The 113648-nt window shown below is 43.5% G+C and overlaps 1 protein-coding gene across 21 annotated transcripts; it reads right to left on the reverse strand.

The window, feature by feature from the left end:
• Positions 1 to 20091: 20091 nt before the first annotated feature.
• On the reverse strand, positions 20092 to 113423 carry AGBL3 (AGBL carboxypeptidase 3). 21 transcript variants are annotated; one of them, XM_062196499.1, is made up of 19 exons: positions 112452 to 113423; positions 111197 to 111257; positions 105486 to 105671; positions 89454 to 89561; positions 78932 to 79070; positions 76765 to 77544; positions 73350 to 73512; positions 70984 to 71110; positions 70277 to 70417; positions 69540 to 69640; positions 69204 to 69322; positions 62863 to 62923; positions 53968 to 54048; positions 50692 to 50749; positions 48854 to 48925; positions 44554 to 44602; positions 41746 to 41939; positions 31675 to 31906; positions 20093 to 20940 (listed from the first exon to the last, which is right to left on the reverse strand). In XM_062196499.1, the coding sequence occupies exons 1-19, from the start codon at positions 112638 to 112640 to the stop codon at positions 20517 to 20519; spliced, it is 3285 nt and encodes a 1094-aa protein (XP_062052483.1). In that variant the 5' UTR covers positions 112641 to 113423; the 3' UTR covers positions 20093 to 20516. The 21 variants fall into 21 exon arrangements, 19 of the variants coding, with proteins under 19 accessions (XP_062052732.1, XP_062052650.1, XP_062052483.1 ...); XM_062196411.1 differs by having other exon boundaries at positions 62863 to 62926; XM_062196875.1 differs by lacking the exon at positions 76765 to 77544 and having other exon boundaries at positions 20094 to 20940; positions 62863 to 62926.
• Positions 113424 to 113648: the final 225 nt, after the last annotated feature.

Consider the following 113648-nt stretch of genomic DNA (forward strand, 5'->3'; position numbering starts at 1 on the left):
ATTGGAACTCATAGCAGAGTTTGGTAAAGTAGCAGGATATAAAATCAACACACAAAAGTCAATAGCATTTGTATACACAGACAACACCAAGACTGAGAATGAACTTCTAAGGTCAATCCCATTCACAATAGCTACCAAAAAAAAAAAAAAATCAAACACCTTGAAAAAATTTAACCAAAGAGGTCAAAGATTTATACGATGAGAATTACAAAACATTAAAGAAACAGAAGAACACACACACACACACAGCAAAAATCTTCCATGTTCATGGACTGGAAGAATCAATATCATAAAAATGTCCATTCTACAGAAAGCATTTACAGATTTAATGTGATACCATTCAAAACGGCAAGGACATTCTTATATGTAGAAAATGTGATCCCGAAATTTATAAGGGGACCCGAATAACTAAAGCAATCTTATACAACAAAGCCGGAGGCATCACAATACCAGATTTCAATCCATACTACAGGGCAGTTATAATCAAAACAGCCTGGTACTGGCTCAAAAACAGATGGATAGACCAATGGAACAGAACAGAAATGCCAGAAAGCAACCCATGCGTCTACAACCAACTTATCTTTGACAGAGGAACTAAGATCAATCCCTGGAGCAAGGGCAGTCTCTTCAAGTGGTACAGCATGAAGCAAGACCCCTACCTTCCACCTTCCACAAAAATCCACTCAAAATGGATTAAAGACCTGAATCTATGACCCGACACCATCAAATTATTAGAGAACATTGAGGAAACCCTGCAAGGTATTAGCATAGGCAAAGAGTTCTTGGAAAAGACCTCAGAGGCACAGGTAATCAAAGCCCCAATTAACAAATGGGATTACATCACATTGAGAAGTTTCTGAAGTGCAGAAGAAAACACTCAGCAGAGTGCAGAGGCAACCAACAGAATGGGAGAAATTATTTGCAAACTATAGAACTAAAGGATTGGGGCCGGCACTGTGGTACAGCGGGTTAAAGCCCTGGCCTGAAGTGCTGGCAACCCATATGGGTGCTGGTTTGACACCTGGCTGCTCTACTTCCGATCCAGCTCTCTGCTATGACCTGGGAAAGCAGTAGAAGGTGGCCCAAGTCCTTTGGCTCCTGCACCTGCATGGGAGACCCGAAAGAAGCTCCTGGCTCCTGGCTTCGGATTGGCACAGCTCCGGCCATTACAGCCAGTTGGGGAGTGAACCAACAGATGAAAGACCTCCCCACCATTCTCCCCCCCCCCCCTCTTTCGCTCACTCTCTCTCTCTGCCTCTCCTCTGTGTAACTCTGACTTTCAAATAAATAAATCTTTTTAAAAAACTAAAGGATTAATAACCAGAATACATAAAAAGATCAAATAACTCAACAACAAACAACACACTTAAGAAATGGGAAAAGGACTTAAACAGGCATTTTTCAAAAGAGGAAATCCAAATGGCTAACAGATACAGGAAGAAAATGTTTAGGATCACTAGCCATCAGGGAAATGTAAATCAAAAACACAATGAGGTTTCACCTCACCCCCATTAGAATGGCTTTCATACAGAAACCAACAAACAAAAATGCTGGTGAGGATGTGGGGAAAAGGTACCCTAATCCACTGTTGGTGGAAATGCAAACTGATAAAACCACTTTGGAAATCAGTTTGGAGATACCTCAAAAATCTGAATATAGATCTACCATATGGCCCAGCCATCCCACTCCTCAGAATTTACCCAAGGGAAATGAAATCTGAACCCCCATGTTTATTGCAGCTTAATTCACAATAGCTGAGATATGGAATCAACCCAAATGTTCATCATCTGAACACTGGATAAATTACCATATACACACAACACTGAATACTATACAGCAGTTAAAAATTGAAATCCTGTCATTTGCAACAAAATACATGAAACTGGAGACCATTATACTTAATGAAATAAGCCAGGCCCAAAGACGAATACCATATATTCTCCCTGATCTGTGGTAACTAATCGAGTAATCTACAGAAGTGAAATTGATACTTTGAGATGACTTTGAACAGCCTTTGTCTCAACTGTTGAGAATCGTTTTTTTACACTATTTGTTGAACTGTTTACTCAGTATAATCATATGAGGATACAGTTAATTGAAAATAGACCTTAGTAAAAAATAAGAATGGGAACAGGAGAGGGAGGAGGAAGAGGGGTGGGAGTGTGGGTAGGAAGAGTCACTGTATTCCTAAGGTTGTATTTATGAAATGCATGGAGTTTGAACTCCTTAAATAAAAGTTTTCTGGGGAAAAGAAATATTACTAAGTGGAGACTACTTTCATGTGCAAATAGGAACAAGATTTATTAAATCTTATAAGGGAGTAAACATACATTCACACCTGTGTGGGCTGCCCTACACTAATACTCATCATGTGTGGGCCAAAGACGTGGCCATGAACAAGAAAAACACACAGAGTAAAAACCAGAACGGTTCCTCTACACAAAAGCAGGAGTGGTCTGTCTGAAAGCAGTTCACAGCGGAAAAGGAGCTTCTGCTACCTTTCACCTCTTTATATAGGCAGGATGGGTCTCAGCATGTACCCTGACCCCAGGTGTGACGGGTGCATCCTGGGAAGGTGGGCATATCAAGCTGACAGTTAAAGAATAAGCATCAGTTTGTAGGGCAATAAGAATTCCAGCTCACCTAAACTTTAACTGGCTAGTTACACCAAACTTTCCCCCCTCAATAGAGATTTTCTATCCCTTAATCCTAAGGGTATGCTTAAGGATGATCACCCATCTTCTGTATCTACTTCATGTTGACTAGGGTCATAGACCTTGCCTACCCCAGGTATGGGAATCGCTACCTATCTCATCTAATGTGTCCATCAAGGGCTGAAGATTTCAGTCAGTTATTGCCAATGGTTGTGGCCCATGCGTGGTCATCATTCCTTTGAGCAGCTGTCAAATTCTTAAGCTACAGCATCCCCAGCCTTGTGCACTTGCTGTACAATCTGGCCTTCAGGTTGGGCTAGGTTGCCCCAGGCCATCAGCTTCCTGAGAGACCCGGGAGAAGAGGTAGGTAAAACATATCAGCCATAAAGTGCTATAGCCTTGATGATGACAAATGACAAAAGCCAGATTTTATTTTATTTTTTGAGAGATACTGAGGTCTTCAATTGGCTCACAGGAATAGGCAGAATTATCCTCTGTGAGCACCTGTGAAGACTCAAGAAGTAAAAGTTTAATCCCTGACAGACGCAGCCAGCTTAGAATGCCCTGTAATTGAACTCTGGTAGAACTGATCAGTAATACCCCGTGGGGTCTCTTCCATTCGGGATGTCACTGGTCAGAAGGGGGATCCTTTCTTCCTTCTGAGTTTTTAACAAAACTGGATCTCCTGGGGAGGAGTCTGGCTGTGTATGACTCTTGGGCTTTGGTACTGAGAGACTTTTGCTACTATATTCTGTCAGACCCTTCTTTACTTAACCTGGATTAATAATGTCTTATCTGACCTTAAGCAGCTAAAGCACATGGCTGTCCGAGGCGATTCCAGCATCCAAGCGTTGGAGCTGAGCCGTCCTGGTGATTGAATTTCTCACAGCTGACTCCTGCAGTGAGCGAGGGCTTCCGCACGTAGGGAATATTAGGTCCTGGCTAGCAGAAGCCCCATTCATGTGCCAGGAACCAGAAGTCCGTCGCATTTTACACCTGCCTTCCCCATGGCTACGAGTCGTCCCAGAACAGAGAGGCTGCCGTGGCTGTCAAGCCCCGAATAGACTCCGAGTTGGCTGTGCGCCCCCCAAACATGCCAGGCACTGACCTACTGTTGTATGCCCTCAGCCGCTGATTAGCTACGCAGGGCTCTTCACTCCTCTCCCTTCCATTACCCCGAGGGGACCAGAAGCCACCCAGTGAGCTGTAGACAATAAGGAGGCCACGTGATGGCTCAGTCCTAAGAACCGGCCGTCCCACAACAGCCATCTCCAGCAGCACATCCCCCAGATCGTGCACACCTGAGCCCACTTCCAGCCCAAGGCTGATTTCCAACAATCCCCAACCATTCCCGTGGCTCATCATTAACCTCAATGTTTCCAGGCTGAGGCTGGAAGACAAAGACCCCAAGTAGCCAGATTCGTGTAGCTTAGAGGTTTGCCCGGGACTCCAAAACCAGAGAAAAATACAACTGCAACAGAGGGGGAGATAGGGGGTTGTTCCCCCATCTCCGTGTTGTGGGTTACATCGCTCTGCTCCACTTGTGTCAGACCCCTGGGTGCTGGCTCACCAGTTATGACGTAGGCAATGAATACCTTCATCTCCAATCCAGGTCCTATCTCCCACAGAGATAGAAATACTAAGCAGAGACTACTTATGTGCAAGTAGGAACAGGATGCATCTAGCGGCGAGGGGATAAACTCACATCCACGCTCGATTATATGCCACCACACACTGAGAAACGCCCGCCAGGAGTGGACCAAAGGCTTGCCCATGAACAAGAAAGAAAAAAACCAAGAACTGTACCTCTGAGCGGAAACTGAAGGGGTGCGTCCCAGAGCGCTCTGCCGCGGAAAACGCAAGCTCTCGCGCCTCCCACCTCTTTTAATAAGGAAGAGGGGTGAGGCCTTAGCATGGGCCCTGGTCCTGGATGCAACAGTTGCATCCTGGGAAGGTGGGCGTATCAACGCAACAGTTAAAGAGACAGCATCACTTTGCAGGGATACAGGACTTCTAGCTCACTTATACTTAAGCCGCTTAGTGACACCGAAATCAGTTTTGGCCAAATGACTTGGTCTCCAGTGCCCTCTCTTCTTCCTCAGTCATGCACGGGCTCTCACGTTGGTCATGGGCTTTTGAGAGACTGAAATGAACTACTCTGCCCATACAAGGGTCAGTGCTTGGCTCCTGCTGCCCTGGATCTGGTCGGATCATGCTGACGAAGCAATGATTTGGGGGGAGAAAAGGGAACTGAGGGAAGGGTGACGTCGAGAGACGGAGGGCCGATGAGCAGCAAGCACGGAGAGGGCAGAGCAGACGAGAGAAGAGAAACAAAATAAAGGCAGAACAACACCGAATGGAACGGGGCACGGGGCACGCAGAAATCTTGTCGCAAGAGGCTGCTGGCCCCAGCTGAAATCTGTCTGGCTGAGCATGGTTCGGGTGTGGCCCTCACAAAAATAAAAAGGGAAGAAGAAAGGGAAACGTGTCATACTTCCTTTGGCCCAAACACCAGTCTAGGTTCTAATTTTTCAGAGCCGGGCTACCGCAGCGTTTGTCAACTGCGCTGGGGGGCGGCGGCTCCTCGGGGCTTTCGGGGTTCCCTGTGAACGCCCCCCTCGCCCAGCTTCTTATGGAATGCTGCGTTGTTTTGGCTTTGTCCGTCCTTCCATGTAAATAACAGCTCAACCAGCAGAAATAAATAGGACGACACCAAGAGACTGCAGCGTAGGCAGAAGACGAGTCCAGGAAGAGTGGAGAAGCAACAGCGCTAGGCACCGGGCAATGCCTTTGGCCATCAGCTGGGGCCCCAGCCCTTCACCTTGCAATCCTGGCCAGGGTTCGTGGGGCCTCCCTACCATGGAGGCTACAGTAGCATCTTGTGATCCTACTGATGACCCATTTTTGGGCGATTCCCTGAACAAACCAGAAGCCTGCCCGCGTGAGGAGAGCACCCTGGTGCAGTGTGTAAAAGTCCCTGCTTGGGGCTCCCGCGTTCCGGGTCACAGCGGGTGGCTCCAGAGTCCTGGTTACCCAGTTACAATCCAGCTTCCAGCTGATGTGCACCCTGGGGGGCAGCAGATGATGGCTCAAGTACTTGGGTCCCTGCCGCACGTGTGGGAGCCTCAATTAAGTTCTGGGCTCCTGGCTCTGTTGTGGGTATCTGGTAGTGGTGGTGGTGGTGGGGAGGGGAGGGTTGTGAGCCAATGGCTGGAAAATATTTCTCTGCCTTTCAAATAAAAGGAAAACAATTTTTAAAAAAAACTGTTTTAAAGTGGGCTCTCTAGTTGGGAAAGACAGATAGCACATATATTTAAAAAAGTATAATTTTTAAAAGCTGTGTAGGGAGAATTACATAGGGTGACATGGGGGAGAGACACCAGCAGAAGGGTGATGATTGTAGATTAGGGGTCCAGGAAGGCCTCTCTACCAGTTGGTCGGTTTGTGGCCTGAAAGTGTTTTTCACTAATTGAATCTGAAGCAGCTCATGAGAAAACTGGGAAAAAACAAAGCAAAAACTATTTTAAGTCCTCATCCCACGCCACACACTAAAATAAATTTCACATGGATCCAAAAGTGAACGGCAGTGACCAAGCAGATTTAAAAAAAAGAAAAAAGTAAGTATTTGATTTGTAAATGAGAAGGAACTTTTTAAACATTTAAAAAATAACGGTAAGAGCTAGATTTATTGAACACACTTGAATGGAAGCAGTGTGTAAGCAGTATAGGTAGGGGTTGGCTACGGTTCCAGAACTTTCTAACCTTCAAAACAAATTGAAAGCACAAAGAAAACTGTACAGATTTAACTGTTTAAAAATAGATTTCTCTATACCTCAAAACACACATGTCAATGAACATGGGAATATCTATAACAAATATGAAATGACTACTGCTCATGTATAACATGTTCATTCACATAAACAAGAAAAACATCAATCCCCATGAAAGGGATAGAAAATATAGAGAGAAGTCACAAAAGAATGACAAGTAGTTAACACACACACATAATCTGTGACTTTGCTGATACAATAAGAGATATGCCAAATCAAATAAGCTATGAGTTTCTGTCAAAACTGCAGATAAAAATAGTTGATATCACGAGTGTGGCAAACCTGGCATTCTCACACAAAAGTGGTGGGTGTGAAAATGTTTACAGACTTCCTAGGAGGCAGTTTGGCAATATGTATTAAAAACCCTAAATGGAGTCATATCTTTTTGGCCTCACAATCGCACTTCTAGAAACCTGTCCTAAGACACCAATCAGAACTACAGCCAATGATTTCTATACACGAATGTTCATCTCTGTGTTACTCTGGCAAAAAGCAGGAAGCAGCTTGAACACCCAAATCCTCGGGCTGAATTATGACATAAGACAGTGAAACCGTAGGCAGCTTCCAGAGACAACAGGTATAAAAAACACTACGCAGCACAGCTTCTAATTACAGGGCTAAAAGAAAGAAACTAAGTATTTTAGAACATTCCTGTTAGCTCCTGCATTTCTGGGTGGAGACATCGTAGGCAATTGTTTTTTTCTTTTGCATTAAAACTACTTCCAGAAGTATGTGCTATTTTTATGAAAAAGTCAAACTCCTCAAACGACCCCAGACAACCTTACGACTTCGCTGAGCAGAGGACTAAGCTAGAAGGAAAATGTGTCAAGCTGAAAGCACACTGGCACGGGACACAAACCGCAGCACAGGCTCGGGGAGGGCCTGCAAAATGCAGTTCTTCACGAGGTAAGAAGGAAATAAGCGTTTCTCCCCCCTCTCTCAAGGAGAGCCTTAGCTTTTACAGGTGCAGAGGTGCTCATGGGAGTTAGTGAAACGAAGCTGTATTAAAAGACACAGCGTAAGAGATGAACCAGGGGAACCCAAATCCCACCATGAGTTCCCCTGGGAACATGGGAAGGCGTCCAGTCTAAGAGAGGGTCTAGAAATCGCTCAGACGGTTCCATTCTTGGCGTTAGGAACACGGGTCTTTCTGAGAGTCCCAACCGCCAGTGTGCACTTCGTACTTCTGAGTAACAGCTGAGCTCCTGCGGGTCCGGGGATGCCCTGTGTCCTAGCTCAGCTGCCTGTGTCCAGGGAACCACTGTGCACACTCTCTTGTCTGGAGTGTGGCTAAGACCCTGCCTCACCTGGGTAACCCAGCACTGCCTTCATCGGTCTGGAAGCCAGAGACACATGGAGGGGTGATGGAGAGTGTGGTGGGAGGGAGAGCACGGAAAAGAAAGAGCAAAGCGGTAGATCAGGTGGAGAGGAGGGAGGGAGAGAGGGAAGGAGAGGAGCCACGGCCCCCAGCGTGCCCTGTGTGTATTGCTGGAGCAGTCCCAGGGAGCAGGGGGCACCTGGGCGGGCTGTGGCCTGCGCTTGGAGAGGGGAGGTACTTACAGAGAGGAGGTGCAGAGCCCACAGGGACACTCATGAAAAGCAGGAGCCGCAAGTCCGCTCCCGGGGCTCGAGGCTTGAGGCTCTTCCTGGCTTTCCAGGGTCAGGGTCCAGAGAGAGGACAGCACGGCGAGGAGGGGCAGCCCGGTGCAGCCCCGAGCCGCTGTCCCTGGCACCGGCAGTCGAGCCACAGTAAACAGCTCTCTGAACTTTGCTACATGAGGTCATTATCAGCTGATTTCACTTTCGGTTCTTAGCTTGCCGGGGGACCATGACTTTTCAGAAATGAAGAGTGTAAACAACTTCACGTTGTCCACCAGCCTGTGGTCCTCCACCCACACTGCAGCTAAGGAACCAGCTCGTTTAAAGAGCCAGGGAAGGGGTCTTGGCTATGATAATTCCAGAAAAGAAAGTCAGCCAGAGAGCTTTCAAAGCACCCGCTGATTTAACCTCCAAGATAAACTCAGCCTAGAATCTTCCTCTGAAGGGACAGTCTAGATCATCTGACCCAAGCTCCCAGCCAGGGCTGCAGTCGGAACCCAGGTCACCTCCTACGCATTCCCCTGGGAAGCAGCTGTGCCATTTACCCCGTGCCCCTTCATGGAAATCGGCTTTGTTGCGACAACACCAGCTTCTCCCTGGGGTGTTGAGGCCCATGTTGGAGCAGCTGGAACTTCCATTTTATTGCAAAAATAAGAGCTGAACAAAGCTTTCATTTTTGAAATACTAAGAGTTATGGCCTGAAGTTTTTAAAAAATATTTTTTATTTGCAAGATTTATTTATTTATTTTAAAGGCAGAGTTACAGAGAGGTGGAGGCAGAGAGAGAGAGAGAGAGGTCTTCCATCTGCAGGTTCAGTCCCCAGTTGGCCATCTCAGCCGCAATTGCATCAATTCAGAGCCAGGAGCTTCTTCTGGGTCTCCCACATGGGTGCAGGGGCCCAAGGACCTGGGCCATCTTCTACTGCTTTCCCAGGCAGAGAGCTGGATTGGAAGTAGAGCAGCCGGGACTTGAACCAGCACCCATCTGGGATGCTGGCACTGCAGGCGGCAGCTTTACCTGCTATGCCACAGCGCCGTCCCAAAATTTTCTACCTTTGCTCACAAGATCAACTAGAAATTTCAGCTCGGGGTGAAGCCTGGTTACGTTGGTCGAAAGCAGCCCAGCGTACTGCTGGGTTCTGAGGGGCTCTCTTCTCGCCCAGTGCCCTTCCCCGAAGGGAAGGCTCTTTGAAGCAGTACATTTCCTGCGTCTTACCCCCTCTCACCCCTGCCAGCTGTTTTCAACTCAAACCCTAGGAAGAAGTGATGTGATCCAGCAGAAAGGGAGAATGGGGGCTGGCACTGTGGCACAGCAGCAGCCCCTGAGATGTTTGCATCCCGTATCGAAGCACCGGCTTGAGTCTCTGCTGCTCCACTTTCAATACCACTCCCTGCTCATGCACCTGGGAAAGCAGCAGAAAATGGCCCAAGTAAACCTGGGTCCCTGCCACCCACAAGGGAGACCCGGATGAAGCTCCTGGCTCCTGGCTTTGGTCTGGTCCAGTCTTGATTGTTGTGGCCATTTAAGGAGTGAACCATTGGATGGAAGACCTCTTTCTCTCTGTCACTCTGCCTTTCAAATAAGTAAAAGAAATCTTTTTTTTTTTTTTAAGCATAAACAGGGGCTTTGGAATCAGAAGAGAGGTGTTTAGCCTGAGCACTGATTATCATCCGTGCAATGGAACAACTTGTCTTGCACAGCCGTTTTAGGAAGTAGAGATAATGTATCTACGTGCTTAGCACAGTGGCCGGCACATGGTCATGAGGCAGAAGACAGCTAAGGGTTAACTGGGGAAGCTGAGAAAAGCAAATCTCAAAGCCCTTTTGTAGCCTGTTTCACCATCTCTGCCTCCCCTATCCGTAACCTTCAGCCTGGAGACCGAGAAGAGCCACTTAGAGAGAAAACAAAACTCGCAAGTTAAAAATCGCAAGCTAGAAAAAGCTTCCCTTGGAAGCTGTGGGTATAGATATGGTAACGGTCCGATGGCTTGTGTGTCAGATGAATGATCTCAGGAGCATACTAAGGGCCCCACATCCAGTAGCCACCCTTATAAAAATACAACATTTTGGGGTTGGTGCTGTGGCATAGTATGCTAAGCCTCCACCCGCAGAGCCAGCATCCCATATGGGTGCCAGTTCATGTCCCTGCTACTCCTCTTCCCATCCAGCTCTCTGCTGGTAGCCTGGGGAAGCAGTGAAAGATGGCTTACGTGCTTGGGCCCCTGCACCCATGTGGGAGACCTGGAAGAAGCTCCTGGCTCTTGGCTTTGGTCAGCACAGCTCTGGCTGTTGCAGCCATTTGGGGAGTGAACCAGCGGATGGAAAACCTCTATCTCTGGCTGTGGCTCTGCCTCTCAAGTAGATAAATCTTTTTTTAAAAAATACAACATATGGGGCTGGCGCTGTGGCGCAGCAGGTTGATGCCCTGGCCTGAAGCTCCAGCATCCCAAATGGGCACCGGTTCGAGACCCGGCTGCTCCTCTTCCAATCAAGCTCTCTGCTATGGCCTGGGAAAGCAGTAGAAGATGTCCCGAATCCTTGGGCCCCTGCACCAGTGTGAGAGACCCGGAAGAAGCTCCTGGCTGGAGCTGGATTGGCGCAGCTCCGGCCATTGCAACCAATTGGGGAGTGAACCATCGGATGGAACACTTCTTTCTCTATCTCTGCCTCTCCTCTCTCTATGCAACTCTGACTTTCAAATAAATAAATAAATCTTAAAAAAAATAGTCAAAAAGTTCCTCCGAGGCTGTTATGAAAACAGCAGCCCCAAACTCTGGCTGGCATTCAAGGCAGGCCCTTCCACCTCTTTTTAGCTGACTACAGGCTTCCGTGGGTACGTCCTGATTTTCCAGTGCCAGGCACGGTCTACTGTCCCCCAGCTGCAGACCCTGGAGATTTTGCTTTGTTTTTCCTGACTCTGCGTCTCCCAAGTGCATTCTACCTCCCGCCCCTGTCTCCTTTGGTTAAATTTTCTTTAAATCTGTAGCCAATGTTTACAACAGTGTAACCGAGCTATGTAAGCAATGATGATGACTTTTCCTATCCTTCAACAATTTCTATCTTCCCTGAAGTTAATTTTTTTGAGGACTTGCAAAACTAAAAATATCTTTATTCTACTGTAGAACATGACTGAAGTTAAACCATGTAGAATTTTTAAAATAATCTTATGATTTGAAGGCCTTATCCATGCCATCTAGCTTTCATGAATTTGTACACAAGTTTACGTTCACTCTGTTGCTGCTTCCAAAATGGTCTCTTTTCCTGTTGGCATCTCTTAGCTCTACACCCTAAAAAAACAAGTGTGTTTTTTAAAAAGAATTCAACTTGTAATCTTTTTATGTGCTTATTTGCCATCTGTATGTCTTCTTTTGTTTAAGATTTATTTTTTGAAAGGCAGAGTGACAGAGAAAGAAGGAGAGGCAGAGAGAGAGTGAGAGAGAGGGGTCTTCCATCTGCTGGTTCACTCCCCAATTGGCCACCCTGGCTGCAGCTGTGCTGATTTGAAGCCAGGAGCTTCTTCTGGGTCTCCCACGCTGGTGCAGGGGCCCAAGGACTTGGGCCATCTTCTACTGCTTTCCAAGGCCATAGCAGGAGCAGGATCAGAAGTGGAGCAGCTGGGACTTGAACCAGCACTCAGAGTTGGGATGCTGGCATGTAATCAGTGGCTTGATCCACTGTGCTACACTGTGGCCCTGAAAATTTTTTCTTTAATTTTATTTGAAAGAGACTAGTGGACAGAGAAAGAAACAGACACGCAGAGACAGAGGGTTTATCCAGCCAGTAGCTCACTGCCTAAATGCCTACAATAGCCAGGGCCAGGCCAGGCCAAAGCCAGCAGTCCGGAACTCAATCCAGGTCTCTCATGTGGATGGTAGGCACCGAAGTCCTGGAGCTGGTATCTGCCGCCTGTGTTGTGCAGTGGCAGGAAGCTGGATTAGAAGCCGATCTGGGACTCAAGCCCAGGCACTCTGGTAGAGACGCAGTTGAACCAAACACTTGCCACAGTGCGGTTTGAGAGAGAGTACAACACAATATCTATATAATTTTCCATTTTAAACTGGAAGTATCAACTGTTTCTTTCTTCCTTTTAATCTTTTATCTTTGTACCCAAGGAGGGCTCTTCCTTGCTGTCTCTCTCACTGGTTCTCTCTGGTCACCTAGAGTTGGGCTTATTCATTAAGCTACTACCCTCACCTTACTTGCTTCCTACCAAAATTTCCATTGCTTTTGACAGCGCCCTTATCCTTGAACTTCACCATATCCCGTTCTAAACTTGGGGGGAGTGTCACAGCTCTTTTCTTGTGACAAAACTGCTTTGCAGCTGAGGCTGGTGACCATGACCTGCTCATGCTAAGGTGACAGCCAGCTGCAGAGCAGGTGTCGGGTGGGCAGCAGTCTCTGGTCTTTCTAGTTGCACATCCCCTGTGTGGGACAGCCGCCTTCTGCAAAGGCCAGTGCAAAGGTGACCAGGGCGTCCCTTTGCCCAGCCCACGGAACCTGGAGAAGACTCTTTGCCTAGGGCTGGGTGCAGGAAGGGAGTCCCTGACCTTCTGCTCACTCTGGCCTGACCTTTGGCTTCTGCAACACAGAAAAAGAGGGGTGAAAAAAGTTGGTGGCCTGTCCCTCCCAGGGAGACCCCATAGCCCTTGCCCGGGGGCTGGCGGAAGGTGACCAATGATACTGACCCATGCCCTTCTGAGTGGAGCATCCCTTCAGTAGACTTTCATTGCAGGGGTGGAGTGAGGGGGTGGGGGCGAGCAGGAGTTTGTGGCTTAAAAGCCACAGACCTTTCTATCTTCCTGGGATTTAGGAAAGCTACTCAAATGATTATCTTCATTTGATGTATGTCTTTAGGGCAATTTCCAGAGACTTTCCATGGGCTTACCTAAATATGAAATTTTCCTACCAATTTTTTTCTTTCCCACTGGGGAGTGGATAAGCAGCACCCTAGAACTGGATCTCTGCCCACTTATTTTTTAAAATTTAAATTAAATACCTCATTTTAAAAACAGTTTATTTTGAAAGAGTTACAGGGGCTGGCACTGTGGTACAGTGGGTTAACACCCTGGCCTGAAGCACAGGCATCCCATATGGGTGCCGGTTCTAGTCCCGGATGCTCCACTTCCAATCCAGCTCTCTGCTATGGCCTGGGAAAGCAGTAGAAGACGACCCAAGCCCTTGGGCTCCTGCACCCATGTGGGAGACCCGGAAGAAGCTCCTGGCTCCTGGCTTTGGAAGGCACAGCTCCAACCATTGTGGTCAGTTGGGGAGTGAACCAGCGGATGGAAGACTTCTCTCTGCCTCTCCTCCCTCTGTGTAACTCTGACTTTCAAATAAATAAATAAATCTTTAAAAAAAAAAAAAAGAAGAAGAGTTACGGAGCGAGAGGGAGAGACACAGAGAGATCTTCCATCTGCTGGTTCACTCTCCAAAGGGTTACAATGGCCAGCGCTGGAACAGGCTGAAGCCAGGAGCCAGGAGCTTCATCCAGCTCTCCCACGTGGGTGGAAGCTGGACCAAGCATTGGGTCATCTTCCACTGCCCTCCCAAGCTCACCAGCAGGGAGCTGAACCGGCACTCACATGGGATGCCAGCTGAATATTGAACTAGCCTTGACTAACTGGAAAACACCCTCCCTGGTAAGGCTATAATATCCTTGTAATACATTGTTGAACTCTATTTTATAATATTTTGTTAAGAATCTTTGCATCCATGTTCGTGAGATGTTGATCTGTAATTTTCCCCGTTTGTACCATTCTTGTCTAGTTCCGACAGTATGGTAATTCTGGCCTCACGAATCATTCGGGAAGCAGCCCACCTGCCTCCATCCCCTGGAAGAGATTATACGGAAACGGTGTCATTTCTTCCATGTTGGGTGGAATTCACCTGGGGATACATCTGCGCCTGATGACATCTCTTAGGGTAGATTTTATTGATTTAATTTCTTTGATAAACCTATTCAGATTATTTCTTCTCTTGTGATTTTTTCTTTTATCTAGATTATCAAATTTGTTGAAGAGTTAATAATATTCATTTACAACTACATTAATGTCAGAGGTATCAGTACTGATTGATCTTTCATTTTTTTTCTTTTCTTTTTTTTTTTTTTTTTTGACAGGCAGAGCGGACCGTGAGAGAGAGAGAGAGAAAGGTTTCCTTTTCCGTTGGTTCACCCCCCAATGGCCACTGAGGTTTCACTATATCCCACAAACCTCAACCAGTTGTATTTCCACTTTTAGCCAATTTGAAATATATTTTACTTTCCAAAGACTTCTTTGACCCATGTTTCCTTTGATCTCCAAGTATGTGAGGATTTCCCCAGCCACATTCATCTGTTATTGACTCCACTGCTGTCCGGAGCACAGCTCCCAGGATTCCTGCTCCTTACACTTAATAAGGAAGGCGGGAAACTGGATTCCTCGTGGCAGCGGCCGGCTGGGACCCTGTGCAGCCTGGACCGGGCTCTCTCTGCCCCGACCACTGAGGCCTACCTGAGATTCGGAGATGACGGACTCGCAGACGCCGCTGCCGACCCCGCTGACCCCGCTGACCCCGCTGACCCGAGGGTTGGCAGAGCTGCTTAGGTGCTCAGCAGCCTGAGCGGACCACCGCCCCCCGGAGAAGGGGGCATGCGCAACCCCCAGCACGCGCAGGCGCTGGGGAAGGCTGTGACAAGGCCCTGGAGCAGCCGTTAGGTTTATTTCAAATCGCTTTCAGGTGCTGGAGCTCAGCTGAGGCCAGTAAAGAGGCAGTCTTTGTTTTTTAAGATTATTTGAAAGGCAGAGTTAGAGGGAGACACACCTGCACAAATCTCTCTCCCTCCCCTTCTAACCCCTCCCTCTCCCCCTCCTCTCTCCCTCCTTCTCTCTCTCCTCTCTCTTTTCCTCTTCCTCTCCCCCTCTCTTTTGTCTCTCTCTTTCTCTGTCTCCCTCTCTCTGTTTTCCATCTGCAGATTCATTCCCCAGATGGCTGCACAAGCTGGGGCTGAGCCAAGCCAAAGCCAAAGACCAGGACTCCATCCAGGTCTCCCACCTGGGTGCAGGGGCCCAAGCACCCGGGCCATCTTCTGCTGCTTTCCCAGGCTCGTTAGCAGGGATCTGGAGTGGACGTAGCGCAGCCGGGACTTGAACCTGCGCTCATACTGGGTGGGCACAGCAGGTGCTAACTGGAAGCTCAGCACAAAAGCAGCAGCCTTGATGAACCAGGAAGTCTGGGAGGAAGGCCGGGAGGAAGCCCAGCCGGCGACAGTGCAGGGCAGAATCCCCAGGGAGTGTCCCAGCAACCAAAGGGCAGGGCACCTCTCCAAAGACAATGCATGCTCTGAGCCTCCCGTGAGGCCACCCACAAGCCCAGTCCCCTACTCCCCTGGGAGGCCCGCCCTTGACCCTGGACTAATTGGAGCACTTTTTGGGCTGCACTTGGAGTACAGTAATGGTTTTTTTTTTGATACTTTAAAACTACTTTGCATTTGAAAAAAACTTAGTAAGGTGGCTTCATGGCCTATCATGTGTCTTATTCTGCTGCGTGTTCTCTGTATGTTCAGGCATGTACAAGCATGTGTATCTCTGCTGTATTGGGTGAAGTCCTCTGGAGACGTGACCTTTCTTGGATCTGTCAATCACTGTAGAAGCCTGCCGAGGTCTCCTGATACAATAGTGGACTGGACAGGGTGCGAATAGGCAGGCAGCAGGTTGAGCCTACCTGAGCTGCAATCCCGGCAAGCCCCACAATAGGATGCTATCTGTCAGTCAGACATGCCCACCTTCCCAAGATGCCCCTGGGCCTGATGGGGAACCAAGAAGGGGAGACGGCGGGATCTCCATAAACTGCGTGGAGCTACTGTGAAATTCCCAGATGGCTTCCCCCATGCTAGGCACCATCCCTGCCTCATACAAGAGGCTGAGAATATTAATAATAATAAAAGAGCCCCCTTTTCACCACGGACCACGAGTAAGGGGTGCTATTCATGTGTTTTCTCTAGCCCACTCACGATGGGTGTTTCTCCGTGTGTGTGGGGGGCATACTCCTATGTGAACCTGTTTTCTCTCACTGCTAAATAAATCTTGTTTTTACTTGTGCTCCCTACGATATCCCTGCTTAGAATTTTTTTCTCTGAGACAAGAATCTATTTAGAAATTAGGATGCTCGTGTGCACATCCTAAGCCTCTGTATTTCAGGGTTTGCCGCACACATTTTGATGCTGTTGTTAGATGCACATACATTAAGCAATGTTGTATCCTCTTTGAGAACTTACCCCTCTTCATCTCTGATAATTTTCCTTGTTCCAAGGTCTGCTTTTTGTCTGTTTTAAAAAGATGTATTTGGGGCAGATGCTGTGTGCAGCAGGTTAAGCTGCTGTCTGCAGTGCCGACATCCCACATGGCCACCAGTTCAAGTCCCAGCTGATCCCCTTCTGATCCAGCTCTCTGTTAACACGCCTGGGAAAGCAGCGGAGGATGGCCCAAGTGCTTGGGCCCCTGCACCTATGTAGGAGACCAAGATGGCATTCCGGGCTCTTGGCTTTGGCCTGGCCCAGCCCTGGCCATTGTAGCCATTTGGGGAGTAAACCAGAGGATGAGAGATCTCTCTCTCTGTGTTACTCTACTTTTCAAAATGAATAGAATGAAACTTTTTTTTTTTAATGGCCACAACTGGGACTGGGCCAAACCAAAGCCAGGAACCAGGAACTCAGTGCATTAGCAGGGAGTTGGATTGGAAGCGGAACAGCTGGGACTCGAACTGGTGCTCTGATTATGGGACGCTGGCATGGCAGGTGGCAGCTTGATGAGCTGTGCCAGAACGCAGGTCCCTGCTCTGTCTGAAATAGAGACATTGCAGCTTTTTTTTTTTTTTTTTTTGGTGCTAGTATGCTGCATCTTTCTCCACCCATTTGTTTGTAATCTGTGTCTTTATAATGGGACTTTTCACCCACTCTGATAGTCTCTCCTGTGTTGTGTTTGCTGCCAGTGGCATTCGGATATTATACCATTCATGGACCATATGAGATGACCAACTTAAAAGTCAGCATGCTAGAGATTGACTTTTTTTTTTTTTTTTGACAGGCAGAGTGGATAGTGAGAGAGAGAGACAGAGAGAAAGGTCTTCCTTTTTGCCATTGGTTCACCCTCCAATGGCCGCTGCGGCCAGTGCATCGTGCTGATCCGAAGCCAGGAGCCAGGTGCTTCTCCGGGTCTCCCATGCGGGTGCAGGGCCCAAGGACCTGGGCCATCTTCTACTGCTTTCCCAGACCATAGCAGAGAGCTGGATCAGAAGAGGAGCAGCCGGGACTAGAACCGGCGCCCATTTGAGATGTGAGCGCTTCAGGCCAGGGCTTTAAACCTTTGCGCCACAGCGCCAGCCCCCTAGATCAGCATTTTTGACCTACATAATGCTCCTCCCCTCTGAACCCCCAACATTTCTTCTAAGGCAGTTCTACAGGGGACACACTCCTTCAGTTTTTGTCTAACAAAGTCTGTTTCTCCTCCACTTTGGACGGACAGTTCCATTGGATTCAGGACTTTAGGTTGGTGGTGGTTCTGGGCTGATATCTGTGTCCCTCCAATTAATGTGCTAAAGTCCTTGACACCCAATGTAGTGTTATTAGTGGGTGGAGCCTTTGGGAAGTACTAGGATCACGAGGGTGGAGCCCCCATGAATGGGATCAGGGCTGTTACGAGAAGAGCTACGGAAGGGATGACACACAGCTTTGTCTCTGCCACGTGAGGTTACCCGGCAACAAGATGACTGCTGCAAACCAGGACTGGTGCCCTCACCAGACGCCGAATCTGTTGGTGTGCTTATCTTGGACTCTCCAGCTCTTGGAACTGTAGGTTATAAATTTCCGTATAGGCAGCCTGGTCTGTGGTGTTTGGTCACAGCAGCCTGAGCTGGGACCGTGGTCCTTTACACATTTTATTTCACTCCATTCCTCTTGCCTGAATGGTTTTTGGAGAGACGTCTGCCGCAGTTCACCCATACGTAAGCTGTTTTCTTCTCCTGTGACTGATGTTGAGCTTTTCCCATGGTCTTTTCCCTCAGTTCGAATACGATATGTCCAGGTATAGATTTTTTTTATATTTATTGTCCTCTGAGTTTTCAGGGCCTTCGGTTTAAAGTAACTAATTTTGGGAAAGTCTCAGTCATTTGCTTTAACTCTCCTTCCTCTTATTGCTGGTATACTCTTGGCACAGGCTGCTATGGTTTGACTATGGTTCCATATACCTCTGCTCCCCGCCAGGCCACTGGCATGGAATACTTGATCCTCAGCGTGGTGCTCCTGGGAGGTAGTGGAACCTTGGGAGGCAGACACAGGAAGAGGTCTCTAGGCCATTAGAGACACTGCCCTCCTTGTGAGACCCTAGTCTCTCTCAAGCCTTATTGGGTGATGTAAGCTCTTTTATACACAGGCATCCATGCCGTGATTTGACTGTAATCAGGAGGGCCTTCCCGAGAGCTGAGCCAATGCAGGTGCCATGCGCTTGAACCACCCAAGCTTTGGGATAAGCCTTTTCTCTTTAGCTGCCTCTGGCATTTTGTTGTAATAATACCAAGCTGGCCAAGCATACCTGATACACATTTGGCAATTGTCCCACAGTTCTTAGATATTCTGTATTTTTCTTTGCGGCTTAAATTTCTTCACCCTTGCTGATTCTTCCCTCGGTTGTGTCCAATCTGCAGGTGAGTCCATCAGTCGTTCCGTTAGTGCTTCAGTTCTCTAGCATTTCCTCTGTTTGTTCCCATCTCTGCTGGTATGTCCAATCTGCAGTTGTGTATTTTCTGTTTTTCCCATTAGAACTCTCAGCATATTAATCATTATGATTTTAAATTCTTGGGAGGCGGGGCAGATCTAGGGAAGATCTTCATAGGTGACTCTTAAAGGAGAAGTAGGGACCTGCCAGGTGGACCGATAGAGAGGAAGCCGAACAGGATGGATGGTTTTTATGAAAGTGAACAACGTGCTCACAGAAACTGCAGGTTCAGTATTGTAGCACAACCAGCAGAGTGGGGAAGACGCCTACACATGTCCTCCTACCTAAGTAAAGGATCTTGTAAGGTATTTACACCAAATGGTTAAGATACAGGACGAGCAATTATGGGCGAAACCTAGGTGAGCTTGTTTAGGCAGTATCTCTGTATCCTTCCAATCTTCCAAGAAACTGGTTGATCATGCCCTAGGATTCCCAAAGAGAACTGATTCTAAGACTTCACAATCCCAAATGCTCTGACAACTGAGGTTTCAAATGATTTTTCACTAAACTGTAAACCAAGATCTCCCCAGAGTTGAGCCTGCTGTGCTGATCTGTGCAAGGCAAGCTGAATGTTGACAGCTCTTGTTCCAGCATGATGCCAGCGCTAATATAGGCTGTGGTCCACTCACGCGCCGCCACCCTCCCCATCCCCAAGCACTGGACCCTCCAGCACTGGGAGCTACACAAACCTTCCTCTTTCTAAAGGTAGCTGCCTCTGGTATTTCACCGTAGTCAGGAGTCCCTAATACAACCACCCAGGCTCAGACCTGCCGAGTTCCACCTTGCACCTTTGACGAGCCTCGGCTCGCCGACCCTCACTCCGCCTAACCCCATGCTGTCCCGGGTCCCACACCGAGTGTTTTCTCACCTCAGTCCTCTGCCCTTCAGCTGCCCGCCCCACTGTTCCTCTGCATGTCCTCCAGAAAGCCTCGCAGCGCTCACTGCTTTATGAATGACAGACAGAGCGGTGCTGGACCCACGGCAGGGCCACACGGACAGACGTCTGCAGAGGTGTGCGCACAGCCCTCAGCGAAAGTGTGCGTCGACTCTCACACCGTTGCCAACCCCGGGGAAGTCAAGTGCTTCCTTAAATCATACGCATTTCAGCTCTGTGCAATTAGCAACTTCTAATATGTGGTGTTGTCGCTAATTGTTGGAGGCGCACAACTTAGCACTTTGCCACGCACTATCTTACTTTGCAATCATTTTAGTCATGTACACTTTACATGTATAATTATATGATAATAATGTGGTTCTTAGTGCACCAATGTAACATAAATGTAGGGAGTGACTTCTGTCCACTGATTTATTAAATTCACTAAAGCATCTAGCAGGGCAGTTAAAATAGTAAATGTCATTTGTCCTTGATTTCTTAGGTTTTTTTCTTTTTTTTTGGTGTTGTATGATAAGTCATAAGAAAAAGTTCAGAATTTTTTATGTTGACAAAAATTAAATATAAGTATTTCAGTGTTTTAAAATGGTCTCTATTTTCTTTGAGTTTCTTTTTAATCTCTGGAAAATACATCCCCACCAAAGAGGAGGGGCTACGTGGACTTCTTAGTTCAGCACACAGGCCGGCGTATGCAGAGGTAGGAGCAGGGAAGGGCTTTTTCTCTTGCCACTCTCGGCCAGGTCAGCACTGGGATCTGGCCTGCACGCACAGTGTTGGAGCAGCTCAGAGCTGCCTTAACCGTCCCTTTGGGGACGCGGGAGGAAGGCGGGGCGTCCGTCCCCCTTTCCCTGTTGCTCCTGCTTCCTTCTGGTCAGAGGGGGCGCCGTGGGCTTAGCGCTCTGCTGGCTGCACGTGGCGGCTTGAAGAGTCTTGGCTTTTATAACATTTGCCTCCATGTCGGAACTCGAGGGGACGGTCTCCCATCTGCCGCGGAGGGCTTTCATGTCTTCAGTCCTTGTGTCCCAGAACGGAGACTGCTTTTTCCTCTTCTTGAGGCCTCTAAGAGGCGACAAACCTTCCTGCGACCTCTGGGGCACAGAGGGGAGCCACCCTGAAGGCTCGGCTAGCAGGTGCCTGTGGCATATAAAAGTAGGGTTTCTTGGTGGCGTCCAGGACGTGTTGTATCTCTTCATATTTATGCAAGTGGCTGACCTTAGTCTATAAAAGAAACGAGATACATGATTTTTTGGTTTGTTTTTTGCCATCGACGTACCTACTTTGTAGTCCTAGTACATGGTTATAGTATAAACCATATTTTTCCCCTTTGGTGAGTTTGTCCTGCTGTAAGACTTCCAAGAGACTGACTGAAGTATTCATCTCTAGTCCTGAGTTTTCAGCACTACTTCAGTGCTGTCTTTCCGGGTGCCTAGAAGACGTGGGATTTTTTAGATATTCTATTTTTCAATCACAGAATTTCAACCACATCTTAATTAAACTTTCCCATGCTGAGATAATGACAGACTTACACACATTTGGAAGAAACAATACAGACAGCTCCCGTGTGCCCTTTGCCGAGTTTCTCCCCAATGTGACATCTTGGAAAACCGCAGTGCGTTATCACAATCAGGATGTGATACTGACGTGGCCAGGACACAGAGGAGTGCCCTCTCCGTGCCCTTGTATGGAGCCTACTTCCCTCTTTCTCCATCCCCTCCCCTGAACTCCTAGCAACCATTAATCTGTGATCCAATTAAATTTTTTTATCTAAAAAATGTATTAATGGAATTGTACAGTGTGTAGCCTTCCGGGGTCAGCATTTTTCAGCAAGATTTCTCTGGTGATTCATCCGGGTTGTTTTGCATATCAGCAGTTCATTCCTCGATAGTGCGGAGCAGCAATCCCTGGGATGGCTGTCTGAGTGCACAGCTTAATGGTTCATTCATGGAAGGTCATATGACTGTTTCCAGTCTATGCCTAGTACAAACAAAGTGACACTGATACTTGTTTACAGGTTTCCGTGTGAGCTTAAGTCTTCATTTCCCTGGGAATGTAGTAGCAGCAATTGCTGGGTAATACGGTAGTTACATATTTAGGTTTTGAAACATTTTTGTTTACTTCCATCATATTTTAAAGGTAGACAGGGAGAGGGAGAAGGGGGAAGAGAGAGAGAGAGAGAGAGAAAAGGAGAAAGGGAGAAAGGGAGAGAAAGAGAAAGGGAGAGAGGGAGGGAGGGAGAGAGGGAGAGAGAGAGAGAGAGAGAGAATGTATCTCCATTCTATTGGTTCACCCTCCAAATGCTCACAACAGCCAGGGACCCAATTTCTTGAGACATAACCTGCTGCCTCCCAGGGCGTGTGCTGGCAGGACGATGGAATCAGAAGCAGAGCTGGGACCCAAACCAAGCACTCTGATGTGGGATGCAGGCATCCCAAGCAGTATCTTAGCCACTGTGCCAAATGCCTGCTCCCATATTTAGCTTTCTAAGAAATTGCCAAACTGTTTTTCCAGAGAGGCTAATCCATTTTACATTCTCATCAGCAATACGTAAGTGATTCAGTTTCTCTGCAGCCTCACTGACACCTGGTGCTGTTGCTGGTTTTTATTTTAACCTGACAATGTACGGTGCTATCTCATTGCATATTTAATTTGCATTCCTCTACTTGAGCATCTTTTAATGTGGTATGCAGCGTCAGTATCTGCTATACGGTGAAGTATCTCTTAATGTCTTTTGCTCATTTTCTAAGGTGAAATGTTTTCTTAATGTAGAATTTTGAGAGTTCCTTCACCACACTCTTTATTTATGTAGTTTGCCAGTATTTTCTCTTATTTTCCAGTTTGCATTTTATATACTTCTCAGGATCTTTTAACAGAGAAAATGTTTTTTATTTGGTAAAGTCCAATTTATAAATTTTTTAAAATGAATCAGGCTTTTAGAGCCAAACCTAGAAGCTTTATGTTGTACATTATTAAGACCATGATCCATTTTGAACTTGTGTTGTATAAGATGTGAGTTGAAGTCACATTTTACTCTTTGGCCTGTGGAGGTCCAACTGTCCCAGCACTTGTTGACAAGACTACGTTTCCTCCACTGACTGGCTTTGGCACTCTTGTCGAAATCAGTTGCACACGCTGTGCGTGGGTCTGTTTCTGGTTCTCTGTTCCCTGGTCAAAGTGTCTCGTCTCCTCCGGTGCTACACTGCCTGTGTACGCAGCTATGTAACGGGAGCTGAAGTCACTAAGTGAATCCTCCCTCTTTCTCCTTCTTTTTCAAATTGTTTTTTTTTTAAACATCTTTACATACACAATTTAAAATCATCTTGTCTATTTTTACCAATTCTTGCTGGTATTTGGGTGGGAACTGTGTGGGACTTGTGTATCACTTTGGGAAGAACTGAATCCTTTACTGTGTGAGTCTTCCAATCCGTGGGCATCCTGTGTTCTCCATTCGCTTAGCTTCTGGATTTCTTTTACTCACGCTGTGTAGTTTTCCACACACAAGCCCTATGCGTATTTGTAAACTGATAACTACGTATCTCATTTTTTGAGATGGGTCTATATTTGACCACGTGCTCATGGCTTATTTACAGCAGTACTGTTAATCCCAAAGCCTAGCAGAACTTGCTTATCAGTTCTGAATCTTTTTTTTTAAATTCCTTTTGAATTTCCTACCTAGAAAATAACCTATTTTGTGAATAGAGACTATTTTATTTCTTCCTTTATGATCTGTTGCCCCCTTATTATTACCTCATTACAGTGGATAGAACGTCAAGCATAATGCTGAAGGGGGTGATGAGAGTGGATCTTAGCAAGTTGAGTAGGTTTCCTTCTATTCCTAATTTTTTTCCGAAATTTTTTTGTCATAGATAATTGTCAGACTTTGTTAAATGCTTTTTCTGTGCCAGATACTATGATCGTGTGGTTTCCGTCTTCCGCCTGCTCACGTGGGGCATCACACTGATTCCTGAATATTGTGACAGCCTTGAGTTCTGCAACAGATCCTGTCTGGTCACGGTGTATAGTTCTTCTTACTGGTATTGAATTGTACTTGCTGATACTCTGTTATGGATTTTTAAATCTGATTTATGAGGGATCTTATTCTGCTGTTCTCCCCACCCCCTTCCTATTTTTATGGTTCTGTCTTTGGTTTTGGTTATCAGGACAACAGTAGTTTCATAACATGAACTCTTATGTTTTCTGGGAGAAACCATGTAGAATTTGTGTTAATTAAATGATTCACAAAATTCTGTGAATATGGGCCAAGAGATTTCTTTTGGGGGGGTTAAAATTATGAATTTGGGAGTGAGACAGCAGCTGAATTAGATGCGCCAGCCATAGATTCCCAAAGAGACAGCAACCGGAAAGCTATTCATAAACCAAAGGACCTTCACAAGGGCTCAGGGAGCCAGGTGAAGTACCACAGTGCCTGGTTTCAGGCTGATAATAACAAAGATGCCTTGAAGAAAGCAGAAAGCAAAGAATTGTCTGTATCAGTCCTCTCCTAAAACCAAGCAGCACAGCATGGACATAGATGCCTCCCCCTTGGAGCAGGGAGATGGAATTATGTTCAGGTCTGAGTTAAGAAAACTCAATTCCAGGGCTTCCACAGTGAAACCCAGCTCCAGACAGAGGCCCCTGTCCCCCGGCCCTGGTACACACAGATCCTCCTCCCCAGATGGCCGAGGGAGTACTTCCACCGCCTTTCCTCCAACCGTAGGCAGCACAGTGAGGACAGGGCAGGAAAAGGAGCCCAGGACTTTCCTTAGGGCTTAGTACCAATCGCACTGTGGGGAGCCCCCCAGCACCAGGCAGGGCAGAAAGGCCTTAGTGCCCAGGTCACCAGACAGAACCTGTAGCCCTGCCCAGCACCCGGTGGAGACCTGTCCTGCCGTGGGATGGACTTAGACTTTGGCTGCCTTACTACCAGCTGTGGCATGGGCCTGGTGTGCCTGTCCCACTGCCCCAGTACACACACGGTACAGGTCCCTGTGGTTGTGGGACTCAGGTGTGACCCAGTTCAGCGTCATCCTGGGTGGCCAAGGGGCCGTCTTCACCGGCCTCTTCGGACCTTGGGCAGCACAGCGAGGAGCAGAAGTCCTCCCACTAGAGGGTAGGGCAGGAAGGAAGCACAGGACTGTGTCTTACAGCTGTCAGACTGGTAACCTCACACTGGGCAGGTCTCAGTGCTCCCGTCTCCAGTCCAGTGCCTGTGGGTGGGGCCTCTACATGCCCTGGTGACAGGTGGGGACACAGGGCCCTAGTTGATCAGCCGGTATTACCTACGACTGGGCAGAGCAGGCGTGGGCCATTTGTCCACCTCAGTAGCAGACAGCCACAGCTCTGTGGTTGGTGCACTGTGGGCTCTGGGTGCAACCTACGATTGTGGCATTGGTGATCATCCAACTGCATACACCATTCCATCCCAAATCCCAGGCAACACAAAACAGAGAGAGTAACTGTCCACCCGTGGGATGGAAATGAAAGCGGATGGCAGGTCACTGCACAGGAGCCTGGAGCCGGGCCCTCCACAGTAAGGCCTGGAAGCCTGTGGTGTCTGATCACAGCCCAGGAACTTCATGTGAGGCACTGGGGCTGCCCGGACCAGATGGAGGCTCGTAGGCAGGGGCATCATTTCGGGAACTCCCTTTGTTCATTCGGAACAACACAGCAACCGCGGACTTGGGACAGATCTGTGCTCGGGTAAGCTCCAGGACCAGCACAGTGACAGCACACAGCACACGTGTCAGGTGCGGACGTGGAGTGGTGTCTGTGCTCAAACAGAAGGGTCCACGCGCTCAGAAATTCCAGGAAGACAGGCACAAACACAGCGCTGTGAGGGAGCCCGGACTGAACCCCGAATCCTTCAGTGCAGATGCACCAAGAACTTGCAGGGATCCACGACTTACCTAACGGACAAAGCAGGCCCCCAGAAGCCACAGCACAGCACCTTGCACCTGGTGACTCCTGGGTGGAGAACTCAATACCGCTACTTCAAACTCACTGGGCTTCAAGACAACACAGAGAAACGATTCAATACTCTAACAGAGACAACAGAGATGGAACTAATTTTTAAAAATCAAATATCTGGATTAAAAAGTACACTAAGTAAAATTTAAAAATTGACAGAAGGCATTAATAGCTGACAATTCTGATGTTCCTGCTCAAGGTCAGCCTGTTTGAAGAAACACACAGGAGGGAAGAAGAATGAAGAAAGCTGGCGGGAACTTTACTCTGCGAGGTCATTAAAAGAGAACATATTTGAGCTGCTGGGGCTCAAGAGGGCTTGCCAATTCCAGAGGGGCAGAACCCTTAACTTAGGGGCCTGTGTTGTGGCACACGCAGGTTGAGCCACCACCTGCGATGCCGGCATCTCATGCGAGGCCAGGTTGAGCCCTGGCTGCTGTTTCTGATCCAGCTCCCTGGTGATGCACCTGGGGAAGCAGCAGAAGATGAGCCAAGTATTTGGGCCCTGCCACCCATGAGGGAGCCCTGGATGGAGTTCGTGGCCTCTGGTTCAGCCTGGCCCAGCCATGTCCACTGTGGCCATTGGGGAGTGGACCAGCAGATGGAAGATCTCTTTTCTCTCTCTCTCTCTCTCTCTCTCTCTCTCTCTCTCTCTCTCTCTCTCTAACTCTGCCTTTCAAATAATAAATCTTAAAGACAGAGTTTGGCTGGCTCCGTGGCTTAACAGGCTAATCCTCCACCTTGCGGCGCTGGCACACTGGGTTCTAGTCCCGGTTGGGGCGCTGGATTCTAGTCCCGGTTGCCCCTCTTCCAGGCCAGCTCTCTGCTATGGCCCGGGAAGGCAGTGGAGGATGGCCCAAGTGCTTGGGCCCTGCACCTGCATGGGAGACTAGGAGAAGCACCTGGCTCCTGACTTCGGATTAGCGCGATGCACCGGCTGCAGCGGCCATTGGAGGGTGAACCAACGGTAAAGGAAGACCTTTCTCTCTCTCTCTCTCTCTCTCTCTCTCACTATCCACTCTGCCTGTAAAAAAAAAAAAAAAAAGACAGAGTTCATTTTAAAGAGAATAATAATAGAAACTTTCTGAACCTAGAGGAAGATACAACAGATCAAAGGTCACCAGTTAGATTCATTTCAACCAAACCTAACCAAATACATTATAATAAAGTTCCACAAAGTTAAAAATGAAAAGCGGATTTTCAAAGTAGCAAGAGAACAGAAATAACACATAAGGGTGTCCTAACTCACTTGATAGACATGTCTCAGAGGAAACCTCACAGGCCACAAGAGAGAGGTCTCAGGTTTCACAGTGCTGAAGGAAGCAAACTTCCAATCAAGAACACTGCGCCTGGCGAGCTGGCCTTCAGCTGTGATGGAAACAAAGACCTTCCCCGAAATATCAAAGCTGAGGGGCTCCTCACCAGCAGACCTGCCCTGTGGGAAATGCCAAAGGGGGTTCTTCCAACACAGAGAGAGGCTGATGAGCACAGTGGAGATAATCCGGTGTAAGGGTCACTGGTGAGGGTGACTACACACTCAGAACGCTTTCATGACACGGACACAGTGCACAAACCACTCCTACCTTCAGTATGCAGACCAAAAAAATTGAAAAATAGCTACATTGAAATGTTAAGAGATAGATAATACAGCAAGATACAAAATAGAACATAAAACATTTTAAATGTTAACAGGAGTGGAGTGCAAATGTAGAGCTGTCTTATTAGTATTTTAAATCGATTATTTATCGTGGCGGGGCAGGGAAGAGAATGCTCCCACCCACCGACTCACTCCCCAGAGGCCTGCAGTGGCCAGGTCTGGGCCAGGTCAACGCAGGGAGCTGGAAACTCCAACCAGGCCTCCCGGGCGGGTGGCAGAAGCTCAGTTACTGGGGCTATCACTGCTGCATCTTTCCTGCATTAGAAGGAAGCTGGAACCAGGAGCTAGAGCTGAAAATTAAACCCAGACTTTGTGATGGGGGGTGCGGGTGCCCTCACTGGCATCTTAACCACTAACCCACACGTCTACCTCATCAGTACTTTAAAAAAAAATTATTTATCGGCCGGCGTTGTGGCTTAACAGGCTAATCCTCCGCCTTGCAGCGCCGGCACACCGGGTTCTATCCCGGTTGCCCCTCTTCCAGGCCAGCTCTCTGCTATGGCCCGGGGAAGGCAGTGGAGGATGGCCCAAGTGCTTGGGCCCTGCACCTGCATGGGAGACCAGGAGAAGCACCTGGCTCCTGGCTTCTGATCAGCACAATGCGCTGGCCGCAGCGGCCATTGGAGGGTGAACCAACAGTAAAGGAAGACCTTTCTCTATGTCTCTCTCTCACTATCCACTCTGCCTGTCAAAAAAAAAAATTATTTATTTGAAAGGCAGAGTGACAGGGAGAGAGGGAGATATAGAGATATAGATAGATCGTCCATCCTCTGGTTTACTCTGTTTCCAGTGACACTAGTTGGGGGAGTGATCCTTATAACCTAGTGGGGACAAGGGCCACTGCTACCTCCCTAGCACAGGTTTGGGATGCCTCACTATACCTCCTGAAAGTCCAAGTCTAGATCCTTCACTCTGCTTCCGCTTACGGGGTGGGAATGGGGCCTGTTTGTTTGTGGTGCTGGGACGCAGCAGAGTGATTACTGTCCAGAAGTGTTCCATCTTGGAAGGCTGCCACTTTCCTGGTATTTTGCTGATATGGCTCAGGCTTTTGTTGGAATTTGTGTGCCCACTGGTGTTTCTAGGTCGTGGGCTCTTTCAACTCCAAGTCGTACGTAGATGAGGGAAAAAGACAATCCAGGTGACTCACCACTAAGTTGTTCCCAGGGTCTCTTAGTCCTGCCTTATTTGCCTTCTTTTCTCCACCTTTTGGAGTTATCCTGTTTGTTTTATAAGTAATGAGCAGGATTTTGTTATCAAATTCGGATATTAAGTCCTTCAGTGCGGTAATATGGCACGCTCAAATCACATTCACCGGTCTCTCCTTAGTCCAAGCTTGCAGTCATGTTCAAAGTGACTTAGCAGAGGCGTGATCTCATTCTTCAGTTCTTTTCCTTCCACTCCGCGAGCATGTACTACAGTAATAGTGCGTAAGAGAGTTGAGCCAGTCAGATGACAGAGGTATAAAGAGAAAAGGCAGCCATGAAGAAGGAAGTTGTGAGAGCAAGAACAGCAGCTCGATCGTGTTTCAATAAGCAGCGGGGACACCTGTTGGAATGGTCTCTCTTGCTCCTTTGCTCCTTGTTAGTATTCCCATGTCTGTCTACAGTAGATTCTTTGAGGGTTACCTTCTCTGAGAACTGTCTAGATACATAAGGGCAGGGCTTCCAACAGCCGTGACCTCTAGGCCCTGGCCTGGCTCCGATCAGGTTATCTTCCCCTGTAATTTAGAATTAGGAATGGGAGACACTGAATCAGTCTTGTAAGTGAAACTGCTGTAGGATGCAGCTTTGGGATCTAAGGGTCGTGACAACTTCTCCGCAGAGAGGAAGAACAGCGATGGAGGACTAGGGGGTCCTTAGATTTTCCCTCTCCACTTCCAGGGCTCTCCTGAAGCCTGGCTGAAGTCCTTCTCCCCCTGTTTCCATGAGTAACCTTGTATAAGCCTTCCTCCCTACCCTTACCTTATGCTTTTTGATTAAGCTAGTTTCAACTGATTTCTTTTGGTTGTAAACAAACAGATTTTAACTGACATAACCAATTATTTGTCTATGCCTTTAGGCTCAGGCCAATCCACATTGACTATATTTCTGGGTTCAAAGTATATAAAGAATTACTTATGAAAGTAACAAACACAAATAAGGTCTTGTCCTAATTGTCACCCAGACCCCTAGCCTAACTCCATGATTTCTTCTCGGTCTCTTTGCCTAGGTCTACTGTATTTTGTTATGAGTCTCCAGATTTGAGAATTTTCTGGTCCATGATCTTGTCTGCCTGGGCCTACACTGTCCATTCATTTCTCTCCTACTAGTGACCTTTGAGACTTAACTGCCTCTCCCCAGTTTGATAGCTACCCCACTCCACTAGAAACTGTCAACAACTGCCTCGTTTTATAATTGCATTGATGCTGCTTATTATACAATGAGGAAATAACCATCAATAAACATTCAAGAAAAAAACATAAAGAGGAATATCTTCCTCTACCAATACCTTAGTTATCCAGAGGTAACTGTTGTTAGGGATGTGTGCTTCTAGAGTTTTTCCTAGGTATATATGTGTTTGTGTTGATAATAAGCAGATATAACAAATGAAACTGTCCTGTGGCCTGTTTTTATTTGCTTATATATTTTAAGCATCAACCCAGGCTAATTAATACACACGGTATTTAATAGCTACATATCTCATTTAATGGATATAATTTATTTAGGCAACCTTATGTTGTTGAACATTTAGGTTATTTTCCTCTTATTTTGACTGTTACAATAAAAGAATAATGAAATGAACACAACTCTACAAGAATGTTTCAGCCTTTATCTAGGTTTTCTTTTCTTTTTTTTAACTTATGATCAGTTTCCAACAGTGGATTTTCTTAGTCACAATGAATATATGACGGTAAGGGTTTTTATTTATAATATTGGATTGCCTTCCAGAAACTGTACTAGTTTATATTCCCACAATCATTTAATAAATTCTTACACAGACAAGCAAAAGTAGATGGCATTTCATCACTGTTTTAATTTGTACTCTAGATTTAAGTGAGATTGACTTTTTATAATATTTATTTTATTTATTTGAAAGGCAAAGTGACAAAGAGTGAGGGACAGAGAGAGAGAGTGTGTGAGTCCTTCTATCCCATGGTTCACTCCCCAGATGTCCTGGGGACAAACACCTGGGGCAGGGCCAGGCCAAAGCCCCCTGGGACTCCATCCAGGTCACCCACACGGGTGGCAGGGACCCAAGGACTTATTTTCCTCTGCTTTCCCAGACACAGTAGCAGGGAGCTGCACCAGGCTCAGAGCAGCCAGGACTTGAACCGGCACTCCAGTAGGGGATGCCACAGCTGCAAGCAGCAGCTTAACCTGCTGCATAACCTGTCCCAAGAGCAAACATCTCTAAACGTCAGTGACCACGGTTTTCCTTTGTGGCTTGCTTATTCATAGCCATTCTCCTTTTTAAAACATTCACAATTGGAAGTACTCTTTGTATATTAAGAAGATTGGTTCTGTTTTTCTCACCTATATGGTAAAGGTAAGTGGCAAAGCATAATGATGGAGTTCAGAACTCTGGAGTCAGAATGTCTAGCTGGGTTTGAATCCAGATTCTTCTACCTATTGGCTTGTGTGACTACAGACACATTATGTAACTTTTTCATCTTTCTATTTCCTCATGTGTCAAATGTAAGATGCACAAGTCAGTCCTCAATATCAATGAAAACTACATCCATGAATTCAACCGACTGTGGATCTAAAATTCATTTAGATGTGTGGTTGGCTGAATTCACTGATGTAGAAACCACAGACACTGAAGAATGGCTGTGTAAACGTATACATCTGAACAGTGTTAACACAGAAAGTGCTAATTATGTGTATTTACTTGTTACTATCTTCACCTTTATCTATATTGGTTTCTTTTTGTCTTTAAAGATTTTTTTTTAATTTTTAAAAGAAATCTGGTTTCACTTTTTCTGCTTTCCTATGAGGATCAATAAACTTAAGTCCTTAAGTTAATTATTTCTAATTTTTGCTGCCCCTAGGATTATTAGGTTTAAAAACACCTGCAATCTTTTAAGTGAGATGATCACATTTTATTGGTGCCGACTTTATTCAGATTCAAAATAATGAGTAGTTCCATACAAGTAACCAATCAAACAAGGGCTGATCATACGCTCCTTCACACGTCCCGAGTTTTCTTAGGGCCTTGGTCCCTCTGTCAGATGGGGTGTAGCTGACACCATTTTTAAGAGCCTACACTTGTTTCTCAGGATACTGCATCAGTAAGTCCATTTCCTTATAAAAATGTCTTAAGGAGCTAAGGATGAAAACAGGTTGTTGACTTACTGCTGTTGGGTTTGGATGTTGGGTCTTGGGCTGAGGAGCTGTTTTAACTGAGGAGGTGGCACAGCTCTAGTGCCTTCCACGATGGGGAGCAGATACTGCAGTGTGTCTTGACTTTGAGCTATTCTCTTGTCCCTGTAGGATCCTTTTTCATCATCAGTCCAATTTGTGTCAGTCTTCTTGCTTGGGAGAGATGTGAAATCTTTCACTCTGTTTTTCAAGTTGTGACGCAGGTCTGAGGAGCAACCACAAAGATATGTGTAGATATACGTGCACTGTATTCATTCAACAATTATTTATAATGCATTATTGTATGCTAAGGGTTTACACTAAAATTTCTTGCCCATCTGAACTTTACACTTTAATGACAGTGGACAGAAAATAAACAAGTGAACTGTGAAGCTTACAATATAAAATAAAGCTAGGGAGGAGAATAGAGGATTCTTGGGTGAACTGATCTGTTTTTAGAACAGTGTTAGGAGGTGGCTTCCCTGTGAAGCTGACACATCACAGGAGGTAGGGAGTGAGTCAAGCAGGTATCAGAGGAGATGTCATTCCTGGTAGGAGGGACAGTAAAGGCAAGTAGGTGCACAGTGGTGTGTGTGAGACAAGACGGCCTTAGTGGCTGCAGCAGAATGAACTAAGGAGAAAGCTATGTGAGTTCAGTGAGGTAACTTGGGACTCAGCTCATATAGGGCCCATAGGCCATTGTAAGAACTTTAATTTTTACTGAGTGTGTAATGGCGAAACACTGGAAGGCTTTGAATGGAGGAACGTCACAGAATTGTTTTACAAGTATCATACGGGACCCTGAGTTGAGAAGAGATTGAAGAGGGGCAAGGGTAGACAATCAGGGAGACATCTTGAAGGGTTGAAATAACCTGGAAGTGAGGATGGTGACCTTGGCTTGAAGAATGGAAATTCTAGGGAGAGGGAAGGTCTTGGATATATTGTGGGATTTTCTAAGGTATTAGATGTGAGGTAGAAGGGAGGAATCAATGGTAGATCCAAACTTCCTGATTTCTGAATGAGATAGGGGAAGACTATGAGAAGATTAGGTTAGAGAAATTTATTTTTCATTAGATCATGTGAAGTGTTTATTATTTGTTAATTATGACACTAGATAAAATAACACTTTTAAAAAGTATTTATTCTGTCCCATACCTATTAGGATAGCTGCTATCCAAAATACAATAACAGAAACATACTCCAAACCCAACCCTCCCCCCAAAATTCAATAGAACAAAACAAAGCAGCAGCAACAAAAAACAACCAGAAAAATCACATGTGTTTATGAGACTGTAAAATGGCATAGTCTCAGTGGAAAATAGTATGGTGGTTCCTTTAAAAATTCAAAATAGAATTACCACATGATTCCAAGTGGCTTTCAATAATTTCACTTCTAGTTATAGGAACTGAAAGAACTGAAAGTAAGGGTCTCAAAGAGACAAGTGTACAACCGTGCTTATAGCATGGGTCTCAAGGAGACAGGTGTACAGCTGTGCTCACAGCAACACTAGACACAGTAGCTGTAAGTTGGAAGCAACCCAAGTGTCATCTACAGATGGAGACACAAAATGGGGTCAAGCCACAGAGTGGGCTGGTATTTACCCCTACATAGGAAATAAATTACTGACACATGCCCTAACACGGGTACACCTTGAGGATATGAGGCTATGTGAAATAAGCCCAATGAGAAAAAAAAAAAAACAAATACGATATTTGTTTTCCAAATAGTTGACTGTATTTATATGAAGTACCTAGAAGAGACAAAGTCATGGACACAAAAGCAGAGGACGGTTCCCAGAGGCTGGAGGAGGAAGTGAGGGGCTGTTAAATGGCCATGGAGATTCCGTGGTAGAAGCAGAGAAGAGTTCTGGGGACTGTTTGCACAACACTGTGAATGTACTTAATACTTAAAAATGGTGACAATGGCATATTTTATGTTATGTAATTTTACCACAATTTTTAAAAATTAATAAACCCAAGAAGAAAAAGGGTAAAATCTCTAAGAAAAGCCTGGAGGAAGACCCATTGTCAGAAATTTTAAAGGATATGGCAGAATTGTTTACAGTTACGATGCCTGAATTGGTATGTGGAGAGCACAAGAAAAGGTGGACTACATGTAGAATAAAAGCAAGAAACCGCGTGCGTTGTTAAAGAAAGTAGTTAGTAAGAGGTATATACTGAACTACTTATGGGCACAACAATATGACGTGTGGGATCTGCTTTGAACACTTCCGGGAAAATAGTGGTAGGGATACAGATGAAACAAGAACAGCAGGGTGATAGGGTGGGTGGTGAGCATCCGTGCTTCATGGTTCTAATCTCTCGTGTTTACATTTGAAAATCGTTACAGTTTTTTGCTTATTTGTTTTAATGGAGTTGTCCATTCTTAAAAGGAGAGTAAACAGGTGACTAAAGCACTCACCAAATTAAACGGAGCCTGGAAGACACTGCAGTACAGAAGTATGTATGATTATAATATCTAGCAATGCTGGCAAATGAAATGAATTTATCCCCAACTTCGCGACAAGCCATTCCTAGGCCACTCAGCAAACACTAACTGGATGTTTATTATGTATCTGGCACTATGTTAGCATTGGTAAACAGACAAGAAAAGCCAAGTCCTTGCCATCAGTATTCCAAGAGTTAGGCCTAGAGAGAAAAAAGTGAAGTACTAGACTCTATTCCTGCAGAGATAAGTCAGAGCACTTACTATAGGACCACAGAATGTCGGGGCTAGTGGCCCTGGCCCGACATGAGATGCAGCAGGCTGAGGCTGTCCCTTATCTAATCCTGTTTCCTGTGCTTTTGTTCTGTAGGCACAAGATTTTTCATCCCACATTCCTGCAGGCAGGATGTGACTTCTGATGAAGGTGTATGATGTTCTTTGCTCTATCAGCAGAGCTTGTACCCTGATCTTTGCTACCTTGTAAACTTGTTTCGTTCCTGTGCTATGCATGATTGTACACAATGAATGTTATCTGTATGGGGCCTGGGGTATATATCCTTGTGTTTCTTGGTGCTCGTGGCTGGAGACTGAAGGGTTTCCCCAGGGAGACTGCCTCCAGTCCCTCATCGCCGGGCCCCCTACTTTGGCTTGGAACGCGATGAGGCAATAAACGTGGTGATGAATTGACTGAGTGCTGCGTGTCTCCGTGTGGTTTGTCGGGTGGCCTCCGACAACAGAAGAGAAACCTCAAGCCATACCTAGATGGTTGGGGGAGGTGGGTATTGGCAAGGAAATTTCCAAATTCTTGTATAATTAAGCTAAGTTTTGATTAATGGGAACAAGTCAGCTAAATGAAAAAGAAGGGAGGCCGGTGCTGTGGCGTAGCGGATAAAGCCAGCGCCTATAGCATCGGCATCCCCTATGGGTGCCGGTTCTAGTCCTGGCTGCTCCACTTCCAATCCAGCTCTCTGCTATGGCCTGGGGAAGCAGTAGAAGATGGCCCAAGTGCTTGGGCCTCTGCACCTGTGTGGGAGACCTGGAGGAAGTTCCTGGCTCCTGGCTTTGATCAGTGTAGCTCTGGCCGTTGCAGCCAACTGGGGAGTGAACCAGCGGATGGAAGAACTCTCTCTCTCTGCCTCTCCTTCTCTTTCTGTGTAACTCTTTCAAATAAATAAATCTTTAAAAAAAAGGGGGGTGGGTAGTAAGTTAGGTTGTGGGACTGACAGGACACATTTGAGAACTCAAAAATATGGTTGAAAATGACTAGAATGTTGGGTAAGAGTGAACAATTAGAGGCCTTGTTGGCAGTAATAACACTTCTGAGTGATGAGACAGGAATGATTCGTGACTCGTTGATGGTTAGTGAATGTGTTTTGAACTGAACAGCTGGAGGGCCACTGGAGATTTTATGCAGGGAAATGAAATAATCAGCGCTGCACTTTTCAGAGATCACCCTGGCATCCAGAGGAAAACTGGTGGAGAAAAATGACAGACACATGGGGCAGGGAGAGAGGCTAGGAAGCTAATGTGCAAATTCAAAGGAGGCAAAAGCTAAGGGAGCACCTGAACTAGAGTAGGGGTGTGACAACGAAGAGGCAGATTCAAGACAACTTGTGGGGACAGAGTGCACAGAGCTTCACTGTTGGACTGCAAGAGCAGAGATGTAAAGGCTTAGGGTAAGTCTTGAGATTATCACTTACGTAACTGGATGCTGGCAGCATAGTGACAGGGACATGAAATGCAGGAGAGAGAGAGAGAGAATAGCAGTGAACAGTTGAATGGAACTACTAGTGGGGCAAAACAAATGGAGAGACCCAGGAGGCAGATGAGCACGGGATTCAAGAGAGGCCTAGTCTGAAGATTAAAATATGACAGTGAGCAGTCGTTGGCTGAAGCTAGATATGGGTGACGTGCTCAGAAATAAAGTATGTGGTGAGAAGAGAGAGTCAAGGATGGAGTCCTGGGGAAGAACCCACTTAAAACTTGAACTTTAGTTATTTATTTGAGAAGCAGAGAGACAAAGAGAGAGACAGAGCCCCCATGTACTGGTTCGTTCCTCAAGTGCCCACAGTGGTCTCCAGCTGGGGCCAAAGCCAAATGCTAGAATGCAATCCAGGTCTTTCACACGGACGGAAGGAACTTGATTACCTGGGCCATCATGGCTGCCTCCCAAGGTCTTGCAGGAAGCTGGGGTTAGGAGGCAGAACAGGGTACTGACCTCGGGTATTCTGATGTGGGACACAGGCTTCCTAGCAGCTAGGCCACATGCTGGCCTCAGCCACTTTAAAAGTTACGTACAAGTGATGTCTCACATGGACCCCTCTTCACATGTCTCATCACCTATTTCATGAAGGGCCGCAGAAGCAGTAGTAAATCAAGGTGGAGTAGTGCCACAGACATGTCTGTCAAGTAGCTCAGTGATCAAGGGACAGAGAGCTTAAAAGGCTCTGGGAACAGTTAGTGGTAGAGAAGTCAAGTACTCATAAGGACTGATGGCTTTGGAAATAGTCATTTCATTGGGATGGTGAGAGCAGAAGCCAGATTTCAGCAGGCCAAGAGGTATACAGTTGAGGAAGTGAAGTGTTGACTATATTTTGAGGAAGGTGAGAGTGAGGTTAATAGAATTATGTCTGTGAGGATATTGATGGGCGTGAGATCTACAGTACTACTGGAAAGATTAATCTTAAAGGGATAGTAATTCCTCTGCTTAAGGAAGGATGAGTGAAAGGAGCCAAATTTAATCCTGGTAGGGGGATGGTGAAAACTTGAGGACGTTTCTGCCCAGTGGCTTCTGGTGTGCGTGTGTGTGTGTGTGTGTGTGAGGGAGTCAGAGACAGAGAGGATGACATACACACACACAAACATTCACATACACACAGAGGAGGGACCAAGTTACCTTTCATCTACTGGTTCACTCCTGAAGTGCCGACAATAGTCAGGGCCCAGCCAGGCTGAGCCCAGGAGCCTGGAACTCCCTCTGGGTCTCCTGTGTGGATGGCAGGGGCCCCATGCACTTGAGTTATTATCCATGGCCCCCAGGAGACACCAGCAGTGAAATGGGTTGGAAGCAGAGCACCCAGGACTCAAATGTCACTCTGATATGGGCCTCTGGCATCCCGAGCAGTGGCTCAGCTACTGCCCAGTGCTCATGGGCCTTCTATTCCCTAGTATGGAAACACTGTATCATCTGTTGAGGGATATTGGGTTATTTCCATTTGGGTGTATTAGAAATAAAGCTTATATCAACATAAATATAAAAATATTTATATAAACATATGCTTTCAATTGAGTAAATAACTTTTAGTATTCTAGAGTCACACAGTAGGAAAATGTTGATATGTCAAATTTTAAGAAACACTTTTCCAAAGTGATTATATTTTTTCAAATTTCCAACTACAATGTATTTGAGTTCTAGTTGCTCTAAATCCTTGCCAAAACTTGGCATTGTCAGTCTTGTAAATTTTAGATATTGTTGTAGTTTTTGTAGTAGTAGCTCATTGTGGAAATTAGTTTGCATTTCCCTAATAATTAATGATGTTGAACATGTCTTCATATACTTATTAACTATTCATATATCTATTTTTTCCATCAGTGTTCAAATATTTTTCCTAGTTTTAAAATCAGATTGTTTGCCATATTGTTAAATTTTTTTTCATTTTCAATTCTCTTTATATACAGAAAATCAATTTAGTATATATTAAGTAAAGATTTCAACAGTTTGTACTCACACAGAAACACAAAGTGAAACATACTGTTTGAGTACTAGTTATAGCATTAAATCACAATGTATAGCACATTAAGGACAGAGATCCCACATAAGGAGCAAGTGTACAATGACTCCTGTTGTTGACCCAACAAATTGACATTCTAGTTTATGGCGCCAGTAACCACCCTAGGCTCCCGTCATGAGTTGCCAAGTCTATGGAAGCCTTCCGAGTTCACTGACTCTGATCATATTTAGACAACGTCATAGTCAAAGTGGAAGTTCTCTCCTCCCTTCAGAGAAAGGCACCTCCCTCTTTTTCTTTTCTTTTTTTTTTAGGGAAAGGGTTTATTGGGGAATACCCAACAGACTGGAAAGCTGATTCCAGCCAAGACTGGGAGAAAAGTCACTCATCTTTTGTAGGTAGAGGGGTTTGTCTGTAGAGAAATTTTGAACAATTATACAGCATTAAGTGGGGAAGAAGACCATCAGTACACACAGGTTGGGAGTAGAGCCATTGGTGGTAGAGTAGAGGTTATGATTACAAAGAAATGAGGCCCAAGTGCACTAGACAGGGCCTAGAACAAAGGACAGAGTCATTATTAGAGGAGCTAAGAAAGGTGCTGTCTAAGCTACAATTAAGTTTTCTGATTGAGAGGCCAATAGAACCTGATAGAAGGGGCTTGATAATAATCTGGTGGGCTTTAGGCCTTGTAAGTTAAGAGGCCCAGACCTATCTATCTCTTCACATGGGGTACATCCTAAGGGAGGTGTGAACCTCCTAGGGGAAGGCACTCTGTTGACTTTCATGACTTAGCTGGCCTGGGAGGAGAGCTGGCCAGGTAAAGGCAGGTGGCATCTCTAACAAGAAATTTATAGTTCTGCCTGCAATGTTGCTGACCCTACTTGGCTGTCCCCCAGCTGCGGTGGTCACTTTGGAAGCTGGGCTGAGTGAAGGGCTTTTCAGCTTAGAGCCAATAAGATCTGGCTCTGACCTGGGCATCCTTCGACTCCAGGGCAGGTCCATTTCCATGATCCAACTCTTGGCAGAGCTGCCATCTTTATATATTATTAAGTTTTGTATTGGATATAGTTAAATCCTTTATTGGATATACATTTTACAAACATTTCTCCCAATATGTGCTATGCATTTTAATGTTCTTTTTTTTTTTTTTTTTTTGACAGGCAGAGTTAGAGAGAAAGGTCTTCCTTTTCCGTTGGTTCACCCCCCAAATGGCTGCTGCGGCCGGCGCGCTGCGCCGATCTGAAGCCAGGAGCCAGGTGCTTCCTCTTGGTCTCCCGTGCAGGTGCAGGGCCCAAACACTTGGGCCATCCTCCACCGCCTTCCTAGGCCACAGCAGAGAGCTGGACTGGAAGAGGAGCAACTGGGACAGAATCCGGCACCCCAACAGGGACTAGAACCTGGGATGCTGGCACCACAGGCGGAGAATTAGCCTAGTGAGCTGTGGCGCTGGCCCATTTTAATGTTCTTAATGGTGACTTCTAAGGAAACTGATTTTGATGAAGTACATTTTTATCTTTCCTGATTTAATGTTTTTGAGAGCTATTTAAGGAACCTTTGCCTAGTCTAACATCACAAAGGCTTTTTATAACCTGTATTCTATGAATTTGAAAATTTTATCTTTGATATTTAGATCTATGATCCACTTATTTTTTTGGCTAAAATCCATGTCACTTAATTATTCAACAAACAACTGAGTATCTTCTAATGGTCCATGCCATATCCTTGGCGCTGAAAACAGAGATAAATCCTAGCTCTCAAGGAGCTCACAAACTAGTGGTGTGTGTGTGTGAGTGTGTGTGCATGTGTGCGTGTGTATGTGTGAGAGGGAGAGTGAGAGAACCCACATAAATAAATAATAAAATAAATAAATAAATACAATCAAGAATATGCAAAGGGAATATGATCCATTTTGAGTTAATTATTTGCAACAGTGTGAAACAAAGGTTAAAATTTTAAAAAAAGATTTATTTATTTAAAAGAATTATAGTGAGGAAGAGAGAGAGATGGATGATAGATTCACAGATGAGATAGTCTTTCATTTGCTAGTTCACTCTCCAAATGTTCACAACAGTTGGGGCACGGAACTTCTTCCATGAGGGTAGCAGGGATCCAACCACTTCAGCCATCATCTGTTGCCTTCCCAGGCACATTAACAGGAAGCTGGATCAGAACTGGAGCAGCCAAGGCTCCAATCGACACTCTAATATGGGACATGGTTGTTACAAGCAGCTTAATACACTGCTCACAACACCTGACCACAATTTTTAAAATATGGATAGTTAAAAGGCAAATAGATGATTATTTATATTATTTGGAAATGGGATAAGCTATTACAAGTATTAGAACAATGAAGTAAAAAGAAACCCACAAAAGAGACCAAAATAAGTAAAGACAATCCAAGAAATTGTACACATAAAAATATGCTAGATAAAATAGAACTTAGGGGAAATGTCTATAAAAATTTATGACAAGGAGAGGATTAATAGTCTTAATATGTCAGTCACTTTTATAAATCATGAAGATTAAGACTTTAATAGAAAAGTAAAAAACATGTCAAGTGACAGCTTAGAGGAGACATTCAAATGGCTAGTAAAATCCTAAAAAGTTTCAACATTGAAAATACTCTTAGCTGTTTCTAACATTCGGTTCTCTAACATTCACAGCAATCTCTTCTGGGTGAAATTTAAACTTTGATGAAATAGTTTATTAGCTGGCATAGCCATATGAAATTGAGAATCTAAGTGAATATGATTTTTTTAAACATTTATTTAAAATGTCAATATAACTCTATTTGACCAATTACTCCATATGGTTACCTTGAGATAACTTTTTCAAGAATTAATGAAGAGAGTGGCTCTGTTTCTTTATAAGACAATATGAAGAAGATAAATAAAAAATGCTAATTTATTCCAGAGGAAAAAAAAGAAAACATCGCGATCAGCATAATTTCCATGGAAGTCCAGTTTCTGAGACTTAATGAATGATCTTCATGGCTCACTGAGGTAGGCAGATGTGATTTAAGCAATCACTGATTTGAAGCAAGTGAACTTGACCTTAGCTTCACTACTGTAATTTAAACTACAACGGATTACCTTGAGGGAATCAGGGTTGAACAATCTCCCCTGACCTCTGGAGAGGAACTTCATTACAGACACATCCCAAGACAGAAACCATGAACTACAACAGTCTTCCACTTAGGGCCAAATCTAAAAATGCAGAAGCCAAAGGTTTCCAACTGAAAATCTCAGGTGTAGGAAGCAGAACCTGCTAGAATATGGTGATGAAATATCCTTTTATTTCCTTGGGGATAGTGTTGAGAATGAAAAGCATCAATAATAGGAAGATACTGCCAACTTTCAAGCCTATATCAAACAAATAATTTTCTTCTATATGCAACTCACACAGAGATTAAACAAGACAAGTGTTTTTTAAGAGGTAGAACTGAAAAGGCTATCAATTCCCTTTGTTGACTAAAGTAGTTCCTGCATTAAAGACGTCACAGGAGAGCTGGCACTGTGGAGCAGCAGGATTAGCTGCCACTGGCAATGCCAACACTCCGTATGGAGCACTAGTCTGAGTCCCTGCTCCTCAGCTTCAGATCCAGCTTCCTGCTAATGTGCTTGGAGAGACAGTCCTGGCACCTCTATGGAAAGCCAGGATGGAGTTCCTGGTTTCTGGCTTTGGTTTGGCCTGGCCGTTGCGGCCATTCGGGGAGTGCACCAGCAAATTGAAGATCTCTCTCCCCTTCCTCCGTCACTCTGCTTTTTCATTCATAAATAAATAAATAAACAAATAAATCTAAAAAAAGATTTCATAGGGCTTGCTAATAATAATATAATGAAAAACATATTATATTTATTGAATTCCCAAGCAATTAAAAAAAGAACACACCTGTTGATATCTTTGTCTTCTCAGTCCAGTTGGACGTTTGCTTGCTCACGGGACACTTCAAGGATGTCACTTTGAAACAGTTTTCATACCAATCAGTTCCCTCGGGTTGAACTGTTCCATGGATTGGGCTCTCATCAGGTTCTGAAAACTGTCTTTGGTGGTCTTTCCTAAGACTTTGGATGGTACTTTCGGAGCTGGAAGAAATAGAGTACTCTGATTCCAATGTCAACAGTGAACCATCCCTGCAGGAATGACGTCCTGTCACGTTATATTGGTATGTAACACCTAAAAGTATACAACATATTTATATACATTATCTTACTTGGGGATCTCACCAGTCCTGTAATGTGGACAGGACAGTCAGTTCTTTTTTGTTTTTGTTTTTTGACAGGCAGAATTAGACAGTGAGAGAGAGAGAGACAGAGAGAGAGTTATAGACAGTGAAAGAGAGACAGAGAGAAAGGTCTTCCTTCTGTTGGTTCACTCCCCTAATGGCCACTATGGCCGGCGCTGCGCCGATCCGAAGCCAGGAGCCAGGTGCTTCCTCCTGGTCTCCCATGCGGGTGCAGGGCCCAAGGACCTGGGCCATCCTCCACTGCCTTCCCGGGTCACAGCAGAGAGCCGGACTGGAAGAGGAGCAACTGGGGCCGGCGCCGCGGCTCAATAGGCTAATCCTCTGCCTTGCGGTGCCAGCACCCTGGGTTCTAATCCCGGTCGGGGTGCCAGATTCTGTCCCAGTTGCCCCTCTTCCAGTCCAGCTCTCTGCTGTGGCCCAGGAGTGCAGAGGAGGATGGCCCAAGTGCTTGGGCCCTGCACCCCATGGGAGACCAGGAAAAGCACCTGGCTCCTGCCTTCGGATCAGCGTGGTGCACCAGCCGCAGCGGCCATTGGAGGGTGAACCAACGGCAAAGGAAGACCTTTCTCTCTCTCTCACTGTCCACTCTGCCTGTCAAAAAAAAAAAAAAAGAGGAGCAACCAGGACTAGTACCCGCGCCCCAACCAGGACTAGAACCTGGGGTGCTGGCGCTGCAGGCGAAGGATTAGCCTAGTGAGCCGCGGCGCCAGCCAGGATGGTCAGTTCTATCCTCATCTTTGCTAAGAGGAATCAGAAAGGCTACATTATTTCCTCAAGATGCCACAGCTCATGAGGCAGCAGCAGGTCTAGACTTTACATCTTCTAACCCCAGCACTTTTTCTATTACCTTCTCTTGTCTTGTTATATCATTTGATTTTTTTCCACTGGGTATGACAAATATTTTTAAAAATTAAATCTTAGCTTAAAATTATTAATTCTAGATCCAAGTTTGGGTATGGCCAAAGTGCCTCATATACTGGTCTTATACCAATTTTTCTAGGTTTCTGGAGTAAGACAGTCAATACCCTTCACTGGAATACATTTTATTTAACAGAAACTAAGTTCATAGAAGAGAAGCCAAGGACATCCTGTTTCTCTGTTGGGAAAATCTGATCAATTCTCAAATATGTAGCCCCTAGTGTTACCTACTGCACTTTCCAGACAGCTGTTCAAGTCATTATTCCCAAGGACAAGGAAACTTGACAAGAACAAAATAGACACATAATTAGTAGCTTGGAAAACCTACTGGGGCTGGTGCTGTAGCGCAGTAGGTTAATCCTCCACCTGTGGCGCCGGCATCCCATATGGGCACCGTTCTAGACCTGGCTGCTCCTCTTCAGATTCAGCTCTCTGCTGTGGCCTGGGAAAGCAGTAGAAGATGGCCCAAGTGCTTGGGCCCCTGCACTCACGTGGGAAACCTGGAAGAAGCACCTAGCTCCTGGCTTTGGATCAGCACAGCTTCAGCTGTTGCAGACATTTGGGGAGTGAGCCAGCAGATAGAAGACCTTTCTCTCTGTCTCTCCCTCTCACTGTCTGTAACTCTACCTCTCAAATAAATAAATAAATAAATAAATAAAATCTTTAAAAAAAAAAAAGAAAAGGAAAACTGGACAAAGTTTTTCTGTTATCTAGGACTTCCCTTTTCTAGTTTGTAGATACTACAGGTAGTTTTATCTCCAAGCGACCAATGCTCTAATTGCTACTGCAGACAGTAAAATCTTTGAGTATCATTAATTTTAAAGCACTAAATAATTATCATATGCCATTTCTTTTTAAGAAGAGAAATGCAGATAATATAATGATAATTGCATAGAAATGACTGTAACTACAAATTTTAAGGCATCCTTGGGGATACTGAAAGCACAGGACCCATAAAATATATCTTATGGGCACTTGTTTTGTTTTTACTTATTTTCTTTTATTTATTTGAAAGGCAGAGAGACAGAGGGGGATGAATACAGAGAGAGGGGAGGGAGGGAGGGAGGGAGAGAAGAGGGAGGTGGGGAGGGAGAGAGGAGAACCTCCTATCTGCTTGTTCACTCCCCAAATGCTGGAAACAGCTGGGGCTGGGCCAGACTGAAGCTAGGAACCAGGAACTCAATCGGGTCTCTTACATGGGTGCCAGGAACCCAGGTATGTAAGCCATCCCCTGCTGCCTCCCAGGTGTGCACCAGCAGGAAGCTGGACTTGGAAGCAGAGTCGGCACTTGAATTCACTACTATGATATGGGATGCAGGCGTCCGAGTGAATTCTTAACTGCGGCACCAAGTGTCTGCCCTTTGTGGGCACCTTGAGCCAACACTGACCAAGCTGCAGACACTTTGTAGAGAATAAGGAGACACCCAATTAGCAATGGTTACTATAAAGTCACTTTTGTTGCTTTAAACGAAGATTAAAACCTTGTAAGACAGAGGAAAAGGAGTTGTCAGGTTGAAGAAATCAACTTCTCCTACCTTAAATATTTTTTTAGAAGCCAAGAAGACTCTTGTCCAGGTATCTTTACTGAAAAAGAAAATTTGCAATGAAATATAGGAAATTAGGTTTTCACTTTAAATGAAACATTTTTTTACTTTCTTGGTAATGACTTCATTTGTATATATAGTGGCCAGCTTAATTGAGCCTATTTTTACTTACCTTTTGTATCATTCAGACACATGAAATATGAATACAGGAGTGTATATTTCCCTGGAATCCTTTTAATTAAATGGCTTCAAGAGAACAGCAAACAGTAGAAATATCTAATAATTATCAAACAGTTCAGAAGTGACTATACGGATATCTACATATACCCTGTGGTGACCACCTTCTTTAGAGCAACAATCTAGGCCACAGATAAGCCAGAGTTTTTTTTAAAAAGTATATCCCGGTTGCCCCTCTTCCAGGCCAGCTCTCTGCTGTGGCCAGGGAGTGCAGTGGAGGATGGCCCGGGTCCTTGGGCCCTGCACCCCATGGGAGACCAGGAGGGGCACCTGGCTCCTGCCGTCGGAGCAGCGCGGTGCGCTGGCCGCAGCGCGCCTACCGCGGCGGCCATTGGAGGGTGAACCAACGGCAAAAGGAGGACCTTTCTCTCTGTCTCTCTCTCACTGTCCACTCTGCCTGTCAAAAAAAAAAAAAGTATAACATGTAACAAATATTATAATTTTAACACAAAATATAAAAATAGGTATTTAAAGCTATATATTCTATATTATTTGCTTTCTTATTACATATATGCTACCGTTCAAGCAAGACAACCATTGGACCAGTTAACAGTGGCCATTAGTAATAATTAAGAGTAGAACAAATTGGGACTGGTGATGAGCCAGCATCCCACCTGGGCACTGGATTGGGTCCTGGGTGCTCCATTTCCAATCCAGTTCTCTGCTATGGCATGGGAAAGCAGTTTAAGATGGCCCAAGCCCTTGGGCCCTGCACCCTCGTGGGAGATCCAGAAGAAACTCCTGGCTCCTGGCTTCGTATCAGCTCAGCTCCGGCTGTTGCAGCCATTTGAAGAGTGAACCTGCAGATGGAAGACTCTCCTCTCGTCTCTCTTTCCTCTCTCTCTCCTCTCTTCTCTGTAACTCTACCTTTCAAATAAATAAATAAATCTTTAAAAATTTTTCAAGAAAAAGTAGAACTAAACAGATGTGTTTAAAATATATGTTTAATTCTTCTATCTCTCCTCTGATGATATGATTCTGTAATGGATATTTAAATTGTACAGGCCACATTATTTGTGTGTGTGTGTGTGTGTATATATATATATATATAATGAAATGTTTCTTTCTGTCCTATGATAAAGTAGGATGGATATTTTTGCTGTTCTTCCTGTCCCAGTAACATTTCTCTTGACTACCTGCAGCCTTTAGGTTGTCTTACTTTTATATAAAACAGAATACACTCAAATGTCAAATTCCTTTTGACATTTAGATCTTCTCTGATAAAGCCCACGTCACACAGTGTCCTGGTGTTGGTCACTGTGATGGCATCAAGTCAAACATCCTGTCAACAAAAATGTTTTGAGCAGGGAACACTTGGCACTTCACTTGTTAACAGCAGTTGATATTCAGATTTGTAGGGACTGTCTTCCAGCTCTTCCAAGATGTCCATCCATTGCAAACTTCTTTTGGTAGACTAGTTGTTTGTCAACCAGGCCCTCTGCATCTTCAGATTCATGATGTGGTCTCCATAACTAAATGCCCATTGCTTTCAGAGACTAAAGCACACTGAATATCACCATAAGGTAAACCTCTCTTTCTGAGTGTTGACATACAGATCAATGAAACAAAAATAAACATGTGTGTTTACTGTCAACTCAGCTTTCAACAAAGGTGCATATTGCAGGAAGACAAGCACTGTCACATGCCCAGAGCCCAGATAAAATTTATCCTAGGCCATTATCTGTTCCTCAGGTCCACACAGCTCCCCTACAAATCATTTCCTCTAGAATTGCCTACACCCTTTCTTCCCTGTGAAAGAAGGTACACGTGCTTCTGAGCTCCACTGAGCTACTGGGCACCACTTTGCTGTGACACCCTCATACACATAATACATCTGTAAGCTGCTTCTCCTGCTGATCTAGTGTCAGTGTATTTCAGCAGACTCAATTACAACACCTCCAGTGGGGAAAAAGAGGTACTTTCACCCCTATACCACTAACATCTAAAAAGCAGATATTCTTTAAGATAGCTGGCTCAAAGTCTTTAAAAATGCTTCCACTGGAAACAACAAAGAAAGAATAGCTGATAAAATTAAATTAAGTGGAATAAAATTTAAGGTCCAACACATGGAACCAAAATATCAACTGAAGAAAGAGAGAATGGAGGAGAAACCACAGCAACTAATGAAAATAAAACATTGAATATGTAGAAATATGTTAACAGTTTAAGACAATTTTCAAAAGAACAAAATACAATCTTTGGCTCTATTAATGAAAATCTAGTACACAGAAAGCAAATTGGACTGCAAATTTATTGTGTACTGATTAGACAGTATCTGTAATACTGTTTTCAGCTTCACTCAAGCTTGAATAGTGATAGAAGAGAGAAACATAGTATGATAAAGAGACTTGAATAATGATATGATACAGATGGTTGAAAGAAATGGAAGGAAATTTTCAAGGAATAAGTGATGCCCTTATTTTTTCTTTAATCATTATTTCTTAATTTGAAATGCAGAGTTACAGAGAGAGGGAGAGACAGAGATCTTCCATCAGAATCACTCCCCAAATGGCCACAATAGCTGGGGCCAGGCCAGGCTGAAGCCTGGAACTCCATCTGGGTCTCCCATGTGGGGTGGCAGGGGCCCAGGTACCTTCCCAGGTGCAGTAGCAGGGAGCTGGATTGAAAGTGGAACAGCCAGGATTTGTACTGGCACCCATATGGGATGCCAGTATTGCAGGCTTAACCCACTACACCACAACGTTGGTCCCACGTGACAGCCTTTTTAAAAAAATACTTAAGATGGGGGCTGGTGATGTGATGTAGTGGGCTAAGCCTCTGCCTGTGGTGCCAGCATCCCATATGGGCACCGGTTCAACCCCAGCTGCTCCTCTTCCAATCCAGCTCTCTACTATGGCCTGGGAAAACAGTGGAAGATGGCCCAAGTCCTTGGACCCTTGCACCCTTGCACCCATGTGAAAGACCCAGAGGAAGCTCCTGGCTCCTGGCTCTGGATTGGCCCAGCTCTAGCCATTGTTGACGTCATTTGGGGAGTGAACCAGTGGATGGAAGACCTTTCTCTCTCTGCCTCTGCTCTCTGTAACTCTTTCAAATAAATAAATAAATAAAATCTTTAAAAAATATTTAAGATCTGGGGCCGGCGCCATGGCACACTAGGTTAATCCTCTGCCTGCTGCGCCGACATCCCATATGGATGCCGGTTCTAGTTCTGATTGCTCCTCTTCCAGTCCAGCTCTCTGCTATGGCCTGGGAAAGCAGTGGAGAATGGCCCAAGTGCTTGGGCCCCTGCACCCACGTGGGAGACCGGGAAGAAGCTCTTGGCTCCTGGCTTCAGATCAGCCCAGTTCTGCCTGTTGTGGCCATCTGGGGAGTGAACTAATGGAAGGAAGACCTTTCTCTCTGTCTTTCTCTCAGTTTGTAACTCTACCTGTCAAATAAATAAATAAAATCTTTAAAAAAATATTTGAGAACTATGAAGTAGAAGAAATATTAAAATTATTCTCATTATTTCAAGGTGAATTAGGGGAAAATGAGTCAGATTTATTTAAGTTCCCTTCCCTGTTTAGTGTAATTAGAGGACAGATTAAGGGAAGTTGGTGAAATTTACAAGATTGCATGTTTTTAACTCAAAATAAAAATAACTTTTTCAGTACTGTAGGCCTCTAGCAATGGAATGAACGGTATTGCAATTTAGTGAACCACTTGTCACCAAGTGTAGTAGAAGGTTGGATGACCTTGGATCCTATAATGAGAGTAAGACAAGAGTACTCTTTGACCTTTATCTCTACGCAAAAGTTTAGTGAGCTGCAAATGAAAAGATTAGTCAATGAAATTAATATTTTTCCCACTGGGTAAAATTATAGTAAGTTGACATACAATGCATTTCTACTATTTTCCAACATGTATATATACAGCTAGAGAGAAAGGAAAGTTTGGGTTTCAGAATTTGGGAATGTGCATTGTTCCTTGGCTATCTGACTTAATGATATTCTCTTAGTTTCTTATGTGTAGATCTTGACCCAGGTCAAATTACTGCGTTTCTCAAATTCACATGACTGGTGACCACTCATTGCTATGTTCCTGGGTTACTCACCTAAACCTTGATTTGGCAATGGTCTTCTTAAATAACCAACCGTATAGTTATCTGGTGCATCTGGCTTTGTATCTAGAGAAAATGATACAGGAACATAGTGGCAGAAAACAGTTCAATGACTCATTTACATTTCATATTTTATATCATTTTTTTTTCAAAATGAAGAATCCTAGCAATTAACTCATAATGAAATGAATATAAACAGTCTTCAGATCTTGTGAAGTTCTGTTCATACCTCTGGGCCAGCAATTCCTGTTCTAGGAATTTACTAAAAAGATATAATCAAGAATATACACAAATAGAAAGCTATAAGTTTTTCACTGTTGTTTTCTTTGGAAAATAGAAATGAAATAAAAGTTTATCAACAGAGGAAGCTGAATAAATGAAGGTTCATGAGTAGAATGCAGTCCTTTGCTGCCATTCATTCAACGTGAAGAGGTTTATAGTATATTATAATTTTAAATAAAGTTATAAAATGACATGATTATGTGATTCAACAAAGTATATAGCTATAGAAAAAGGTCTAAAGTAAATATCATAAAATGTAATCTTTACTTCGTCTTGCTTATTTTTATTTCTAACTTTTCACATTACATTTTAGCAAAAGCATATATAAAAGTTACACATAAAGTGTGTATGGGGGCCGGTGCTGTGGCATAGCAGGTAAAGCCACCCCCTGCAGTGCCAGCATCCCATATGGGTGCTGGTTCGAGTTCCGGCTGCTCCACAGAGACAGACAGATCTGAGAGCAAGCTTCCATCTGTTGGTTCACTCCTCAAGTGGCTGCAACAGCCAGGGTTGGACCAGACAAAAGCCAGGAGGCAGGAGCCAGAGGCTTCTTCCAGGTCTCCCATGTAGGGTGCAAGGGCCTGAGTACTTGGGCCATCTTCCACTGCCTTCCCAGGTGCATTAGCAGGGAGCTGGATGAAGCGGAGTGGCTGGGACTCAAACCAGAGCCCATATGGCATGGTGGCATCCCAGGCAGCAGCTTTGTCTGCTATGCCACAACGCCAGGCCTTCATTTCTATTTTTCATTAGTTGTCTAAATCATAGGCTAAATGGATAAACACATATGTAGTTTTAAAGTTAGGCTACCTCACATCCCTTTGGAAAGCGAGTATGGTGTAAATGTATAATGTTATATGTTATATAAACATATAACATTAAATATTTTTAAATAGTTAAAATATTGCTTACAACAATGCTTTTTTTTTTCCCCCAAAGGACCTCAATTGAAGATAAAGTGATAGAAGTTAAGAAAAAAAATTAGGGGCAGGCACTGTGGCATAGTGGGCTAAGCTTCTGCCTGCGGAGGCATTTTGAGAACTCGTTGCTCCTCTTCAGATCCAGCTCTATGCTATGGTCTGGGAAAGCAGTGGAGGATGGCCCAAGTCCTTGGGCCCCTGCACCCGCATGGGAGACCTGGAAGAAGTTCCTGGCTCCTGGCTTCAGATTGGCTCAGTTCCAGCCCTTGCAGCTACCTGGGGCATGAACCAGTGAGTGGAAGACCTTTCTCTCTATTTCTCCCTGTCTCTATAAATCTACCTTGCAAATAAATAAATTAAAAGAAAAAAAAAGAAAAAAATCAGAAATGCTAGAGAGTGAGTTAAAGGTTCATGTTAGGCTCAGCATGTTGCAGTAGAAGCAAAAAAACAGTCTACAATTTAACTTCTCTTTTTGGCTTGAACCTGCTTTTCTTTCTGGATTAAAAGATGAGCTCCTACAGGGAAGAACTGGTACCATATTCTTAATATCCTTGGCACTAAGCACAGTGGCAATCTGAAAACTGTGGGGGCTTTGAGCAAGAGAAATAGTCTGAGAAAGAAGCAGAATGTTACCTGTCACATCAGAATTTGATTCTTTCTGTGTTTTCAATAAATGTTCTCCATCGTTTACCTAATGAAATGGAACACAGAGTCAGAAAGAAAATAATACAATGTTACAAACATGAAAATGAGGCATATTTTGTATATGATTTATGATATAGTGAGTTTTTTCAAAAAGTTTCTCATTTTATTTTTACACATTTAGAATGGGGAAAATATATCATAAATTAGAACTTTAAATATCTTTCACAGCACTTTTCTCTTGCATCAATGAATATAAGAAAATTTTGGTATTCTGTTTTTGGCACTACAGGGAATTTGAACATTTTCCACTTCACACAGAATTTATTTACTTTAAGAAAGAGACAAAAAAAGTATGTTTATAATCTCCCTTATTTAAGTTAGAAGAATAAAGATACAGGAATATAAAAGTGTGAAATGAGTAAAATATATAAAATTATATAAAATCTATAAATGGATTATAAAACTATATACAAAAAATGAAAAACATTTTCTGGACGCTTACACAGAAGTTCAGAGAAATGAAGAGCATAAGTACATGAAGATTATTTTCCATTTGAAAATATCCAAAATGAAATATAGATTAAGATTTCATAACAATTTTAAAGATTCAATACAGAAAGATAAAAATATATCTTTTAAGAAACATAATATTTTACATTAAATATAGCTTGGATAAATGAGAGAACTACTATGTGAATGTAGAAGAACTAAATAAATGAGTTTTACAATAAAAACGAAATAAAATCGTTACCAGAAAAATATGTTTTTGAATCCTATTCCTATAATATTCCTGAAATAACAGAGATAACACTCTGTCATGGAGAACAGACTAGTGGTCACCAGGGGTTGAATGTGTGGGGGTAGGGAGCAGGGGTGGCTGTAAGGGCTGGCATGAGGAGAGAGTTTCGTGTCATCTTCCTTTCCTTTTCATATTCTAATTGCTGATCCTGAGGCTACACTGGATATCTGTCCAATTCTGAGCTGTAGGAGGGCAGTGACCTTAAATCTTTTCAATTTGCCTTTGACACCATTTTATAAGGAGAAGCCAGGGCAACCAGGACCTGGTTATTCTAGGTGCTGTAGTACTCACAGCAGAGTCTGCACTGCACGGATGGGGCCTGGACGGAAGACTCCCACTCCTTCTTTGCACTCACCTGGAACTTAGCCCGTGGACAGGAGCAGGAAGCAGGGTAAGAGTTACCCCTGTCTGGTCCTCCCAGGAAGACAGCTGTCTAGAAGATACACAGTGTTTCCTACATTGTCCTAGTCTGGAATGGAATTTCTGTCTCACTGAGCACAAAGTGGAAAGGAAAGCACCCATCTGGATTGAAATGCCATAAGCTTTTGCTATTTTTAATGAAGCTTGATAGATTTTCTTGAACAGATTTTTTGTTTGTTTTTTGCTTTACGGTATTTTTTTTTTTTTTTTTAAATTTTTGACAGGCAGAGTGGACAGTGAGAGAGAGAGAGAGTCAGAGAGAAAGGTCTTCCTTTGCCGTTGGTTCACCCTCCAATGGCCGAGGCGGCTGGTGCACCGCGCTGATCCGATGGCAGGAGCCAGGTGCTTCTCTTGGTCTCCCATAGGGTGCAGGGCCCAAGCACTTGGGCCATCCTCCACTGCACTCCCGGGCCACAGCAGAGAGCTGGCCTGGAAGAGGGGCAACCGGGACAGAATCTGGCACCCTGACTGGGACTAGAACCCAGTGTGCCAGCGCCGCTAGGCGGAGGATTAGCCTGTTGAGCCACGGCGCCAGCCCTACTGTATGCTCTTACGATCATTTCAGGAGAGTTTAAATTGTTTTTTTCTTAAATAATTTAAAAAATAAAAAACATTATTTTTTATATTTGAAAGGCAGAGAGAGACACAGAGAGATTTTCCATCCACTAGTTTAATCCCCCAAAGGCCTACAATAGCCAGGGCCAGACCAGCCTGAAGCCAGGAATCTGGAGATGAATCCAGTCTCCCCCATGGGTAGCAAAGATCCCAGGACTTGAGCTATCACCCACTGCCCTCCAAAGTGTATGTTAGCAGGAAGCTAGAGTCAGAATCAGAGCTGAGACTTTATTCCAGGCACGTGGTATGTATTGCCTGCGTCCCAAGTGGTGTCTTAACCACTGTGCTGAATGCCTGTCATTTTTCTCCAATAATCTTCAGCAGTTTTGCTTGTGAGCGGGTGTGCAGAGCTCCTCATGCTGTCTGGTACAAGTCCATCTTTCAGTACCATTTGTTTTTATGCTGTTATATTCTCATTTTGTTTTTCTTCGTTTTAATTTCTTTCTTTTTTGCTACCCTGAATGCAACTTCGTAACTTCCTCAAATACTCTGAGTAAGGTAAATTTAAAATTTAATAAAATATGGCACCTCACAAAGAGCTACCTCTCATCTGTCATGGATTTCTTGTTTTTAAAGATGCATTTATTGGCTGGCGCCGTGGCTTAACAGGCTAATCCTCCGCCTTGCGGCGCTGGCACACCGGGTTCTAGTCCCGGTTGGGGTGCCGGATTCTATCCCGGTTGCCCCTCTTCCAGGCCAGCTCTCTGCTATGGCCCGGGAAGGCAGTGGAGGATGGCCCAAGTCCTTGGGCCCTGCACCCGCATGGGAGACCAGGAGAAGAACCTGGCTCCTGCCTTCGGATCAGCGAGATGCGCCGGCCGCAGCGGCCATTGGAGGGTGAACCAATGGCAAAGGAAGACCTTTCTCTCTGACTCTCTCTCTCTCTATCCACTCTGCCTGTCAAAAAAAAAAAAAAAGATGTATTTATTTATTTGAAAGGCAGAAATAGAGAGAGAGAAGGGGGAAGGGGAAAGAAGAAGAGAGAGAGGGAGGGAGGAAGAGAGAGAGAGAGGGAGAGAGAGGGAATCTCTATCTTTCATTCAATGGTTCATTTTCCAAATGGCTGCAACAGCCAGGGCTAGGCCAGGCTAAAGCCAGGAACCAGGAGCCAGGAGCTTCATCCAGGTCTCCCACATGGGTGCAGGGGCCCAAGTACTTGGGCCATCCTCTGCTGTCTTCCCAGGTGCATTAGCAGAGAGCTGGATTGGAAGTGGAGCAGCTGAGACTTGAACTGGTGCCCATATAGGATGTCAAAGCTGCAGGCAGAGGCTTAACTTTCCAGGCCACAGTGCCGTCCCCTGTATTTTCAATAATAGTAAACAGTATGAACAATATTTTAATTAGGGTATAAGAAGTTTAAGAGAAAATAATTTGCCATTCTCTTGCATTAATTTTTTTCAGAAACCATTACCAGATGAACTAAGATTTACCTCTTCTTTGGCATTGTGGTGGCTTGCTCGAATAGAATTCCTCTCCTTCTTTGCTTTCAGATACTTTTTCTTATTTTTTACCTAGGAAAAGAATCACTTAACATCAGTGTTCAATCAATAAATACAAGACAATATGCATGCAGACAAAACTATCTTGAGATTCACAGTCCAAAGAAGATGGGGAAGTACCTCCCTATTTCTCTAAGCACAGCTAAAACCTCTAGATAATGTATAAAAAGCAAACCTAAGATGCTCTAAATGGTGGAAACAAGAGGTGGACTGGCTCTGGACATGGACTATTATACCATGGTTCCCACATCAGTAAGTAGAATTGCTCATAACTAGTTGTTCAGAACCAAAGTTCTCTTCCTTCAGTTTCTCAATAATGCACACACATCATCAGCAAACTCTGTAATCTCTAACTTTAAAATACGTACAAAACCTATTTCTTAGTCCCTCAACTAGTACCACCCTTGTTCAGCCACCACTTTATCTTGCCTGCATTATTCTAAGAGCCTCTAACTGGTCTCTCTTGCATTCTGTCATTCTACTCTCAACTCAAAAGCCAAAGTGATCCTGCTAATACATGAAGCAGATCATCTCACTCCTCTGCTCAGAATTCTTCAAACTCAGAGCAAAAATGAAAGTCTGAGGCCACAGGACTTTACACGATCTGTTCTCTCCGCTCCTGACAGATACCTACGGGGTTTCAACTCTTATCACCATTCTGTTCAGTCTTACACACCTTGGTCATCCTAGAAAATGAGAAACATTTTCCTCCCTCAGGGCCTTTGCACTTTTAGTTCTACTAACTTTAGAAAACATATCCCTGGATTGCTTCTAAATTCTATTCCCCAGCTAGTGTAGAATTATGCTTTCCCATTCCATTCATGTTAGATTGGAAATATGACTTTATCTGGCCAGTGGCACATTACACAGAGGCTCTAAACATATTTGCATGGTGTGGCCTTCCTTGTTGAACTCTCGTCATCATCCATGAGCAGAACATGCCTTAGCCAGCGACTGGTCTGGGGCAAGGAAGAAAGGTGGACTAGATCTAAACCCAACCCACAATCTGGAGCTATGTCCAGCTGGCCTGCAGATCTAGGAACAGCAACAATAAAATAAAAGTTTGTTGTTGTCAGTCACTGAGATACTAAGAAAATTTTTATGTAGTATAATATTTACATCACAAAAATTGATACCTAGAAGCAGGACACTGTCCTAATAAAAACATACTATGTGACAGTCATTGGCTTTGTGACTGGATAATACAGAATAAACAGTAACACATTCATAAATATATGGAAATCAAACAACAAGCCCCTGAACAAACAATGAGTCAATAAGCAAATTTAAAAAGATACTTAAAAATACTCCAAACAAAAATGGAAATACAACATAACAAAACTTATATGGAATGAAGCAGTCCTGAGAGAGATGCTTATATCAATAAACACCGACATCAAAAAGGGAGATTTCAAATGTACAACCTAATGTTACACCTCAAGGAATTAAGAAAACAACAAATGAACCAAAAGATAGCAGAAGGAAGAAAACAATAAATAATAAATAGTAGAGCAGAAATAAGTGAACTAGAGACTAGAAAAACAATAGAAAAGATCAATGAAATGAGGAGATGGTGTTTTGAAAAGATTAACAAAATCTACAAACCTTTCCTAGTCTAAGGAAAAAAGTGAGATGATTAAATAGATAAAACCATAATAAAAGAGGAGACATTATAACTGATACCAAGTAAACACAAAGATCATACGGACTACTAAAAATAATTATATGCCAACAAACTGGATAATATAGGAGAAATGTGCAAAGTTCTAGATACAAACAACCTACCAAGATTGAATTTTGAAGAAAGAGAAAATCAAAACAGACCAATAAAAAGTAAGGAGATCGAAACAAAACCCAGGACCTAATGACTTCACTGCTGAATTCTACTAAACATTTAAAGAATTAATATTATTCTTCTCAATTTCTTCTGAAAGACTGAAAAAGGGGGAATACTTCCCAAATCATTTCATGAGACCAGAAATACACTGATACCAAATCCAGGCCAGGACAGCATAAGAAGGAAGAACTGCAGGCCAACATCCCTGTTCAATATACATGGAGAAATACAGCAAAATACTAGCCAACCAGAATTCGACAGCACAATAAATAACAATCATTACTAAGATCAAGTGGTATTTATCCCAATAAGGCAAGGGTGGCTCAACATACATACATCTATAAATGTGATACTCCACATTAACAGAATGAAGGGCAACAATCACATGACCATCTCAATAGATACATAAACAGCAGGTGACAAAATTCAACGTCCTTTCATAATAAAAATTCTACACAAATAGGAGAAGAAACTAACTGAACATAAAAAATGCCATAAATGAAAATCTCACAGCTATCAGCACAGTTAAAGGTAAAAAACGGAAAGCCTTCCCTCTAAGGAAAAAGGTGAGGATGCCCATTCTTACCATTTTTATTGAACACAGTACCAGAAGTTCTCGCAAGGGCAATTAGGCATGAAAAGGACTTAAAAGATGTCTAAACTGGAAAGGATGAAGTTAAACTGCCCCTGCTTGCAGACAACATGACCTTACAAGAGGGTACTTCAGAGAGTTCGTGTAAAAATGGAGCTAACAGATAATGCAGGGAGAACATAGGCTACAGCACCTAAGATGTCACGTGGGATGCCCTCATCCCATATCCGAGAGCCTGAATTCAAGTCCCAGCTCCACTCCTGATTCTAGCTCCCTGCCAATGTGCCCTGGGGGCAGCAGGTGACGGCTTAGCAGCTGTGCTTCTGCCACCACATGGGAGATCATGCTGGAGTTCTTGGCTCCTGCCTTTGGCATGGCTAACCCAGGCTGTTACAGGCACCTGAAGAGTGAACCAGCAGATGGAAGATCTCTGAATCTAGCTCGCTTGCTTTGCCTCCCTTTCAAATAAATAAAAATAACCAGATTAAAATTTTAAAATGATAATTCACTTTCCATAGCATTTTAAAAAAGATTTTTTTATTTGAAAGGCAGAGTTACAGACAGAGAAGGAGAGACAGCGAAAAATCTTCCATCTGCTGGGTCATTCCCCAAATGGCTGCAATGACCAGGGTGGACCAGGCGGAAGCCAGGATCTTGAAACTTTATCCAGGTCTCCCACGTGGCTGCAGTGGCCCAAGTACGTGGGCCATCCTAAGCTGCTTTCCCAGGCACATTAGCAAGGAATGGGACTGGAAGCAGAGCAGCCAGGACTTGAACTGGTGCCATGTGGGATGCCAGTGTCACAGGTGATGGCTTAACCTGCTGCACCACAACACCAGTACCTTCTGTAGAATTTTTAATACTCCTGGTATATAGAACCCTACAGACTCCATATAAAATGGTTAGAATTATGAATGAATTCATTAAAGCTGCAGAACACAAAATCAGCATACAAAAATCAGCAGTATTTCTATATACTAACAATGGACTCTCTGAAAAAGGAATCAGGAAAAAAAATCCCATTGATAATAGCTACCAAAAACAAACAAACAAATAAAAAAAAAAACAAAAAAAACCCAAAAAACCAAACCTCCACTCCCGAATACTTAGGCATATATTTAGCTAAGGAAGTGAAAGACATGTAACCTGAAAACCATAAAACATTAATGAAAAAAATGGAAGAAAACATAATAAATGACACAAGATATTTTGTTCACGGATCAGAAGAATTAAAGTTAAAATGTCCACGCTACCCAACACAATATACATATTCAATGCAATCGCTATCAAAATCCCAATTGCATTTTTCACAGAAACAGAAGAACAATCCTCAAATTCTCATGGAACTGCCTGAATAGATAAAACAATCAAGCAAAATGAACAAAACTGGAAGCATCACACTACTTTACTTCAAATGATAGACAAAGCTATAGTAATTAAAACGGTATGGTACTAGCATAAAACCAAACATGGGGGTCAATGGAATAGGACAGAGTGCCCAGAAACAAATCCACACATTCGTGGTCAACAAAGGTGCTGGGTGGGCACTGTGGCTCAGCAGCACTAGGAACACGCGATGTGTGAACAGTCTCTTCAATAGGCTGTACTCTGACATCTAGAAATCCAGAGGCAAAAGCATAAAATTAAAACCTTATACCATATATAAAAATCAACTTAAAATTGATGAATCATAAAACCTGGAACTACAAAACCACTAGAAGCAAACATGGGGGAAAAACTCCATGACTTGTTCTGGGCAATGTGTTTTTTAATTTTTTTTTATGAACCCAAAAGCATAGGCAGCAAAAGCCAGAACAGAGAAATGGGATTATATAAAATAAAAAACTTCTGCAACAGCCAAGGAAATAATCAACAAAGTGAAGAGAGAACCTATGGAAAGGGTGGAATTTTTTCAAACCAGAAGGGTTTAATATCCAAAATACATCAGGAACTCACTAGTAATGAAACAGGGGTAGGTGTGTGGCACGATGCTTAGTTAGATTCTGCTTGGGATACCTGCATTCTATATGAGGGAGCCGGGGTTTAAGCTGCACCTCTGCTTCTAAACCAACTTCCTGCTAATGCACGCCCTGGGATCCTCCAGGTGATGGGTCAACTACTTGGGTCACTGCCACCCATATGGGAGACCCAGACTGAGTTCCAGGCTCTAGCTGTGGCCTAGCGCAGCCTTGGCTGATGTGGGTATTTGGAGAGTGAACTAGCAGACGGAAGATCTCTCTCTGTCTCTGCCTTTCACATAAATGAAAAAAAATTAACATAGGATGTGAATAGATATTTTTCAGTAGAATACATAAAAACAGACCACAAATCTTTCAAAAATATTCAACACCACTAATCATCAAAAAATGCAAATTAAGGCCCCAAGTATATATCAGCTCATACCTGTTAGAGTGACTTATCAAAAAAGATGAAAGAGAAGTGTTGAAGAGGATATAGGGAAGGAGAACCCTTCTGCTGATGGTGGGAATGTAGAGTAGTAAGTTATAATGTAAAACAGTACAGAGACTCATGAAAACATTAAACACAAAATTATCATATGCTCTAGTAATCCCACTACTGGGTATAAAACAAAGGAAATGAAATCAGCATGTCAAAGAGATATCTGGGCTTCCCTGTTCACAGCTGCCGAGATATAAAATCAACCTAAATGTCCACCACAGATCAGTAGATAAAGAAAACATGAGCTATGGAATATTACTCAGTCTTAAAAGAGAAGGAATTTTTTTCCTTTGTGACAAATGAAGTCAGAAGACGTTGTATTAAGTGAAAGAAGCCAGGCACAGAAATACAAATACTACATGATCTCACTTATATGCAGACTAGGGAAAAAAAAAGTCAACCTTACTAAGCAGAGAATAGAGTGGTGCAACGGTGGCTTCAGGGCCTGAGAGGTGGGGTGTGGTTGGAGAGCTCTCGGTCAAACCATATGAAATTTCAATAAGATAGGAGGCATAAACTCAATAGATCTATTGTACAACATAGTGGCTACAGTTACTAAAAAGAATGATGTTCTTGAAAACTGCTGAACAGATTGTAAGTGTTCTTCCCACTAAAAATTTTAAGTATGTGAAATAATGCATATACTAATTAGCACAATATTGACATTCCACAATGCATATGCATTATAAAAATTGTATATTATATATGACTTTTACTTCTCAATTAAAAAGCAAGTGGAAAATGGTGACATGAATTTATGTAAAGGTGGTACACTTAGTAAAACTGTCTCTAGTATCAAAGACAGGAAACATCCAACACCTTAGAGTCACTGAACATAAAAGATTTTGAGGTAGAATGTTTATAGAGTATGAACTGGTTATTGCAGGTTCCATTTGGAAGATACTAGAAGAAATAAACTTCAAAAAGAATTGAACGAAAGAACTGAGGGGAAAAACAGGTCAAACTTTTAATACCTGTAAGACAGGGGTCAAATCAAGGTTATGACTTTTACATCTGTGTTTATGACTTCTGCATCCCTAGGGTGGCCTAGAATGCTTCCTCTTCTCCTTGTATTCGTGCCCTTGTTAATCCTCTTGGCTACGGGCTGAACCTAGTGATTCACTTTGAATGAATGGAATATGGCAAAGGGGATGGAACTCTGCCCCTAAGGTTAAGTAACAAAGAGCCTGCAGCTTCCATCCCATGCAGCCTTTTTAGCTCTCACTTATTCACGCTGATGGCAACCAGGCGCTATGTCATAGGCTAATCTAGGAGAAGCCCACATTGCAAGAAACTGAAGATCTTTGGTCTAGGGCCAGAAAGGAACTAGAAGCCTTTGAGGAAGTGAATTCTGTAAACAACCTAGTGAGAGTTCTGGAAGGATATCCGCCCTCAGCCAAGCCTTCAGATGAGGCCCTGGCCTGGCCAGCACTTTCATGACAGCCTTATGAGAGCCTTGGACAGAAATACACATCTAAGCCACTCCTGGATTCATGACTCACAGAAACTACGTGCTGCTAAACGTGGTTCAAGCTGCCTAAGTCTGGAGTACTCAGTAGCAGAAAACTGACACACCTCCTTTGTTAAAACCTGGGGCTCTTAGAAATGTGGTCTCATCAAAGTATGTATGAAGACAGCTCAAAATAGTCTTGTCCTGACTGTTGATGTACAATTTGATACTTTATCCCTTTTAGTATTTTTTTTTGTTCTAGTTAACACTATTGGTTGAACTCTGTAATTAACACACAATTATTCTTAGGTGTTTAAATTTAACTGAAAAGTGATCCCTGTTAAATGTAAGAGTGGGAATAAGAGAGGGAGGAGATGTACAATTTGGGACATGCTCAAGCTGACTTTCCCCAAATGGTGGAGTTAGAAATGTGCCAGGGGATTCCAATACAATCCCATCAAGGTGGCATGTACCAATGCCATCTCACTAGTCCAAGTGATCAATTTCAGTTCACAATTGATCATACTGATAGGTCTAAGAGTCAAAGAGATCACACAAACAAGACTAGTGTCTGCTAATACTAACTGATAGAGTCAGAAAGGGAGAGAACGATCCAACATGGGAAGAGGGATACACAGCAGACTCATAGAATGGCAGATGTCCTAAACAGCACTCTGGCCTCAGAATCAGCCCTTAAGGCATTCGGAACTGGCTGAAGAGACCATGAGAGTACTTTAGGCATGGGAAGTCAAGACACTCTGGCAAAAGAAAAAAAAAGAGGACCTAAATGAAAGATCTCTGCGAGTGAGATCCCAGTAAAAAGAACAGGCCATCAAAGAAGGAGGTACCTTTCTCTGAAGGGAGGAGAGAACTTCCACTTTGACTATGACCCTGTCGGAATAAGATCGAAGTCGGCAAACTCAAAAGGCTTCCATAGCCTTGGCAACTCATGACTAGAGCCTAGGGAGATTACTGACGCCATAAACAAGAGTGTCAAATTGTTAACAATAGGAGTCACTGTGTACTTACTCCTCATGTAGGATCTCTGTCCTTAATGTGTTGTCCGATGTGAATTAATGCTATAACTAGTACTGAAACAGTATTTTACACTTTATATTCTGTGTGGGTGCAAACTGATGAAATCTTTACTTAATATATACTAAATTGATTGATCTTCTGTATATAAAGATAATTGAAAATGAATCTTGATGTGAATGGAATGGGAGAGGGAGCGGGAGATGGGAGGGGTGTGGGTGGGAGGGAAGTTATGGGGGGGAAAAGCCATTGTAATCCATAAACTGTACTTTGGAAATTTATATTTACTAAATAAAAGTTTAAAAAAATAGACATAGTAAAATGGAATTAAAAGGTATGTTTATTTTAGTGCAAAAAACCTGAGATCCATGCCTATGAGGGGTCTTCAGGAAGTTCATGAAAAATGTGTATTATGAATAAACTATGCATAGATTTTAATTTTTTTGCACCAAAACAAACTTCTCCTTTAAATCCATTTTCCATGAACATTCTGAAGTATTGTCACATAAATTCGTATGTATGGATTATCTATCTATCTGCCCATATTAAAAAAAATTTTTGAGAGTGGTTTTGACATATGAGATTGTCTGGAATCAAATACATACAAAACTTAGTTTTTGTAAGACCCACGGTGGCAAAAATATTGTTAGCCTGATTTCAAAGGGACGGGGTAGTTTGGAATGAAGGCTTCTCAGGCTCAGAAAGATGCTTAGCCACAAAGAGGAACCTACAAGAGGTCTTCAAGAAGCTGGTGGAAAATATGAGCTGTGGAAAATCAGTGCAGGGATTTCAACCTTTTTTGCACCAAAATTAAATTTTTAATTCCATTTTCCTAACAACATTTTGAAGTACCCTTATATACTCAAAGCTCTCTTGAAAAATGGTCGGTGAAACTGGGTGAATGACACCCAGGAACACTATGTACTACCTTTGCAACTTTTCTGTAGATTAAAATTATATCAAAATGAAGGGCTGATTTAAAAAAAAAACGGGGACAAGACTTGTACCTATATTTGCAGAGCCTTGTCCCTGAAGGGCTTGAGGGGAAAAGACTGATCACAGGGCTGCCCCCAGGGAATGGGACTGGGGAGCTGGAAAGCTTCGTGGGAGGCAGGTTTCCCTGTGACCCATTTGCCTATTCATATATTTCCTATTAAACATGTTAAAACTAATGTTTAAATGACCAGGGAAATAATAGAAAAGGAATGAACTTTCAAGAGTGGGACCAGAAGCCATACAGAAAAAAAAGGCTGGAGGAGCTATTTTTAGGGAAAGCATGGCTGGGCCTAATCAAAAAATATTTCCCAATTCTCAATGTAGTAGATATCACACATTTGCCCAATACAATTCCAGAATAGTTTTTGGTTTGGTGACTGCAAACTTTGTTTTTGCCTGATTTGTAATTACAATAAAAACCATATCCATGTTATAAGCAAAAGTTTTTGATCATACCTGAGAAGTTAACTTGAGAAGATAATTCTGAGAGTCGGATTCGGAACTATCAGAGCCTTGGCTGCTATAAAAACAAAAAAACAAGGAAGAAATTACTTTTTTTTTTTAATTTCAGAATGTTTCAGTGAACATTTAAGATTTCAACTAGGAATTTACTCAAACAAAGTAAGTTAGCAAATTAGAGAGTTACCTGTAACCCCATGTTTATTGCAGCTCAATTCACAATAGATAAGATATGGAGTTGACCCAGATGTCCATCACTGATGACATGATAAAGGAACTATGGTATATATACACTATGGAATACTACTCAGCCCTAAAAAATGAAATCCTGTATTTTGCAACAAAATGGATGCAACTGGAAACCATTATACTTAGTGAAATAAGTCAGTCCCAAAAAGACAAATATCATATGTTTTCCATGATCTGTGGTAACTAAAAGAGTACAAAAAATGTAACATATGTGGGCAAAATCGACATTTTGAGATTTGATTATTGTTTAACAGTCCTTGTCTCTACTGTTGAAGAATAGTGTTTTTCTCTTCTTACTATCTGTTGAGTTCTTAGTGGAGGGTTAAGTTTATGATTATAAAATAAAGTGAAAGTATGTCATTGTAAAAATTAAAAGAAAGAAATAGAAAGGAAAGAGGAGGGAGGGTGGGACATGGGTGGGTAGGGTAGAAAGCATCACTGTGTTCCTGAATCTGTATATTGGAATACATGGAATCTGTTCACCTTATGTGCATTTGGCACACTGCTTGAGACACACACATCCCATATCAGAGTGCCTGGGTTCAAGTTCAAGTTCCACTCTGATTCCAGCTTCCTGTTAATAATGTACACTCAAGGAGGCAGCAAGTGATGGCTCAAGGAGTTGTATCCCTGCCATCCATGTGGAAGACCTATATTGAGTTCCCAACTTCTGGCTGTGGTCTGGCCCAGCCCAGGCTGTTGTGGACATGTGGAAAGTGAACAAATGAATGTGGAATGGGAGTGTCTGTCTCTCTCTTTCTCTCTCCTTCTCTCCCTCTCCGCCCCCTCCACCCCGGTCTGCCTTTCAAACAAATAATAATAAATTTTAGAAGTTTAGGAGAGGCAGCAAGATGGCGGAATAGGCAGGGAGCACACTTAGTCCGGGGGGAGAGAAAGTTTAACATAAGTGGAGATACTGCAGGGTCAAGGAAGAGTAGGGGAAGAAACAGCAGAGGAAACTCTTCCGGAACTAGTGATTCACAGTGGACCTGCGTGGAGAGCGTGGGAGCCCAAGTTCGGGACACCAGCGGCAGACTCAACGCACCAGTGCTGGAACGCGAGGTGAGCCGAACCTCCATAGCCCGAGATACCAGCAGGCAAGCGGAAAGAGGAGGCTAGAGGGAACGAGGCTTGAAACTCCGTGGGGAAAAGTTCACCAGGCTAACTAGAAGAGAGAGAAAAAAAATAAAAAAAGTGACTGATACGGACACAAGTTTCTCTCTCTCCACTCACCTCTCAAAGGCGAGCAAGACAGAGCAGGCGCCATTTTGGACATACGTCATAAGCAGGGCGACCTCAGGTCTGCACCAGCCCTGAGCCTAGCAGAAAAACCTGACTCTGTGGGGAGGGGTGAAATAACAGGAGATTAGCATCTAACTTGGCAACCCAGTGGGAGACTGCAGGAGAATTGGAGCCCACACTGAGGGCAGCAGAGATTCCCTGTGTGGTCCTTGGGAAAGAGCTTCCGATCTCTGGCTCCTGTGGGTGTATCATTTGCCTGCTAACTACCTCCAATTACATTCAGCTGTGCGGAATTACTTCCCTTTTGAATCAAAAAAAGAAAGAGAGATTTACCACACCTAACATGGGAGTGTCATCCTTGACACACCCTCAACCCTGAGGAACCAAACACAGCTCTCAGTCCACACTCATCTCAAGCCTCTAAGGCTCCACTGAAAGCAGACAGTCCACTTAATATAGAGCCATAGTGTAACAAGAAAAAACACCACAGTGAAGAAACCAAATATCCCCAACATGCCAAACAACAAACGCAAAAACCAAGCTAACAAGAACAAGGAAGACACTATGATGCCCCCAAATGAAAAAGACACCCCAATTCAAGACTATGAAGATGATGAGATCGAAGAAATGCAAGAAGTGGATCTCAAAAAATTGATAAGAACATTAAGAAGTTCTCAAAAACAAATTCTTGAACTACAGAAATCCTTCATGGACAAGATAGAAAATCTCTCTCGTGAAAGTGAAATATTAAGGAGGAATCAAAATGAAATGAAACAACTAGTGGAACAAGAAACTCTGATAGTGACTAGAAATCATAATGAAATGAAGAGTTCAATAGATCAAATGACAAACACATTAGAGAGCCTTAAAAACAGAATGGGCGAAGCAGAAGAGAGAATATCAGACTTAGAAGACAGAGAACAGGAAAGGAAACAGGCAAACCAAAGAAAAGAAGAAGAAATTAGAAATCTAAAAAATATTGTCGGGAATCTACAGGATACTATTAAAAAACCCAACATTCGGGTTCTAGGAGTTCCTGAAGGCATGGAGAAGGAGAAAGGATTAGAAGGCATTTTCAGTGAGATACTAGCAGAAAATTTCCCAGGTTTGGAGAAGGACAGAGGCATCTTAGTACAGGAAGCTTATAGAACCCCTAATAAACATGACCAAAAGAGATCCTCACCACGACATGTTGTAATCAACCACAGTGAAACATAAAGAAAAGATCCTAAAAGGTGCAAGAGAGAAACGTCAGATCACTCTTAGAGGATCTCCAATTAGACTCACAGCAGACTTCTCATCAGAAACCCTACAAGCTAGAAGGGAATGGCGAGACATAGCCCAGGTACTAAGAGAGAAAAACTGCCAGCCCAGAATACTATATCCTGCAAAGCTCTCATTTGTGAATGAAGGTGAAATTAAGACTTTTCATAGCAAACAGAAACTGAAAGAATTTGTTGCCACTCATCCTGCCCTGCAAAAGATGCTTAAAGATGTCTTACACACAGAAACACAGAAACATGGTCACCAATATGAAAGAAGGTAAAGGAAGGAAACCTCACAGCAAAAGATCACAGGAAGCTCAATTTCTCTTTGACATAGAATTAAACTCTGATGCTCTGTTAAAGCAATGTGTTAAAGTAATCTATTATGTTCTCTTGATGTCTGTTAAATTCTAATTGTTCAAAAACAGCTGAATTTTTATTAAGAGCTATGGGTTATTTAAATATGTGCTTTTTTCAAAAATTTGAATAATCACCTTGTAACAATGATCAAATTTGGTCTATGTTATGTCATGATTTTAAGAAATCTTATTTCAACCAGATATTTTGGAGACATGATAGTTATCTTAATGAGAAAGCCCCAGAGGCTTAAAGGGTTAAATACTTGTAAAATCCTACAGGTGCTTTCAAAAATACTGTGAAGTAAGCAAGTGCCTCTTGTTGGTTGATGAGTTTATAATTTTAAATTGTCAGCAAGCGATCTAGGACTTGCTCCCTCATTTCTCTATTCTAAGCCCAACTTGTTCTTTCATTTCTCTATTCTCTTCAAGGTAGGAAACTAACTCTATTATGAAGGAATCTGTAGGATGCACAATTTAATCTTTAGACCTTATAAAAGAGATGGCTAACATTTTTCTGCAATAGCATAGCCAAAATAAGAACTCAAATAATAATCTCATAGCTAGATTCACTTCGCCATCAGCGAAGTATACAGTAAGCAGAAAAAACCTCCCTTTCAGACCAAAGGGAAAGAAAGTTTTAAAGTGAGAATATAATTTTCCTCATGGGCATTGTCTACCTTAGAAAAACTACTACAGAACATGCCTGTGACTATAGACTTGTAGTTCAGGCCACCGAAGATTAGAGATGGGAAACAGGCACTCCCTTGACTTGCATCCTCTGGTCTGCTTTAACACAAACCAGGAGGAAAAGAAAGCTCGGCATCAGAAGCAATGGGTGGCAGGCCTATTAATGGCTGATCTGTACAGTGATCTGCCCTCAAGGAGACCCAACAGGCCAGTCCACTGCAGTGGCTTTCAATGTGGTAAGCCTGGGCTTCAGCAGAAGTCAGCTTGTAAAGAGCCCTGGCAGCTCTGCCAAGAGTTGGATCACTGGAAATGGACCTGCCCTGGAGTCGAAGGATGCCCAGGTCAGAGCCACAGATCTTATTGACTCTAAGCTGAAAAGCCCTTCACTCAGCCCAACTTCCAAAGTGACCACTGCAGCTGAGGGGATGGTCAAGTAGGGTCAGCAACATTGCAGGCAGAACTGTAAATTTCTTGTTAGAGATGCCACCTGCCTTTACCTGGCCAGCTCTCCTCCCAGGCCAGCTAAGTAATGAAAGTCAACAGAGTGCCTTCCCCTAGGAGGTTCACACCTCCCTTAGGATATACCCCATGTGAAGAGATAGATAGGTCTGGGCCTCTTAACTTACAAGGCCTGAAGCCCACCAGATTATTATCAAGCCCCTTCTATCAGGTTCTATTTGCCTCTCAATCAGAAAACTTAATTGTAGCTTAGACAGCACCTTTCTTAGCTCCTCTAATAATGACTCTGTCCTTTGTTCTAGGCCCTGTCTAGTGCACTTGGGCCTCATTCCTTTGTAATCATAACCTCTACTCTACCACCAATGGCTCTACTCCCAACATGTGTGTACTGATGGTCCTCTTCCCCACTTAATGCTGTATAATTGTTCAAACCTGGTAAATGCCACTCTTAGGATCATTGGTTACTATCCTCACTCTGTCTTTTATGACCTTGTCTAAATATGATCAGAGTCGGCAAACTTGGAAGGCTTCCATAGCCTTGGCAACTCATGACGACAGCCTAGGATGGTTACTGGCGCCATAAACTAGAGTGTCAATTTGTTGGGTCAACAACAGGAGCCACTGTGCACTTGCTCCTCATGTGGGATCTCTGTCCTTAATGTGCTGTACATTGTGATTTAATGCTATAACTAGTACTCAAACAGTATGTTTCACTTTGTGTTTCTATGTGGGTGCAAACTGTTGAAATCTTTATACTAAATTGATCTTCTGTATATAAAGAGAATTGAAAATGAATCTTGATGCAAATGGAAGGGGAGAGGGAGTGGGAGAGGGGAGGGTTGCGGGTGGGAGGGAAGTTATGGGGGGGGGAAGCCATTGTAATCCATAAGCTGTACACTGGAAATTTATATTCATTAAATAAAAGTTAAAAAAAAATTTTAGAAGTTTCAAGGTATAAATTTTTCCCAATGTTTTTGATTCAATTAAATCACAATCAAAATCCCAGAAATTTATGTTTTGTATATTGACAAACTAATTATAAAGGTCATATGTATAGGCAAAAAAAAAAAAAAAAGCTATTTTGCTAACACAAAACTAAAGTAGGGCAAAGTTTATAACTGACTACTTGACCTCAGGTTTCTTAGCAGAATTACATATAGTAAAAATTCTCTGAATGACACTGTGATGGTGGATACATGCCATCATCAATTCGTTCAAACCCACAGAATGCTTGATACCAAGAGTGAGGCCTAAAGCAGACTAAGGACTTTGGGAGATAATGATGTGTTAATGTAAACTCAGCAAGTGTAACAAACAGATCACTCTGGGGAGGGGGGAGGAAGGGGAGGGGTCTTCATAATGGGGAAAGCAAAGCATGTGAGTGGATAAGGGCTACATGGGAAGTCTCTGTGTTGTGGATCTAAATTACTCTAAAAAAGAAAGTACTGAGGGGGGGGAGGGGGAAGGGGAGGGGGGGGAGAGGGAGGGATCAAACGGCAAACAATTTGGCATGTCTTTCATATACTACAAATAGTGATGCTCATATTACTTGAATAAAAAGTAAATCAAGGGGCTGGCATTATGCCTCAGTGGGTAAAGCTGCAATCTACAATATCAGCATCCCATGTGGGCACTGGTTCATGTCCTGGCTGCTCCACTTCCAATCCAGCTCCCTGTTAATGGCCTGGGAAAAGTAGTCAAAGATGGCCCAAGTGCCTGGGCACCTGCTACCCACATGGGAGACCTGGAAGAAGTTTCTGGCTCCCACCTTTGGCCTGGCCCAGCTGAGGCCATCTTGGGAGTGAACCAGTGGATGGAAGATCTTTCTGTGTGTGTCTCCCCCTCTCTCTTTCTCTGTAACTCTCTCAAATAAATAAAAAAAAAAACTTTTAAAAACATTTAAAAAATCAATCAATCAACGAAGTCTTGATGAGGTCCTGATAGGATGCATGGGAAAAATCTCCCCTACTCATAGTTGAAATTTTCAGTTGAGAATCTCCAGTAGTATCCTAATGTTATTATAAAAAACATAGTAAAACAGTGTAACAAACTGATTACTTCTCTAGTCTTGACTTACCTAGTCTCTGGATCCATTGTGATTTCTATCAGAGAAGTATATGAATCCTCAAAGGCTTTTTCCACATTTATGTGAGTATGTTTTGCCATTTCTTCTAATTCTTTCAGGCACTGATAATACTAGGGGAAAATTATAAATTAGTTCATTATAAAATGATGTCATTTTCTAATTAAACTAATTGAATATTTATAGATGAACAGAATAATAATTATTTTGACATTAAGTACCCCAAGCCCCAGAACCTTGCTGGATATTAAAAAGAAAGTAACTGTCATAGGCACAGGCAGGTTGTCCGATGGGCTGGGGTCTGCTCTATTACCACATGGATTGGTTTACCTTGGTCCGGTCAGGATCACAATAGTCCAAGAGAGAATCACAAAAATGGTATCCCATTGACTCCAGGTCTTTTATGTTGAAATGAGTGCCTCGTTTTTTACCTACAAATCAATAAGTTTATGCATCCTTGAGGATGACCTAGTCGTCTTCCTCAGCAGGTAGGCCTAAGTTACAAACAGAGAGTGTAAGTGAAACACCGACAGGTTCCCCAACCTCCACTTTGGATTTTCTTTGCTGGGCAGGACGTTCAACAGCTTCCTGCTTGCTTTCTCTGTTACTCCTCCACCACTCAGAACAAACCTGACTTAAAACACACTGGTCTATGCTCCAAGGAAGAAGGACTTCAGTAAGACGGTTAAGGAATATTTGGTTATCAGTTATAAACAGTTCTAATAATTACTGAAAAAAAAACAGGTTACGATTTTAGGAGAAAAATATTTTCATCTTCCATAATACTATATTAATTTTAAGGTACATTAAAAACTAGCTGGAAATTATACATGTGGATTTCCAATGCTTTCTTTTGAGTTGATACATTTTCTTTTTAAAAAAAATTTATTTATTTATTTACTTGAAAGGCAGAGTTAGAGAGAGAGAGAGAGAGACAGGGAGAGGGATATCTTCCATCTACTGGCCCACACCCCCAGAAGGCCACTACACCCAGGGCTCGGCTGGACCAATGCCAGGAGCCAGGAGCTTCATTCAGGTATCCCACATGGGTACAGGGGCCCAAGCACCTGAACCATCCTCTGCTGCCTTCCCAGGTGCACAAGCAGGGAGCTGGAATGGAAGCAGAGCAGCCGTAGGCAGTCCCTTAACCTGCTGGGCCACAGTGTAGGCCGCTGAGCTGATGCATTTTCTGACAAGATGAGAACTACCTTAATATGGGATATGAAAACTACATTAGAATGTTAGATGTGACTAAAAGATTTTTTAAATAGTATTACGAAGCACACTTCTATTTTTAGTTCAGGGAACCAAGTACTTGCACATCTAAATATAAACAGATTCCTCCCACCACGAAAAAATGCCAGTGTATCTCTCTGTAGATAACAAATCTATAAAATATTTCTATGGCGATATTTTAAGCATGTGAGTTGATTTTTTTCTTGAAATTATCAGGAACATTCAGTTTTTAAAAATTTGTAGAAGTCCCTTTAAAAAAACACAAAACAAAAATAAGCTTTCAAGAGTAGTTAATAAAACACAAAATAGAGTATTCTGTCTACATGCTAAAAAAAACTCCCCTTTCTAAACGATGGGAGATGATGGAATAGAGAAAACACAAAGTGGGAGTTTATCCATCTTATAGAAGTGATTAAATCAGTACGTACTGAACTGGGAAGGTGCTCCCTACCAAATTGTCTAGACTATTATATTTCACATGAAAATACATCCTTGGCTTAGAGCTCTGAGAGTCATGAATGAGAATGTTTGCTCTTACCCAGAGTAGAGCCACAAAAGGTGGCCTCCATGGTAAAGCTGTTCCTAATTCCCATTTTCCACATCACCACCCTTCCTGTTCCTTCTTTGCTCTTCTGAACACTGAACTTGCAAGCTGAGAATGAAAACTGGAAAGCAACAAATAATAATGAAACCCATTATTTTTGGCACCTTTATCTTTCTTAGGAAGTAGGGTTAAAAACAAAATAGTAGTTATGCGAAATCTGTAATTCTCACTAAAGCTTCAGGAGCCACTTGTATTTCTTGACCAATGGAAGTAACTCATCTTAAGGACGATACATTTACTTTTCTGAGAGCTGTATATTCTAATTCCTGCAATACAATGTAAGTTTTATCTTTATGTAACACATACATTCACAATCGGTTATTCTTGATATTGCTGGAGTAAGATCTTATACTAGGAAGGAATTTAAACATAGTTAGGAATGGTGTTTACTGTTGTAGACCTCCAGAAACAGAGAGTCTTTGTTTTCATATGTGAGACCATATGAAAGATCCTGAAAGATTGTTTTTTATAGAGATCAGTATCTACCATGAGGTTTGCAGGGGGGGGGTAATTTTATTTTTTAATTAACATACAACAAAACTTCCCTATGTTCTATTCTATGCATTTTAACGTAGATACAGATTTATGTAACCACCAACACAATCTTGATACTAAACAGTTATATTATCCCTAAAGAACTCCCTCACACTGTGCCTTTGCAGTCACAATCCTACACTACTCCAAACTTCTTGCAAGCACTAATTTGCTGTCACTATAGCTTTTTTTTTTAAAGATATATACATTTTAAAGATAAACATACATAAATGAAATCATATAGTATGTAACCTTTTGAGACTGGCTTCTTTCACTTATTCTAATACCTTTGAGATTTATCCTGGTTGTTGCGTGCATTAATATTCATTCTTTTGTACTGCTGAGCAGTAGTTCATTGTATGAATGTACTAGTTTATCTGTTCATCAGTTAAGCACATTTAAAGTTGCCTTCAGTTTTTGGTTGCTATGAATGTTCATGTGTATAGGTTTATATATAGGTTTTAAGTTTTCATTTCTCTAAGACAAACATCTAGGAGTAGGATTGCTGTATCATATAGTAAGTGTACATTTATTTTTATAAGAAGCTATCAAACTATTTTTGAAAATGCTACAGAATATGTATTGATGACTGCTCCACAGGCATTTGAATATAATGTGCATGATGCTGTGTAGTAGAGCGCCCGATGATGTCAATCAAATCCAACCAGCTGATGCTGATCAGTTCTTCTATATCCTTGCCTATTGTCTGTCTATCAGTTCCAGATTACTGTGAGGGGAACTTGAAATTTCTAATTGTAATTATGGGTGTTCAGAAAGAGATTTCATAAGAAACATTTAAGAGAAATTCTAGAAATGGAAGCCCATATATTTCAAGCAATTTTTACATCATAAAGATCTATTTAAACTGCAGATTTGTTGTTTATGAAGTTTAAGAAATTGGTCCATTTCATCTAACATAGAACAGGTTATAGATTTGTGATACTAAGAAATATACCAATAAACAAATATCAAAATACCTTAGCAATATCGAATCACTTTGTAGAGTAATGAACTATGCTTAAGATACTGACAGTTTAAATTTATATAGGAATATTTATAGGTATGAAGTACTTTCCCTGATTTTTTTTTCCTGAAGAAATAAATCCTATTTGGGAAATAAACTTATGCTCTCTGCAAATATCTCTTCTTACCAGATCATTCTTTCCTTTTAATTAATTATTGATAGAAGATAGTGAGGATTTCTTAACAAGTCCTTTATAATTTGATTGGTTGGTCGAAAATTTAAGGGAAAGTTGATAGATACTTTCTTTGTTATGTTAAAGTCTTTATTAACGAATAATTAAAATAATTTTCATATCTTGGTAAATGAGTGGCTCCAACAATTTTGCAGTCTGAGAAATTAGATATACTTCATTCATTTATCATTTTAATTTATATATAAATATTGATTTCTTTCCTGGGAAAATTCTAATAAATAAATAAGTTATTACATATTCCTCAAGAGCAAAATATTTAGCTTGTATTAATTTAGACACTTTATAAATATTAAAACAATAATAAATAGAGAAAGTTTTCAAAAGGTAAAACTGTGGTGGTCTTATGGTGGTGAGATTCAGGCATTTTTGTCTTCATATTTTCACATAATTGGTCAGCTCCATGTAATTTTTTTTTAATGGAAAACTATATTAAACCACATCAAAAATAACAAAATAAAAAAAAAGTTTCTTGAGTAGAAATTACTCATTCTACTGGTACACATGGGTAACACTTAGTAAAGGCAAAGTTAAATCTTAGTAAGAGCTTACTTTATCTGGACAATTTTTGCTCAGCATAAGTGGAAAGATTCGCTGCTGTAAGTACAATGCTTTAGATCTGTCGCTACCATCACAGCCATACATGAAGATATTCTCTTTCCTACTATGGCCATGAAGATCACAATATAAAATAACCTCTCGTTTCTCCATCAATCTACCAAGAAGAAAAATATGAGTTACTAACTTTGACCTCTGCATGTTTCTTCTATGGATACAACTGTAGATTCACAAATATCATAGCCAAATAAACAGAATTTCTTATACATCTTGACTTTCAGTTTCATCCTCTTATCTATACTGTATATATTTAACAATATTTTTCAAGAAATTGAAGGTAATTATCTTTTTTATATTCTATATTTTTAATAATATATTTTTCTAGAAATTGATGGTAATTTCCTATTAACTACATATAATATATGAATGTGGTAACCTTCCATTACATGGACAAAAATTACCTTATCCAAAAAGATCTCTCTGCTTCATTATTCCAGTTTTCTGTTGTACACAGAGAACAATTCACTTCTGCAATTGTTCACTACATTTACACATGAATTCTGATTGGAAGCCATTTTTTTCTTCAATTTTGTTCATGTAAATATTACATCCTATCCTTCAAGACTGACCTTATGTCTTATTTCTTCTCCAACTAGTCAAACCCATAGGTAGTTTTCTTTAAACTCCTGTTGCATTTAATATTGGTAACCTTTATTTGGCACTACTTGGGAAAGTTTTCACTTTTTTTGATATTTATGCTGGTTAAGGATGTGGAATGCTTCACACCATCTAGAACAGTGGTATGCACCTAACTCCCCAAATATTTGTTAAACACTGAGTGTCTGATGACTTGATGTTGAAGTCAATTAACTCTTGATTGGTGTGGTGAATAATTATTATTTTGAGAAAAATGGTAATAAAGTCTAATTTGACTTTTTCAGGTCAATTTATAACAAATATTTTAAATGAATTATTATAATTCATTAAGAGGCTCAATCCTTTGTCAATATGACTTAGCACTCAATGAATATTAAAACAATAAAAAATTAGCCTCCCTCAACTGAAGGACAAAAACAACTAGGAGAAAAAGCTTTCAAAAGGTTAAAAAAGTAGCAGTTTTGAGATGGTAGGATTATGGCAATTGTGCCTTTTTTTTAAACATTTTCAACTAGCATTAGTATATCACTTAAACAATCAAAATTATATATACTATTTATTTATGTGGAAGCATAAATATCAAAATGCGAGCAATGGGATGTACAATAGTATAAATACATTACAATTATAATAAAAATATTAAAATAAAACATTCAAAGCATTGTTTCTATTAGAAACAACACTTCTTTAAACTACAGTGAAATCCTAAAATGAAATTGTTTACATGTATTCATCTATTGGCTTTTTCTCATTTAAGCCCAATAAATTCTAACTGGGAACATAAGATTGACATAAGACCACTAAATAAGCCTAAGTCTTTAGAAAACTAACTAGATTATACAGCATGAACATCAAGTCCTTAAATATGTATGAACTATGCTATATATCTTTATATCTCCCAATTCCCCCAACTTAAATAATCTTTCTGTTTTTTACAAGTAACTCAAAAGAAACTTCTAAATAATTAATTTCCCCAATGTTATTATTTCTGAAATGAGAAAAAGATATTAGGGTACCTCATTTTACAATAAATAACATTAGAAACAGTTGAAATTTTCTTCTTACCTACTGGTAAGGAAGATATTCTAAGGTTTTTTATACCGAGTCTCTTAAGAGCTGTTGTCTCTTACTCTACTACATTTTAAATATAATCTTACGTGAGTACAGCTGCTCACCTTTCCACACTTACATGATTAACCTTGTATTCCACTTACCTGCAAAAACAGTAGAGTGCTATATATCCCTTACCTACTTTCCCTCAGTGTTAACACACTAGCTAACCATGGAACATTGTTACAAAAGAAGAAACCAACACTGGCACGTTAACGTTAATGCCCAACTTCATTTGGATTTCACTAGTTTTTCTACTAAGGTCTTTTTCATCCTAGAATCCAATCCAGGATGCCATACTGCATTGATTCAGCTCTCTCCTTATTGCTTGCATCTTCAGGAAAATAGAGAAGTCACAGGTTATTCTTAAGTCACTTAGAAACTTTCCAAATAACTTCCCAGTATTCTGGAGTCCACATCTGTGAGAGGCATTAAACCAGGGGTTTTAGTCCTTCTTGTGGGTCTCGGGACTTCACTCCCTATATTCCCAAGGACATAAAGGGGTTAATATGACGATGAACATGGAGGCCGAACAGACTGACAACTGGATCCGAGCCAGGTACTTCTAAGACCTGTGAGCTCCTCTGAGGAACTGGAGGCAACCCAGGGGTCCCTGGCTGCTTCGTAACAGCTTACACTGGCTGCCCTGAGGATGCTGGGAACCGGCCGGAGAGACACAGCATCTCTGTAACAGTACCTATCACTGTAGCACTGGAATAACCCAAAGTACTGAACAAAGAGTTTTCACATCTGTGTCTGATTCAGTTAACACTTTATCTTTTTATATTTAAGAAACACTGTATAAATTTAAAGCTTTCAGAGTTCAAGACCCTAATCTGGGTGTGTTAGTAATAATTTACCTATTTCATCCTCCCATCTACGAGGTATTATTATTTCTGTCTTACAAATGACAAAACTACAATGACATGAAATGACACAAGGTCAGATGCTGAGTGAATAATACAACAGGGACTCCAGCGTGACATGCTTAGCTCTGAAGTCCATGCTGTCAACCAAAAAGGTGAACAGGCTTGGACTTGCAATGGGTGTCCCTGGTCTCCAATATGTCTTTGCACTGTAACACGTCTCTTCCTGATGGTTACTACTTGGAATTGTCACAGAATTCACCCATTCAATTAAATACAATGTGCATTTTACTGTCCCAGACTCTTTGGAAGATTTAAAGCTATTCAGTTTTTCTAGGGAAATAAGACTATTATTCATTAAAGCTTAAACGACTATGCAACATGATGATCGAGGGACTCACAGAACAACATGGGATTCACCCGGTGCTGGGAGGCTCTTTGGACATAATTAACTTTCACACACCAGGATGCAAGGATCCCAGTGCAAACGTCAGTTCTACCATGCGATCTAGTAAGAAACCATATTTGAGATATGCGAATTTAACTATTACTTTCAGAGAGTTACCAACACATTCTGCAGTCTGTTTCATAAGGGAGGCTGGTGAATCCAGTGCATAATTCCAGAAGGGTATGCAATCAGTGTTGAGACAGATGGGGAAGACAAAGAAATGACAAGTTATCTAGAGAGAAGAGAACCATCAGCGGACCTGCGGGAGCACAATTCTCAATCCCAAAGTTACTACGTAAGCAGAGAGGTGATCTAAGCCTTATTTTACCTACGGATCATGTTCCGGGTATACCAGACAGAAGGAAAAGACTCCTTCAGGAGAGATGTGTAATTACGGTTTAAGTCCTGTCCAGCTAAGGAACACCGATAATTTCCCACAATCACACCATCTGGATTCAGCATGGGTACCACCTTGAAGACGAAAGTGTCCCGGAGCAACTGTGCATCACTTGAGTTTCCTAAAATAAAATCTAGGAAGCCTTTCATGATCCAAGAGCTGTTGGTTTCTCCTGGGTGGACCCGTGCAGTCAGAATCACAGCCTTTCGCTTTCTTGAGTCAGCGTTCTTCAAGGGGGTGGTGACTGTTAAAATATACACCATGTTCCTAGCAAGCGTGTGGCACAAGACACGTATCTTACAAAACTTGGACTGTACTGGGTCATTATTGATGTCAGAAAGATATTCTTGTAGCTTAGTGTAAGTGTATGGGTAGCAGTGAGCGAAATAGCAGGTGTCTTTGCTGTGTGGAAACTGAAAGGTCCATGTCAGGGAGAAATAGTGGTGCCCATCTTGGCCCAGATTGTTCCTATAGTACTTGATCTGGTCTCCTATTCTCTGCCAGCCAATATTATGAGCCTTGGCCTCTTTTTCAGAATAGAACAGTGGGCGCATACCCCGATTGTAAAGACTAGTAGGCTTGGTGAAGTTGACAATAGTGAATCTGTAGACTACTCTTGCTCGGGTATTAGTGACTTGGAAATAGTACCACTGGGTGTGTTTGTCTGTGAAGAGGTCAGGGCGCACAGCCAACTGGTATTCATATTCTCCCCTAATACACAAGAAAGGAAGGAAAAAGGCATATAAGAATGCTAAAAAATGACATTCCTGTTCAATTAAATGAGGAAAAATATTTATTTTTACCTGCTCACAAAAAGCTTTTTGTGGCTTTGTTTTAAATCTTTGTTATACAACTTGATGGAATTACATACTACTATAGTTTTAATAACCTTGTGAGCATTTTAGAACTTTCTCTGTGTGAGTGAAGTTGAGCACCTTTTCACTCAATTATGTTACAGCCTTTTCCTATTTTATGCTGGACTATGTTCTTTTTATTTTTATTTATTGAACTATCTATTTAGTAGAGCCATTAAGGCTTTGACTATAAAGTAAATTAAAAATATGCTATCTCAAAAAAATTAAATTAAAAAAAGGAAGCTTTTTTGGGACACTAATGTTTATTTAGGCAACATCAAATAACAACTTCAAAAGAAAAATTGTGATGTACTCACTCTTATTGGAAGAGAAATTGCTTCTCTCCTAATGCCTTTATATTACTTTGTAATTCAACAGCACAGTAACAATATAGGCATTTGATATCAAATTTATGTTTTATCCCAAGTATGTTTTGAATAAAAGAAATGACTAAAGAGTTACTGCAACAGAAGAAAAGCCCAACATTTCTTTTCTTTTTTTGCTGCAGACACATATATTTTCTATTAGAGTCTAACCCTATGAATATAACTATCACCGAGAGAAGTTCAAAACATGCATAAATTGTCACAGAGGTTACAAAATTTGAACTCCTTGGGGACAGGGACTGTGTTTGACAACTATTTGCTTCCTTATATTTATTCAGGTAAAAATAGTCATTTCAATGGAATATTAATTTTACACATAACAATCTTGTCTGATTAGTTTTAACCTTTTTCTTTGCCGAATAATTTCTTATCCCATTCAGCATTATTTACTTTGAGTGTGTGCTTGTATGTAATTAGAAATAATGGCTCATGAATAGGTGACATAAATGTTGTAAAACTTTGATAGCTGTTCAATATGGTAGTTAGTATAGAATTGTATTATTCTCTGTAGTTGACTGTATGTTTAATATTTTACGTAATAAACACATTTAAAAGATTGGCCTTGGAATATTTTAAGGGGCACTCAACTTACTGTACTCCGTTAAAAAGTTTGAGAAGCACTGTGTGACAGTTAATACTGTCATACTGAAAATGTATAGAAATGTTTAAGTTTGAGCCATAATTCCCCAAATTACCTGAACTCAGAACCTTTATATTATCCCCCCTCCATAATTTTAAGTAGCATTTGTACTTCAACGAATTATAGTTTAGTAATGGACACTAAGAATGCTAATGTACCTAATACAGAAAATAACAGCTGATGTTCTAAGCTCCTCCAGTGAAGACAATGAAACCTACACTTTGACTACCTTCTGCAGATTGCCGCTCTCAAACCTTGCTTCAAACAGCAAAGTGTTGTCACAGTCGTCCACAGGCTGCTTTAAGGGTGTTCGGTTGCCCCCAACTCGGGAATACACAAAACAGGGCTCTTTGTAAGCTGACGAGAGAAGAAAGACACAGAGATAGCAAGATGTGTCTGAAGTATTCTGGATAGAGTTTGGAGCTACAATGCAAACATAAGGATTGTAAATTTTAAAATAATTGGCCTAACTTATATAGATTTACGTTGAAATAAGAGAGTCTAAAAAAAAGCAATTGGTCCTGAATCTTCCCTTTTACTGTAGATGACTATAAAATTGGACAAACATGAGCTACTTTCATGCATTAGAATAACACACACAATGGAACTATGTGAGGTCTTTGAAAAAAGATAAAACATATGAAGTGAGCCCATGTTTATCTAGCCTTGGATTGATCTTTCTTTCTTTCTTTCTTTCTTTCTTTCTTTCTTTCTTTCTTTCTTTCTTTCTTTTTTTAAGATTTGTTTATTTATTTGAATGGCAGAGAGAGAGAGAGAGACTGATCTTCCATCTGCTGGTTCACTCCTCAAATGTCCACAATGTCCAGGGCTGGGCCACGTGGAAGCCAGGATCAAGGAGCTTCATCTGGGTCTCCCATGTGGATGCAGGGGCCCAAGCACTTGGGCCATCTTCCTCTGCTTTCCCAGGCCATTTGCAGGGAGCTGGATGGCAAGTGTAGCAGCCAGGACATGAACTGGTGCCCATACAGGAGGCCAGCTTCACAGGCAACAACTTAACCCAGAAAGTCACAACAATGCCAGTCACTAGCCTTGGCTTTCTGTGTAGGGGTCCCTTCTCAACTACAGTTTAAGCAAGTGGCACTTAGAACAGCATGACAGTATGAGCTGAGCTGAGAAGGCAAGTTTGCTTCCTAGGATGGCTGAAATTTGGAAGTCAGTGCACCAGAACAAAAGGCCATATCAGGGAGGGACTCAGCAGTCCGCACAGTGGTTCTCCAGCCTCTGGCTGAGGGACCGACTACACAGTCAAAGGATGAGAGCATCACTGTAGCTGAGATACCAGAGCCAATACAATATGGTTCTGGGATGTCTGAGATTCCAACTTATCCAGAGTGGAAGGAATGCCTTAGGCATTCAACTTTGCCTCCAAAAAGGCATAAGGACCACGTCTAAGAGCAAAGGCTGTGACATAGGACTCAAGATAAAATGACAACAGACTTACCTTTATAAAAAATAAAACCAAACACGAAGGCAGCAAAAATGATCAACAACGTAATGGCCTTCTAGAACTTAATATAACCTCCCTACAATACCTCTTTCATAATCCATGACTTTAAACATAAATATATGCTAAATATAAACTTTATATAGGTATACAAATATCTGCAGAGGCAAGCCGGGCTTTCTAGAGGGGTACTTTTCTGGAATACTGCCTAGGGATGTGACACTTACATAGCATGACAGTCTTGTGCAGCTGAGGAGGTAAGATTCACTCTTACTTGGGGCTCTTGAAACTTGTGAGGCATGGAACAAGAGAGAAGAAAGCTGCATGAGGGACAGGAAGAAAAATCCATGCATGCACACACAAACATGTACACACACACAGACTCCAAACCTCAAGGTAACTAAGAGGCAGGAATTAGCAGAGAAGGACTCTGAATGTGTTGAAAGGCTCAAAGCAAAGGGGATAATGAAAAAACAGATAAGAATCTGTTAAAAAGGAAAGGGAAAGCATAAAAAAGAACCTACAGAAATTCTAGCGGCCGGCGCCGTAGCTCAACAGGCTAATCTTCCGCCTAGCGGCACCGGCACACCAGGTTCTAGTCCAGGTTGGGGCACCGGATTCTGTCCCGGTTGCCCCTCTTCCAGGCCAGCTCTCTGCTATGGCCCAGGAGTGCAGTGGAGGATGGCCCGGGTCCTTGGGCCCTGCACCTGCATGGGAGACCAGGAGAAGCACCTGGCTCCTGGCTTTGGATCAGCGCGGTGCGCCGGCCGCAGTGCACTGGCCGCAGCAGCCATTGGAGGGTGAACCAACGGCTAAAGGAAGACCTTTCTCTCTGTCTCTCTCTCTCACTGTCCACTCTGCCTGTCAAAAATAAAAAAAAAAAGAAATTCTAGCAATAAAAATACAACGGCTGAAGTGAAATATTTATTAGGTGGGCCTGAGATTTAATTATTCTACATAGTATTCAAAAATCATAACATCACTCTGTACATCATAAAGATAGTTGTCCATAATGTCTATTTATAATTGGAAGATATTAAAAAAAGGAAACAAAGAAAACAAGAAAGTTTACAGCTGATGAAAGAATCAGCAAACTGAATAAATACATATAAATCATCCAAACTAAAGAACAGAGAAAGAAAAAATGAAAAATATCTAGTGATGTGTAGGACACAGCTAGAAATCTGACATATGTGTAACTGGAATTTCAAAGGACAGGCAAGAAAGAATGGCATGGAAAAAAATATGTGAAGAAATAATGACTGATATTTTCCCAAATGTTTCAGAATTATTTGTATTAACCTATTGAAATAAGAAGTTCAGCAAACCCAAAGGAGGATAAATATAAAAATGACCAAATCTAGGCACATCACAGTGGCACATCACAGCTAGTGAGAAACAGACACATCACATAAAGGAGAAAACTAAACAAATTGCAGCTGACTTCTCATCAAGGACAACATATGCCACAAGACAATGGAACAATTCTTCAAATAAAAAAAGTCAATCTGGAATTCTATATCCAGTGAGAAAGCCTTCAAAAATGGAATAAGTGCATTATTAGACAAGCAAAACTTGAAGGAGTTAATTGCCAGCAGACTTACACTGGAAATTGGAAAAGAAATGCTAAAGGGAGTTTTTTGGGTTGAACAAGAATGAGGCCAGATGGAAATTCAGATCTACATGAAGGATGAAGAGAAGAAATGGCAAATATGTGATTAATATAAAAGACTATCTTTTCTTCCCTTAATTTATTTAAAGGCATTGGCCTGTTAAAAATAGCCACAACAAAAGGTACAATATTAATTTTAAATAGACTATGGAAAGTTAAGGATGTCTACTGTAACTCCTAGAACAACAAGTATAAAGTTGAGGAAAGTGATTTATGTACGAAAATAAATAGCAGTTAAAATGAAATACTAAAAAGTATTTGATTAACCTTCCTAAAAAGAGGAGCAACTGAGGAACCAAAACTGAAATGGGCCAATCAATAAGGTAACAGATTAAACCCAAACATTATCTACATGCACATGACAGATAAACTGGCAAAGCATTCCAATCAAACGGCAAAGACTGTTACACTAAAAAAAAGCAAGGTCCTACTTTCTGCTATCTACAAGGGGCAGAATTTAAATACAATTTCATTGAAAGACTGAAAATAAAAGGGGGGTTACATCATGTAAACAGTACATATAAGAAAGCTGGCGTTGCCTATATTAATATGAAACAACATAAAGTGTAATACTAATGAAAGAAAAACCTCTTAGTGGTAAAAGAAGCAATTTGTGGTAAAGGCAATATGATAATCAAAAGTGTTTCAAAGTACAGGAAGTGAAAACTGAAAGAATTAAAGGGAGAAAAAAATCCAAAGTTAGTCATCTTGAACATTTCGCTCAGTAACTGATAGATCAAGCAGACAAAAAGTCAACAAGGTTATGAGATGTAAACAACTTGATCTAACGGCCAAGAACACAACAACACACACAACTGCAGAATGTACATTCTTCCCAAAGGCACGCAAAACGCTGCCAAAAAAGACCACGCACCAAGTTAAAAAAAAAGTCTCACTTCAAAATGTCACAAAGGGGTTAAATGCGAAAGCAATGACATATCTAGAGTAATCTCATATATTTGGAAATAAAGCAACTCATTTCTAAATAACTCATAGATCGAAGAAAAAATTACAAGGGTGTTAGAAATTATTTCCAACTTAATGATGCACAAAACACAATTTATCAGCATTTGTGGGATGAAGTGAAAGCAGTGCTTATGGCCGGCGCCGTGGCTTAACAGGCTAATCCTCCGCCTTGCGGCCCTGGCACACCGGGTTCTAGTCCTGGTCCGGGTGCCGGATTCTATCCCGGTTACCCCTCTTCCAGGCCAGCTCTCTGCTGTGGCCCGGGAAGGCAGTGGAGGATGGCCCAAATCCTTGGGCCCTGCACCCGCATGGGAGACCAGGAGAAGCACCTGGCTCCTGGCTTCAGATCAGCATGATGTGCTGGCCGCAGCGGCCATTGGAAGGTGAACCAATGGCAAAAAGGAAGACCTTTCTCTCTGTCTCTCTCTCTCTCTCACTATCCACTCTGCCTGTAAAAAAAAAAAAAAAAAGAAGCAGTGCTTAGGAAGAAATTTACAGCTCAAGATGCTTATAATTTTAAACACTAGAGAAGGTTCTGTGTTGGATGTAGAGAAAGAGTATTGTTCCCACCCTTACAACAACATAAGAATATTTCTGGATAGCGGACAAACTAGGCCAACTACTTTTTTTTTTTTTTAAGATTTATTTATTTTACTTGGAAGTCAGAGTTACACAGAGAGAAGGAGCAGCAGAGAGAGAGGTCTTCCATCCACTGGCTCACTCCCCAACTGGCCGCAACAGCCGGAGCTGCGCTGATTAGGAGCCAAGAGCTTTCTCTGGGTCTCCTGTAAGGCCACCATAAAACACACCAGACACTGGAGTAAGGGAAAGGGCTTATTGGAGAAAACCCAGTAGACGGGAGGGAAGGGGCGAGGAAGGAGAAAAGGGAGCACGTGTCCGGGAAACGGGTCCTGATTTCCCTTCTCCAGGGGGTGGGTAGGAGGTAGGAACAGCGAATCCCATTAGGATGGGGGTGGAGCTTGACACTGGTGGTTGGGCCATGTGGCCACCTGGCTTCCAGCAATGGCAGCAGGGGCTGGGGCCTAGGATGGTGCCAGGGTGTAGATCGTGTCATAGATAAGACAGTGCCATTTTCCTAACATCTCTCATGCACAGGGGCCCAAGTGCTTGGGTCATCTTCCACTGCTTTCCCAGGCCATGGCAGAGGGCAGGATAGGAAGTGGAGCAGCCAGGACTCAAACTGGCGCCCATATGGGATGCCAGCACTGCAGGCGGTCCCTTTACCCACTACGCCACAGCACCAGCCCCAGGCCAGTTACTTAATCCATTATCCACGGCACTTCTAAGAAGCGGTGGGACAGAAGCACCAGCTTATCTGGGCAATTCCAGTGAGGAACATTCACTTAGAAGTGCTATCCACATGCAGAGCTTGAATGCAGGCTAATAAGAGAACACAAATTTTCTGGGAAGATACATGGGATATAGAGGCATAAAGGACCGTTTTCCCATTGCAGTCTCTTTTATGGACCTCACGCGGCCCTCACAAGGTGAGAGGCCGGGGGAAACAATCACGGAGCAGGGCGGGGAAGGAGTCACAGCTACTGCCAGAAAGCCAGGGATCCGGCCCAGGTCGTTTTCTTCTTTCTTTCTTCTTCACTTTTAGGAAATAAAATCTCACATTGTCAAGAACAACACTGTCCTAACTGGACACACAGATCCTTTACTATTTGGGGGAAGAGCTGGAATACGTGCTGGAAGCAGACCTGTGGTTCCAGGTGTATCAGTATCAGTCCACTTCTTGTCCCTGCAAGGGAATACTTGAGGCAAGCTATTCTATAGCCAGCACAGAGCATCACAGAGTGAAGAGCAAGGGAACACACTTGTCTGTGTCAGTGTTTGTCTGCATCTAAACCCCCCAAGAGTCCATCACAGGAGCTCCACCCTAAACACCAAATCACATGAACTCTTTACCTTCTTAACTGGGGGACTGAAAGTTCAGGGGAACAAATCCTACTCAAACTGTAGCAGCCTCACTCCTAAGAACCAGGGGCTTTGTGTACAACTAAGACTAATTCCCATACAAAGGAACAAAGTCTCCTTCACTCAATCCCAACCACACCCCCCCCAACTAGGCTAAAGTCTTGAGTAACAGGCAACAGAAAGCCGTCAACTGGAGAACAGTAGGAGAATTGAGAGATCCCTCTCTGAGGTGCAGAGCAGAGGGAAGACTTAAAACTGAGGATTGTTCACTTTTGAAAGAAAACCTCTATCCCAGCCTAAAGACCAGGTAATGCTAGACAGACATGGAGCCTGTGGTACACTCAAGGTAACCAGAACATCAATACATCTAATACGAGCTCAATTCCTAAATAGACAGGATCAATACACCCCACCCCCACCCATCACACACAATACACTGAAGGCTTAGCACCTGGAACTTGTTTTTCCACTGTCAGGTATAATGATTATTTGCCTATGTCTTTATGACCTACACAAGATCTCTGGCTATCCACTAAAAATGACCAACCATGCAAAGAACAGAAAAGAAAACCACAAAGAAAAAAACCTCAACATACTTTCAAGAGGCAAAATCATTAATACAACTAGTCTGGTATGATAAAGATGTTGGATTTATCAGATAAAGAATTTTAAAGAACTATGATTAGTATGTTAAAGGCTAGTAGAAAAGGTTAAGAATATGCAAGATCACGTGGGTATTTTCAGCAAAGAGAACTACAAGAAACCATCAAGTATAACATGAGAAATGAAAAATATAGTAACAGAAATAGAGACTATCTTTGATGAGCTCATCAATAGACTTTACAGTGCAAAAGAAAGGATCAATGAACTTGAAGATCAGATTACATTTAGACAAGGTCATAAAAGACAGAGTGAGGATAGTAACCAATGATCCTAAGAGTGGCATATGATCAGAGTCGGCAAACTTGGAAGGCTTCCATAGCCTTGGCAACTCATGACGACAGCCTAGGGTGGTTACTGGCGCCATAAACTAGAATGTCAATTTGTTGGGTCAACAACAAGAGCCACTGTGCACTTGCTCCTCATGTGGGATCTCTGTCCTTAATGTACTGTACATTTTGATTTAATGCTATAACTAGTACTCAAACAGTATGTTTCACTTTGTGTTTCTATGTGGGTGCAAACTGTTGAAATCTTTATACTAAATTGATCTTCTGTATATAAAGAGAATTGAAAATGAATCTTGATGTGAATGGAAGGGGAGAGGGAGTGGGAGAGGGGAGGGTTGTGGGTGGGAGGGAAGTTATGGGAGGGGGAAGCCATTGTAATGCATAAGCTGTACACTGGAAATTTATATTCATTAAACAAAAGTTAAAAAAAAAAAAAAGAAGATCAGATTACGGAAACCGTCCAAACTGAAGCATAGAGATTTTTTAAAGGAAACCACTTTAGAATACAGTATCTAAGAACTGTAGAATAAGATCAAGTGGTCTACCATGCCCGTGATTGAAATCCTAGAGAAGAGATATGTGAAGAAACAAGAGCTGAGAGTTTTCCAACATCAATGACACGAAACTCAACGAACACCAAGAAGGATAAATACCAAACACATCCACACCTAGGCTTATCATATTCAGATGGCTGAAAAACAAAGAGAGAAAATACTGCAGGCAGTCAGAAAAGACACCTTCCATATAAAGGGACAAATAAAACTACTGCAGTTTTCCAGTCAAAACTAACCCAGTCAGAAAACAACAGAGTTACTCAAAGTGCTCAAAGACAAAATCTGTCAATGAAAAGTTTTATGCCCATCAAACATTTTTCAAAATAGAGAAAAACTGAGATAAACAAATTTAAGGAATTCGTATTAAGGCTGGTGCCACGGCTCACTAGGCTAATCCTCTGCCTGTAGCGCCAGCACACTGGGTTCTAGTCCCGGTCAGGGCGCCAGATTCTGTCAGTCCTGGTTGCTCCTCTTCCAGTCCAGCTCTCTGCTGTGGCCCAGGAAGGCAGTGGAGGATGGCCCAAGTGCTTGGGCCCTGCACCCGCATGGGAGACCAGGAGGAAGCACCTGGCTCCTGGCTTCGGATCGGCGCAGCGCAGGCTGTAGCTGCCATTTGGAGGGTGAACCAACGAAAAAGGAAGACCTTTCTCTCTGTCTCTCTCTCTCTAACTCTGCCTGTCAAAAAAAAAATCATATTAAGTTAAAGAAATATTTCAGAAAGCTTTTCAGGGACAGCGATCTGATATCAGAAATGTGGATCTGCAAAAATAAGTCAGTGCTAGAAATGAAATAAAAGGTAAAATTTATTTTTCTTGTGTTTAGTTGACTCAATAAATATATTGACAGAAAGTAGCAATGTTTCCAGCTTTTATAGAACATAAAAAAGTAAAACAATTGAAAACTATAGCACACAGGAAAGGGGGAAGGATTGGAAATATACTTTGTAAGATCCTCACATTATATATGAAGTAGCACAAAAAAATTGAAAATAGAGTCTTCTAAATTAAAGATATATAATGAAAAATCTATGACAACTACACAACAATTTAAAACAGGTGTATGTGATAAGCCAGTGGAGATAAAATGGAATAGTAAAATATACTCAAATTAACTTCAAAGAATGTATTAAAAGAAGAAAAAACAATAGATGGGACAAATAGAACAGACTAGCAAAATGGCGGCAAGTAGTCCAACTACATAAATTATATTACATATAATAATTAAAAGACATAATTTTCAAATTATATGAAAAAGCAAACCCATCTATATGCTGTCTATTCCCCCAAAATTAAAAAAAAAATAAATGTATAACACAGATAGGTTAAAAGTAAAATGATGGGGACCGGCACTGTGGCATAGCAGGTTAAGCCACCTGGGAGACATCTGGGAGACCTGGAAGAAGCTCCTGGCTCCAGACTGGTCCAGCTCTGGCCATTGAGGCCATTCGGGGAATAAATCAGCAATGGAAGACTGATTCTCTCTCTCTGTGTGTGTCTTTTCCAGTTTCTGTCTGTAACTGCCTTTCAAATAAATAAATCCTTAAAAAAAAAAAAAGTAAAATGATGAGAAAAGATAACATGCAAATGTTAATCAAAAGTATTTGAGTTTCCCACTGCCAGCTTTGCTTGACCCACCCTTGGCTATTACGTGTATTTGGGGAGTGAACCAGAGGATAGGAGCACTCTCTCTGTCTCTCTTTCAAATAAATAAACTTTTTAGAAAACTCTCTTAATATCTAAAAAGTACAGCTATTTTGATATTAAAGTAGACTAAAATAATCAACAGGAGCCAACATTGTGGAATAACGGGTTAAACCACCACCTATGACGCCAGAATTCCATTTGGGTGCGGGTTGGAGTTCTGACTGCTCTATTTCTGATCCAGTTCCCTAACACACCTGTGAAAGCAGCAGAAGATGGCCCAAGTCCTTGGGTCCATGTCACCCACATGGGAGACCTGGATGGAGTTAAAGCTCCCAGCATTGGCCTGGCCCCGCCCAGCCATTTCAGACATTTGGGAAGTGAACCAGCAGATGGAAGATCTTTCTATCTCTTCATCTCTCTCAACAACTCTGCCTTTCAAATAAATAAATCAATACTTTTTAAAAAATCAACTAACATGTATTAATTTGAAAAATATATTTCTGATATCAAAGAAGTCAGACACAAAAGTATACTTATGTATGACTGCATTTCTATGAACCTTAAGATAAGGCAAAACTAATCTTTAGCGACAGAAATTAGAACAGTGGTGGCCTGGGGTTAGAGGTGGGGATTGACGAGAAAGGGGACAGCTACATATGAACTTCCTAGGGTGATGGAACTCTTCCATTTCTCAGAGTGTTGATAACATGGGTGTATATACTTTTCAAAACTCACCAGTGTGAGTTATGATCTATATAATTCACTCTTTATAGATTTTATCTTAATTAAGCCCAAACAAAAACTAATCATGAAACATAATAGCCCTCAAAGAAATGCATCTGTCAGGAAATTAAAAGAAAACCATCTGAAAACTGCATGAATGTGAGTTACAGTGGGAAAGGACACAGTAGTTGTACAGCATTTAACTGGATTTATCTTTTTTTTTTTTTTTTGACAGGCAGAGTTAGTGAGAGAGAGAGAGAGAGACAGGTCTTCTTTCCGTTGGTTCACCCCCAAAATGGCTGCCATGGCTGGCGCACTGCACTGATCCGAAGCCAGGAGCCAGGTGCTTCCTCCTGGTCTCCCATGCGGGTGCAGGGCCCAAGCACTTAGGCCATCCTCCACTGCCTTCCTGGGCCACAGCAGAGAGCTGGACTGGAAGAGGAGCAACCGTGATAGAACCAGCGCCCCAACCGGGACTAGAACCCAGGGTGCCAGTGCCACAGCCGGAGGATTAGCCTAGTGAGCCACGGCACCAGCCAACTGGATTTTATCTTTGAAAATTAACATAAGCATACTTCTGTCTAAATATAATTCTCCATTCTAATGGTCAACATGTAGCCTTGTTTGAAAGCAACTTTGCATAAACTGCAGAATACCTTCAAAAATATAATCAACATTTCAATCAGTATGTAAGAAGACATCTTCATATGGACAAGGACTTCCTGGTATCTGAATTTTCCATCATGAACAGTAAAACAAATGCAACTAGACATCAGCCCAGGTACCAAACTATGATTTAAAGCAACATTTCTCACTAGGCACCTACCATCTTCAGCTAGATAAACCACAGTATTTTCCTTAGAATCTGGATAAAGCGGTTCCATTTCTAGACCTGTTGGGATATACATTGGCTCAGGATTCAAAGGAGTGCAATCTGGAAAGAGAAAAAAATGAAACATTCTTGAAATGTGACTTTAAAACAAAAAGAAAAATTTTATTGTATACTTTCAAGTTATTCATTGATGGACCCAGGCTAAGATTTAGTGTTACATCGCTTAGCAAGGGTTCATTGGAGGTGGCAATGAACACTGTCACACTAAAACAAAACTAATGACATTTAATTTTCACATTCTTCTAAGGTATGACATTGAGTAGCTCATCATTACGTTGTGTTAGTACAGATTTTGTACACAATTTCTATTTACCCTGAGCCCTTGATGTAATTTTATCCCCTCTGGGACTCTTGCTCCATTGCTTACTCTTCTTTTCACTGAAACTTCAGTCTCTTGCTTTACAATGGCTGTCCCAGAAGCTTACACACACGATCAGATTTCTGCTTTTTTTTTTTTTATTTGACAGATTGAGTTAGACAGAGAAAAAGGTCTTCCTCCCGTTGGTTCACCCCCAAAATGACCGCCACGGCCGGAGCTACGGCAATCCGAAGCCAGGAGCCAGGTATTTCCTCCTGATCTCCCATGTGGGTGCAGGGCCCAAGCACTTGGGCCATCCTCCACTGCCCTCCTGGGCCACAGCAGAGAGCTAGACTGGAAGAGGAGCAGCCGGGACTAGAACCAGCGCCCATATGGGATGCTAGCGCTTCAAGCCAGGGCTTTAACCAGCTGCGCCACAGCGCCGGCCCCAGGATCCTTCTTGATTCTTTCAGTGATACTTTTGGAGGTGTCTTTAGCTAGTTTTGCATATTTTCAGAATCCATTTTCAGAATCTCCTACCTGCCTTGTTGATGTCTGCTGCTAAAAAGCTACTTGAAGGTGGTGGTCATCACGTCCCAGGGAAACGCAGGTGTCTGTGGATAACCAGTGTGTGCTTTCCCAGTCCTCTCAAAATTCAAGTCTCATGAGGTATCAAAGTGACTGACTGTTCTTCTGAGTTGTCCTTGGGTCAAAGCCATGCCCCAGAAGAACGGAGGCTGCACTTGGCATGGGCATATCATGTGAGCACCCATCAGTATAGCTCCGCCATCATCGCTCACGGGTCACCTTGTGACGTTTCCACTTTGGCCTTCACCTCCTTTCTCCAGGCCTTAGCAATGGCTTGGCAGGCTAACATGTGGGACCAGACCAGGCTCTCAGCCTTACACCATTCACTTCATTTCTTTTAAGAAAAAAATCCTAGTCCCGGTTGGGGCGCTGGTTCTGTCCCGGTTGCTCCTCTTTCAGTCCAGCTCTCTGCTGTGGCCCAGGAGGGCAGTGGAGGATGGCCCAAGTGCTTGGGCCCCTGCACCTGCATGGAGACCAGGAGGAAGCACCTGGCTCCTGGCTTTGGATCGGCGCGATGCAAGCCATAGCGGCCATTTGGGGGGTGAACCAAAATGGTTCTCTAACTCTGCCTGTCAAAAAAAAAAAAAAGAATGAAGGAAAAAAAATTTCATGCAAAGGAAGATTCCTTGAGGCCTTGATCACTAGCATAGGAGATAGTTCTGGACATATTTGAAAATGGCATTTAACTTCTGTATAAAGATGAGTTTAAGACATTAGTCTTCTGAGAATGGCAAATATTATGCTTTAAATAGTCTTCTGCCTTTGTGGTAGTCTGTCTCCTTCTACTCTCCTTTCATTAGTTTGTGTGGAGTTCCACATCTTTAAATAACAACAGAATATTGTTTTTCAGAAAGTAAAATAAAGGGTATTTACAAAGTGTCTCCATGATGTGGAACACATTTGTTTGTACTGTGTCTGTCATCCTTTTATGGAAGAAAAAGACACAATAAAAATTAACAGCTCCAGAATGGATCCAGTCTTTCACAGTACTCACTTAAAAGCATAAATGGGATATTCCATTTTTTAAAAACTTTTATTTGGATATTGTAGGACATTCTGTTAACTGTCTCAAGTTTATCTTGAGATAAATGGTCCTACATTTTCATATAGTATATGCAAATGATTTTATAAATCCTAGGAATAAAAAAATTCTGAATTTAAGGTCTTAATTTGGAACTTTTTGATAAGTATTTTTTAAAAAGCATTTATTTTTATTTATTTGAAAGGCAGCACAACAGACAGACATTCTACCCACTGATTCCTCTCCAATGGCTGCAACAGTCATGGCTGGGTTAGTCCAAAGCCAGGAGCCCAGAACTCAATCCAGGTATTCTGTGTGAGTGGCAGATACTCAAGCACCCAAGTCATAACCTGCTTCTTCTCAGGTGTATTAGCAGGAAGCTGGACTGGAAGAGCAGCTGAGACAGCTGAGACTTCAACCAGGCACTCTGATATGCGTGCAGGTGTCCCAAATGGAGGCCTAACCCGCTGCACCATGGCACCTGTCCTGTTAAGTGATTTTTTAATTCAACTTACTTTTCATGTCAAAATTTGGAAGTACAGACTAAGCAAAGAGCTTTATCAACACTGTGGTGTTTTTAGGGGTTACTCTCAACCATCTAGTTAAAATGCTTTTGGCTCTAAGTAATAAAAACTGTCAACGCAAACTGACTTAAGTAATAAAAATTCAGGGCTGGTACTGTGGTGTAAAGGGTAAAGCTGCTGCCTGCAGTGCTGGCATCCCATATGGACGCTGGTTCGAGTCCCAGCTGCTCCACTTCCTATCTGGCTCTCTGCTATGGCCTGGAAAAGCAGCAGAAGACGGCTCAAATCCTTGGGCCCCTGCACTTGTGTGGGAGACCCGGAAGAAACTCCTAGCTCCTGGCTTTGGATCAGCACAGTGGATGGAAGACCTTTCTCTCTCTTTCTCTCTGCCTCTCCTTCTCTGTGTAGCTCTTTCAAATAAATAATAAAAATAATTCTTTAAAAAAATAATAAAATTCATTATCTCACAAATCCAGAAATCCGGAAGCTTGCTGACTTACTGGTATGGCACTATTTGCTCACTGGTCATACGCACTAACTGAGACTAATCCTCTGAGGTGGAAAGGATACCTGAGGTCAACCACAATGTCCTCTTTATGTATATGGCATGATCCTGTACACAGATCAATTTATTTTCCCCACTCCAGTTAACAAAGCATCTTGGAGATTTCCCCACATTGGAATGCCTGAGACTGTCCCACCTCCACGTTCCAATTCAGTCTCCTGTAACTACACATAAGAGGCAGCAGATGATGGGTCGCATGCGTGGGTCCTGGTCACCGACGTGGGAGGAGACTTGGATGGAGTTCCTGTCTCTTGGCTTTGGACTGGCCTGGTCCTGGCTGTTGTGGGCATTTGTGGAGTGGACCATTAGATGGAAGATTTCTGTCTGTCTCTGTCATTCTGCCTTTGAAATAAATAAAAGTGTTTTTATTTTTTTTTTAAGATTTATTTATTTATTGAGAAGTCAGAGTTACAGAGAGGAAGGGAGAGACACAGAGAAAAGATCTTCCATGTGCTGGTTCACTCTCCAGTTGGCTTCAATGGCTGGGGCTGGGCCAGGCTGAAGTCAGGAGCCAGGAGCTTTTTTGAGTCTCCCACATGGGAGCAGGGGCCCAAGTACTTGTTCCATTTTCTTCAGTTTTTCTCAGGCCATTAGCAGGGAGCTGGATGGGAAGTGGAACAGCCAGTACTTGAACTGGCACCCATATTCTCATATGGGTGTGGCAGGCAGCAGCTTTACCTTCTATGCCACAACCCTGGTCCCAGAATAAACATTTTTTACAAGATTTTTCTTCAATATACATTCTTTAACAGCTATATGGTGTCCCCTCATATGGATTACCACAATTTGACCAATTAATGGACATTATAGATATGTCTTTATTGATGGACATTTTGGTTGTTTCTAATAAATTATTTATACTACAATGAGCATCCTTATAATATATGCGCTTACTCATATGTGTAAACATCTTTGGGTTACTTAGAAGTAGAAATACTGAACCAGAAATATATCATAAAAGTTTTACATCACTTATCCATCCATATACAGACACACACACACACAGAGGGGTAGATAGTTCATGGAAAGATGGAATTAAAAGGTAAGTTTACAGGCCGGTGCCGCAGCTCACTTGGCTAATCGTTTTCATAATACAAGTTTTCCACAAACTTTCTAAGACCCTGTATGTCTTCAAAGATAGATATAAAAGGGAATGCTATTCTCTTTAAAAAGGTATAGCAATCTCATTTGTATTTTCATGCAATTTGAGGATATATTTCCTTTTTCTTTAAGATTTATTTTATTTTAAAGGAAGAACTTAGAGAAAGATGTTCGACCGCCTAGTTCACGTCCCAAATGGCCACAACAGCTGGGACTGGGTCGGGCCGAAGTCAGGAGCTTGGAACTCCATCTGGGTCTCCCATGTGGGAGGCAGGGGCCCAAGTACTTGGGTCATCTTCTGCTGCTTTCCTAAGTGCATCAGCAGGGAGCTGGATCAGAAGTGGAGCAGCCTGGATCATTATATGGGAGGTGGCATCTTAATCTGTTGCATCACAACACCAGCCTCCAAGGATACTTTTTCTTATTTAAAAGATTGTTTCAGGGTGGACCTTTGCCAAAGCGGTTGAGATGCCACTTGAGTCGCCCACAACCCCTACCAGAGTGCCTGGGTTTTAGTCCCAGCTCTTCTTCTAATTCCAGCTTCCCAATAATGAGCATCCTGGAAGCAGCAGGTGATGGCTCATGTGCCTGGATCCCTGCCACCCTCTTGGGAGACCCAGAATGAGTTGTGGGTTCCTGCCAGTGGCCTGGCTGTTGCCCTATCTGAATTTTGTCAGTTGTACCAGTAACACAAGCAAAAGTACACATGCATTTTTAGTTTCCTTCAATCTGGAGTATTTTTCAGTCTTTCCTTATATTTTATGACATTGGTACTTTTGATAACTACAAGTCAGATATGCTGGTTTAGTTCCCAAATGCCTGCAACATCTGGATTGGGTCAGGCTGAAGCCAGAAGCCCAGAGTTCAATGCAGGTATCCCATGTGGGTGGTGGGGATCCAAGCACTTGAGTCATCACTTCCTGCTTCCCAGAGTACACAATGCCTGGAAGTTGGAATCTGGAGCCGAGTCAGGACATGACCCCAGGTACTCAGATAGGAAATGCACGTCTCCCAGGTACTCGGATAGGAAATGCACGTCTCCCAGGTACTCGGATAGGAAATGCACGTCTCCCAGGTACTCGGATAGGAAATGCACGTCGCCCAGGTACTCGGATAGGAAATGCACGTCGCCCAGGTACTCGGATAGGAAATGCACGTCTCCCAGGTACTCGGATAGGAAATGCACGTCTCCCAGGTACTCGGATAGGTAATGCACGTCTCCCAGGTACTCGGATAGGAAATGCACGTCGCCCAGCTACTCGGATAGGAAATGCACGTCTCCCAGGTACTCGGATAGGAAATGCACGTCTCCCAGGTACTCGGATAGGAAATGCACGTCTCCCAGGTACTCGGATAGGAAATGCACGTCGCCCAGGTACTCGGATAGGAAATGCACGTCTCCCAGGTACTCGGATAGGAAATGCACGTCTCCCAGGTACTCGGATAGGAAATGCACGTCTCCCAGGTACTCGGATAGGAAATGCACGTCGCCCAGGTACTCGGATAGGAAATGCACGTCTCCCAGGTACTCGGATAGGTAATGCACGTCTCCCAGGTACTCGGATAGGAAATGCATGTCTCCCAAGTATCAGCTGCACACCCAATGCCCACCCCTATTATCTTCTTTGATCTATTGAGAACCTCTGCACATTTAAAAAATTTTTTGAGTTCGAAGAGTTCTTTAAATAGTCTGAATACAAGCCCTATATGAGAGAATTTGCAAATATCTTCTCGCATTCTAGATGTATTTTCACTTTCCTGTTTACTTTGAAGCACAAAAGCCATATAACAATACTGATATTGATGATCAAATGTATTGGGAAATAGAGTTAAAGCTTCGTTTGGATATATCAATGGGGAGTTACTGGGCTGAGTAAGAACTGTATTTACCTTAGTATGAGTTAATTCCTCTGCCAAATATTTCTGCACAAGTTTATCAAAAGATACAAACAGCAGAATATCAAAGAGGGAAATGAGTAATCAATTACTACAAAAATATAAAAATGTATTAGACAGATTAGTTATTTCTTTAAATCTATTCCTATCCCACACTGGATCCTTTTAATTGTAAACAAATTTGTACCGAGACTACTACTGTATCTGTTATTCAAAAATGCTAATTTGGGACCAGCACTGAAGCACAGCAGGTTAAGCCACTGCCTGTGACACCAGCATCCCATACGGGCATCAGCTGGAGTCCTGGCTGCTCCGCGTTTCATCCAGCTCCTGGCTAATGTGCCTGGGAAAGCAGCAGGAGATGGTCCAAATGGTTGGGCCCCTGCCACCCACATAGGAGAACTGCATGGAATTCCTATCTCCTGGCTTTGGCCTGGCCGGGCCCTTGCCATTGTGAACCAGCAGTTGGAAGATATCTCGCCCTTTCTCTAACTCTGCATTTCAAATAAATAAAATCTTTTTAAAAATGTAGATGCATATGTATATACATATATAAGTACACACATATATATATATATACATACATATACATATATATAAAACATCTAATTATATACATATAATCGTTTTGTTAATAAGAAAGCCTAGGACAAGAGACAGAGGGGATCCTGGGCATGAGTGATTAACTCAGCAGGTCTTAGTTGTCTGAGCCTTATACATTCCAAAGAGAAGAATGAATCTTGCCGAACTCCTGGAAGCTAACTTGTAAGACCCTGGAATATCCTGTGTGATAAGACTGTCCTTGTCCACCCTTGACCATTAGCCATATCAGACAATGAATGCTAACGACGTGACTTATTGTGGTATTGGAGCTGTAGGCCATTCAGTATCAATTCTGAACTCTGCAAAGGCTAGAGAGATAGAAACTAAGGTTAGCCATGTGGGTGTTCCATGCAGACATGATCAGTCTCCAACAGAAACCAAGGTCCATCCAACCTTCCTTCATTGGCGATACTCTACGTGTGCCATCTCACATCATGGCTGGAGAATTGAGTGTTATCTGTAAAACTCCACTGGGAGGGTCTGGAAACCTGTGCCTAGTCTCTCCTGGACTCTGCCCTATGTATCTTTCACCTTTGCTGCTTTTAATCTGTATTCTTTCAGTGTAACTGTGCTCATGAGTAAAATGGATTTTTAGTTTTCTGAGTCTAGCAACATGAGAGTGGTCTCAGGGACCCTGCTCATCCTCATAAACTCTTTGGGACTGTAAATTGTTACATTTCTTCTTAGAAGGTAACTTTAGAGTATCCTCCTACCAGAAATTCTAGGAATTTACTCCATCTGTCTATGCACTAGTAAAGACTAGTATACCCAAAGACTGGATATATCTAAAATTCATTAACAAGTTTATCTGTTTAATGGAAACTAATGTATCAGTTTATAAAAATAAGAGATTGGTATATATTTATTGATACGAAAAGACTTTCAAGACAGATGGTTGTGTAGGGCAGTTAACTTATAGCTGGACTGGAAAAGCTCTGTTTTTATCTCTGGGGAAGTCTGGATGCCAAGCTTTGCCTCTGGCCAAGATAAGAACAGTCAGGTTAACAACGCAGGGTTTCACAGCTCAAACTCTGGTGACCTCCCACAGCCAGTTTGCTGACTGAGGACCTTCCCTTGGCAGAAGCAGTCAGACCACCTGGCTTGGAGAGGACCCGCTGGGAACCTCTGCCCGGGGGTCTTCTGAAGCTAAGATTTATCACCAGGACCTAGGTGCTTCCGTCAGAGACAAGCTGGTCTCTGTGTGAATGAGGCTCCAGGGTGCTTGCACCAGGATGTCTTCTGCACCCAACAACTGCCAGAAGTTTCCTCCTCTTGCTGCCCCATGTCCTTGGTCTTTAAAAAAAGGCACATAGGAGGGTGCTCGGGGGGGTCTTGTGAGTCCTTTCAGTAACCAGACTGGTGATATCTTAGCAACAGTCAAGTAAAAAAGAGCAAGGTCCAGGCAACGCTGTGGCAAACAGGACTGTGGGAAAGAGGTTTTCTGCTGTATCAGGAACCAAAGCAGAAAAAGCAACGAGGAATACCAGGAATGACTGATTCCTCACAGGCGAGGATGCAGCAGATATCACATTTGACTTAGAGCCCAGCAGAGCTTGCAAATATTTCAAGACAGACGGTGAATACAATGTGAAGGACAGCCCCAAATGAAGCTTCCGCCCAGCATGACTTCACCTTGCACAGACGGCAGCGTCACCAGTCACCAGGAGATCTGTGATTTCCTTCTTGACTGCGGGGACCTTGGGAGCATTGTGCTGAGAAAGGCTGTATCTGTACCTGGATGTACTGGCTACTACCAGGGTGGAGGCTGGGTTTAGAGCCAAACGTCCATTTAATATGTAAGAGACCTGAAATACGCTCCCTGGAATCTAATCACTCTTAAAACAATACTTTGATAAGGAAATATATTTGAAATTTCAAAAGAAATACAACTACTCACATTTGAAAAGTCTCTGGAGTGGTGTGGGTCTTACCAAAAAACCAACGAGAACAGAAACTGTCTCTATTCTGAACCACTGATGCTTACTCTTATGATTGAGGGCAAAACCAAAGTTGGAAGTGAGGCTGGGAAGGGTAAGGACCATAGCGGTGCACTGAGGATGTGCAGTGGGCTGTCCTGTGGGAGGTAAGGCTGGGAAGGGTAAGGACCACGGCGGTGCACTGAGGGTGTGCAGTGGGCTGTCCTGTGGGAGGTGAGGCTGGGAAGGGTAAGGACCACAGCGGTGCACTGAGGATGTGCAGTGGGCTGTCCTGTGGGAGGTGAGGCTGGGAAGGGTAAGGACCAGGGCGGTGCACTGAGGGTGTGCAGTGGGCTGTCCTGTGGGAGGTGAGGCTGGGAAGGGTAAGGACCACAGCGGTGCACTGAGGATGTGCAGTGGGCTGTCCTGTGGGAGGTGAGGCTGGGAAGGGTAAGGACCATAGCGGTGCACTGAGGATGTGCAGTGGGCTGTGCTGTGGGAGGTGAGGCTGGGAAGGGTAAGGACCATAGCGATGCACTGAGGGTGTGCAGTGGGCTGTCCTGTGGGAGGTGAGGCTGCGAAGGGTAAGGACCACAGCGGTACACTGAGGATGTGCAGTAGGCTGTCCTGTGGGAGGTGATGCTGGGAAGGGTAAGGAGCACAGCGGTGCACTGAGGATATGCAGTGGGCTGTCCTGTGGGAGGTGAGGCTGGGAAGGGTAAGGAGCACAGCGGTGCACTGAGGATATGCAGTGGGCTGTCCTGTGTGAGGTGAGGCTGGGAGGGTAAGGACCACGGCGGTGCACTGAGGATGTGCAGTGGGCTGTCCTGTGGGAGGTGAGGCTGGGAAGGGTAAGGAGCACAGCGGTGTACAGAGGGTGTGCAGTGGGCTGTCCTGTTGGAGGTGAGGCTGGGAAGGGTAAGGACCATGGCGGTGCACTGAGGGTGTGCAGTGGGCTGTCCTGTGGGAGGTGAGGCTGGGAAGGGTAAGGACCACAGCGGTGCACTGAGGATGTGCAGTGGGCTGTAGAGTGGGAGGTGAGGCTGGGAAGGGTAAGGACCATAGCGGTGCACTGAGGATGTGCAGTAGGCTGTCTGTGGGAGGTGAGGCTGGGAAGGGTAAGGACCAGGGCGGTGCACTTAGGGTGTGCAGTGGGCTGTCCTGTGGGAGGTGAGGCTGGGAAGGGTAAGGACCACGGCGGTGCACTGAGGATGTGCAGTGGGCTGTCCTGTGGGAGGTGAGGCTGGGAAGGGTAAGGACCACGGCGGTGCACTGAGGATGTGCAGTGGGCTGTCCTGTGGGAGGTGAGGCTGGGAAGGGTAAGGACCACAGCGGTGCACTGAGGATGTGCAGTTGGCTGTCCTGTGGGAGGTGAGGCTGGGAAGGGTAAGGACCATGGCGGTGCACTGAGGGTGTGCAGTGGGCTGTCCTCTGGGAGGTGAGGCTGGGAAGGGTAAGGACCACAGCGGTACACTGAGGATGTACAGTAGGCTGTCCTGTGGGAGGTGAGGCTGGGAAGGGTAAGGAGCACAGCGGTGCACTGAGGATATGCAGTGGGCTGTCCTGTGGGAGGTGAGGCTGGGAAGGGTAAGGACCATAGCGGTGCACTGAGGATGTGCTGTGGGCTGTCCTGTGTGAGATGAGGCTGGGAGGGTAAGGACCACGGTGGTGCACTGAGGATGTGCAGTGGGCTGTCCTGTGGGAGGTGAGGCTGGGAAGGGTAAGGACCACAGCGGTGCACTGAGGATGTGCAGTGGGCTGTCCTGTGGGAGGTGAGGCTGGGAAGAGTAAGGACCATGGCGGTGCACTCAGGGTGTGCAGTGGGCTGTCCTGTGGGAGGTGAGGCTGGGAAGGGTAAGGACCACAGCGGTGCACTGAGGATGTGCAGTGGGCTGTCCTGCGGGAGGTGAGGCTGGGAAGGGTAAGGACCACAGTGGTGCAATGATGATGTGCAGTGGGCTGTCCTGTAGGAGGTGAGGCTGGGAAGGGTAAGGACCATGGCGGTGCACTGAGGATGTGCAGTGGGCTGTCCTGTGGGAGGTAAGGCTGGGAAGGGTAAGGACCAGGGCGGTGCACTGAGGGTGTGCAGTGCGCTGTCCTGTGGGAGGTGAGGCTGGGAAGGGTAAGGACCAGGGCGGTGCACTTAGGGTGTGCAGTGGGCTGTCCTGTGGGAGGTGAGGCTGGGAAGGGTAAGGACCACGGCGGTGCACTGAGGATGTGCAGTGGGCTGTCCTGTGGGAGGTGAGGCTGGGAAGGGTAAGGACCACGGCGGTGCACTGAGGATGTGCAGTGGGCTGTCCTGTGGGGGGTGAGGCTGGGAAGGGTAAGGAGCACAGCGGTGCACTGAGGATGTGCAGTGGGCTGTGCTGTGGGAGGTGAGGCTGGGAAGGGTAAGGACCATAGCGGTGCACTGAGGGTGTGCAGTGGGCTGTCCTGTGGGAGGTGAGGCTGGGAAGGGTAAGGACCATGGCGGTGCACTGAGGGTGTGCAGTGGGCTGTCCTGTGGGAGGTGAGGCTGGGAAGGGTAAGGAGCACGGCGGTGCACTGAGGGTGTGCAGTGGGCTGTCCTGTGGGAGATGAGGCTAGGAAGGGTAAGGAGCACAGCAGTGCACTGAGGATGTGCAGTGGGCTGTCCTGTGGGAGGTGAGGCTGGGAAGGGTAAGGACCACAGCGGTACACTGAGGATGTACAGTAGGCTGTCCTGTGGGAGGTGAGGCTGGGAAGGGTAAGGAGCACAGCGGTGCACTGAGGATATGCAGTGGGCTGTCCTGTGGGAGGTGAGGCTGGGAAGGGTAAGGACCATAGCGGTGCACTGAGGATGTGCTGTGGGCTGTCCTGTGTGAGATGAGGCTGGGAGGGTAAGGACCACGGTGGTGCACTGAGGATGTGCAGTGGGCTGTAGAGTGGGAGGTGAGGCTGGGAAGGGTAAGGACCATAGCGGTGCACTGAGGATGTGCAGTAGGCTGTCTGTGGGAGGTGAGGCTGGGAAGGGTAAGGACCAGGGCGGTGCACTTAGGGTGTGCAGTGGGCTGTCCTGTGGGAGGTGAGGCTGGGAAGGGTAAGGACCACGGCGGTGCACTGAGGATGTGCAGTGGGCTGTCCTGTGGGAGGTGAGGCTGGGAAGGGTAAGGACCACGGCGGTGCACTGAGGATGTGCAGTGGGCTGTCCTGTGGGAGGTGAGGCTGGGAAGGGTAAGGACCACAGCGGTGCACTGAGGATGTGCAGTTGGCTGTCCTGTGGGAGGTGAGGCTGGGAAGGGTAAGGACCATGGCGGTGCACTGAGGGTGTGCAGTGGGCTGTCCTCTGGGAGGTGAGGCTGGGAAGGGTAAGGACCACAGCGGTACACTGAGGATGTACAGTAGGCTGTCCTGTGGGAGGTGAGGCTGGGAAGGGTAAGGAGCACAGCGGTGCACTGAGGATATGCAGTGGGCTGTCCTGTGGGAGGTGAGGCTGGGAAGGGTAAGGACCATAGCGGTGCACTGAGGATGTGCTGTGGGCTGTCCTGTGTGAGATGAGGCTGGGAGGGTAAGGACCACGGTGGTGCACTGAGGATGTGCAGTGGGCTGTCCTGTGGGAGGTGAGGCTGGGAAGGGTAAGGACCACAGCGGTGCACTGAGGATGTGCAGTGGGCTGTCCTGTGGGAGGTGAGGCTGGGAAGAGTAAGGACCATGGCGGTGCACTCAGGGTGTGCAGTGGGCTGTCCTGTGGGAGGTGAGGCTGGGAAGGGTAAGGACCACAGCGGTGCACTGAGGATGTGCAGTGGGCTGTCCTGCGGGAGGTGAGGCTGGGAAGGGTAAGGACCACAGTGGTGCAATGATGATGTGCAGTGGGCTGTCCTGTAGGAGGTGAGGCTGGGAAGGGTAAGGACCATGGCGGTGCACTGAGGATGTGCAGTGGGCTGTCCTGTGGGAGGTAAGGCTGGGAAGGGTAAGGACCAGGGCGGTGCACTGAGGGTGTGCAGTGCGCTGTCCTGTGGGAGGTGAGGCTGGGAAGGGTAAGGACCAGGGTGGTGCACTTAGGGTGTGCAGTGGGCTGTCCTGTGGGAGGTGAGGCTGGGAAGGGTAAGGACCACGGCGGTGCACTGAGGATGTGCAGTGGGCTGTCCTGTGGGAGGTGAGGCTGGGAAGGGTAAGGACCACGGCGGTGCACTGAGGATGTGCAGTGGGCTGTCCTGTGGGGGGTGAGGCTGGGAAGGGTAAGGAGCACAGCGGTGCACTGAGGATGTGCAGTGGGCTGTGCTGTGGGAGGTGAGGCTGGGAAGGGTAAGGACCATAGCGGTGCACTGAGGGTGTGCAGTGGGCTGTCCTGTGGGAGGTGAGGCTGGGAAGGGTAAGGACCATGGCGGTGCACTGAGGGTGTGCAGTGGGCTGTCCTGTGGGAGGTGAGGCTGGGAAGGGTAAGGAGCACGGCGGTGCACTGAGGGTGTGCAGTGGGCTGTCCTGTGGGAGATGAGGCTAGGAAGGGTAAGGAGCACAGCAGTGCACTGAGGATGTGCAGTGGGCTGTCCTGTGGGAGGTGAGGCTGGGAAGGGTAAGGACCATGGCGGTGCACTGAGGATGTGCAGTGGGCTGTCCTGTGGGAGGTGAGGCTGCGAAGGTTAGGACCATAGCGGTGCACTGAGGATGTGCAGTGGGCTGTCCTGTTGGAGGTGAGGCTGGGAAGGGTAAGGAGCACAGCGGTGCACTGAGGATGTGCAGTGGGCTGTCCTGTGGGAGGTGAGGCTGGGAAGGGTAAGGACCACAGTGGTGCACTGAGGATTATCAGTGGGCTGTCCTGTAGGTGGTGAGTCTGGGAACCGTAAGGAGCACAGCGGTGCACTGAGGATGTGCAGTGGGCTGTCCTCTGGGAGGTGAGGCTGGGAAGGGTAAGGACCATGGCGGTGCACTGAGGGTGTGCGGTGGGCTGTCCTGTGGGAGGTGAGGCTGCGAAGGGTAAGGACCACGGCGGTACACTGAGGATGTGCAGTAGGCTGTCCTGTGCGAGGTTAGGCTGGGAAGGGTAAGGAGCACAGCGGTGCACTGAGGATATGCAGTGGGCTGTCCTGTGGGAGGTTAGGCTGGGAAGGGTAAGGACCATAGCGGTGCACTGAGGATGTGCTGTGGGCTGTCCTGTGGGAGGTGAGGCTGGGAAGGGTAAGGAGCACAGCGGTGCACTGAGGATATGCAGTGGGCTGTCCTGTGGGAGGTGAGGCTGGGAAGGGTAAGGACCATAGCGGTGCACTGAGGATGTGCTGTGGGCTGTCCTGTGGGAGGTGAGGCTGGGAAGGGTAAGGAGCACAGCGGTGCACTGAGGATGTGCAGTGGGCTGTCCTGTGGGAGGTGAGGCTGCGAAGGGTAAGGACCACAGCGGTACACTGAGGAAGTGCAGTGGGCTGTCCTGTGGGAGGTGAGGCTGGGAAGGGTAAGGACCTAGCGGTGCACTGAGGATGTGCAGTGGTCTGTCCTGTGGGAGGTGAGGCTGGGAAGGGTAAGGACCACGGCGGTGCACTGAGGATGTGCAGTGGGCTGTCCTGTGGGAGGTGTGGCTGGGAAGGGGAAGGACCATAGCGGTGCACTGAGGATGTGCAGTGGGCTGTCGTGTGGGAGGTGAGGCTGGGAAGGGTAAGGACCACAGCAGTGCACTGAGGATGTGCAGTGGGCTGTCGAGTGGGAGGTGAGGCTGGGAAGGGTAAGGACCACAGCAGTGCACTGTGGATGTCTAGTGGGATGGGGAGAAAATAACGCAACACAAGGAGCACTTGTGCTGTTGGGGTGGTGCTGAGATGCAGAGGGTCTCGTGCCCCCCTTGGTCTCTGCTCTCTTTCTCTCACTGTTGTGAAAGGAGAGAAACTGGCACGTATCACATCAGAAGCAGGAGGGATTTCCTTTCCTCCTTATTCACTCCCACTGTCACAGATGTATTTATCATGAGGGGCTGTGAGTCCCAAGCGAGGTACAAATAAGGCTTCTGTGAGATTCAGATTCCTTGGTACAGCAGTGTTTCCTCTGCTTGAGTTCTAATTCTCTCCCTAGAGGAGGGAGGACCAGCAAAGAGGGCTGGGGGCGATGGCACAATGGCTAAGAGGAGAAAAATGAGAGAAATGCCCTAAACCACGGAAGTTAGATACACACCTAGCTACACCCAGCTGAAGCGATCATTGTAAGGAAGCGATGCTTGTAAGTATTATTGCATGTAATAATTGTTGTATGCCTGTAAGTACAATTAATCATGAATTCTTTCCTATATTTTAACTCTACTGATTTTGAATTATTGGGGGAAAGTAACATCAGTTTTCACAAACAAAAATCAGTTCTCTTTCTTTTCTTTCCTTTTCTATCATCTATCAACCAATCATCTATCTATCCACTGACCTGAGAGTTCAGGTAGAAAACTCAGTTTTCAAGCACTTTTAAATCACATCTAATTTAAGTAGGCACGATAGTAGGTACAGAGAGTTATAATAAGTTCACACAATTTTAAATTGTATTCACCAGTGAATGCCTGTAGAACTACTGGCAATAACGTCTATGGGTGTAATATAATCAACAAAAGGCAAAAGCAGTGGAGTGAGATGGTGACGATGAAGGGCTTCTATTAGGCTTGGGTATGGACTGTGGAGATAAGGCTGTGAAAAATACCTTTGGGAATGCAGACATATGTAAATATAAACATGCATACTAAGATATGTTCTTTCAGTTCCCTTAAGAGCCTTTAAAGAAAAGATGTAGAAAGTAGGAAAGAAAAAGAGACGAAGGGCATAAAAAGAGAGGTTATGAGAAGAACAGGAAGGGAGACAGTAAGAGGCACAGGACGACAAGGACACCCTGAAGGCACATGGAGCGAGGAGGAACGAGGAGAACGCACGGGAAGCAGCAAGGGCAGGCCCAGCTGACGGGCAGCCTAGCACAGCTTGTGAATTCACCCAGGGGTCTGTGCCTGGAGCACAACCACGTTGTCGAGAATGGTTCAGAACTAAAAACGCTGTAGGGGGCTAAGCACATGGTGTTTTCCCCTAGAAATACTAACCAAGCTTTGTGATAATTAATCTTCATAATAGCCATAAACTGGTTGTTGACATTATAAACTATTAATTTACTCTAAATTCTCACCGTTACACAGCTGTAGGCCTTTCTGTTTAAGCACAGTGAGCTGGTGAACATTTGAAATATGGCTGATCGGCACTGAGAGATCTGTAAGTATAAGCGAACCCTGGATTCTGAAGGCTCTTTACAAAACAAATGAATGTGAAATTTTTTGGATAAGTTTGGGCTAAAGATATATTAAACTTAGTTTTATATTTTTCCTTCTACCTTTTTAAATGCAGTTATTAGAAAATTTAAAATTAACATATGTGGCTCACGTGATTTTCTCACTGGAATGCACTATTCTAATACCATTAATTTCCCTCATTAAAACCAGAGTTGGCAAAGTGAGTTTGCTAATGTCTGAATTCCCAAAACCACTGCAGACATACCGATATGCTGTACTTTTTCATCAATGACCTCACAGTGGTATGGCCATCTTGTTGGGCTCAGTGGGCCAGAGGAGGAGACACCATACAAATCTCGTGGTTTACGAAGACGTGGCACCCATCGCCCCAGCTGATACTCCAACAGTATTTGTGTAGTCCGAGGGAAGAAAGGGTCCCCATTACAGTCGGCTGAAAAGAAGATTCAAACACAGTCACGAATGCAGAGACGAAAAGCCCAGATTTCTGCAATTTTTATGTGGTTTGCCTTTTCCTTTCAATATTTGTGGCTATCATTATAAATATCTAATAATCAATGGCACTTTTAATAAAAGTACTAATGAAATTTTGTGATAATTGATCTTCAAAATAGCTAAAAACCAGTTGTTGACCATATATCCTATTAATTTACACTAAATTCTCATTGCTACTCTAAATACATCTGCTTCTTGAAGCTTCTTTAGCAATCACCCATTTTTGATTCACCTAACCACATTTTTTTCTAAGAAGTGAAATACGTTCACTGACTAATTCCACACCGCTTGCTGGAAGTGTATTCTCACAGGCTGCTGGTGAACTCTCACAACTTTCCCTCAGATTCCATCTCAGGGCCATTGAGTAACACAACCCCACAATAATTCACACAGAATACAATGGGGCTGCCACAACAAGGCCATACCCTGGCCCCTTCTCTTTCAGTGTGATAATCTGAGTGGCGGGGTCAGCGCCGTGCCACAGTAGGTTAATCCTCTGCCTATGGTACCAGCATCCCATATGGGCGTCGGTTCTAGTCCCGGATGCTCCTCTTCCAATCCAGCTCTCTATTATGGCCTGGGAAGGCAGTGGAGGATGGCCCAAGTCCTTGGGCCCCTGCACCCACGTGGCAGACCAGGAAGAAGCACCTGGCTCCTGGCTTTGTATCGGCACAGCTCCGGCTGTTGGGGCCATTTGGGGAGTGAACCATTGGATGGAAGACCTTTCTCTCTGTCTCTCCCTCTCACTGTCTATAACTCTACAATAAAATCTTAAAAAAAAAAAAAATCTGGGTGGCATCAATTTCCTTTCTTTTCTGATGCTACACAAACTGTGAACCCACCTTTAACTCGGGACTTTCCATGTAGCAGTTCCTGTAAGACTGCCGCTCACTGTACTGAGCAGCCATCTCTCTGCTTGCTTCTGCAGTCCCCCTCCGAAAGGCTTCCCCTGCTGTCCCTCAGCTGCGGCCTCCAAGCCTCTTCTGGTTGAGCTGCTGATTGTGAATTGCTAACTGCGCAGATAAACTCTTTAAAATTCTATGTGCCAAAGCTGATCTTGCAACAATACCTTTAACTGGGCCAATCTTATATTGTTCTGTGTCTTTTACTCTCTGACAAATGTCAATGCCACACCCCAGCTATACGGTACAACATATACCTTGAACATAGGCACTGTAATGTATTTAACCATTCTCCTACTGATGATTTTTAGATTGTTTCCAACTTTTGATGAAATCAGAATTAGAAAGGACATTTGCCTTACCAATTAACAAAGTATCAAATTTAAAGCTATTACAATACACAGTATGACAGTGACTCAATGAAATGGAATGGAGTCCAGGAATGGATTGATGGAATTTACTATACGATACACATGACATGTTAAATGTCATGATAAGGGTGACGTTTCGAATCAGTGGGAAAAAAGGTCAAGCTTTTTTTTTTTAGATTTATTTATTTGAAAGTCACAGAGTTACACAGAGAAAGGAGAAGCAGAGAGAGAGAGAGAGAGAGAGAGAGAGAGAGAGAGAGAGATAGAGAGAGAGAGGTCTTCTATCCCCTGGTTCATTCCCCAATTGTCTGCAATGGCCGGAGCTGTGCCGATCCGAAGCCAGGAGCCAGGAGCTTCTTCTGGGTCTGGGTCTGCCACATGGGTGCAGGGGCACAAAGGACTTGGGCAATTTTCACTGCTTTCCCAGGCCACAGCAGGGAGCTGGATCAGAAGTGAAGCAGTCAGGTCTTGAACCGGTGAAAGGGCAAACTTAATAAAGTAATGGGCTACAAAATGGCACAGTAGCTAGCTATGTATTAAGAAATAAAATTAGATGCATGTCTTAAACCATTCATAAAAACAACACGAAATTAATTTGTATCAATTAAATACCAAAATTCAAACAAACAAATGTAAGTATTTAAAGAAACTGTAGATGATTATATGGACGACTTTGTGGGTAGGGAAGGCCTTTGTAACTTAAGACACAAAAATGAAGAGCCACAAATAAAAGCCAATGAACTGGGGGATGGCACTGTGGTGCACCAGGTTAAAGCCCTGACCTGAAGCCCTGGCATCCCATATGGGCACCGGTTCGAGTCCTGGCTGTTCCACTTCCGATCCAGCTCTCTGCTGTGGCCTGGAAAAGCAGTAGAAGATGGCCCAAGTCCTTGGGCCCTTGCATCCACATGGGAGACCCCAAAGAAGCTCCTGGCTTCAGATCGGCGCAGTTCTGGCCATTGCGGCCATCTGGGGAGTGATCCAGCGGATGGAAGACCTCTCTCTCTGTCTCTACCTCTCTCTGTCACTCTGTCTTTCAAATAAATAAAATAAATCTTTAAAAAAAAAATTAAAAAAACCTGACAAACTGAACCACACAAAATAATCCTTAACAATGGAAGCAACATAAAGAGAATTAAAGGACTCTGTCAGGAGGCAATTTATACCAAGAAGGCATACAAATAGACAATAATTGTATAAAAATAATTCTGAATTTCTCTAGCATTCATGGAACTGCTACTTAAAAGAATAAGTTACTTCCCGTCTTCCAGCAGAATGGCATAATTTTTGAAAGGGCAGCAAAGGAAAAAACAAAAGAAAACAAGGGCCAGGGGAAAGTATACAAAATTTCTCTAAGCATGAGTTTTGATGTGTAAAGAAAAAGATCTACAAAGATGCATAATCTGAGATTAGTGGTTCCCTCAAAACTGGAGATTTGTTTTTTCAGAAAGGCTTTACCTGTGACACATATGTAAGTATCAGTAGAAATGCTTTTAATATCTGAAAGTATAAATCTAAGTCTATAAATTTTTTAAAATCAAGTGCACATCAAGATGCCCACATACATGTCTACTTAAAAATTAATGACTTTATAAAGGTAATTCTTTATAAGTATATTTCATTTAAATTAAGATGCATTTCCAGCACATTGTGTCCATTTAGAAGGAGTCAAACTATAAACACATTTAAAGAAGCAGTTATTCACAGAAAAATCAATAGCCTTTATAAACACAGACAATGTCATGGCTGAGAAAGAACTTTTAAGATCAGTACCATTCATAATAGCTCCAAAAATAATCAAATATCTTGGAATAAATTTAACCAAGGATGTCAAAGATCTCTACGATGAAAATTACAAAGCACTAAAGAAATAGAAGACATTAAAAAATGGAAGAAACGTCCATGTTCATGGATTGGAAGAATCAACATCATCAAAATGTCCATACTACCAAAAGCAACTTACAGATTCAATGTGATCCCAATCAAAATACCAATGACATTCTTCACAGACCTAGAGAAAACTATGCTGAAATTCATATGGAAACATAAGGCACATAGAATAGCTAAAACAGTCTTGTACAACAAACACAAATTTGGAGGCATCACAACAGCTAATCTGAAGACATACTACAGGGCAGTAATAATCAAAGCAGCCTGGTACTGGCACAAAAAAAGACTTAAAGATCAATAGAACAGAATAGAAACTCCAGAAATCAATCCATGCATCTACAGTCAGGAGCTAAAATCAATCAATGGAGCAGGGACAGTCTCTAACAAATGTTGCTGAAAAAACTGGATTGCCATACGCAAAAGTATGAAAGTAGACCCCTACCTTTCACCCTACATAAAAATCCACTCAAAATGGATCAAGGACCTAAATCTATGACCAGATACCATCAGATTATTAGAAAACATGGGGAAAATTCTACAAGACACTGGCATAGGCAAAGAATTCTTGGAGGCGGGCGCCGCGGCTCAATAGGCTAATCCTCTGCCTAGCGGTGCCAGCACACCAGGTTCTAGTCCTGGTCAGGGCACCGGATTCTGTCCCGGTTGCCCCTCTTCCAGGCCAGCTCTCTGCTATGGCCCAGGAACGCAGTGGAGGATGGCCCAAGGGCCCTGCACCCGCATGGGAGACCAGGAGAAGCACCTGGTTCCTGCCTTCGGATCAGTACGGTGTACCGGCCGCAGCGCGCCAGCCACGGCAGCCATTGGGGGGGGGGGGGTGAACCAACGGCAAAGGAAGACCTTTCTGTCTCTCTCTCTCACTGTCCACTCTGCCTGTAAAAAAAAAAAAAAAAAAAGAATTCTTGGAGAAGTTCCCAGAAGCACAGGCAATCAAAGCTGAAAATGACAAATGGGATGACATCAAGCTGAGAAGGTTCTGCACTGCAAAGGAAACACTCAGCAAAGTGAAGAGGCAACCAACAGAAGGGAAGAAAATATTTGCAAATTGTGCAGCTGATAAAGGGTTAACACCCAGCATATATAAAGAGCTCAAGAAATTCAACAACAACAACCCAGTGAAGGACTTAAACAGGCATTTGTCAAGAGAGGAAATTCAAATGGCCAATAGACACTTGCAAAAATGCTCAGGATTCACTAGCCATCAGGGAAATGCAAATCACAACCACAATGGGATTTTACAATGAGGCTTACATATAGAAATCAACACACAACAAATGCTGGCAAGGATATGGGGAAAAGGTACCCTGATCCACTGCTGGTGGGAATGTAAACTGGCGCAACCATTGTGGAAGACAGTATGTAGATAGCTCAGAAATCTGATAGACTTACCAAATGACCCAGCAACCCCACTCCTGGGAATTTACCCAAACCGAAAGAAGTCAGTATATCAAAGAGTTATCTGTACCCCCATGTTCATTGCAAACAATTCACAATGGCTAAGATATGGAATCAACCCGGATGTTCATCAGCTATTAACTGGATAAAGAAATTATCGTTTATAAACATTATAGAGTTCTAGTCAGCTGTTAAAAAAATTAAATCCTGTCTTTTGCAATAAGATGGTCACAACTGGAAACCATTATACTTAGTGAAATAAGCCAATCCCAAAAAGACAAATACCGTGTTTTCCCTGATCTGATGCAACTAATAGAACACCTGAAATGTAATGCAGTGCAGTGAGACAGACACTCCTGAGAACAGACGACTGTTCATAGCCTTGTCCCTTCCACTGAGGATCAATCTTTCGTTCAGTTTTGCTTTAGTTTGTTTAGTTTTCTTTCTCTTCTCCTTTCTTTATGTAGAGTAGGGTTAACTATATGATCACTAAGTATACTAATGACAGATCACTGTAAATTAGGAATGGAATCTGAGGTGGGGGGAGGAGTTGGAATGTGGGCAGAAGGGAGGGGAACTCCCACTATATTCCTAAATCTATATGAAATATATGAAACTGTATACTTAAATAAATTTTTGTTTAAAACCAAAAAAATCACTATATATTCTCACTTATTTTCTAATGTAAATCAGGTTTACTTAAAACCTGCAAAGTCTGAACCCCTGAAGGATTCTAATAAAAGTGGATACAACATTTACTCTTCCTACCCACCAGAATAATTATTCTTGTATTACTCAACTTGACAATCTTTTTTAGTTTCCTTACATTTTAATCCACTTAAGATCTTATGATAAAAATGAAGGAAAATACATGGATAGGTTCAAACCTGCTAAAAGAGCACACTGATGAATATCTTCATTTAGAAATTTCATGAAAGGATCTTCATCCTAAAACAAAAGAATTTTCAAATATTTCTTTTAAAAATCAAATTTCCAAATTCTTCCTAAATTTCTTATACTTATCATACTACTTGGGACTGGGTATATGGCTTTAACCTCTAATAAATGAGAAAACTAAAGGACTATTATGGGCTACTGATCGAAGTATCCCAACATTTGAACTATCCTGAGACTGACTGCAAGTCCTCATCTTTCATCCCTCCTCTTCACCTGGAAATGGTTATGATGGTGACTGCAAGGAGGGAACAGAGTGAAGATTCCTGACAGACTTCGAAAACAATTTAAGAGTAAAATTGACAGCAGAAAAAAAAAAAAAGTCATCAACTTAAAGGGTTACATATCATTTGGGAGGGCTTAATTAGGAACCTAAATTTACATACATGATCATTTTTATTTTAACAATGATGTACTACTATCAGACAAAATATTTTAAAATAATACATTCCCCCTTTCTTCTTCTACATCACTCCTTTGTGACATCAGAGCCACATAAACAGCATGGTGAACAAGGTAGTTTTAAAACAGGTCCTAGTATGTATGATACATACTGTGATGTAACACAATAGAACTAGAACACATAAGAAAATAAGTGGACATGAAATATAATAATAAACCTTAATAATGACTTAAGTCACATTTTTTTTTTTTTTTAAATCCAGGAGAATCTTGGCCAAAATATTTTCTCAAGAAAACAGTCATGGATGCTGGTTCAAGTCCTGGCTGCTCCACTTCTGATCCAGCTCTCTGCTATGGCCTGGGAAAGCAGCAAAAGATGGCCCAAGTCCTTGGGCCCCTGCACCCAAGTGGGAGACCCAGACTAAGATCCTGGCTCCTGGCTTAAGATAGTCCCAGCTCTGGCTGTTGAGGCCAATTGGGGAGTGAACTAGCAGATGGAAGACCTCTCTCTCTCTCTCTCTCTCAAATAAATAAATAAATAAATAAATCTTTAAAAACAAAGCAAAAGAAACTCAGTCACTTAGTTTATCTTTCCTATAGTACATTAAGTACATTGTAGTGAGAGCTTAGCTTTTTCAAATTATTTCCAAACTTCAATGACAATGATTTAAACATCAAACTGATTTTAATTGGGAATTTATATAGCACAAATAATGATGCAGTAAATAATTTATAACACAAAAGACTATTTATTTTAAAATAAGTGAAACATGGAAGGAGACATACGGATTCATCCTCATCGCTGTTTGTTCTGTCCGAGTAGTCTTTTTCTGAACCTTCTGACATCTCTCTCCGTGTCTGCCTTGAAATTCCTATTAGGTGGGTAGGCTGTAAAACAGTGTCTAAGCAACTTGTCTGACAACGTTTAAGCTGACGGTGTTTGTCATGAGTACTCAAACAGATAGTCAATCGCATTTAATTAACAGGGGCAACCACCTGCCTTAAAAATCAGCGTGCAGCTAATCAAGGCCTACACTCCCTAGAAGAAAGTTTCCATTCCTGTAAAGAGACAGCCATCACGAGAGAAGACTAACCACGCCGACGGTTTAATTGAAACAGTTTCCAGAGCACACAGCGCATCACTGACATTCTGTGTTTACAATGCGATACTACGCGGAGAGAGCGAATCCACAATGAACCGAAGAGCAAGCTCCCAGCGCTAAGTTTCTCGGCTCCCAGCTGCCAGCTGCCCGAGGTCCTCCTCACCCTGCCCGGCACGGACTGCTCCGCAGCCAACTTACTGTGAAGGATTCGTCCCCAACTCCACAGGCGCCCAGCAGGGCGGACTGGGCGGGGACCCGCACGCCCCCACGCAGGTGTCTCCCACCCGGCTACCTCGAGGACAACGGAGCCACCCGGATTCCGAGTCAAGGTTCTAGATTCCCGAGGGTCGAAGGCACAACACCCACCCGAACCCACTCGCTGACAACACAAAAGCCGTGTTTTAGAGCGTGGTCTACACCGACCAGAAGATTCCAAGCCCCAGCGCCCAGATACAAACGCGTCCTGGAGAGAAAACACGGCCTCACGGGCGGGACCCTGAGTGTGACCCGACTCCAGTCTCCGTCTGGGGACCCCCAACTCGTCGGCAGCACTGCACTGGCACGCGTCTACACCCGCGGCACCCCCAGGCGCCGACTCGGACACGCCAGGGGCGCCCCGCCGGGGTCTGGGCGTCGGAGGCCGAAGAGGCAACAGCAGGCGCTGGCGGGAGGCGCGGAGAAGTCAAGGGGCTCGGCCGCGCCCGCCGCACCCCGGAAGCCGCGGGGCTCCTTCTGGCAGAGCCGCGCTCGGCCCCCGGCGCCCCTTCCTTTCCCTTCACCTGCCGGCCGCGGCCGCCCCCCGCTGCCGCCCCCAGGCCTCCAGCCAAGGTCTTCTTTCCGTGCCCACGAGCTGGTCAGTGTCCAGCCGCAAGAAGGAAGG

The sequence above is a fragment of the Lepus europaeus genome, chromosome 1, assembly GCF_033115175.1.
Source record: "Lepus europaeus isolate LE1 chromosome 1, mLepTim1.pri, whole genome shotgun sequence".
In the NCBI taxonomy this organism is placed as follows: Eukaryota; Metazoa; Chordata; class Mammalia; order Lagomorpha; family Leporidae; genus Lepus; species Lepus europaeus.

Coding starts and splice junctions, on each gene's coding strand:
- AGBL3 (XM_062196411.1), bottom strand. CDS start 112,640: ATGCGATTGACTATCTGTTTGAGTACTCATGACAAACACCGTCAGCTT. Junction 73,513..76,764: donor ACCCGGAACATGATCCGTAG/GTAAAATAAGGC, acceptor TCTTCTTGGTAG/ATTGATGGAGAAACGAGAGG. Junction 31,907..41,745: donor GAAGACAAAGATATCAACAG/GTGTGTTCTTTT, acceptor GTTGCTCCTCAG/ACCTGCGTCACAACTTGAAA.